The 144,179-nt window shown below is 38.7% G+C and overlaps 8 protein-coding genes, 1 long non-coding RNA gene and 1 pseudogene across 12 annotated transcripts; 5 read left to right on the top strand and 5 right to left on the bottom strand.

Moving 5' to 3' along the window:
* Nucleotides 1-11,717: 11,717 nt before the first annotated feature.
* On the top strand, nt 11,718-88,286 carry LOC134826208 (uncharacterized). Its single transcript, XM_063838495.1, has 5 exons — nt 11,718-11,721; nt 84,208-84,286; nt 85,312-85,398; nt 86,031-86,147; nt 86,905-88,286. Exons 2-5 carry the CDS (start codon nt 84,232-84,234, stop codon nt 87,147-87,149), a joined length of 504 nt encoding a protein of 167 aa, XP_063694565.1. The 5' UTR covers nt 11,718-11,721; nt 84,208-84,231; the 3' UTR covers nt 87,150-88,286.
* LOC134826206 (semaphorin-4A-like) lies at nt 12,956-46,361 on the bottom strand. 2 transcript variants are annotated; one of them, XM_063838493.1, is made up of 22 exons: nt 46,241-46,361; nt 45,611-45,695; nt 45,373-45,430; nt 44,984-45,136; nt 41,901-41,997; nt 30,751-30,876; nt 28,690-28,775; nt 26,008-26,158; nt 24,628-24,771; nt 24,235-24,358; nt 23,503-23,614; nt 23,101-23,280; nt 19,831-20,075; nt 18,576-18,678; nt 17,188-17,284; nt 16,299-16,412; nt 15,921-16,034; nt 15,661-15,818; nt 15,347-15,451; nt 14,249-14,402; nt 13,885-14,113; nt 12,956-13,735 (listed from the first exon to the last, which is right to left on the bottom strand). In XM_063838493.1, the coding sequence occupies exons 1-22, from the start codon at nt 46,314-46,316 to the stop codon at nt 13,501-13,503; spliced, it is 2,946 nt and encodes a 981-aa protein (XP_063694563.1). In that variant the 5' UTR covers nt 46,317-46,361; the 3' UTR covers nt 12,956-13,500. The 2 variants fall into 2 exon arrangements, with proteins under 2 accessions (XP_063694563.1, XP_063694564.1); XM_063838494.1 differs by having other exon boundaries at nt 26,008-26,155; nt 46,241-46,355.
* Nucleotides 51,328-84,141, top strand: LOC134826205 (uncharacterized). Of its 2 annotated transcripts, none has more exons than XM_063838491.1 (23): nt 51,328-51,518; nt 53,700-53,752; nt 54,339-54,465; nt 54,651-54,739; nt 54,935-55,022; nt 55,860-55,998; nt 57,302-57,495; nt 63,710-63,910; nt 64,455-64,551; nt 65,169-65,263; nt 66,013-66,148; nt 66,915-67,007; nt 67,465-67,702; nt 68,402-68,601; nt 68,903-69,064; nt 69,253-69,378; nt 78,167-78,312; nt 79,230-79,425; nt 79,882-80,088; nt 80,860-81,028; nt 81,385-81,491; nt 82,009-82,191; nt 83,090-84,141. In XM_063838491.1, the coding sequence occupies exons 1-23, from the start codon at nt 51,466-51,468 to the stop codon at nt 83,207-83,209; spliced, it is 3,219 nt and encodes a 1,072-aa protein (XP_063694561.1). In that variant the 5' UTR covers nt 51,328-51,465; the 3' UTR covers nt 83,210-84,141. The 2 variants fall into 2 exon arrangements, with proteins under 2 accessions (XP_063694561.1, XP_063694562.1); XM_063838492.1 differs by lacking the exon at nt 51,328-51,518 and adding an exon at nt 52,215-52,393.
* Nucleotides 88,287-92,115: 3,829 nt separating the features above from the next.
* LOC134826543 (obelin-like) lies at nt 92,116-93,294 on the bottom strand. Its single transcript, XM_063838940.1, has one exon. It carries the CDS (start codon nt 92,906-92,908, stop codon nt 92,282-92,284), a length of 627 nt encoding a protein of 208 aa, XP_063695010.1. The 5' UTR covers nt 92,909-93,294; the 3' UTR covers nt 92,116-92,281.
* LOC134826544 (obelin-like) lies at nt 93,294-93,920 on the bottom strand. Its single transcript, XM_063838941.1, has one exon. It carries the CDS (start codon nt 93,918-93,920, stop codon nt 93,294-93,296), a length of 627 nt encoding a protein of 208 aa, XP_063695011.1.
* A 20,009-nt stretch (nt 93,921-113,929) lies between these two features.
* On the bottom strand, nt 113,930-114,556 carry LOC134826657 (obelin-like). Its single transcript, XM_063839123.1, has one exon. The coding sequence runs from the start codon at nt 114,554-114,556 to the stop codon at nt 113,930-113,932; it is 627 nt and encodes a 208-aa protein (XP_063695193.1).
* Nucleotides 114,557-114,940: 384 nt separating this feature from the next.
* LOC134826658 (obelin-like) lies at nt 114,941-115,569 on the bottom strand (annotated as a pseudogene).
* A 2,992-nt stretch (nt 115,570-118,561) lies between these two features.
* Nucleotides 118,562-119,310, top strand: LOC134826779 (uncharacterized). Its single transcript, XM_063839275.1, has 2 exons — nt 118,562-118,919; nt 119,045-119,310. Exons 1-2 carry the CDS (start codon nt 118,562-118,564, stop codon nt 119,308-119,310), a joined length of 624 nt encoding a protein of 207 aa, XP_063695345.1.
* A 3,236-nt stretch (nt 119,311-122,546) lies between these two features.
* LOC134811560 (uncharacterized) lies at nt 122,547-123,626 on the top strand. 2 transcript variants are annotated; one of them, XR_010159829.1, is made up of 4 exons: nt 122,547-122,782; nt 122,933-123,019; nt 123,165-123,234; nt 123,387-123,626. It is a non-coding gene; the product is annotated as an uncharacterized LOC134811560 (long non-coding RNA). The 2 variants fall into 2 exon arrangements; XR_010159830.1 differs by lacking the exon at nt 122,933-123,019.
* Nucleotides 123,627-135,779: 12,153 nt separating this feature from the next.
* LOC134811087 (high-affinity choline transporter 1-like) lies at nt 135,780-143,121 on the top strand. The gene is made up of 13 exons (XM_063817807.1): nt 135,780-135,870; nt 136,051-136,246; nt 136,515-136,682; nt 137,434-137,557; nt 137,825-137,937; nt 138,329-138,403; nt 138,625-138,778; nt 140,034-140,156; nt 141,213-141,330; nt 141,479-141,583; nt 141,705-141,876; nt 142,095-142,221; nt 142,444-143,121. Exons 1-13 carry the CDS (start codon nt 135,788-135,790, stop codon nt 142,650-142,652), a joined length of 1,767 nt encoding a protein of 588 aa, XP_063673877.1. The 5' UTR covers nt 135,780-135,787; the 3' UTR covers nt 142,653-143,121.
* The last annotated feature ends 1,058 nt before the right edge of the window (nt 143,122-144,179 follow it).

Consider the following 144,179-nt stretch of genomic DNA (forward strand, 5'->3'; position numbering starts at 1 on the left):
AGAAGGAGGACCTAGGAGGAGGAGGAGAACTGAGGAGGATGACTCAGGAGGAGGAGGACTCAGGAGGAGGACTCAGGAGGAATGAGAAGGAGGAGGACTGAGGAAGATGGCTTAGGAGAATGACTGAGAGGGAGGAGGAGGAAGAGGAGGAAGAGGACTGAGGAGGAGGAGGAGAAGGACCCAGGAGGAGAAGGAGGACCCAGGAGGAGGAGGACCCAGGAGGAGAAGGACCCAGGAGGAGGACCCAGGAAAAGGCCCCAGGAGGAGGAGGAGGACTGGGGAGGAGGACTGTTGAGGACTGATGAGGAGAACTGAGGACGAGGAGGAGGAGTAGGAGGAGGACTGAGGAGGGGAGGAGGAAGAGGACTGGGGAGGATCAGGAAGACCCAGGAGGAGGACCCAGGAGGAGGAGGAGGAGGAGGTCCCAGGAGGAGGAGGAGAAGGACCCAGGAGGACTGAGGAAGAGGACTGACGATGACTGAGGAGGAGGACTGAGGAGGATGACTGAGGAGGATGGCTGAGGAGGATGGCTGAGGAGGATGACTGCACTGAGGAGGATGACTGAGAGGGAGGAGGAGGACTCAGGAGGAGGACTCAGGAGGAAGAGGACTCAGGAGGAGGACTTAGGAGAAATGAGAAGGAGGACTGAGGAGAACTGAGGAGAAGGAGGAGGAGGAGGACTGAATAGGAGGATAAGGAGGGGGACTGGGAAAGGACCCAGGAGGAGGAGGAGGAGGACTCAGGAGGATGACTCAGGAGGAGGACTCAGGAGGAGGACTGAGGAGGACTGAGACGGAGGAGGACTGAAGAGTACTGAAGAGTACTGAAGAGGATGGTTGAGGAGGATGACTGAGGAGGATGACTGAGGAGGATGACTGAGGAGGATGACTGAGGAGGATGACTGAGAGGGAGGAGGAGGATCAGGAAGACCCAGGAGGAGGAGGAGGAGGACCCAGAAGGAGGACCTAGGAGGAGGAGGAGAACTGAGGAGGATGACTCAGGAGGAGGAGGACTCAGGAGGAATGAGAAGGAGGAGGACTGAGGAGGATGGCTGAGGAGGATGGATGCGGGGGAGGAGGAGGAAGAGGAGGAAGAGGACTGAGGAGGAGGAGAAGGACTGAGGAGAAGGAGGACCCAGGAGGAGGAGGACCCAGGAGGAGGAGGACTCAGGAGGAGGACCCAGGAAAAGGCCCCAGGAGGAGGAGGAGGACTGGGGAGGAGGACTGTTGAGGACTGATGAGGAGAACTGAGGACGAGGATGAGGAGTAGGAGGAGGACTGAGGAGGGGAGGAGGAAGAGGACTGAGGAGGATCAGGAAGACCCAGGAGGAGGACCCAGGAGGAGGAGGAGGAGGAGGACCCAGGAGGAGGAGGAGGAGGACCCAGGAGGACTGAGGAGGATGACTGACGATGACTGAGGAGGAGGACTGAGGAGGATGACTGAGGAGGATGGCTGAGGAGGATGGCTGAGGAGGATGGCTGAGGAGGATGACTGAGGAGGATGACTGAGAGGGAGGAGGAGGACTCAGGAGGAGGACTCAGGAGGAAGAGGACTCAGGAGGAGGACTTAGGAGAAATGAGAAGGAGGACTGAGGAGAACTGAGGAGGAGGAGGAGGACTGAATAGGAGGAGGAGAAGGAGGGGGACTGGGAAAGGACTGAGGAGTAGGAGGACTGATGAGAAGGATGAGGAGGAGGACTGAGGACCGAGGATGAAGAGGAGGAGGATGAAGAGGAGGAGGAGGACCCAGGAGGAGGAGGACTGAGGAGGAGGACTGAGGAGGATGACTGAGAGGGAAGAGGAGGAGGAGGAGGACTCAGGAGGAGGAGGAGGAGGACTGAGGAGGACTGAGGAGGAGGAGGACTGAATAGGAGGAGGAGGAGAGGGACTGGGGGAGGACTGAGGAGGAGGACGGAGGACTGAGGAGAAGGATGAGGAGGAGGACTGAGAAGGACTGAGGACTGAGGAGGAAGAGGAGGAGGATGAAGAGGAGTTGGAGGACCCAGGAAGAGGACCCAGGAGGAGGACTCAGGAGGAGGATGGAGGACTGAGGAGAAGGATGTGGAGGAGGACTGAGGAGGACTGAGGACTGAGGAGGAAGAGGAGGAGGATGAAGAGGAGGAGGAGGACTGGGGAGGAGGACTGTTGAGGACTGATGAGGAGGACTGAGGACGAGGAGGAGGAGTAAGAGGACTAAAGAGGGGAGGAGGAAGAGGACTGGGGAAGATCAGGAAGACCCAGGGGGAGGAGGAGGAAGAGTAGGAGGAGGAAGCATCTAAATGTTATTTCCATTTTTGTCCGTTTTTGTCCATTTTTGTCCGTTTTTGTCCGCTCTATTTTTTGTCCGTTTTGAAAATATAGGGTACCGAACGGACAAAAAAACATGATCCTCCTATAACAGCAAAAATTGAACATTTTATTTAGCAATTTAGGTGTCCATTAATGTCCGTCTATGTCCACCAATGTCCGCCTATGTCCGTCTATGTCCGCCTATGTCCGCATATGTCCGCCTATGTCCGCCTATGTCCGCCTATGTCCTGTCCTTTTTGGATTCTATGAGACAAGCGGACATAGACGGACGTGACACCCCCCCCCCCCCCCCCCCAATTTGATAATAATTTTGTTTTATGAACCGGGCTAAGTGACAAGAACAATAATATACCACGTGACAATGATAAACTGCCTGAGCTCTTACGCAAAGATTTCTTCATCTGAGGATCTTGGGTTAAGTTCTTTCACAATCTCGCCGATTCGGAAGAAAGGGATTAGGGAACTCTTTAAACTAGGTGAGCGGGTTTAGTGTTAGTCTCAAATTGAGCATTGTCATGAATCCACCTGCACTTACCCGAGAACGGTTTATAGCACTGAAGTTTGGATCATATCTGTGGTTTATTTAGTCAAAGTAACAAAGCATCCAGCATGGATTCGGATATTGCTCGTAAATGCAGTTGGTATATTCTGCTCGCTTGAATTTTAGGATTCTGAACAAGATGATGGGGATAAATTAGACACCAACTTTAAAGTGAAAATAAGGAATATTGAGTAATGCTAGACCATGTTAATAATCATATTTTTAAAAACATTCGTGCAATATTGTCAAAAGAGAAAAACGCTGAAGATTTGGTTTTTCAAACTGTACGTTTTAGTAAAATCTTTAGATCGTACAATAACAAAGATTTGTCTGGAAAAGACTTGAAACCCGTTTGAAAAAAAATTGAAATGATTTTTCATGCTAACTAGTTAAAACAAGCTACATAATAAGTTACGTGCAGATTATTTTCCGTTACATTTCGTTAAAATGGTCAACTGTTGATCAGTGTAAGGTAAACGATTATCAGATTTTTGTTCCATTAGAGTTTAGAAATCAGTCCTTGAGCATCGGCACGGGTTCGGTATTTTTGGCATTCTTGTCAAGTATATAACGTTGGATTCAGGATGTTCCGCGATTCATTTTGAGCAGAACCATGTCGACCTTTGTGGATCAGCGATGTGTAAATTTCTGAAAGAATCATTAATTAATTAATTGAAAGAATAGTATAAAAAGTTTATTTAAATCAGGCACACTCGCAATATAAATATGTTACTGACGTTTCCACTTTCATTACATGTATGTAATCTGGGAATAGTGTCGGACTAGTTGAAACACTCGAGTTAGTTAAATGACATCAAATATAAATAATAAATAATAAATATATAAATATAAATAATAAATATATTAATATAAGGTATATTAACTAAAACTGACTCGGTAGAGGGGGCATAAGAGATCAAGGTAATGATCGTGCCAATAATGTGCCATGGAAATGGAATCTCTCCAATAGCAGACCATCGGATCCATTGGCACCATAAGTACTGTCATCGGTATATAATAATAAACGGCTGCAGATACCACAGTTGGATTCATTAGCGCTACGATATTACTTTCCAATAATAGTATAGTACCCACTTAGGAGAAAATTTCAGGATACCAGTCAGGCTTGTAGAGTTTACCAAACACAGGAGTAACCACCTCCCCACACGTTGCAGTTCATACCATTCCGGCTACATCTCTGAAAGTGTTACATGAGTCATGTCAGCTACATATTTTAAAGATTTGTAGCGTAAAAGACAACTGCAGGAAAGATATGTGATGTATTAGAGACGTTGCATGATTGGACGCAATATATCGACTGGTTTGAACTACCTACTTGAACTATGTATTTGATAAGTTGGCAACTGCTATTTCAGCTATTAAGTCGTTATGTGATGTCATCAAAGTGGACGAAGATGGTTAAAAGTTAAACGAGTTTAAAGTTAAGAATTCACAGATTGAAGAAATTTCACTAAATGGTTACTTAGTAACTAACATTCTTGGCAGATGTGCTACAGCTTGTGGCTCTCTTCGCCAGGGAATCCTCTCCTTCCTCCATTCCACGCAGCTGGAAGTGTATCGATTCTGAAGAGTAGGCTGTTTAGATATTCAGGGAAATAAAGCCAACGGTGCTGTTATCAACAAGTTTTATAGCAACACTAAAGTCTAAATCTATTCGATATCTAATGCAAATCTACAAACCGATGTTGTCGAGATCCTCCAAGTCTGCCGCCTCTCTTTTCACAATTTTTCCTCCCTGAGTCTTCAAGACACACACTGCTGAAAAGTGAACACATCATGTTACGAAGGAAATCGTGAGGCATGCACTTTTTCTTGATTTGACTTTCAATTCTTGTAATGTATTCTCGCACGTTTATTATACTCTTTTCATTTTGTAATCTTTAGTCTTTACATTTTGTAGACCCAGTTCAAAGTGTGAGAACGATTTAAAATTAGGAGAAAGCACGTATCCAGATTTTACTATTTTAGTTCTCAATAATGAAATATCGCTTATCTCTTGAAAATTGCAATAAGATCAGTAACTTATTCAAAAATAATAAAACCCACCGATGACCAGGAAGAGGGCTGAGAACTTGATCATAATGCTGAATAAGAACACATTTTAATTGTACGTAATGTAAATTCTAAAATACATGCTTGATTTCAGGCGCGAGCCGGCTAGCCGATTTTTATCGGCTGGCTAATTAAAAATCGGTTAGCTAAAAACTGAAAGTTGTAAAACAGCCGGTTAAGAAGTCGTAAAACAGAATTTCAAAAATGAAATAGTAATACCCAAAAGTGGGTTAATGGTAAAGTGGACCGTGGACAGTGTCTCTGGCGAGAATTGCGCGATGACTCAGCTCTTTTCTCTGTGGAGCAACATTCAACAAGCATCGATAGCTAGCAAAATGTGAAATTTCGAATTGAAGATTCACTAACTGTGCCGCAGAGGCATGAGGGATAATATATACAATGTATACAATGTATACAAATGGAAGATTATATGATATATCGCATAGGTTCCGTACAGACTCAAATCTGCACCCGTGTCAATATGTTCATTATATGCAAGCCTCTTGATTTATAATCACCGAGTCTAGTAATTGTTTAAGAGAGTTCTCTGGCAGTTACGAAACTCGAGAGACTGTGGGATACTGAAGGGAAAGGAAGCAGTTCTAACGAGCTCTTCTCAAACACAAGGATATAACTTGTGAACTCGGCTAGTATATATGAAACATTTGTCATGGAGTTGTAGAGGGAGTTATGTGCCTCGCCGGGCTAAAGTAGTGGATGACCTTGCTGTACGGCAAGTTAAACAAGGATCTGAAACTACTAGGTTCCGTACAGACTCAACTCTGCACCCGTGTCAATATGTTCATTATATGCAAGCCTCTTGATTTATAATCACCGAGTCTAGTAATTGTTTAAGAGAGTTCTCTGGCAGTTACGAAACTCGAGAGACTGTGGGATACTGAAGGGAAAGGAAGCAGTTCTAACGAGCTCTTCTCAAACACAAGGATATAACTTGTGAACTCGGCTAGTATATATGAAACATTTGTCATGGAGTTGTAGAGGGAGTTATGTGCCTCGCCGGGCTAAAGTAGTGGATGACCTTGCTGTACGGCAAGTTAAACAAGGATCTGAAACTACTAGGTTCCGTACAGACTCAACTCTGCACCCGTGTCAATATGTTCATTATATGCAAGCCTCTTGATTTATAATCACCGAGTCTAGTAATTGTTTAAGAGAGTTCTCTGGCAGTTACGAAACTCGAGAGACTGTGGGATACTGAAGGGAAAGGAAGCAGTTCTAACGAGCTCTTCTCAAACACAAGGATATAACTTGTGAACTCGGCTAGTATATATGAAACATTTGTCATGGAGTTGTAGAGGGAGTTATGTGCCTCGCCGGGCTAAAGTAGTGGATGACCTTGCTGTACGGCAAGTTAAACAAGGATCTGAAACTACTAGGTTCCGTACAGACTCAACTCTGCACCCGTGTCAATATGTTCATTATATGCAAGCCTCTTGATTTATAATCACCGAGTCTAGTAATTGTTTAAGAGAGTTCTCTGGCAGTTACGAAACTCGAGAGACTGTGGGATACTGAAGGGAAAGGAAGCAGTTCTAACGAGCTCTTCTCAAACACAAGGATATAACTTGTGAACTCGGCTAGTATATATGAAACATTTGTCATGGAGTTGTAGAGGGAGTTATGTGCCTCGCCGGGCTAAAGTAGTGGATGACCTTGCTGTACGGCAAGTTAAACAAGGATCTGAAACTACTAGGTTCCGTACAGACTCAACTCTGCACCCGTGTCAATATGTTCATTATATGCAAGCCTCTTGATTTTGAGTCGTTAATTGCACACACGTGTTCTTCGGTATTGACATCTGAGTTGATACCTCAATTGTTATCAATACCATGTCTCACAAGATTATGTCGACTCGATAGCAGTTTATCAATTATCTACTATACCAACAAAATAGCATTATAAAGTAATGCACATGTCAAGGTAATAACAATACTTATATAAGTCATGCGACTGGATAGATTATAAACTGCATTATTCTATCGTATTTTTATTACTATTAGCGCGGGAGACCTAAACTTTACTGGGGTCCCCAGGTAACAGACAACTGTGATCCGAAGTTAAGAATGAGCTCCTGCTCCGATCACACATTATAAATATAAACCTTGGCAAAGAAATTAGACGTCCTTCCTTTCAATTACCAAACTCTCTCCCGCTTGTTATTTGGAGCCTGGACCCATTTTAGCGTTGGTTTATCGATGAGTAAGGCAGCTAACAGGGCTGAAGAAGTAATAGCTATTCTTTTGTAGAGTAGAATCATGCTCTTAAAGTGGAGCTAATGAAGCCAGCTGACTGATCATTTGACGTGAAGCTTAACGGTAACCAGGCCACGGGGCCAAGGCTCATCATTATAGTTAGTTTGATTGATTGGAGCGATTGGGACCATTCAAACAAGTAAATGATGGTGCGGGGAGCTAATGGCTCATTACTAATAGAATTAGAATGATAAGTAATAACAGTAAACGGTCTTGCAGAAGGCAAGATTTGAAGCATAATATCGATTAAGTGCTGTGCCATTCGATCTATGATGAGAAGTTCGTACGGTACGTACTTTAAAAAATTGCTGTACCGTACGTACTAATAAAATTATAAAGTTATAAAGTACGATAAATGGGTTTTCGATGGAAGTCCGACTATCCTGACAAAATGATAACAGGTGCACTTGAAATGGCGCTACGGGCACCTAAACTTATGTCGCCGCATTCTTATTTCCATCATTAGAATAGTATGACTGTACGTACTCCTATTTAATTGAGTATCCTATCTAATTGAGTATCCTCCTATCTTATTGAGTATCCTCCTATCTAATTGAGTATAATTATTGCAGTTATTCAAATTAATTTATTGTCTTAAAAATTGTTTAATTCGACTTTAGCATCACTTGCACCAAAATTTTGGTTTGAAAATTGCATACATACCTGCCAATTTTACAACAATAGAAAAATAAGTGATAAGGTAAAAAACGGACACCATTTTTTCAGAAAAGTTTGAAATCTGAAGATTTCAAACTTAAACAAAAGATCGCTCTGTATATGTGATTTTGATGGATCCAAATAGTGCAACATCTGAAGAATTCATTAGCAATGCCAGCCGTTGCAAAGCTATCCAAATAATATAATATCCTTGTATATAAGGAGGGGGTGCATGTTCAAAGCCCTGCACCTCGAAACATAACAATAACATAGGTCGCCAAAACAAAACGATTCAGCGCTGAAGGCTGATACTTTTTATATCTTTTATATCTTAAAGTGATAACGTCAACAGTGCAGTATCAAATTAATATTAGCCAGGATAAGTATTATGATAAGTATTATAATATCGATAAGCATTATGATAATTTATATTATAATAAGTATAATAATAAATATTGATATTATAATAATGATAATACACAATAACAATTCTTAAAGGGTCATTCAAAACTTACGATTAACCGCATAACATAACCATTAATCACGGTTACTGGATCATGAATCATGATATAACTGGAGGTTCAATCTTGATCGATTTTATAGTACATAGTAGCGGAGAGAAAATGACGTCATCCGACGTGTCAAAACCAGAATTTACAGCGCTCATAACCAATTCCAATGAAATGTCTCGCCACTTAATAAGTTAATAGATATTAAACAGCAAATATAAATTAAAAACAGACCATCTGCGGCATTTCAACTACTCGGTGAGAAAGATGGTTAATAAACTTGACAACTGAAGAACTGATGCCCAGTGGGGAGATGAAGCATAAATACTTAATTAATTAATTACGTGTTTATTTCTCAGTAAAGAACTGTTACGAGATCAAATGTAGCATCTTACTCGACTGAAATGTCATTAAAAATAAAGTGTCCAGGTTACAGTAACGTATGAATAAAAGATGGACGATTAGCTCACAGAGGTTTGGTATTTTGAATTACTAAACAAATGCCCAAGGCACGAGCATAATTATTACACTTCAGAATACCAAACTTCCATAAGCAGTGCTCGCGGTTATTTATATTGCTATAAGTATAATTCTTCTCGACCTGGCAACACAAAAGAAAACTGAATGTTTGATGTTGCTAGAAATTTACGGTCACGAATGATACCCATAAATATTAACACGCGGGTCAGTAACCTGTAAAGTGTAAAGCTAAAAGGTTAGGAATTGTCTCACATTGGTAATGGTTAGATAAAGGTTTCATGACGTTCCATTGCAAGCTTTTGATATAAAATAGTCTAACACATAGTAAATTAAAAAAATTAAGTTTAATACTTTAATGTTTAACATGTGATATGTAACATAATTTACAAGCTACCCTTAGGCTTAAGTTAAAGCATCCCTAATATAAATGCCTTTTATATTTCATTACCTGTGTCAACTGTCAAACAACAAACGAGCGCAAGCCCGGTAACTTTTAAAATTTTAGTGAGTGGCACTTCAAATGGTGGTAAAGCGATATAAATCATTTGCTTCACGCTATATCGCAGCCATTCGGCCATATCCAGGGCGTACCAAAGGGAATGAATTGTCTAACCAATAACTGAAACTCTAACTCGCATGACGTAACTAATTGCACCCACTACTCTAACTCAGTACTACTACTCATAAAGCAGCTACATGACAGAGCAGGGATAAATATTATTTATTAACTAAAAGTTTACTGGGCCGGGCCGCGCTCAGCCTGTCATTCCGCCTAATCTCTATTATGTTAATGAACATAATAGCCTGGGGTCCCCAGGGAACTAAAAGTCTACATAACAAGGACTAAAACAAGCTATAATTTTGTTACAAAAAAAATTTTTGTATATAACTGTTTAGTGTTTACATGTTTAGTATTTGTCTCACCACTTGCACATTGCAAGTTGCAACCTTGGCTAGTTTTCAGCTACAGTAGCCCTTACTGGGCGGCGCTCAGTTAAGTAGCTGTCCGCTGTCATTCTGCCGCACGTGTCAGCCGTCAGGCCAAGCAACGTTTGGCAATTTAGTATTAGTGATTAGACACTAGTTCTAGTACTAGTAGCTATAGCTGTGCTACTGCTAGTAGCTCTCACAGTATTAAAGCAAATCAGAGGGCTTTGCGCCTTGACGAGGACGTGTGATATAATTATGAATTATGTTAATGGACGATAGTGATACCCGTATAATATGTATGTTAACATCGTTTATAAATAATATTTATTTGAAAAACATTTATTTAACGCGATCGGTCGATGATATGAGTTGCGAAGCAACTCCAAACTCGACGCGCGCGTTAGCAGTTAGTTGTTAGTACATCTAGTAGGTTTTAATTTGATACATGTTACGTATCACAAATATCAGAGATATTCCGCCTTCGGCGACGCGCGCTTCGCGCGCGAAAAGTGGCATGCAACGTATGTCAAGTTTCAATACAACATGATGTATATTATAAATATTATACTTATAGTTAGCTAGTTAGTAGTTATACTTATAGTTATATAACTAATACTATATCCAATATAATATTCATAGCATAAACCTAAAATAATTATGTCATGCAGCTTAAGTTATTTCAACAGCACATATAATGCAATTATTAACTTTACGACTGATCTTTTTATGCTCTTTTGTGTTCTGGCGTTTATGATTATCATATTCATCGAACATTTTGTAGGGCCGCGGCGCTCAGCCTGTCATTCCGCCAAATCTCTATGTTTATGAATATTATAGCCTGGGGTCCCCAGGTAACGAAAATTATATTACGGTTAGAACCGGACCGATGCGCTCGATCCACTCGAAATCGCAGGTTATTAATATTATAAATATACCTGTTCGTACGGACATCCAACATCACTATCAGGCTTAATTTGTGTCCATAAAAGATATGGCGGAATGACAAGCTGAGCGCCGCCCAAGGCAATATGATTATGAATAAGATCGTAGGGTTGAGGGTACGTTCCCCGAAATTTGAAATTGGAAATGAAAGTCTTGACAGATAAACGTGGATCTGAAAAATGGCAGAATTTTTATGATGTTAAATGATGTAAATGTGAAATTTAATATTCCTTTAAGTTTAACTTAAAGCGCTCGTCTTTTTATGTGGGTTATAGCTATTACTATTAGAACTAGGGTTTTACGAAATATCTTAATCCTACCCAGTACCCATAACCTAAATCTAATAAATATGAAATTTTAAATTTCACAAAGTCTTATTTTGTCAAATGAAAATCTCCCATTTTGTAATAAGGGTGTACACGCATTTATAATAGTGAGAGCTGCGTTATCACTGATTGGACGTTCTTTTAATTTGTCAATTTGTGTCTGCTAATCTTGTTCATTGATGTACAATTGACTGAGACTCTGTTAAATGAAGTAAATGTTAAAATTTACGGAAAATTCATTACAATTACAATAATATTTTCATGTTCCAACAAACGTCTGTGATTACAATTATAAAAGTAATAGAAAAATATTAGGCGTTATTAATAGAAAAGTGACTGATTAGTAATAATTGTCAGTTATTGACTAAAAGCAAGAATTAGACCCGTCACATAAATCAATTTCCAGACTCTGCATTACTTAAGAGTCCTCGTGAAATATATGGATCAAAAAATGATCGCTCTGAAATCCAGTCCTAGTTTTAAACATTCTACTTCTAGTCGGAATATGCTAGAAAATTTATTAGCATGGAATCTTCTGCATTCTGGAGATCCTAAATATATGCTATCATAGAGACGACAAAGGACACCACAATAGGATGTCTTGGTTATAATTGAGGAAGAAATCGTTTAGCAGTAATTAAATTAGTGAATCTAATTAGAGGTCTTTCTCGAAATAATTTGCATTCCCATCTTAAATATTAATCTTGTTCGTAACTTGTTAACACAACCTAAATAATCGACAGAAGAATGCTACATCGTATCAAATGATTTGCATTCAATACGGCAGTCTACCATACGGACGTTAAGCAACTGATACGCGGCACTAACAAGATCAAACACGGCCTCTAAGTAAGTACTAACATAATGAATCAACGATCTCTGTTGAACAATAAATCATACGCATAACGCACCATACCAACAGATATGCATCATATTCTAATTTCTGAGAATACGTTTATATAACTATAAGCAATTCAATTTTCAAGCGAAAAAATCTGAATCGTTAAGTGAAACGTTTTCGTGACAACTTTTTTTAAATAACTTAAATCTAAACTAAAATAAACAAAAATTCTTTAAAAATAAAATATCGAAAATAAAAATCAAATTTTAAACTTTAAAACCCAACTGCTAAGACATCACACAGTCCCAGCGGTTTACTATCATCTAACTCAAACATCATGCTATCCCTAAATACCATCTCAACACTTGGGATCCGCACACGCATCCAACTGGTTGTAGCTTTGTAGAAATGAGAATTGTCTCAAATTTATAGCGGCCGATGAAGGCGTTGAATGGCGCTGCGGCGCGGTTGGTAAATGAATTCAACTATTAAGCGCAATGATCATCATTCGTGATGAACTTGGTAACAAGGCGTAACCGTGAGAGCAGACATTTAACTAAATATCTGCGACTATTTGGCTACTTTAATGCTGCTGCGTTGGTAGGGTGGATTTATTGACTAAACAGCAGTTAAATCAACGCATTTTAAGACAAATCAGGATTCGTATCTGATACTGATCTCCATGAAGGGCAATTGAATAGCTCAAATATCTGAATTACCAGCTCAATTATCTAAACGCCGCTGTGAATCAGACTATCGTGTGCTCAAATCAGTAGGTTATCTTAATACCATAATCTCCTAATAGTAATAAATAAGACTATAGTGCTGTCTAATGAAATTGGCCCCTACGGAACAGCTCCACCAATTAAAATACATACAAAATGAGAAGAGGGTGTGTCAGAAGCTCACTAACGATACCATTATAGAGGACATGTTTGCGGAGTATAGTAGACTCTAGATTAGGTAACAAATGGGCACATGTTCTGTAGTATCAACACTACCCTCCAGTTAACGACAAAATCAGAGAAGGATCCCGACCATTTGAGGTTCCAGCCCAATTTGCCCCCCCCCCCCCTCCCCAAAACAAGTACATATTATACTATTGTAATTGCATGGCCCAATGGCCGCACCACCCACAGTATGATTATAGATTCGTCCGGCTGATACGTAAGAATAGCGACAGATGCAAATATATTTGTATATTATTAATATAACGATCATAATATGTCATGGAGAGGCTTGAGATGGCGGAATCCGAACTTATAAGTCAGATAACAAATACAGACAAGCCCGAGTTAACCTGTGAGAGTCTCAGTATTACCCACTTAGTTCTTCAATTGATCACTAGATTTGCTGTTCAATGGTTCGCGTGACGCATTTAAATTGCATCATACCTTTTGTCGGTATACATGTATGGATTGAGTATGATTCTTAGGGAGCTGTTATAGTGGCAGATATATATCCCGGTAATTGCCATCAGTAGTCGAGATGATATTAAGATCTGTACACGGATTGGACAGATACTGGAAGTACGTGACTAATCTCAGTAGTTTTTCTCCCTCTACAACCTACTCCAGGAGGGTAATTAGAGGGTTTAGAAAGTTGGGAACTGCTCACTGTCACGTTTGTAACAAGCTACTCCCCCGGCTACTACCATTGTCTTGTTCACTAGCTAGGGATGCGTTCTGTACAGCGTTACTCAATAGTCCTATTCTCTCGTATTCGTGAATGCTCTCCGCGTCGGAGGGTGGAGGTTGGGTGTGGTCGGATGATTGCGGAGGAGGTGAGGATGTGTTAGTAGGAGGATCTGGCCCCGGACTTGATCTGTTGTCTGTTTCTACCTCTACTTCCATACTGAAACATAAACCTAGTTATTGAGGGGGCTACTGAGCAAGAACATTATATAAACTACAAATGAGAATTTTTAGTGTCATATTGACAAGGATTGATCCACAGCCAACAAGTGAACACCAGGATAAAGAAAGACAAGGATGTAGGGTAACCTTGAAGTAGGTGGAGGTCTGATATCAGTGCGAGGGGGTGGTGTAGGACCCCTAGGTCCCCCATGAGCTGGCTCTATACTGGCTATAGAGTACCCTGGCTCGGCTGACTGTGTGTGCCCAGGGTGACTATCCATACTGTTACCAGCCGAGTAACCTGGAGAATCTCGCTGTACGGGTGTGAAGAATTGGTCTGATTGAGTCATTCTCCGAGATGGTGGCTGGTGAAGTTCTGAAATGAGGATATTTATAAGTTTATCAACAGCTTCAGCTAGTTTACTATTCTATTTAACAGGAATAATTTCGGACATACTGCAGTTAATCATGATATTTACAAGCAAAGATAATCTATAAACTGTTAACTGACCTATTTCTGCCTGGTAAGCAGGCGGAGGTTCATCCTCCACTGTGTCCCTCTGTGGCATGAGATAGGGCATTGCCGGCCCAATCTGCCCCATCAACTGCTGGGTCAGCATCTGCTGGCCCATTAGATGCTGGGCTTGGTTCCAATCAAACTGCATCTGCAATAAATGGGAACTTATAACGCTCTAAAAATATGGAGAAGAACTAATAAGAATCAACTAATTTGAAAAGCAGCGGGCTTCGTCCAAATTGACAATACCAGGTGGTTTCCAGTAGGCTAGATAGCAAATAAAAAGCACATTAAAAATCTGTGTTGAAGTTTTTCAGAAAAGAAGACCCATCAATTGGTCACAGTAAAAAAGTTTGGGGATCATCGCCATGTTCAACACTCGGAATCCAAACGCGATCGAACGAATGGTAACTGATTTTCGTTACCATGACGATACTTAAATTAATGATATTGGAAATATAGGCGATGATCCTTCCTAGTTTAAAAGCCCGCTTTACAAGACTCAGCAAGAAAATAAAGATAAAGCTTATTAACCCTGCCCCCGTTAATCTAGTGTTTGGTGATAATAAAGCATTATTACAGCGTAGCCCCAATAGAGTGTAGCTGAAGATAGTCAATCACACATGCTTGCGAGCTAGGTACCTTGAGGCCAGGTCCAGGAGTTGCAACTAAAACAGGCCTCTTATGCACATATCCTCGGAAGGCGGGGTTCTGCAAAAAGATACAGTCAGACCTCTATGCGAATTAAATACAGGTCTGACTGTTCTCTCGCGGGGATTAAAATTTTAATTCAAATATCAGAAATTTTCAGATCTCCTTCCCAACTAGCACTACGAATTATGACGGAGTTATCTGCACTGTTACCATAGTAACAGTGTAGTTACCATAGTAACAGTGTAGTTACCATAGTAACAGTGTAGTTACCATAGTAACAGTGTAGTTACCATAGTAACAGTGTAGTTACCATAGTAACAGTATAGTTACCATAGTAACAGTGCAGTTACCATAGTAACAGTGCAGTTACCATAGTAACAGTGCAGTTACCATAGCAACAGTGCAGTTACCATAGTAACAGTGCTGCTAATATCTCACCTGTTCCTCCACATAGTGAGGTGTCATGACAGTGTTGGGTGTGTTAGGCATATCGCCATAGATCTGTTCTTGGTAGGTCAGAGGGTACATGGCCGGGACGTCCTCCTACGAGGGGTAATTTAGTAGTTAGTATCAATTATGGTTTAATTTCTAAAGTTAATGTAAGTTATACCCTCTTTAAAAGTTGAATTTTGAAACTGGCAATACAATGAAATTGAGCGTAATACTAATATACACTATACAGAGTGTTTCAAGACGTGTGTCCAAATTTAAAATTATAACTTTTTATTTTATGAAGGAGCAACCTAATATACCTTTGTTCTTTTCCTCTTCTTGAGTACGAAGTGTACGATAGCTGCCACTACTATGATAAGTATCAATGCGCAGCACACTATAATTATAATCTTCTTAACGTCGAATGGCTTTGCTGCATCAATTGTGGCGCCACTGTCTGGGTCTTGGGGGTTGTAATCTGAGAGGTCAACTTAAGTAACCAATTAATTAAATTAGGTGTTCAATAATGACGCTACTTTAGAGGAACAAGTATTTTTACTGTTAACAGAGTAACTATTACCTGTAATAGCGACTTCGATATCACGACTACTCTTTGGGAGACCCACATTGTTGCTGACTTCGCAGTAATATCTTCCAGCATCTGCAGGAACTATCCGGATCAGTTTCAACTCTCCTGATAATAATTAATTGATTAATTAATTAATTAATTAATTAAACAATATGGAAGTTTAAAAACATATAATAATAAAATGCAATTAGAGAAACAAAAATATCTTTGATTTTGTTTCAGGAACTCCACCATCCACCGCCATTTTGAATTTCAGTAGTTCAAGTTTTGCGGTTGATGACAAACATTTCCCCTCCCACGAATATTAGCAATTCGTGTGAAAGAATGTTCTAACTTACTAGGATAGGAACTGTTACCATGGTTACTAACCTGAGTTCTGGTCGATTCTTGCACTCTCAGGAAGAGGACTACCGTTCTTTAACTTCCAGGTTACTGTAGGTTTGGGGTGACCATCACTCAAACATGTCAGAGTCACATCTTCACCTGGTCAAGATATCAGTTACCATGATATCAGTTACCATGATATCAGTTACCATGATATCAGTTACCATGATATCAGTTACCATGATATCAGTTACCATGATATCAGTTACATATACCATGATATCAGTTACCATGATATCAGTTACCATGATATCAGTTACCATGATATCAGTTACCATGATATCAGTTACCATGATATCAGTTACCATGATATCAGTTACCATGATATCAGTTACCATGATATCAGTTACCATGATATCAGTTACCATGATATCAGTTACTATGATATCAGTTACCATGATATCAGTTACCATGATATCAGTTACCATGATATCAGTTACCATGATATCAGTTACCATGATATCAGTTACCATGATATCAGTTACCATGATATCAGTTACCATGATATCAGTTACCATGATATCAGTTACCATGATATCAGTTACCATGATATCAGTTACCATGATATCAGTTACCATGATATCAGTTACCATGATATCAGTTACCATGATATCAGTTACCATGATATCAGTTACCATGATATCAGGTACCATGATATCAGTTACCATGATATCAGTTACCATGATATCAGTTACCATGATATCAGTTACCATGATATCAGTTACCATGACGACTGGAACACAGTGCGCGGCGTATATCAGATGAGTGGTCCGTAAATTATAGTTTTCAGTGGAATACGTTATCCGAATACAATCTTCTTTCATATTTGTAGTTTTTCTCGCCTCTATGAGCAATTCTGGGGTTTTGGTCTTACCTCGGGGCACAGTTACATTTCTAGGACCGACTCTGGTTACGGTGGGGCTCACCAAAACTGTCAGATCTGCTTCAACGTCAACATTTCCTGCTTCACCCTGTTAATTATACTGTTTTATCTCATTGACACCTATTCAAACATATTATTGAAACATATTGAAACATATTATTACTGCCGTAATAATTATACTTGCAGTATAATTATTGCATTATAATATTATTATAATTATTACTGATAATAGCGTAATAACCTCTTTAAACTATTTCAAATTATACAAGGTAGCCCAGAAGTAACTACCCACACGCAACCCTTTAATAACTCACGTAATTCTCATCAGAATTGCTTACAAATTTCAGAGAATAGCTTAATAGAGATATGGGTCAAACTTAGATTTTCTGAAAATTTCGCCACCATAAAGTGAGAACGTTTTGGGTTAGGAACTCCAAAGTTTCCAGACACATTTGGTTTGATAATTAAAGTGCTTTTAAGTTGTATTGGTTGTGTACAACTAAGCTGAGTTATGACCCTTTTAAGATCTTTCGGAAACGTGATCTCGGCACTTAATCAATGATTTCGTCACCCAATCACTCAATCAGTGATCTCATCGGGAGCTATTCACTAGCGGGCAAAATAAGCCTCATCAGGACGGTGCCTTAAAAACATCAGCAGGTGCGGGATCACCAAATTGTCTATTAACTCTAGTGCTCAGAATACACACTGAGATCAATATGAATTGAGCTTATTCTTCATAAAGTTTCAGACTTTACTATTATAATAATATTATAATAGTGAAGGCTGAAACTTTATGAAGAATAAGCTCAATTCATATTATGATAATAATCTGCTTCTGGTAAAGATATAATACACAAATTCTAATATCCTCTCTCTTTTTGTTCAAAATGGTACAATTGGCTGAGTTTTCGTGATGTCTCCAGCAGATCAGGTCAGGACCACTGGATTACCTCACAGACTCACCACTAACTACACCCACGCACTAACACTAACTAAGTGTATTCTCTAGACTTTTAATCGAAGATTATTCTTGATTTGTACGGACTATCAAGTTAATAAGCGATGGAAGACTAAGACAATTAATATTGGAATTTAGGAACTCATTTAATATTTTAATTAAAGTGTTGTCTGGCTGCAGTACGCCAGTACTATCATGGTGATACGATCAACATGATTTCGTGTGAAGGTTTTATAACGATGCGCAGAGTGCAGGAGGAGCGCGGGATCATGAATTTATTGATTTCATGCAAAGGATAAGCACCTCTCCTCTGATAAGGCTACCTCTCCCGGAAATAAAACAAGAGGTGAATATTTATTACAATTGATTACTATTGGTTACTATGGTTACTATGGTTGCTATTGGTTACTATGGTTACCTTGAGACTGCAGATGTACGTTCCTGCATCCATGTAACTGTCGACCCGGAGCCTCAGTATAGTTCCATCCTCCACAATCTTTGCTGAGCTCGCAATCTGGCTGCTGCGGGTTATATATGCTTTCACAAATAGTATATTGTTTAATTACAACACTACAAATCTATCAAATTTATTGAGGACGTTACAGAAGGAATTAATTAAATGTAGTTTGAGGAGTCCTCACTCTCCTCACGTCCAATAATGGCGTTTCTCTTGTCGCTAATATATTATACAATAAAGCAATAATATAAACAGAAAGAGGCTATATCATATGCATGAAGCATTACGTAGGGTAAAAAGTGTTCTTAAAAGACCATAATATTGCATAACTACCAAATTCATGGTAATGTAATAAAAGTTCTGGAGACATACCTATTGCAGGCAATAGTTCTACCCCCACACGGCCAGACCCCAGGCTTAATTGCAGTTCGATATTATATAGAGATATCTTGTTATCTGGTGTCTACAAGCTAGGGATTACTTCACAGTTTACCTGCTAACTCGTTTTTGCAACTTGCAGATATCCCGTACTACGCAATAATAACAAAATACTATTTAGAGCACTCATTAGCTGCACAAGATCCAATATAAACGAACTATGGTAACTATGGTAACTAGTAGTGTAACTATGGTAACTAGTAGTGTAACTATGGTAACTAGTAGTGTTACTATGGTAACTAGTAGTGTAAGTATGGTAACTAGTAGTGTAACTATGGTAACTAGTAGTGTAACTATGGTAACTAGTAGTGTAACTATGGTAACTAGTAGTGTAACTATGGTAACTAGTAGTGTAACTATGGTAACTAGTAGTGTAACTATGGTAACTAGTAGTGTTACTATGGTAACTAGTAGCGTAACTATGGTAACTAGTAGTGTAACTATGGTAACTAGTAGTGTAACTATGGTAACTAGTAGTGTAACTATGGTAACTAGTAGTGTAACTATGGTAACTAGTAGTGTAACTATGGTAACTAGTAGTGTAACTATGGTAACTAGTAGTGTAACTATGGTAACTAGTAGTGTACTATGGTAACTAGTAGTGTACTATGGTAACTAGTAGTGTAAGTATGGTAACTAGTAGTGTAACTATGGTAACTAGTAGTGTAACTATGGTAACTAGTAGTGTAAGTATGGTAACTAGTAGTGTAACTATGGTAACTAGTAGTGTAACTATACAACTATGGTAACTAGTAGTGTAACTTTAACGGTAACTAACCTGAGTCTGCTCCAGGATGGAGTAGCAGCCCCCTCACTCTCACACATCAGATCCACCTCAACTACTGCGTTACTCTCCGTCAGAGTGACGGTCCTGTCCTGGGGCAGTGTTCTGAACCGGGCTAGTGGGGGACAGTTGTCGTAGGGGGACCTCCAGGTGCGCTCACTCCCACACTGGTCCACTGTGGTACACACCCGCTCCCGGTCAGAGCCGGAGCTGCACCAGCCACAGTACGGGAATGCAGACTGAGGATGTGGAGGAGTTATGTTTACAGTACGGGAATGCAGACTGAGGATGTGGAGGAGTTATGTTTACAGTACGGGAATGCAGACTGAGGATGTGGAGGAGTTATGTTTACAGTACGGGAATGCAGACTGAGGATGTGGAGGAGTTATGTTTACAGTACGGGAATGCAGACTGAGGATGTGGAGGAGTTATGTTTACAGTACGGGAATGCAGACTGAGGATGTGGAGGAGTTATGTTTACAGTACGGGAATGCAGACTGAGGATGTGGAGGAGTAAGCAGTTACATCACTGCTTATAATGTGATAACATTATTTTCACAACTTTGAGTTGTGAAAATAGTTTTATCCAACGAGTTTGACGAGTTGGATAAAACGAGTTATATCCCGAGGTTTGACCGAGGGATATAACTCATGTTATCATATTATAAGCAGTGATGTAAATGCATTCTCTGATGATCTACGAAATGATGTTAGCGAATGCAGCATTTACATCGGAAATTAACGACCGATAATATTACTACATAGAACATTCCAGAGTCAAACTTTCTAGAGGACACATCCTTATCTCTTAAAATTGTTACAGGTCGCTGAGATGTTGCTAATTATTTTAAATTGGTCAAATAAGCTCAGTGAAGCTCACACTCACACAAAACTTGCCAGAAATGGTTGACTACTTGTTATTGACATTCTGTAAAATTTTGAAGCAAAAATATTTATCAGAACATAAGTTATACCACTTTCTGTTTTTAAAATAATTAGCAACATCTCAGCGACTAAGGATGGACCAGGGAGATAACAATAGTTATCTCCCTCCCAGTTATTGCACCCCTATTTAATGCATTCTATTAGCGTAAACAAGAGTGAGATAACAACTTTTACATTATGGACAGTTACACACTGATCATGAGAGAATTATGTTTACAGTACGGGAATGCAGACTGAGGATGTGGAGGAGTTATGTTTTACAGTACGGGAATGCAGACTGAGGATGTGGAGGAGTTATGTTTACAGTACGGGAATGCAGACTGAGGATGTGGAGGAGTTATGTTTACAGTACGGGAATGCAGACTGAGGATGTGGAGGAGTTATGTTTACAGTACGGGAATGCAGACTGAGGATGTGGAGGAGTTATGTTTACAGTACGGGAATGCAGACTGAGGATGTGGAGGAGTTATGTTTACAGTACGGGAATGCAGACTGAGGATGTGGAGGAGTTATGTTTACAGTACGGGAATGCAGACTGAGGATGTGGAGGAGTTATGTTTACAGTACGGGAATGCAGACTGAGGATGTGGAGGAGTTATGTTTACAGTACGGGAATGCAGACTGAGGATGTGGAGGAGTTATGTTTACAGTACGGGAATGCAGACTGAGGATGTGGAGGAGTTATGTTTACAGTACGGGAATGCAGACTGAGGATGTGGAGGAGTTATGTTTACAGTACGGGAATGCAGACTGAGGATGTGGAGGAGTTATGTTTTACAGTACGGGAATGCAGACTGAGGATGTGGAGGAGTTATGTTGGAGGAGTTATGTTGTATATTATATATTATATATCATACACTGTATCGTGTTTTACAGTAACAAATACAGTCTCTTCCGTAGAAACATTTGAAAATGCGAATAGACAATAAGTGTGATGTTGTGTGATATTGTGTGATGCTGTGTTATGTTGTGTGATGTTGTGTGATGTTGTGTGATGTTGTGTGATGTTGTGTGATGTTGTGTGATGTTGTGCACCCCATTGGAAGATATACCGCCAGAACGGGACAAACACATAGTGTTTCAAAACTCGTATTATAATTTGAAACTTTAATTCTTTAATTTTTGAGGAACTCGATAAGTTTTAATAGGCTTAATTTATTGGCGTATCTTATTGACAGTAATGGAATCAATCAGACGGCAACATGACGCTGCTGTCACTAACAAAGCTCTTTTGTAACTGGCATGACTCTTTATTGCAAAAAATGCCCCAATTTGGTTGAAAACGAAGCGATGCAACCCAAGATTATCAGACAAAAATTAGTGTTTTGTGAGAGCTTAAATATGTTGTCAAGCGACAAGAACATTTGTCTAGGAAGTGTGGCTTGATTTGTGAAATGGGGGGGGGGGGGGGGGGGGGGGGGAAGGGGGTTTCTAAGGTAACTAGAGGGGGTTACTAGAGGGGTTACTAAGGTTACTAGAGGGGGTTACTAGAGGGGTTACTAAGGTAACTAGAGGGGGTTACTAGAGGGGTTACTAAGGTTACTAGAGGGGGTTACTAGAGGGGTTACCAAGGTAACTAGAGGGGGAAACTAGAGGGGTTACTAAGGTTACTAGAGGGGGTTACTAGAGGGGTTACTAAGGTTACTAGGGTTATTAAGACTCCATACCTGACAAGACTGACAGGTAGGGGGGAGGCAGGGACAAAAGGAAATCGCAGCATGTACGGAATCGCGATTTTTCCCATTATTTGCGACAAATTTTATGTATAGTTTAATATACCGCGAAATTTAATTCGCGGTATCGCGATTTTTGGCCAAAATAACCGTGAAATCCTTTTGTCCCTGGGGGGAGGGGGTTACTAAGGTAACTAGAGGGGTTACTAGAGGGGTTAATTAGGTTACTAGGGTTATTAAGACTCCATACCTGACAAGACTGACAGGTAGGGGGGAGGGGGTTACTAAGGTAACTAGAGGGGTTACTAGAGGGGTTACTAAGGTTACTAGGGTTATTAAGACTCCATACCTGACAAGACTGACAGGTAGGGGGGAGGGGGTTACTAAGGTAACTAGAGGGGTTACTAGAGGGGTTAATTAGGTTACTAGGGTTATTAAGACTCCATACCTGACAAGACTGACAGGTAGGGGGGAGGGGGTTACTAAGGTAACTAGAGGGGTTACTAGAGGGGTTACTAAGGTTACTAGGGTTATTAAGACTCCATACCTGACAAGACTGACAGGTAGGGGGGAGGGGGTTACTAAGGTAACTAGAGGGGTTACTAGAGGGGTTACTAAGGTTACTAGGGTTATTAAGACTCCATACCTGACAAGACTGACAGGTAGTGTAATGTCCACACTCCATTCTGAGGGGAGCGAAGCCGACCCAATCATTAGACATGAGGTACACTTGAGTGGGGTCGTCTTCAGGAGCACTGAGCTCCACCACCGGGCCACTGTGCTGCATCCTGAGGATCCTGTGTCTCACTGTACCACCATAGTTCTCCTACAGGGTGCGGGAGTTAACACGTTGGTTATGGTGAGAAGATTAAAAAGGAGCTAGGGAGGCCCTCAAGTGCGAGTTATTATAATCCAGCAACTTATGCTATGTTTACTTCAAGACATATTTCAATCCATCATGTCCAAGTGTACATTTTCCGTCCAAATATTGTGATATACTTTAATTCTCTTATGAACAAGAATTTTATATGCGTGGGTAAAGTTAAACCTTGAAGCCGATTCTTATAAGATTTCCACCGTTGGTTGCGGTGTTAGCAATTATACTCGATTCCTCACCAATCTCTATGCTTTGTACCACCAGCTTTCTCATCTGTACCGCACTAATTGGGGATTAAAACATATTAAAAGTTTTCGGGTTATGAAGTATGATAAAACTTTAATTCAAAAGTGATACTTAATAAGGTCAAGTCATCACTAAAATCGGATTGGCTCATTTATTCCCATTTAGCAAGCAGATCAAAATGAGACAAACCGAGACATACAGGGAATCACAGTTGATGGTACTATGGTAACCATGGTAACGGCTCGGCGGGACAAAGTTACTTTACCACTATATTTTATCAGATACGACCGCAGTAAAACATGAAGCTTGGGCAAATTATCGACTTGTCAACGTGAAAATGATTTTTATTGGACAATAATTTGACAAAATTGTCACTTTAAGCTGTTTCCATTTTCTAGTGATTACAACCGCATGATGTATATGGTTAGCTGCAAGGAATGAACGAAACAACACCAGAAATGAGAACAGAACATGAAATGTTTCGTTTTGATCCCTGCAAAACCATCCCGCCGGGACCCAGATTCTTAAAATCTACCGCTCTCACAATTGCAACACCCGGATATTCCGATAGTGGTAGATTTTGGGCAAAATGGAGCACACGGGCCAAGAAGCTATGTTTCAGGCGTAAGATAACCTTATATGGACATTATAGCCCACCTGTAAAATACTGGGTCGGACGAAGTGATGACGCCAGACATAAGCTGATTATTGCTCGCATCCTGCGCTGTTCTACCCTCCAAACAAGTAAAGGGTTTAGCTTCTGCCTCATCCCGGAATCCACCTGGATGATGGAGAATTTGTTATATTTGTGGTGTTTTGAAACTAAGGTTTCACAAAGATAGTTAAGTAGTTAATACCACGAAGCGAATTTCTAACATTCTATGAGAAGGTCAAAATATTAAAATGCGTGCAATTTCTGAGTTTTTAAATGTGATTATAACTGTCTACGATAACAATTTCAATTGGCGAGTAAAGAGTATAATTAATTTCACTTTTAAAGAACTATTAAGCTAATTTATCAAACTAAAGTCGAAACACTCTAGTTCTTACCAAAAGCGAAGTACTTTGCCTTTCCCTCAAATACACGTGTAATATCATCCATACTAAATCTGCAGAGAACTGAGCCGGTCTCGATCACACTCGTGGGTCCGGAGAATAGACCGTATAGGTAACCATTCAGATAATAAGCCCCGCCTGGAGAAGGTACATTTACAGATTGAATTTACAAATTAACAATAATTAAGAAAAGAATAAAAATCAAACAAGAATTTCATTTTTTCCATTTTATAGAGATTGCGACGAGGAAACATTCATAACAAAAATGGTTAGAATTATCTATCACTGCGTATGGAATGATTTTGATTTGGAACTTTAACAAAATAGCAAATATACAAATGTACAGTAAATCGAACAAACATATAAAATGGGCCGAAATATATTAATGTTAAAAAGCGTGGGTCAGTGAAACAAGTACAAAGGACAACTTTCAAAACACGAGTTTTATGGCCGCCCAAAGTCTCAATAACATCACCTCCACCTAGTAATAAAATTATGAAATATGAAGTGTGAAACAATAAAAAATAGAGTATGTAAATAATAAAATTGTCTCTCAAATACAGATAACGTTCGAAAACTCTTAAGATACACATTACTCATTCAAATACTGATCAGTATCCGAGAGACATGAATTGCTTCATGGTGGCTTCTTATCACGGCTACAGACCTTCCCGTACCGGATATAGTGGTCGAGATGAGTCTGTTCAGCCCTCTTCTTCTTCAAGTCAGTGACCAGATGCTCGTTCTTCGCTAGATCTATCTGGACAGATCCATACATCTTTGTGGGTCTAAACTAGCCTCAGTCTCCCTGTTTTCATCAGAATCTGATGAACTGCTGTTGAGCTTGGGACAGTGATCTTGACTGGTCGGATAGCCGTACTACCTGGCCTCTTCCTACAGACTCTAGTCGCTTCGAAGTGAGGTTTCTCCCCAATCTCCTCCAAAACTGCGGTAACTAGCGCTGGAAGCTGTTCTCCCTCCTCTTCTTTCAACCCAAATACAATCCAGTTCTTGCTCCTGTCCTCCTCCGCAGCCACGTTCTTCATCACCTTCTTCAGGATGTTACTGTTGCAGACAGTACCACTTGCACTGTTCTGTTGTACAGCTGCACTGTAGCTCTGAATCCCTGACTCCACTGTTGTTTGCACTGTCTCCTCAACCGACGTCTTAAACAACTGTAGTTCTTTGTCCTTCTGCACAAGCAGCTGGCTCTGCAGCCTGATCACCTTATCCTTGTCTTCTAACGCTTCCGTCTTCAAGAAATAGATGATCTCCGTCATTTTAGCCATCTGGCATCTGGAATTTATAATGATATTATAAAATTGTCGTATAAATGAAATGGGTTAAACGATCATATGGGTAAACAGGAGTTACCTATTTCGTTGAAGTCGTATGGTGACTGTCCAGCTCGAGTATAAGAACAGTAGATACGTGCTTTAAGATACGTCACAAAGTTGTTGCTGAAAAACGGACCCCCTCCACCGTGATCTCTCTTACATATCCTTACCACTCTCGAATAGATCTGCTGAAATGTAGAATGAATTTACTGGGAATGAAGGTGGCTAACCACATCCAGATGCAAGGTGGTCCCCTCGAGTCCATTTCATCGGTGTTTGATTAATTTGACTCGCACATGGTTCACAGTATTGCGCGGCTCAACCACGCCGTAAATCCATAAAATCTTCACCGCGCGTAACACAAATAGACGACCTTGGACAACTTGCGACGAAAGGTGCCATTATAAATTTGTCACTAAAAATCCCAATTTATCTTATATCATGCTGTGGCCCATGTCTCAAGCAACAGGGGCCAGGGCCGGCCACCCCCGCAAAAAATTTCATGAGTAGAGAGTCACAGAATGTATAGCTGATAATATCACCCATGCTACATCATATTTATTCGTATATATTTTCATTTTCTAGAATATACCATATTATTAGATTGACTTGATAAGGCATAAGCTAGGAGGAAAAATCAAAATTTTCCATCGTATAAGCATTTGACAAACGCTTTTAGTGACGAAGTACTTTAGCTAGAAACTCAAGAACGTCCCCACTTAATCTCAGTGTTTTATGTTTCTGCTACCTTTGTAGTTTGTAACAATATTTACATGCATGTTACGCCACCAAAATACTTTGTTACTTATTTAACGCCTCCTTTAACACATAAGCAGCAGCAGTTTCAATGTTTCTTCGAATGATTCCGGTCAAGTAATATGTAACTGTCTGCGAAAATATGTCACACAACACGAAGGTGGTAAAATAAAGGTGGTAAAATGCAATTTCCTGTTCACAACTTAGAGCTCCCTTTTCGATAATTTATTGTTAATTTTCCACCAACTCCATCCAGGATAATGATATAATAGTATAATGAACATGTTCTCAACTTTTCCTCCTCCTCTCATATACTCAAAGTCACCGCGCCTACTCGGCAAACAGACGACACTGCAAATATTGCCTGTCCTGCAGTTTGACAGAAGATGAGATGTAATGAAGCAACAAGTTACTATGTAGCAATATGTTACATGATAAATGTCACCGTGAGTGGTTGGAATATACTTAATATATATACTGTACTGTGTACTATAATATTATACTTAAATAGTCCCACTCAAACTATCAAAGCTAACCTTAGACAACTTTCATTATCAAGACAGCATATATTACTTTTAATGGATCCGCTTTGATGGGAAATACTTAAATTCTAATGTTCTCTCGACCAATGAGATTTCAGTTCACAAAGTCACATGTGACAGCTGGGGCCACGTGGGAGCCTCTACTTGAGCGAGAGTAATCTTCTTATCTATTGATGAACATGCGGCGTTGTTATTGAAATAATGGGATCTCGAGCCATCATCGTATTGCAAAGCTATGATATGATGCAGTCATAATAATATGGTCTATACTCCTGAGATAAAGTTATTGTGTATACCACTCTTTTTATTACTGATTTTGTCACGAAAACACATGATGAGTCTAAACCAAAGAAATAAGGAAATATCCAGATTGTAACGTATAATTGACGGTCCAGGCTGGACCCAGGCTGTAGTGTTGTTCAATTTGAAACAACTAACAAGGCCGCAATTAGACTCCGACATTTAATTGTCGGACAATAACACCGGAGTAATGGTGAAGTTGTACAATATCAATCAGGTAAATTGGTGGCATGTCTGCCGTTAAACAACCCTCAATTGTCTAGTTTATGTTGATTGTCAAGTAGCAGCCAGTCAAGTTCCAGTTTCGGTTAACTTCTTAGATGGTACGACACAAGTCAGCTAGTTAGTAACAGAGGTCAGATGTTGAACTTTAGACTCTCTGAAGTTGCTTCAGTGTTTAAAGTCCCGCACAATTACTTCACCTCTCATAAGGCTTCTACGACGCACAGATGGCAGGCACTGCTGACTGTTTCAATTTACTATAGACGGCCTTTGTTGAGGGCGCTCGGGCCGGTTTAATTGTAAATAACAGAGCCAAATTACTGACAATTTCAAACTTCATAAAAGTAAGTACGGGCTTTTGGTTTCTTTTTCATTCTCCTTTTTATGCCATAAAGTATAATTCTACATGATCCGTAGTGTTTGAGGTTTGATGACAAGAATAATGTTATCATGCTACATAATATTATCGTAGCCACAGCTTAATAACTCAGATAAGAATCCATTAATTTGAATTGATAGCCGAATATAGTGTCTGAATTCAAAATCGGCGTCTTACTAACACCCTTAATCAAAAACCAATTTTATATGACTGGTACTTTTTATGACAAATATTAAATTCTATATGGTTCTAGAACTAAAAAGGATCGCCGGGAACTTATAGTTCATTATATGATATTATACTAATATAATATACCACATAATCATTAAATCGCCCAGTTTCAATCCCCCAAGTAAGAAATTAAATGTCGAGCGCAAATCAATTTATCAACGCGGTACCATTGGTTGGTATAAGTGGTAACTAACAATGAAAATGGGCATTTTGTATTAATTAACGTTTTTTTTTAATTAAAAACTTAAAATAATTACACGTTATTATTAGTATTTGAATATAAACTAACCTCAATGCTCATCACCTCGACCGCTATTTCCTTCAGTACGAAGTAAACGTGATCTCCGTACTCAAATGAGTAGATAAACTCCGGCTCTGAGGATTATGAATGTTAATAAGTGATAGTAGTGGGGGAGGGTGATTGCGAGAGGGGGGAAGGGGGGGGGGGTCAGGGTGATGGGGTGGTATGTGAATGGCCCTCACTCACCCAAACAACCAAAGCATAATATTTTTGACTGCTGCATTATATCACCACGAAATATTCACAACATCTAACACAGTAACCATGGTAACGGTAATCATGGAAACAGTCTGATTTGGCTGGTTAGCTTCTACCACTTGTTAATCTCTTATGTGATTCACCAGAAACTTCGTCCGCCGAACACAATTTATGTTCCAGTGTAATGAATTAAAGAACGTCACACCAAGTATAATGATTAATGTCGGCAGGAAAGGGACCTACTAATTAGCACACTAATTAGCAACCTCAATTAAACAGGTCCTTGACTGAATTTCCCACCATTGTAACAAGGACAGTCTCTCTCAGTCAACCATTCTTCCTCCTCATCTGAACGATCTTATCACACTTATTCTTGAGATTACTGTTCCGTAATGAGTGATGGGGGTCATGTGAGGATTATAGCACCCACTAATGAGTTGGGGGGGGGGGGCACCAACAGTGTTTGTCAAACACTTCTGATATTTTCTCCTTTATTTAAATTTTGTTGGGTTATTTTAGTATAAATCAGGAAAATATTGAATAAATAGTGAATTTAGCTCTTTTGGATAGCACGGATCGTCAGATTCGCAGTGACTTAAAGACAATAATTACTGGAATAAATGGCGAAAATAGCGATGATACCCTCCTCAGTAATAACAACTTCTAAGAAGGAGCGGCAAAATTTTCCCACTAATTCGGACCAGCTCAAGTGAAAAAGGGGTCCCTCAACCCGGCCTCCTAATCATGACATTGAGAATACCGTAATATCACCGCTCAATAAAAAGTAGCGGTGTGTTAAACACATATCACATAAAATACGGGAATATTATATGGCAACAATGTAACAAATTAGTGTAAGAACGACTGAATATGGTGAGTGAGACGGGAAGTCGTGTTCTTATCGGGTAAGTGAGAGGGGGAGAGAGCAAGGAAGGGGAGCTGCAGGACACTAGGGTAATTTAGGAAGATTCGTCATAGTTCACTGTGACATAAAGTCCAGGACACGCCTAATTGCTGCTTTACAGGTGCCCTGGTGTTCGACTGTATTTTCTGACTTTCTAATGTGAGTTTGGAAAATGAAATTCAAATATAAATATCCTGTCATTGTTATTATTAAATCACAGATCTGGGCCTTGTAATCATGCAGTTGATAACCGCAAATGAACATTTATTGTGCTGTTTTTGATTGAATTTGATTTTTGATTTAAGAAAAATGATCAAAAATGAGGTGAACAATTTTTGCGCCAAATAAACCACGGATAAGTGGATAATGGATATTTAATGGTATTATACGGATGTGAATATTTAGATAATTTATGTGTTAAACATGATGTTGAGAGTACATTATAAGTACACGGTACACGGTCACACAAGCCCTACAGCTCTATTTCCCAGCTCCAAATGTATCCAAAAAATGTCCACAAATTCCTTTATCAACGCCGCTCAAGCAAATGTAAACATGGTATCATGGAGTTGAGGCATGTATCGGTCAATAAATAACACTTAGTTAAAATAACTGCACCAAGCACACTGGTACCATATTTAAAAGCAGTTAATCCTAATGAAACAATCCTAATAAAACATTCCAACAACACGACCCCTCCGCGGTCCGCCTTCCCCCTGTTAAAACAGTATAGTCATGAATCTACACAGTGTGGCATATTCCTATCAAGAGTGCAGTGCCCTTGTGAGGGATTATTACTATTTGTATTATATGTTTTTCAAATTATTTGTTAAGATTAGAATTGGTCATTAGAACCACCCGACCCGGGCACTGTCCCAGTTTACAAATAAATGAACACACGATCCCCTGTTTGATCAGTAGAGATGAACACTTTCTCCCTCACTTACTGTTCAGCCAGTGGTTGTCTGACTTTGTCTTGGACAGGACGTCGTAACTTCCATATCCCAAGTTAACAAGAGAGATAGCGTACTGAGAACTACTCGCTCGTTCTGTACCCGCAAATCCAAATAGTGCTGAAAATATTGGGGTTTAACACGCAATTTCGTTAATAACTTAATTAACGACCAATTTAAAGTTTAAGGCTCCAGGGTTAAGCAGCGGGTTATTAATATTAAGCAGAATTTTAGTTCAAACGAATTTAAAAATTGGTAGTTTATATGTTTAGCGAAACATGTAGCTACGTTACTGCTGGTGTGAGATATACCCAAATAGGGAGCAAATAAATGGTGTTTGGCGTAGTTAACAGTAAACAGTGGGTTAAACTGCAAATATGGTATCACTACAGTAACCATGGTACTAGTAAATACAGTAACCATGGTACTAGTAACTACAGTAACCATGGTACTAGTAACCACAGTAACCATGGTACTAGTAACCACAGTAACCATGGTACTAGTAACCACAGTAACCATGGTACTAGTAACTACAGTAACCATGGTACTAGTAACCACAGTAACCATGGTACTAGTAACCACAGTAACCATGGTACTAGTAACTACAGTAACGGACCGGCTTTTTCATTGTTAACTTTCCTCTCATTCATCAGACCTGGACAAATTGAGATACCACACACACTAATGGAATATCTATTAGTATTAGAATAGTGCGACTAAGGTCACCCAGGATTCTGAGCTATAGTGCTCGGTTCTGATCTAGTGTTAAATATAAGCCGGGACTCTGTGTATCTGCCCACCATTGTAACTCATTGTCCAGGCTGATAGATGGCGGGAGATGATGACACTGCCGGAGTATTGTTATGTTCAGCCGCGTGTAACTGCACTCTAACCAACTTTATAGCTATTGCATCACCGAATAGAACATTTTCAGTGATATTTACCTGATGTACGTGCAGTGTGCACACAATGCATTATCGGGAGTTTGAACGCGCAGATGTCACTATCATCGTGAATCGTGAGATGCAGGGATTTACACCAGTGCATTTTAAAACACCAGAGTTAAAAAGATCCCCTAAATTCCATTAATTACATTCTCTCAACTAAGCACTATAACATTATCTCAGCAGGATCACACTGGACCACTAAACACTGGAAACTCTCAGTTCCAGACATCTGGCAGCACAGTAACTGTAAATTATCACGTGACTCCCCGCCAGATGTGAGAAAGTTGCCAGACACTGAGACTCCGCAGTCCGTGCTTGAGCGAGCAAGAGAGTGAGAGAGAGAGAGAGAGAGAGAGAGAGAGAGAGAGAGAGAGAGAGAGAGAGAGAGAGAGAGAGAGAGAGAGAGAGAGAGAGAGAGAGAGAGAGAGAGAGAGAGAGAGAGAGAGAGAGAGAGAGAGAGAGAGAGAGAGAGAGAGAGAGAGAGAGAGAGAGAGAGAGAGAGAGAGAGAGAGAGAGAGAGAGAGAGAGAGAGAGAGAGAGAGAGAGAGAGAGAGAGAGAGAGAGAGAGAGAGAGAGAGAGAGAGAGAGAGAGAGAGAGAGCTCCATAATTACTAGGTCAGACCCCATCCAGCTACATTATAGACCTCTCTCTCGTGCTGGCATCTCTGATTCTATTTCTCTCGATCAGGGCCCGCGTCCGATTTATACAAATACTATTAACTGTATAGAAAACCCGGTATGTATCAAATTATGCTGGTATCGTATTACGGTAGCTAATAACAAATGGTGCAGGTAGGAACAATAGCTGGTCTAGAGGGGCCAGGCTGTTGTTGTGGAGAGTAAACACTGTAAAGAGTGTGTTACATCTCCATGACCACCACCGACTGGAACAACGTGGTTCAGAGCATCGTGTATTTAACACACATTTAAATAGGGCAAGTGGGGTGTTCTGAGACGCACAGCTGCAGTGTGGTGAGAAAGTGCGACAATTAGTGGTTCTGAGACGCACGGCTGCAGTGTGGTGAGAAAGTGCGACAATTAGTGGTTCTGAGACGCACGGCTGCAGTGTGGTGAGAAAGTGAGACAATGAGTGGTTTGCAGATTGGTATAACCCAATGTGATGAAGTGCTTCTTAGTGGAAGAGTGGACTATTTATTTGAATTAAACAGGTCAGGATTGAGGCAATGTCAGGTCATATTAACACGACCCACTTAACTGCGACATTGTAACATCGAAACTTTCGTTAACTTGTTACATTCTGACCCCCTCTGTAATTGTACAATGTTCAAAGCCCCGTCTGGCATCTGAGGCTGCCAATACCACAGCCTGAGGCTGCTAATACCACAGGGCAGACCTTTCAAGCTACACAACCACCACGCTGTAATGAAATAACACCTGAAATTGCCGTTAACTAACCCATAGTTTGTAAGTTTGACTGTAATTACACAATGTTTACTGTTTAAACTCGCCCCACAACCACATACCCAGAATCTTATCTGAGAGGTAAGATGGGCCGGTGTGACAACAACTCTCACCACAGCTTGACAGGAGAACACTTGACAGTTCGACACATGAACATGTGGCGGCACTCTCTCAACACGGCACTCTCTCGGCACTCTCTCGGCACTCTCACCCGCTCTGTCTCTCAACACCTCCAGAGCTGGTGACCTGAGTCACAACAAGAGAGAGAGAGAGAGAGAGAGAAGTCATAACAACACGCTCTACTTTCGTTTCTGAGAGATCAGAGAAAGAAAGTTTATAGGATATGTCCGGAGTGAATACTTAGAACGGAGCTGAGTAAGATTGTCGGGATTCATCCCCTTACCTTAGGGGATTGGGAGGACTCTAGGAGCTCTTGACAGGAATGTAGTTGTAATTAAATTGAGGGAATGGCAGTGACAGCCGCGTGGTTTGAATTATTTTGCAAATTTATACTGATATTGTTGTGCACACTTGATAAAAGGTTGCCTTTAGCTCTTTAGCAACAGAGCAACAGAGCGAAATGGACTTGGTATGTCTTCTGAAAATACGACCAATCACTTTCAAGGAATGGTGTAATAAACCAAAACATGTTTTCTAATTTCAGGGCACACTTCACACTATCTCTCCAATCCAATCCACCATGTTATGTACTCAGTTCAATCATGCAGTGCTATGTACTCAGTGAGTAATACTACTACTCACCTCTTCTTCACTAATAATTCTCTCTCAATACAGGGCTAGAGAGCAACACAGGGCTGAATATGAGGGGGCGGGTGGTGTGAAGTGTGTATAAGTATCTGGAGCTGGTTTGAGGGAGTGAGATTTTAGATCTGTAACTTTTAAACAGGAACTGACGATTTTCAGTGAAATACCACCAATGTTTAGAGCATGCCGTGTTCCAGATTCAGACCCTGAGACCCTGGTTTGACGGAATTATCTGAAGAATATGTAAAGTCTAGTTCCGGCCCCCTAAATTAGGTAGACACCCTAACATTATGCGATGACGGTGAAGTTAGATCATATGATACAATATTCGTGTGTGAAGCTGGGGACAATGGATTGTGAATTGCATTTGTCACATAATCTGATTAGAGCAGGGTTGGGGAGACGGTGAGCCTTGTGAGTAGTTACTGTTTTCAGTGGTTCTGAGTGTGAGGGTTAACTAACAAACCCGGCTCCGGTGAGCTTACACCACTGTTACACAAGTCATGTGACCACTGTGACACATGTGACCACTGTGACCTAATCACGTGATCCTGAGTGATCTATGTTGTGACACTCCAAAAAGTGGTTTAAACAGAAAACTTACAATGCTTATTTTTCAATATATTTCCAGCTGAAGAGCACCTGATGATGGGTACTCCGATACTGGGGCCCTATTGGTGGTAACGGTATTTTAGGTCGTTGTGAGCCAGTTTAAACCTTGCAATGCTGTAATTTTAAGGGTACTTAATTCAATTAAGGGGGTTGAAGTAATTATGTGGGGCTCATGACTTATCTTACCGGGTAATGAATGAATTTAATTTGAGAAATGGTAGGTGATTCGAGCAATTTATTACAAATGATCATGCCCTACAATACGTGTTTCTGGTTATTCGCACATGATAGGTAGCGATTGAAAAGGATCTGTGAACTGTTATAAGATTTAAGTGGGAGTAATTTAATTACTGACAGACTGCAGCTTATTTGAGGTAATTTTGATTTTATGATTTCCGGTAAATCGTAAAATCACTCATTTACGTAACTAGATTCTCTCTGGCGTTAAGCCCGCCACAAACACACTCTAATTCTATCCGACAGTTAAATTTGTGCAGTTTAAAATGTTTTAAATACACTGCACAACTATTCGGATCTCACAATTTGAAGTGTACATCTTTCAAATTTCGTCTCAGGAATGCGGGTGGCCTCTAAATCTAAGTTTTTCTAATTATAACTCTGCAGGTCCTGTAGTGCTAAAATGGATACAGACGATATGTCTGGTGTTCTGTTTGCGAAACACCCAGCCTTATAACACCAAGAGGTTATCATGTCATCAACAACCTCTTTCGTAGAGAGCGTTATTTAACAACCTCTATGAATTATCATCAGTAACTAAAAGGATAGATTAATCCATATTAAGGCATTTCGCCAATCACCGGAAATCATAGTAGCTGTTTACGTAAGATAAACATATAATTGATATCAATCACCGGAAAGTAGTCCCTATAACTGAAACACAACACTAGATTCAAATGAATCGATGAAGGAGCGGGGGTGGTGAGATAACGAGGAATAGCCAGGCAGTTCCACCTACTGGGCAGACATTAAAGAGGGCTGGTGCAGCTCGTTATCAGCTGAGTATCCCTTATCAACCAGACCAGCGCGTAAACATGCATAAATACCCCTTCGAAAACTAAGACTTCACCGTCGTGCCACAGAGGGGAGGGGGGATGCGACAATTTGGAGATGCGACAATTTGGATTCGAATATATTTGTATTTCTTGTCATCCTCAGACGCTTCAAACGCTTTCTTAATTACACAAATTTTCCCACCATACTTACAGTTTGTAACGACTTTTTGGTGGACTAATTGATGTTTTCTCGTGATCACATCCCCCCTTTCACTTGATGATATTATGTCACCTACTTAAGAAAGGGACGATGAGAGAGAGCCGATGGGAATAAGAGACCAGTAGTAATTAGGAACAGAGGGGTCTAGTCTCAATGATGATAAGGGCAAATCTATGAAGCGTAACAACCTCCTCATGATCTGGTGCTCCGTGCTAGCCACACAGTAACTGGTAACTGGTAACTGGTAACTCAGTAATACACAGTAACTGGTAACTGGTAACTCAGTAACACGCAGTAACTAGTTCTCCCACATGAACAAAGCAGCCCTGAATCTGATTTGAGGTACCATGGTAATTTACCAGCGACAAAGAGCAAGTATAAACGTCTGGCACTTAAAGGGTGGCCCTCGCACTGGGCCAGACATTGAGGCCCTAATTCTTATTTAGAGTACCAGCCAGAATACACGGCTTATTTAGTGTCACATCTAAAACACATGAAATTATCCATCCTCACTGCAGGGAGCCTGATATTTAGACTTCAGTATTATGTTGCGTAATAAGGTCACCCTTTCCGATGAAAATAGCACGTGACCGATTCCGGCCAATCAAAGAGCATAAGGAGGGAGACACGCATTTAGGGCACACATGATTGCTATGGTAAAATCTTAAATTTAGGTGTTGTTATTATAATGATTCTGGTGTAATTCCGCAGGGAATATATGGCACATATCAAATCTTACCTACCTAGATATTTTATAGCGAGGAGAGAACTGCAGCTAAAAGATTCAGACAATTGATATGTCTGTATGACGGTAGAGGGACAGGGACAGGGGCCCTTATCTCAGAGTACTGATAATCAGATTATCTTATCTTGATTAAACACGCGGAACCGTCGACAGGAGTCAGAGTTACGGAGTGATAAGTATGGAGAATGCGGCTAGACAACAGAAGAACAACAAGTTACACAGTAACACTTACAGTAGTGTAGACTAGACTACTGTATTCTTGGTAAATGGTGAAACATTGTTTCTTACCAACAAGGCTGGAGGTTTGGTTGGAGGGAGCAACCCTGCTGTGTACCTGAATCACAACATGTCTACCTTTTCAGCTTCTTCTTTTAAAGTGGGCTCTGAATCCTGATCATATTAGGGTTAGCTTACCCCCGAAAGACCCGTCATCTCCAAAAAGATACATTTTGGCAAGCTTCTGACATGATCAAGTTTCGCTCTGTCACTTTTGCAACAATGTTTAAAACTGGGAAGTGGTTAAAATTTTAAAAGTGATGCATGAGATCACATTTTGTTTGCTGTTTTCTCCTCGGGATGTTGAGTAGGTAATTTAAAACATGGAAATAAAATATGTGATCAAATCCATCATAAGTCAGATTAATACGTCAAAGATAAAAATTCCAAAAGCCATCTAAAGCTGCATGGCTTCAACCGGGTTTCCCAGCGACTTCTCTCTCTCTCTCCCAGCGACTTATTAACAGCTTATCATCTCAGATCGATCATGTAACACAACTCATCACAGTAAATGTCACATCACCACAGCATTTAGAGGCGGACTGGTTTTGGTGATGATCTCAGACACTCTGCCATACATCATACAGACACTTTATTATTATGTGTACATATTATAACAGACACTTTATTATTATTATGTGTACACATTATAACAGACACTTTATTATTATTATGTGTACATATTACAGACACTTTATTATTATGTGTACATATTACAGACACTTTATTATTACTAGCAGGAACCCGTATAACCCTAAAATGGTGTCAAGACTCAAGAGACTAAAATAATTATTACCTATTTTATTCGCGTTTTTGACACCACTTGGGGGTCCAAATTTTGGGCTCTAAAACTCCTATTCCTTGGCCAATTTTTTATTTTTTCATGCTGATTTGAAAAGCATAAAAGCATTTGACCCAGTCAAAAAAGTTTCAGTTGTATATCTTTTACGGTTTTTGCGGAAAGTCGCATTAAAGTTGATTCCGTGGTGTCAGTAAAATGGCACAGATATATATATATATATCGTCTCGCTTTATATATAGTAAACAGACACTTTATTATTATGTGTACATATTATAACAGACACTTTATTATTATTATGTGTACATATTATAACAGACACTTTATTATTATTATGTGTACATATTACAGGCACTTTATCATTATTATGTGTACATATTTAAAATTGTCCTTTAATTAAGATACTTTATTTATACCATCACTAAAAACCAACGGTAGTAGGACTTTAACTAAATTAACATGACAACTATTCGGATAACTTTATTATTATTTGTATTGAAGAACTTGCAAATACCGTTTATACGGCTCCCGCTTCCAAAACCAGCAGGTATCTAAAATGCATCTGGAATCTGGATATATCATAACGCATTTAGATGTCTACATAACTGCAGGTATATCTATCTGTCAAGCTACAAACTCAACAACAATAACACAGTCTGGACAATAATATCGAGTCTGAGCACTAAACCCGAGTATTTCAGTATAATATCCGTTTTGATCCGTAAAGGCATAATCCACAATTTAACACCAGCGTTCTCTTAATACGCTTACCTTACTACTTAGATGTTTCAGAATCCATGTAGAAAACAGTGTGTGTGTGTGTGATGCCTTTATATGGAGGGTCACGTGGTATGTGATGCCCTTATATGGAGGGTCACGTGGTATGTGATGCCCTTATATGGAGCGTATGCAGTACTGGTTGGCAACCAATATGATAATGTGCCAGACTGCCAGTAAGAGCCTCATTATTGAGTTTTAACTTTTCATCGTATCTAGAACTCTAAGTATCTGCAAATTGAGTGTTTTTCTTGTATCATAAATGATCGTGTCTGGTCGATAAACCAACTAACCAATTATAGTGGTCACTTCCTGTCTGATCCACTAACTATCATAATATCACGTGACATCACTGTGGAAATACTTGAGAATAATAATACCTGAGAAGCTATGTCAGGACCACTGTTCAGTGATCCACTTCCATTTAATTCAGATCTTCATTATACATTATATTATGTTATATATTATATTATGTTATATATGCGTTTTAATATTTCAGAAGGGAATCTGATATTACTTTAAAAGATAAATAAATTGAGTCAGTGCACCGGTACAACACCAGCTCTGAGACATTCGCGTGGAGTTGATGAACCGTCTCAAGTCAGCCTGTGTTCAAAACAGCACGCTTTTCAGAACCCAAACTACCACCTGACCCACGTGACACAAACCCACCAATCAGAGCACAGCACAGTATTGTGATCAACCAATCAGAGGACAGTATTGTTCACCATGTGCCAGAAGGGGGAACCAGCGACGACAGAGCTAGTCGTTAGTACAGGAACTGATGTGAGACTAGATTATATAATGTTACAATGTTACTGATTGTCTCAGTCATTATGAAGTTGTATCAGTCCGGGTAACAGCTGCTTCTTCTTCCATGACCATGTACTACTACTTGGGGATGAATCCTCCAAACCCCGGAGAAACTATGAACCGTATTACAAAATAAAAAGAGTAAAAAGTAACTGTGTTTCAGCAGGCTTTCAGAGCCCTTGTCCTAGCTGGTAACAAGGTCATTAGGAGTCCGACATGAAAACATGGTGTATTACAAGTATTTGATACGGGTTGTGTGTTTATAACTTAATTTACAGCACTCAAAATGAAGATGAAAGTGAATTATCCAGCTGTAAAATGTAAATTTAGATCACGTCTTGAGCCACTAGATGAGAAACACCGTGTTTTACGTTTAAACATTCCGACAGGAGGGAATAGTTTTAAATTTGGGAGTTTTGAGTGAAAACGATTATTCACTGATCCCCCTCCTGATCACCCATGAGACCAACTTTCCATGAGTTGTATTTCTCACAGTTCCACCTGAGGATATCTCTAATGCACAGCTTAGCTTATTAGTTCTGTGTGGGAGAGTCATTTGATGAACTGTAACAATGAGTGACACCTTTAACAAAGCTTGTAGTAACAACTTCCCTGCGGAGAGTGACACCTTGTGAGAGAGAGTGTATTCAGAGAGAGTGTCTCCAGAGCTACTCTTAAATCCACACCTTTACAACACCTCCCTCGCAGCTTAATACCTTGACACAGCTTATATCATACTATTATAGAGTATTGCACCATTGTACCTACAACACTTCCACCTTCCAATCTTTACAGTATGTTCACTATATAAATACACTATATAATACCCATATTCTAATGCATTAAAGCGCGGCGCCCATGCATCATAATACACTGAATGGAGTTGGGTTAGAAACATATAAGAGATACGATGGTTTAACTTGTAGAAGCTTTCAATAAACATGTGTTAATCGTCGTCAGCTCACAATACACTATTCTGCGGCGCCCATGCATCACAATACACTATTCTGCAACTTCATATCATTATAATATTCACCATTATATCTCTACCACTATTAAGTTGGGTCGCCGAGCGAATCTTCCCCCTAATTTGATCTGGAATGCAGCGGAGCGAACTTTAATGCCGCTTAGATTGAATCAGAGGGGAACGATTTTACAAATTGTTAAACATGAGATTAGTTGTATCCAGCGTCGAATTCGCGTTAAATAAGCTAAAGAGGGTAAATACGCGAGAAGTAACTAGGTGAGGCTGAGCATCTAGGGGAACTGACAACCAATTTAAGACAGTTTAACTCATATTTCAAGAAGATTTTCAACACTTAATAGTATCTCTGCGCACTAATATAAATGGTTACATTTACATTTTAATGAAAACGGTTTAGTTACATAATATCAAGTTGACCGCGAATGATAATGCTACATATACGATAATATATGATAATACGGGAGTGTTATTTTACGAGAAGTTACTTTATGTCTGTGATTTTAAGGAATGTGGTGGTTAACCCAAAATCTCTGTGAAGCTATTGTGAAAGCAGTTTGGTGGTTGTATAGCTCTGTGAAGCTATTGTGGAAGCAGTTTGGTGGTTGTATATCTCTGTGAAGCTATTGTGAAAGCAGTTTGGTGGTTGTATATCTCTGTGAAGCTATTGTGAAAGCAGTTTGGTGGTTGTATAGCTCTGTGAAGCTATTGTGGAAGCAGTTTGGTGGTTGTATATCTCTGTGAAGCTATTGTGGAAGCAGTTTGGTGGTTGTATAGCTCTGTGAAGCTATTCTGGAAGCAGTTTGGTGGTTGTATAGCTCTGTGAAGCTATTGTGGAAGCAGTTTGGTGGTTGTATAGCTCGGTGAAGCTATTGTGGAAGCAGTTTGGTGGTTGTATAGCTCGGTGAAGCTATTGTGGAAGCAGTTTGATGGTTGTATAGCTCTGTGAAGCTATTCTGGAAGCAGTTTGGTGGTTGTATAGCTCTGTGAAGCTATTGTGGAAGCAGTTTGGTGTTAATTTCAGCAAATGACAAAGTACCCAACTTTAGCGTGGTCTGCCGAACACGGTCAGTTAGTTGCCCTCTTGATAACAATCTTACTGCTTAGCAACGTTAATATCATAAAATTACTTTGCAAAATGGGGTCCCTAACTAAATCCATAATTATATTGCACAGTAATCTAAGACTGTTAATAGATGGAGGGCTGAGATTGCAATTCCAATAATTGAATAATAAAGGTCTCCACTCAGCACCCATTTAATGAATATTCGAGAGAGATCAGTGCGAGAAGTCGTCTAAGAAGTCGGCGTAAAACCGTAACAATTTATCAATTAGTGTCCGTGACCAAGTCCAATTCTAATTGCAGTTCCTAATGGTGTTACTGAACGGTATTTACCCGTCATCACATACTTTACGTTATTTCCGATACAAAGTAGACGAAATGTAGCAGATCAGTGAAAGTGAGGTCATGTCCAGAGGCAACGTAGACGAAATGTAGCAGAGATGATCTGCGAGGTAATCTCCAGATGAGCCTGGGTCTAGGCTACTAGAGTAGGTTACTACAGGGTAGGTTAGTGACGTGCTCTTCAGCAGCCACTTAGCTAGGCTACAATACCTACAGAGGACCTGTGTGTTCATCACGTCATCTTGGGTATGTGTAACTTGCACGGAAACTGCATCCCGGGTACTCAAATGTATGAGTAAGACAGCAGAGTAGGATAAGACAGATAACAAGACAGATAACTAGAATAAGAGAGAGTACTTAGTACTTACCATCTTTTAGTTTCAGGTAGGTTGTTGAAGAGCGAGGATTTGCTGGGCAGATTCCCAAACCGTCATTACTATGTGCACTGTACGATAGGTCAGATATCTGAAAAAAAAGGTTCATTTTCTCAACTGCTTAAAATAAACATGAAATAAATCTAAGACATGCCGAAGCCCATGGGGGCCCTGGAACCTGGATATCATGATTCATTTCGCACAGATCAATTATAGGCGTTTGGCCGTTATAATTCAGTGCGACTCTGATATGTAATATTTTCAGAGTCGCACTGAATTATGTTAGAGTTTTAGCAAAATATAGGTTCTTGATACCTTAAACAAAGTTAAAAAGAGCTTCAATTGGACATACTCTTCGAAAGTAACGAGACTAAAGTCGCTATCATAATAAGATTTCCGCCGTAGTTAATCATCATACATTGTGTCTAATTGAAGTTGTAAATTGTGTCTAATTGAAGTTGTAAAAGTATGTGAATATCGTGCGCATGGTTTAGCTCAGATAATGGCGTGAAGTTTGTAAATGTGGCAGTGAAAACATAGAATTTGGTATTAATGTAGCTGAATGGTTTACAATTTAACACGATACAAATTTCGTAAAACAAACCATTAGCATGAAATATGTACATTCTGCTTAATTCATTTTGACATATATCTTGAATAAGGGGATGTACCTGACACTGTCACAATGTGATCACCAGTACAGCTAATATGCTTGTCAGTTTGTTTTAAAAAACAAGGTGTAAAATATAAAATGTAAGGCGCCTGTTTACAGATTTTACAGATATGGTTGTGACATCATGTCATGTGATGACGTCACGTTATGACACACGTTACACTGTTGCCATGTAAAATTCTAAAAGGCCACCCACTCCGACCCACATATTTACATATTAGGTAAGAGACGATAATAACCCTACCACTATAATATTACCTCCGACTTACCTCCAAAAGTAAATACACTACTATTATAATTATATTACACTTAACTATAACTTATATTATACTTAACTACTCCCTCTGTGTATTATACTATTACTTTTTCCAGGGTTAGTGTTGAGTGGGACTAATTAAAGATCCCTCCCTCCCTGGTGAGTAGCGTGGAATACTTGGGAAAATGATAAACATCTCTGTATAAAGTGTAAACGAATCTATTATTATCATGCTGAAAGTGAAGGTAATTGATATTTGCACCAGTGCGCATGTCTTGCCTAAAGTGCGCAGGACTTGCCTCTGAGTTTGCATGTCTGAGTGTACCTGAACCGTGAGGTTCTGAGATAGTAATGTTAAATCTGATTAGCATAAATTATGGTCCTAGAAATATGGCTTCCCTGAAGTTATTATTTGTAGCTTTGTAGGCTGAGAAATTATATGAGGTTTATGTAATGATATGACGTCATCCTTGCTATTTTGTACATTACATGAGATCTAATCAAGAATTCTCATAGTACTTGAGTACTATCAATCAGAGGCTGCTGTGTAATTGTTATAAAAGTAACGAATTTGTATCAATTTTGTGAGCTCTCTAAATCGTGATTCTGATACTATTGAAAAGCGACTACCAGGATATTGCCCCGGTAAAGTCACACCTGCAAAATATTCCAAAAATGTAGCTCATTCTGTAATTTTCGGTCCAGTTTAAAAGCTTTTTAAAAAATAACCGATAAAATTGAACGTGTCCGCAAAACCCACAGTCTCTCTCTGTAGCTCGTAATTACACCACATCTTACATCATGTCATAACCTTGCATACCCCGGCATACCACCAATATGATCATAAGAAGCCTTTAAACAGTTGTACAATAAACACTGCGTTACCCTTGAGTGTGGTACCCTTGAGTGTGGTACCCTTGAGTGTGATACCCTTGAGTGTGGTACTCTTGAGTGTGGTAACCTTGAGTGTGGTAACCTTGAGTGTGGTAACCTTGAGTGTGGTAACCTTGAGTGTGGTAACCTTGAGTGTGGTAACCTTGAGTGTGGTAACCTTGAGTGTGGTAACCTTGAGTGTGGTAACCTTGAGTGTGGTACCCTTGAGTGTGGTAACCTTGAGTGTGGTAACCTTGAGTGTGGTAACCTTCAGTGTGGTAAACTTGAGTGTGGTACCATTTTGGTGAGAGGCACCTGACTCACACCACCAGTACAATTTCTAGGGAAGACGATCAGAGCTCTAACTCTAATTAGTCAGTGTAATAAGCGATAAGCTTTGGCACAACATTTTTTGTCTCCGAATTTGATAAATTTGGTACCGAAAGATGCCTCAAAGTGTGAATTACACAAATCCTCATAATTCCAGACAATTTTTGGGTTCAAATTTATCAAAATTGGAGAAAAACATTAGTGCACCACCTCCTGGCGTTTATAATATCTGTAACGTGCACCATTTATATGACCACGTTAAATGAGGGACACAGTGTTAGTTCCTGTATAGTGTACACTTACAGCAGGTGTAGTGGACAGTGTGTGGGAGGGGACAGGGGAGTAATTCAATCGACCTTAAAACACGCAGAGTACACCAAAAAGACGCAAATTTCTATCAAGATCATCCAGACAGGGCCGGGTTAGGTCAGCTTCCCGATCACGTGAGAGTAACCATGGTCACGTGACAGTAACCAGCCAATTGCAGGGAGGACTTCAACAAGATGTTATATGCAGGAAGTGTACGGGTATGTTCAATACATTAGGGTTATTAGGGGCTTAATGTTTTGAGGGTACGTTACTTAATACTTCTGAGAGTTGAAATCGGAGAGCTAAGACTTAAATACTTACTTTAAGTACTTTTAAAACTTAAGTATAATGAGATATTTACAGCCCGGTTGTTAAACTGTTTTAATTAGTTAGGGCAAGAATAGAAATTTATGGGACCACCTGTGAATAAGTCCACAACAAAGGTTTCTCTACAGGAATGTGCTGTCCATAGTCCCAGGAACTACCGCTACCAAAAAATGGTAAGACTGAAACTGACGGCGAAAACTTCCTAGACCAATTTGTTTCGAATTTATTCACAGACTATGCTATTCTTGCCTCAACTTATTGTTTAATTTCAATTACTTAATTTTAATTAATTAGTAATTAATTACTTACAGTTCTGACCCCACAAACAGGGCTGAAGGCGCTTGTTCCACAGATGAACAGGTCAGCTTTATTTAGCTGCAAGATAACTTTATAATAGTTCTGACAGTCGTCAACTTGTTGTCCAAGTCTCTTGATACAATCTTCCAGCCCCACTGGCTCAAACTGAGAGGAAACAATTTTTAGAGAAACAAATGTTTATAATGAAATAAACGAAAAATACAATCAAAATTCAATATCGTGTTTCACTTTACATGAGTACAAAGGTAATACAGGTTTTCATGAAATAGAAAAAATTATTAATGTTGACATAAGGCCCCTGCCCCCTATAGAAAGTTATAAAATTCAAAATACTGGCAATGAAGATAATAATTTAATAAGAACAATAACCAAAGTCTCACCCTGTCTTCATGCTTCGTAGATATTTCTTCCGAGAATTCAATCTCATAAATGCTGTTTCTGAAATGATATACAAGTAATTAAACGTAAGGCAGTACACATTCCAATTTTAAGGTTGAATTGACCATTCATGGCAGACACAATACGAGGGATTAATCACAATTTTATTAATTTATAATTCAGTAATTATCAATGTAGATTATTAAATAAGTAATCAATTAATCAAAATCTCCCACGTACCTTGCACCAATTAGAACCTTTGATTCAAAGGATATCATAGACGAAAAATTCGTTTCTGTTGTATACACAACGCACTTTGGACAATCTGCCGAAGTAATATGATCACAATTTTACATAACATTTTAATTCAACATATTTCCATAAAATCAAAACTCAATGCTGATTCACTTGGTCGTGCTAGGAGGGTTTTGTGCACTTTGTAACACAAACCCAGAGATGTGTTGTCATGTATAACAATGAATCCCATGTAATGAGCTGCTAACAGATAAGACCCGAATAAGAGGGTGCCCGTCTCTCCCTCTCTCTCTCTCTCTTTGAACAGCTTCAAATCAAATTACATTGCAAAGCAGACAATAGCTAATAGGATGATAAGGTGATGTCCACGTGACTTATAAGTGATGATTGTCCAATGAAATTCGAGCATTCGTGACATGTGTAACTGGATATGGTTTAACAAGTGACTACAGGCCAATTGCAGGCTGACCTGTTCTTCAAGGAATACAGAATCAAAAATAAAAAGATAACACACTTTGAAGGCGTGCGAGAAATGAAATTCTCACGTTTGTTTGTACCGCTTAATTAGAGCAAGTATCAATAAAGATATCAGTTGTACTGAGTACTAAGCCCTACCTTCATCATCGTATCTGATCCACTGTGAGCTGTGAGAGTAACAAACAAGTGTCAGCGTAACAATAATCAAGATCATCTTCACGTAATCATTTCATCTCCACCTCATGCTATGAGTAGGCCTATTGAATATTATCAGTAGTAGATTATGAGATTTGATAACAATTATTAATATTAAATCTAAAATAGCTAATAACTTAAAAACTTAAAATTAACCGTCTGCTTCAAGTGGGCAATACCATACTCTAAATACAAATTATCAATGATTTATTAAAATTTTCAATGATTCCTCCTCAGGCGCTATACAGAGATAAAACCATGTGATCCAACATGGACTCACAAAACAAAACCTGGACAGTAAATTAAATTGGGGTTTACTGTGTATATAGATATATCTATCTTCCCTAATATACCAAGCCTCTTCTGAGAAATTATATAAAGAGGTCCACTGTCTGTAGCCTCTCAAGTGTCTCTTACCCCCTCAGAACCTTAAGCTTAGTAACACGTACTGTGTCATATTTTGATGGAATAAAGCATGATATGTACTCAAATCACCACAAAATTTGATAAGAACTATGATAAATCACATTCCTAGTATATATTATATATATTATACTGCACAAGATAATAAACTAAACGTTTGGGGGTAAAGAAGAGGCCTAGTTGCCGGAACCATAAAGGTACCACTTTAAGGAGGCGCCGTATATAATATAGTTTTAAACTATTTTCACAACTACAATTAAATACATTTATTGAGAATTGTGTAATGTAACGCAATGGAAGTATTTTAAGCGGGCATATCCTGTTCAAACCCAGGATACTTGACATAAAGAATTTGGTTCAGTAGGTTATTCAAGCAATACTAAGTAAGGAAATATCAATATTATGAAATTTCAGTTCAGGAATATCATCAAAAGCAAGAAACTGCAGAATTTTAAGTCCCTATACTAAACTAGCTAAAAAAGGGGGAAAAAATGGAAAAAAAGGGGGGGGGGGGGGGGGGGCAGGGGCATAATGAAGGGCCCTGCTCACAGGGGTGCCATAGTGCAAAGAAACTGCTACTGACTGCTGCTGACTGCTGCTAACTGCTGCTAACTGCTGCTAAATGCTACTAACTGCTGCTAACTGCTGCTGTCGCGCGCGCGCCATTTGAACTAGCTTACTCCTCAATTTAATTAGGATTCTCTCATCACTGGCAGCCTGTGATTTTTGAATAGATGATAAGCTTAAAACAAAGTTTATTAGTGCTTTAAAAGGACAGTTTCCAAAAGCACTTTACTTTGCTGTAACGTCTAACAAGTTTTTACACATAACCATGTGGCGGTGGATGTTTCAGTATACGACTTGAATGAAAGTAAGGGATTCTGACACACTTTTGATATCTTAGCAATGTAATTAGTTCAGTTGTGCCAATCCTTGAGTGAGCTATGGATCCTGTTAGGTCAATGCAGAATGCAGTCACACCAGTATAACAGATGGAGAATACAATATAATATATCCAGATCAACGTGTATTATAAACTACTTTATACACAGAATGGTCAAAATCTGATTGCTTCCACCACGTTCAACATTTCATCCAGCCAAGTAAAATGAAACCGTCAAAAATGTAATACATATTCCACTTCTAAAATATTAACTAAACCACTTAAAAATTGGCCTTGTAGCTATAAATTTAAGTTTAGACTCCCAACATCTACAAAGTTATTTTGCCCCTCTGTCTCCCTTGTAATCTAATGTGAACTAAACTTACAAATTTTAGCTAATTTTATTTATAGCGGCTCACAGGAGGAGCAAAGTGCAAAGGAACTGCCACAAAATGCTACAAACTGCTACTAACTGCTACTAACTGGCACTAACTGCTACAAACTGCTACTAACTGCTGCAAACGGCGCGCGAATGCACGGGGGCGATTGCAGCAGTTAGTAGCAGTTTGTGGCAGTTAGTGCCAGTTAATTTGTAGCAGTTAATAGCAGTTTGTGGCAGTTAGTGCCAGTTTGTAGCAGTTAGTAGCAGTTTGTAGCAGTTTGTGGCAGTTTCTTTGCACTTTGCTCCTCCTGTGGGCTGTGCACTAAATGTATAATCTCTACTTGGTGAACTATCAAATAATTTTTGACTTTATGCCTTGTTCATACAATTTTAAAATTATTTTTGTTCGCGTTCAGCGTTATTAATAATGCAAACAAAAATAATTTTGTTTAATTAAGTTTTATGGGACAACCAATATATTGGTTGTCCCATAAAACTTGATCGGCTAGGCTTAGGGTTAACAAATGATTATATTAATACTTGCAATCCTGAATTCCTTCAAAAATTGTTTAATACAACTATTTATTACCAAGACGCGCGCTGAGGACTCGACGACAGTCTTTTATGATATTTGGAACAAATATTTTACGAGTATAACCCGTTAAATTATGCATTACGTTATAATTATTTAAATTTACTTTGCATTTTATTTAAATTAAATATTTGGAAATATGATGTTGAAGGAATTCACCGTTTTGACGCGCCGCGTACGGCGTAAACTATTATTTAATTTTGATTTTGCAAAGCAACAATTTCAATAAATTGTCATTGCACATTGTCAATCAAAATATAATGAATTTCAATTTTTGTTTTACTGTATTGAATTTTTGTTTTGCTACTGCCTGTTAGTGAAACAAAAAGGCCATATAATATATAAGAAATTGTATATTTTGAAGCGTCATAGGGGCTCTAAATATATTTTTATTTGACAGTGTTCAGTTGCAAATTGTAACACGGTCTAAAAATTTTTGGATGATATAATTAATTATTGCGTTTGGTGCCGCGCGATTAAATCTTTAAACGTCTGCAATGAATCGAGCGCTATAAAGGGAACTGTATCAATTCGATCCTGTAATTCACTTATTGAATAATTGGTGAAGTATAAATGATTTTTCGTTCTAATCAGTTGCTTCCATATGACTAATTTGCAATGAAGTTGATTATTGATTATTGATTACCACGATTCAGAAACTGGAATCGCTTCCTTTTTGGGATGTGAACACCCTGTAGGCTGTAATTTTTAACATTCGTTTATAATTTTGAAATGTAAATATCTAGGTCAGCAAAAGTGTGTGCTCCAATCATGGTATAGTATAGTAATTAACCATTGCTTATTATACAGCACATTATACAGCACATAACAGGGGCATGCAGCAGCAGGAAATGTGGTGCTTACAAAATATAATAATTATATTGAAGCATCACCAATTTTATTTAATTCTAAAATGCATACTGAGTCGAACCCATCTCCAATTTTAACGCACAACCAGGGGCCAGGGCTCTAAGCGCATGGGACTCTTTTACCAATTGAGTGTGAAGTGGCATTAGATCGACTTTTGCATAATTCATACATCAGCTGGCTGTTACCCTATGCCTTGGTTTTAATGTCTTTTTATACATATAACAAAATCTTAAGTTAATATTATACAAGTTGATTGGTAATAAAACATTAATTTTTAAAAGAAGTCTTTTATCCACTGCAAAATGCAAACAAGCTGTTCAGGTGAGTGGAATTAAACAGACATTAAACATTAAGTTGTCAGAGGGAGCACTAACACTCCCGTCTAGACTATACAAGGAGTGAATATCACGAGGGAGAACATGACTGAATAAATTCACATCGTTAATAGAGGGTGACATTTTGCATGACTGTCTGGTATGCCATACCTACAGAGTATGTATAATTTGCTGATAAGATATTCTGTTTTGATGTAGCCCAACTGCTGTAATTGTATATCAAGCCTGAGGCGACTTAAGCTTCATGTGTATGGTTACACAGGATTACACAGCAGATTTTCATAAAATTTGTTAGTCTGAAGTCAGTTGATTATGACGAGACTGCAATGGATAGATACCTTAAATTCAAGAGAGTAGGGTGTTGTTACTAAGAGGGTGAGAAATAGCAGTTGTTAAACCGTTGCTTTAACTTAACAACTTGCTCCACAACCTATGTTCAAAATTCAAGGGTAAAACTGTACCAGTTTCCTAGCAAATAAGGTGGTTATCCAAGATCAGCATCACATTATCATCATCAAGAACAATCTGATAGCATAAAAATTAGGGAAGGTATAAGACAAATTGTTAAAAAAAAGTTATGAGCTCTCACACAGCCCCCTGTAAATGATAACCGAGTAATGCACATTGATCAGTCTGATCACATGGTTGCTCTTTTGGGATACCCTGTAGGCTGTATCATTACCATCAGAAGAAATCTTCACTTTAATGATGAATCTCTCAAAAGTTTATCGAAATTGCCTGATTCACGTACTGTAGTTCGAAATGCACTCTAATTCGACAACTTAAGTTCACCAGAAATCATCCCTGTCGAACTTTCGGTACGTGTCGAACCAGGTAGTGTACTTAAGTTCGACAAATAGTATCTGTTTGTGATCGAAGGGCTATTGCCGGGTCCTTATCATAAGATCACATGGTTAAATGGCAGGTGCACGAGATCAGAAATTTCAAAACGTTTAGGTAATCTTAAAGACTATTTTCTGATATCAAGCAACCAGCGGTTGGAAATTTCAGAACCATTCAGTATAATCAATAATATTTATTGTCATTCTCCTACTTTACAAGCGTACGTTTTGTACAATCTGGATCTATAAAACGGAGTTTGAGTTACCTGGGGTCGCTTAGTCTACCATTGTGCTAACTAACAATTGAGTCTAAGGTCAGTTAGGCAGCAAATTTTAAAATAGTTATCATATAATCAATTTTCTCAATCAGCTCCCAATAAAATTACATAAATGACAATGTGCACATTACACACATTATTTTTTTGACTTTTTGAGTTAGAACATCATGTCCTTTAATATTACCGTTACTTCTGGCTCACGGAACGTTATCAAATTTCATATGCGACTCAAAATTGTTCGATAAAAAACTAAATTGAAAGATATTCTGAATTAAAAATTGTATCTTTATGAATATCTTTCTTATTCAGTCGAAGTTCTCTTGTCGAACTTTAGTACGCGTCAAACTAGAGTCCAGGTAGTGCACTCTAGTTCGACAAAGTCGAACTTTAGAGTTTGTCGAACTACAGTGCGTGTCGAACTAAAGTGCGTGTCGAACTAACGTACGTGTACCAAATGGCCTCTATGCTCTAATTCAATATATTATGATTGTAACTTTAGCTTAATCTGTATCGTGACATATTCTTCAGCTTACAATAATTACATCATTACTATTACAGGCAGTATGGTCTCAAATGTTCTCGTTCACAGAAATCCTAAAGACCCTGTCTCCAAAGTGTGAGTACACTTTCGCTTTCACTTTCACTTTCTGCAATATTTTATGTGCATTATACTCTTATATAGTGTGTTATCTTACTTAAATAGTGCTATTATTGATGATGAAAACTCTAGTTATTGAATCGTAACATCAGCATTGCTATCATTTGCATAGTACACTCCACCCATAAATCTTAACACATAACTATTAACGTACAAGACAGAAATAAGCTGGTAACCTTAGATGAAAAATGAATTGAATTTATGGAATTCCAGATATTTTGTTATAAAAGGTAATGGATCTCCAGATCTGGTTGTACACTTTTAAGTACGTTTTTATGTATAAGATAAAAAACTAACATAGCACCAGAAGTATACAACAGTTGCTTAATATGCTTATTCAGCTTGAAATAAGTTTTATAAAAAATCACTCTCCAAGAATATATTTATGAAACGTTATATGAAATACGGTGTAATATCAATTGCAATTAGTGTAATGGTCAGAAGCTCTGTCCTACTCATGTGCTAATCATGTGTTAGTGACTTTATTAATGATATTATTCAATGTTTTCTTACCGCATTTCATTATAAGGTCAGAGAAATGTGGATGGAAAAAGTTGTAATTTACATCATGAAATGCAGATTCAGCGTGAACAAACATGCATGAAAGTTTGGCATTTTGTCTATTTTAATAATTTTTGCTTGAATTTACATGATGACACGACCATCATGCTTGAAATTTTTGCCGTGATTTAATTCTTATCATTTGACGTAACAGAGGCGAGGCTCGAGACGGTTTTGCAACAAAAGCTCTCATATTTTCTTTGTTTCCGTTTCCTTTTGTTTCTAATAAGTATGACTATTTTCGATAGACTTCGACATTCACCCAACAAATTGTGAGTAAATATTTTGATATTTCAGCCAATTAATCGTTTTCACTTTTGGTTCACTTTCAGGTTGTAATTTCGAATAAAATCGTACCGTGATAAAAACCGTATAAGAAAAAAGATTCAAGTATAATTGAGGTTTTAGTTTATAACCATTACGAAAAATATTCGTAAGAGATCATAGCATAAGTTTAACTTTAAGTTCTTACCATTAGTCATAACAAAAAAAAATTTTTTTTATTTCTGTCTCCTTATCCCATTTTAGGAAGTTTTAGGTGTCTCTGTAGAAGTGAAACTAGAAGACTCTTAAATGTGCCAAGAAAAAGGGTAATAAGCTTATTAAGTAAATGTCAACGTTAACATCATGTCCCTCTAGACTGTTAAAGTTATTAGGTTATTGTCTCTACCTAATAACTTGTCTCAACAGAAAATGAACTCAGTCATTAATGTGATGACTGAGACATCAGGACGCTCGTTTTAACTGTAATACTCACAACCAATGTGGGAATGTATTAATGGATAATGCCCACCACTAATATTAGATCACATGTCAATCTATTGTAAGATCAAAGTAAGATCCACCACCCCACCACTAGTGTTTTGTTTTTATAATGGATTGCTTGACACAGTTACCAAGTTAGGAACAATAGCCCCTTTACTAATATCAGAACATTTGTCTCCTCCACCAATAGTACTATTACACCTCTCTAGTTTACTATCACTTGCTCTTCTTATGGCTAACACAGTTTTGGGATGCAAGGAAAACTTTAGTGAAAAATAAAAATACGAAGCGAATCAAGCATGTGGGCGAGCACGTGACCTTGTTTGTTGTCTGCTTATTATTTGCTCTTGTTTTCGTGAGCTGGTACACGTGTTATCTTACACGATGAGAAAGCTGTAGGTCGGAAGAGTCACGTGACCTGCTTCTGACATTCCCATTGGTAATAGTGCTGTGAAGCAGTATTACTTATTAGTGTGAGATGTTTCAAGGATCACACTAATTCTAAAGTCGTGTATTTATTAAGAAAATGATAAAATCGTCCTCGTGAGTTAATGTTTAGTTGTATCCACCACCGTAATGCAGCAATAACACTCCTGCCTGTTCAGTCTTAAATCATCTAATTTTGTTGGAGGAAAGATAGAATAACTTAGCTAGTGTGGATTGTTGCGAATTAATTAATATAAAGTATTAAAGTTAATAAGTTAACCTGTTCACGCTGGTTGACTTCTGATTAATAAGTTATTAATACTAGGATTAATTAATAGGATTATTAAAGGTTAAACAGCTAACAATTTAACACTGCTTAATTCTCAGGGAGAAGAGCGACAAGGCTGCTTCCAATTCTTCTCTAGGATCAGATCCACTGGGTACGTTAACCAAATATCTTAGACAAATTACCTAGCCACAAGACTTATAATCAGATGAACTTTAATTAATACTTTGTATAATCTTTATTCTAACCAATCTAACTGTACTTTGTATAATCTTTATTCTAACCAATCTAACTGTACTTTGTATAATCTTTATTCTAACCAATCTAACTGTACTTTGTATAATCTTTATTCTAACCAATCTAACTGTACTTTGTATAATCTTTATTCTAACCAATCTAACTGTATTTTGTATAATCTCTATTCTAACCAATCTAACTGTCAATCTCACTGATGAAAAGTTATTTGGGAAATGGGAAATGCTTTTAGTAAGACTGTTAGAGTGTTAGAGATTTACTTTAGCAAGACTCAAAACAGGGTCCTAAAACATGCTACCAGTACCAGAATACGCAGGTCACTGAGTTCTCACATAACTAAATGACTGGCTAGTAATTCCAACTGTTAGGTAGTTGGAATTACCAGTCAGGTAGGTAACCTAGGTAACCTTACACCACGTGTTTCACACCACGTGTTTCACACCACGTGTTTCACACCACGTGTTTAACACCTCGTGTTGTTTCAGAGCGTGTAAAGCAGATGGATGCCAGCATGCAGGGCTCAGTCTACAGTGACAGTGGTATTTCCTGCACTTCCTCATCACGACACCCCAAACCGCCGCGCGGGGAGGACGAGCTGAAGCACATCAACAGGTTTGATTGAAAGCCCCTCGCAAGGGGAGTGTTTAATGGATTATACCAATGGAATTATTTATTGTTTACATCATAATCAGTTTACAAAATAGGAACCCCGATGGGCACTCCTGAAAATATAACTTTCAGAAAACATAAATCAAAATTAAATCAAAAATGAAGTCAAATGTGATAAATCGTAACAGGATGTACGACGCGTACGAAACAGGCAGTGTGAGGTCCCACAACACTTCTAGGTCGAACTCCACTTACAGATCTGCAGGCGATATTTCTGGTAATTATAAGGACTGTTTTAATGTTTTAATTGGTATTTTGGTTCCCTTCAGTCTGCTAGATAAATAAAAATAAATCTAAATCTGGGTATGGGATGCTCCATTGATGTCATAATAATTTAATTGTTGCAAATATGTGTCAATCAAATTGTTGGATCCTTTTGTATGATTTAAATCTTGACAATCCAGTACTTCAGCGTCTGTTTCAACCTTCAAGCCGTTCCTGTTCACAGCAAGCAAGGACATCAGCAATATTGGGAGTGAAGACTCAACTCCATTCGAGAAGTGAGTACCACCATATAAGGCCATCACGTGTTATCTACATCTGCCAGTTTGAAATAGATTGGTTCTCATTTGAAAAGCACATTATTGCATTTAAAATGTCTAGTGATTTATTATAATTCGACATTAGAGTGACAGTACACTACTTGATGTGCTAATTTACAGGAAGCGTGGAGATTATTGAGTACTAGTGTAACCCGTGCCTACGGCCGGGACTTCACTATCGCAGTTGAAATGCAAAAGTATAAACCCGCCTATTATATTCGGAAACACACATTACATTTTCGTAGTTAAAACTGTGCGAAAGTATGAACTCGCTCTGTCCAAACACACCGCAATTTAATTCTGACTACCCCTCATATATCTTATAGTAATACTTGATAGCCAATCTTGCGGTACACTGCCAAAGTACATAATTATATGCAAATCTGTTATGGTGGGAGAGAGAGCGAGAGTGGTAGATAGGGAGAGTACGTGAGACACTTTAGTATCACATTTGGGTCACAAAATGATCGATTAAACCGCTTACAACCGGCCGATTTAAAAAACCTTACTCATTTGACTTGGTCAGAGTTTTATCGGCACTATAACGAAAAAAGCAGCCCCGCAACTCTTACCGTTTTCTTGATTAAGCCGTTCGGAAATTACACGCTCCAGAAATTTCAACTATTTAAACCATTTAACCAGATAAAAATATCTGTATCTGATAACCGCTAACCATACCATGGTTACCAAGGTTACCATGGTTACCATAGGATTGATGACAACCAACCTTTTTAGCTTTTAATACCTGTCGCAAAGTAACGCAGAGTAACGCAAAGTAACTTTGTCCCTGTTCAGGTTTGTAGAAGTGTTGATTACTACGATGGCACCCCAGAATAAAGGAAAGCAGCCTGTATCCCCCGGCTACCAAGACGACACTCATCTCTGGGCCATCTTCTCCTCCTCGAGACTCAATCTAAAAATACCTCCCGATCAGGTTAGAGATCTTTTGTTCACGCTACTTGGGTGGCCTAGACAAATCATTCAATCAGAATGATTTAAGTTCCCTTTTATTAAAACTCTTTTTAATTAGATTCAGTTAAATGAGCCATACTATCCAACAAATTGAACTTTTTATGATTTCAACAGAAGCCAAGAACTACATTTAGATATAAATGGGTATTGTTAAGACGCCCCCCTCCCCCCAACACTCTCTATTAGTCATACCCTTCCCCCTCCCCCCAACACTCTCTGTTAGTAACACCCCTCCCCTCCCCCAACACTCTCTGTTAGTAACACCCCTCCCCCTTCCCCCCAACACTCTCTGTCAGTAACACCCCTCCCCCTCCCCCCAACACTCTCTGTTAGTAACACCCCTCCCCCTCTCCCAACACTCTCTGTTAGTAACACCCCTCCCCCTTCCCCCCAACACTCTCTGTTAGTAACACCCCTCCCCCTCCCCCAACACTCTCTGTTAGTAACATCCCCTCCCCTCCCGCCGGCCCGCCGGCCCCCCTCCCCCAAACACTCTCTGTTAGTAACACCCCTCCCCCGCCCCCGGCCCCCTCCCCCAAACACACTCTGTTAGTAACACCCCTCCCCCTCCCCCCAACACTTTCTGTTAGTAACACCCCCTCCCCCGCCCCCCAACACTCTCTGTTAGTAGCACCCCTCCTCCTCCCCCCAACACTCTCTGTTAGTAGCACCCCTCACCCTCCCCCCAACACTCTCTGTTAGTAACACCCCTCCCCCGCCCCCAACACTCTCTGTTAGTAACACCCCTCCCCCTCCCCCCAACACTCTCTGTTAGTAACACCCCTCTCCCCCGCCCCAACACTCTCTGTTAGTAACACCCCTCCCCCTCCCCCAACACTCTCTGTTAGTAACACCCCTCCCCTCCCCCCAACACTTTCTGTTAGTAACACCCCTCCCCCTCCCCCCAACACTCTCTGTTAGTAACACCCCTCCCCCTCCCCCCAACACTCTCTGTTAGTAACACCCCTCCCCCTCCCCCCCCCCCCAACACTCTCTGTTAGTAACACCCCTCCCCCTCCCCCCAACACTCTCTGTTAGTAACACCCCTCCCCCTCCCCCCAACACTCTCTGTTAGTAACACCCCTCCCCCTCCCCCCAACACTTTCTGTTAGTAACACCCCTCCCCCTCCTCCCAACACTCTCTGTTAGTAACACCCCTCCCCCTCCTCCCAACACTCTCTGTTAGTAACACCCCTCCCCCTCCCCCCAACACTCTCTGTTAGTAACACCCCTCTCCCTCCCCCAACACTCTCCTACACTGTCAGGTACGTACAATGAGGGACTGGTTCTACGCGTCCGAACACGAGTCCAAGGACCTGACTGTGGAGTTTATAAACAGCGTCCGGGATCTGATAACACATCTCAGCAGAGAGAGACCTCTCTACGGTCCTTCCTGGATAGCCATCATGGACCACAACTCTAGGGAACTGTTCTTTAACCGTGTTACTGGTGAAGCTAGGTTAGTACAACTCTAGGGAACTGTTCTTTAACCGTGTGACTGGTGAAGCTAGGTTAGTACAACTCTAGGGAACTGTTCTTTAACCGTGTGACTGGTGAAGCTAGGTTAGTACAACTCTAGGGAACTGTTCTTTAACCGTGTGACTGGTGAAGCTAGGTTAGTACAACTCTAGGGAACTGTTCTTTAACCGTGTGACTGGTGAAGCTAGGTTAGTACAACTCTAGGGAACTGTTCTTTAACCGTGTTACTGGTGAAGCTAGGTTAGTACAACTCTAGGGAACTGTTCTTTAACCGTATGACTGGTGAAGCTAGGTTAGTACAACTCTAGGGAACTTTTCTTTAACCGTGTTACTGGTGAAGCTAGGTTAGTACAACTCTAGGGAACTGTTCTTTAACCGTGTTACTGGTGAAGCTAGGTTAGTACAACTCTAGGGAACTGTTCTTTAACCGTGTTACTGGTGAAGCTAGGTTAGTACAACTCTAGGGAACTGTTCTTTAACCGTGTTACTGGTGAAGCTAGGTTAGTACAACTCTAGGGAACTGTTCTTTATCCGTATGACTGGTGAAGCTAGGTTAGTACAACTCTAGGGAACTGTTCTTTAACCGTATGACTGGTGAAGCTAGGTTAGTACAACTCTAGGGAACTGTTCTTTAACAGTGTTACTGGTGAAGCTAGGTTAGTACAACTCTAGGGAACTGTTCTTTAACCGTATGACTGGTGAAGCTAGGTTAGTACAACTCTAGGGAACTGTTCTTTAACCGTGTGACTGGTGAAGCTAGGTTAGTACAACTCTAGGGAACTGTTCTTTAACAGTGTTACTGGTGAAGCTAGGTTAGTACAACTCTAGGGAACTGTTCTTTAACCGTATGACTGGTGAAGCTAGGTTAGTACAACTCTAGGGAACTGTTCTTTAACCGTGTTACTGGTGAAGCTAGGTTAGTACAACTCTAGGGAACTGTTATTTAACCGTGTGACTGGTGAAGCTAGGTTAGTACAACTCTAGGGAACTGTTATTTAACCGTGTGACTGGTGAAGTTAGGTTAGTACAACTCTAGGGAACTGTTCTTTAACCGTGTGACTGGTGAAGCTAGGTTAGTACAACTAGTGGTGTATTTCTCTAATATTGATCATGATATATGATGTATGATGTCTACACCATGATTGGTATTTCATCATCAATCATCATATGTCATTAGAACGTGTGCTACATAACGTACTCTCTATCTACAGCTTGTTGGTCTGGTCTCCTAGCTGTGCTCTCTTTTTGCTGTAGCACTCCGGCCGCACTGCAGAATGTTAATTAAATTGGTTGGTATGCAGGGTCCCACATCGCTGTATCTGATCCGCTTATTAAACGCGTCTGATAATATTGTGTTTTTGTTAGTCTTTTGGAGCCATGTGAACCCTTATCAGCTTATCTGGTTCACTTTAGAGAGATTGGAATGCGTTGGTTTACCTACTGCTCTGGCAGGGTTTAATAAGCCTATTGCTTGCTAATTCTCCATTTCATGAACACTGTGCGTTACGTCCACCTCTCGTCTGACACTGTCGCTTCTTCGTGTATATCGTTCAGTGAAGCTTTGTGTAGTAGTACTTACTTCAATATATCCAGTGAAGCTTTTGTAGTAGTACTTACTTCAATATATTCAGTGAAGCTTGTCTTTCATTTTATACACTTTAAATAGACCTCGTCCAGGAACGAGGGTTTCTAGCGAATTGCGACTGAGTGCAAAGCTATCATTGAGGTTATGCTTTATTTTGCATTAACTTAAACTGAGTCACCATGGTGACCGTTGCCAGGATGTTGCCCTCTTCTTGGGTGATCTACCTTTGCTTTTATTTAAAGGAGCGCGTTCCACTAAGCCCTTGCGATTAAATGTGATTAAAATGTGCCCATTTCGCAATTCTTCTGCAGGAACAATTCATTATACTGACGCAAAATTGCGGTAAAACTGTCCTATATTTCAATTTAGTGTTTAAATACTCTCCCAAATTATATTTTGGGTATTTCTGACTTTGTTCCTGTGTGAGAGGCCCTACAAAACCCTTCTTAAAAATCACAATATCTTTAGTTTCTGCTTTACATCAGGTCATGTGGTCTTTGCTTGAAATTCTCGCTAATTACACAAGTCTTACTTTCTATGTAGCACAATGAATCTGTAGCTATGATGCACCAGCACCCGCTCTTTTGATGAATGAATAATGATATTTTCACATTGGCACTGGCAAATGTTAATGAACTCCCAAAAATGGCTCTCCCACATCTTAACATAACGAAAAATGTGTGTTATAAAAGTAATATGAGAAATGCGAACAACACAATGTGGGTACTAATGAATTAAGACATAGAACAACTTCACCGACCTTCTTCTGAGGAAACTGAAGCAGATATCTGAAGTAAGGTAAATATCATTCTAATGTTAATCATGCGGAACAGTCATGAGTCTTGTACAGACTCTTCTGAGGTAACTGAAGCAGATATCTGAAGTAAGGTAAATATCATTCTAATGTTTATCATGCGGAACAGTCGTGAGTCTTGTAGTAGACTCTTCTGAGGTAACTGAAGCAGATATCTGAAGTAAGGTAAATATCATTCTAATGTTCATCATGCAGAACAGTCTTGTAGTAGACTCTTCTGAGGTAACTGAAGCAGATATCTGAAGTAAGGTAAATATCATTCTAATGTTTATCATGCGGAACAGTCGTGAGTCTTGTAGTAGACTCTTCTGAGGTAACTGAAGCAGATATCTGAAGTAAGGTAAATATCATTCTAATGTTCACCATGCGGAACAGTCGTGAGTCTTGCAGTAGACTCTTCTGAGGTAACTGAAGCAGATATCTGGGACTACCAGGGACAAAAGGATTTCGCGATTATTAACAGACTATACATTAAACTATACATAAAATTTGTCGCAAATAATGGGAAAAATCGCGATTGCGTATATGCCGCGATTTCCTTTTGTCCCTGGGGACTACCCAGTACCCTCTTCCTCATAACCTTATCTCACAACATGGCCTTTTTGCTCCACGCGTTTAGTATCGCTCCGATTTATGACTTACATTATACATACCTATAGTCAAAATGTATACTTCAACTTCTGAGAGGTTGATTAGAGAAACACCACCCTGAAGTTCAACTGTTCAACACTTGATCCTTCTATGTCCAAGTCAGGAATGGTGTGAGGTTGTTTCCAGCCCGCCCATTTCAGGGTTGCAACATTCGTAGCACCTTCGTAGTCCCCTCCTGGTAAATTTTTTCCAACCCAAACTTTTACTCCTTCTATTCTGTAGTTGTTAACCCTATTGTAGATTACTATCTTTGATATTAGGTACACCTTTTCCAGTGTTACCATCCACCATGCTGAGCTTCCTTGCGTGATTGTATGGGTGAAATCGTTCACACTAATAAAATAAACGTTGGTTAAGACCGAAACTTATAACCTAATATAATTTTATAACCTTGGTAAACTCATCGTATTTTTGTGAGGGGTAAGATTAGGGTTCACGTGACAGCTCTCAGCATTGATCAATCAAAACTCGAGATAGCTCTCGCATACATTGAAGCAAATTTGGTTCGTGTCCCCTCCAGTATCTATATCTAGTTGTTATTCAATGTCTGGTAAACTTACTTATTAACTACACCGTTGATCGCTAAATCCGGGCGATTGTCCCCTCCTCCTCCGTAGTAAATATCTACTTGACTGGCAGTTCCCTCTCGAGCAACGTTCTTGTAAAAGTCTTCGGCTGCTGGGAAAGTGTTTTTGAAAGCAAAACTGGAGACAAAAATATTAAATAGGGTGTCTCTTAACGAAATGTTTATGTCAGCGATTATTATAAACATCAAGACACACCGTTAGCCTGTTGTTTGTATTAGTTTCGCAGGTTGGTTTTAATATTATCTATACCTTGGGAAATGTATAGAAAATACAGGAAGATGGCTGCAATCTTAATATGATTCAGTGTTATCGCAGGAACAACCAAGTTTGGCATTTTCCCGTAACCTTCGATATTTTGACCTTGTCTTTCTTTCACTAGGTGGAGTTAGGTTAGTGACAACTTCCTGTTACCTCAGTTATTTCATTTCAGTCATAATCGGGATGCTAAACACTGAACAGCAATCACTCAATCAGATCCCGATTGCTAATATTTTATGGACTGACTAATATGCTATATTACATATCGTTATCAATACAGAAATTACACGAACTAAGGCAAAACTCTATTCACGATTAAAGATATAAAATAGAAAGCCTGTATTGTTGTTTCATAAAATAGGACCCGATGCCAGGAAGATTTACAACAACAAACTAATATATAAAACTGTGTCTCTGTGAACTGTAAACGAGCTCTCACTCAGGTCGTAGATATAATTATATTGAATTTAATAACTCAAGCCGGTAGACAGTGAACTTTTACAGGTTGTTGCGAACCGGAGCGAGCTTGGCAACACCCAATAGTGGAGCTCTAAGTTAATGTTGTTGTTTAAGAGATCCGCCACCAGAATTGTAAACTGTCCAACTGTCCAGCTCTAAGTTAATATTATTGTTGAAGAGATCTCTAGCTGCTACATAACTACAAACTTAAGGAAGTTGAACCCCTAGGAGTTGCTCAGAGCATGAGCACTGTCAGAGTATTTGTAAGCTTTATAACGAGGACTAGGAAACTCTCCAACAGACCCTGCTCTAAGTTAATGTTATTGATAAAAATCTCAACAACTGCAGCATAATCTCTGTCTCATGTCGTAACCATCGGAAGGAACAACCAACAAGCAAATAAACAATTTTGAAATAGGAATCGTTCAATCGTTTGTAAGTAGGAATTTTACTAACGAACTTAATATATTTTGAAATTTACAAGGCTGTATCATGTACTGTGTCATCTTAGCGACCCGACCCCCCCCCCCCCTCCCCACTATTATTATTTTACGACGTATCTGGACCGGAGATGTCGTGCCTGAAAACAAGGTTTGCCATCAAGGTACAGGACACTTTAAAACCAGAGGACGCTATGGCGGAGGGGGGGGGGGGTACTCGGACTGGACAGTGCAGCTGAATCATACGAAACAACTCTATAAACTGAAAGCAGCAAACTGTTGACCTCGCTAGTGTTAGACTAGGTTCTCAGCTCCCGAGCAAGTAAACACAAAAGGCAAAGATCACTATTCTGGTAGTCTTGTTGGGGATGTTGATTTCCTGAGTTCATAGGGGTAATGTTATGTGTTCAAGTACTAATACCATTTGCCTTCTGCTATCAGTGGCTTGTCGGCGTATCCTTCTTATTTGCGTTAGGTAGTAAGATCACAAGTACTTTTTATCTCAACACTTATTTTACTTCGGACATTCCAACAGCCACATTGTTACACAAGTGTGTAACCAGCCAATTACAGGAAGCCGAAGGATTCAATTATACATTAGGCCAGTGACGGTTAAGGTAGTGTGTACCATACTTTCTTCGCCCGAGACTTTGCTGCAATGGGCAGCTCCTCATTTAACCCTCACACCCGATTTCTCGAGTATTTGGCTGAGTGGACCGGGGGGCTGCATAGACCACTCAGGATCCTTAGCTGAGCGTCGACGACGCTCACCCCACGGCTAGTGACAGAGTCGGGAATCGAACCTGGTACCTCAAGCAATACCAGGCGGATTAACCAACTGAGCCACTAAGCCGTTGAGTTTTACTTACATCACATGAGTCTCGCTTCAAGTTATTGGCTGGTCTTTCTGTAAAGGGTGTTCTGACTAGTGGCCTAATGGTGTCTCGTTTGTCCCTTCGTCCAAGTCTAAAGTAGACTTTCACAGTGCTAGAATGTGTAGTAGAGCTGGAAAATAGAGATCATGTTATTAGTCGGTCTCATTGTTAACAGGTGATCTGACCAGTGACCAAATCGCTCCTAGTTTGTCTCATGGTCTAAACCCAGGAATCAGGATGTATGAACCTGTTTAGGTCTGTATATAATACAAGCCAATGATTCCTGTCCGAACCAGAAATAAAGCTGAATTACTGGAATTTGTTTGTAAGGTAGTGAACAGTGAGCAGTCTGGTTGGATTAACCTCGCTAAACAGTTTATTAGTTCGCATTTTGTAGTAAGAGTCACTTCTGATAGTAAGATACTATCGGAAGTCAAGACTTCAAGTATTGGTTTTTAACTAATTTTAAATTCATTTGTTTACGTTATTCTAGTAGGATATCTCTTGATGTTCTTATATTTGCAGGTATGGAGTCCCGAAAGATTTTCCCACTCTGAGCGAGATGGACGTATTTGGACGGACAATTCACGAGATGTTCTACAGTGTAACAACAAAGGGTATCAACCACATTACCATCCCACAGTTTGATGATATTTGTAACAGCAAGAAGTACAATTTCGACCTGAAACAAGAGGAGAAATCTAAACTGATGCGCTCCATTGTCAAGTAAGTTAATTGATAGCGGTGCATTATTCCCATGATTGTTAGCTAGTCCTGGATTATAAATGCTTGTCGTGCATCTCCTGAAGTCACTGCTTGCCTTTAGGTCGTGACGTTAGTGGTGTGAACATTTTACTAACATACTAAATAATAAAACAGTACGAAGTACAGATTTGGAGGTGTAAAAACGTAACGCGCGAAAACGTTTTGTATTAACAAACTATCCTAAAAGACATTTTGATTGACAACTCGCGCGGCGCGTCGACCATTCGAAATGCGCGTTATATGTGAAGCACATGGATTTTATTAAATTTGGTTCCTTGTTTCTACGGCATCGAAATTAGCTAATGGATTGTGGGTTATATGACCACCGGTAACCTTAGCGACTCAAATTTAGGGCCCCCACGATGTGCATGTGTCTTATCTAGCTACAGTTGCGGTATATTATTTGTTTATCGTTTTAATTCACTCTCTCCGCTCCCTGTTATATTGTGTCTATATAACGTGTGCGTGTCATAATTCTTGAACTTGAATCTTTTGCTCCATCTAGGACCTTAAACGAGGAGGAAGTCATCTTCTACGAAGATTTTGTACCAGTCGGAAGAGCTCTCTTGTTAAAGTGGTACCGACAGCAATATCCAAAAGGGGTAAGACACTGATTAGCATTTGTAAAACGCAAGTCGGAGATTTTTATCAGAAGAGCAAATTACAAACATTTCTGATTCACTCTGTGTACCGTGCTGTGACTGTAATTTGTTACTGTGTATTATTGCTTGATCGATCTGTAGTGAATCGGCTGCCCTTAATTAACAAATTGCTTCATACCGTGTCTGTGTACTTTTGAAACATAACATTGAAACAAAACGTTGAGCTATACGTCTGCAGCTCTTTGAAGTACGTTAAGTCTGTTTATTGTTGCTTCATGGGTTGATCTAGTTGTTTGTTAATTTTAAATTTGCAACTCTACTCTCTCTGAAGCCTTATAAATGTAATTTTACACCCAACCGTAACCTTAACTTTATCCCTATAAAACATAAAACTACCCCAGCCCAGTTTAAAAACGAGTAATTATGTCTGTTACTCAATTCCTCTCTAGTCTGGTCTTCATTGCTTATATCTTATATCTGATAGATTACGATTCACATACCTACTAGCTCTGTCTAATTAGGATTCTGACTTTCTTTTTATTTAATTGCTGGACGAGCACAGCTTTCTGCTATCCTTTGCTCTGAATTATCCTGATTTCATTAATTTCTTTCTTTAGGGCGACTGGTTGAAGTTGAGTAGCAAGAGGTACGGTTTCTTCTACCTCAATAAAATGACTGGCGAGACGACGTTCCGACCTGCTCAATACGAGAGGTAAACATATTCTTAAATTATTCAATTAAATAATCAATTAGTTAATTTATTTATTTGACCTTGCCATGGTTACTGGCACGACAAGGACAACAACCCAACTTGGACTTGCAGAAGCTGCTATAATGACCACAAAAAGTCCTAATAAGATTCTAAATGTTATAGCTTTATTAAACCCGTGTCCTGGTACTGGGGTGATAAAAGCACTGCACGGTATCGGTAGTCCAGCCCCAGGAGCACGTGGGCAGGTTGTTGCCATGGTTACAGGAGCACGTGATGGGTTGCTTTAGTCACGTGACGGGTTGTTATAGCCGAATGGTCGTTAGAATGGTCGTTAGACCGCCCAATATCTTAAATGTGCTCCTTGATAAAGGTATCTAGCGTTTTCACCACGTCGTAGCGGCACCCGTCCTGAAAATCGTGTCAACAAATGTCAACACTTCACTTTCCCTTTGTCCTCTGAAAATTCCGACGAAGTCACGTTCAACATTCTGATTTATGAGGGAGCAAGTTTTACATGAATAGCTAAGCATGCCAGCATGAGCCTGTTGTTAACTTGCAAAGACCAACTAATGTTATCTAATATGTATTAGAGGTTCTAGAATCTAGAGGTGCCATCAACTATCCAACTTAGATGATTTAGAGTTTAATTGTTTCGAATCGAAAGCTTATTAATTAATTAATTTTCAGTCCTATGGACTGTTTGCTTGTTTTCAGAAGACATTATTATACTATATTGATGTTCTGTTCAGGGAGCAGTTGTCTTTGTATCTACAAGACACACTAAAAGAGGTGGAAACACTGAAAGAGACAATAAAGTTCCAAGAGGAAGAGACCAGCTCTGCTACTAAACAGCTGAACAATGTTACCAAGGAGTGTGAGGAACAGGTATTTTAAATATCCTAAATCTAACTGTTGAAACAACACTGGAGGTTTATATAAAGTATAAACACCACCGGGAGGTTATTCCGACCAGGTGGACGTACGGTTAATTGTAAGGAAATCCAACCAACAACTATAGACCTGGATACTGATGAGGAGGTTTCTTTTCTTGCAGTGATGAAGATGTGTTTGAAGTGTAGAAGTTAGAGTAGGCCCAAATTCAGTAAAATATGCGCTGTATTTTAACAATTCATTCGGTTGCCGAGTTGAACTTCATTTGCCCGAGTATTCGACTTCAATAAGGTAATTTTCGTATATATTTACACCCCTACACCGTTTTGCGTATTAAGCTGTCAACTACTATCAAATGTCACTGAGATTGAGATTTTGGCTGCAAGTAAGCTTGGTCAGCGACTGATCAGTAAATTAAATCTTTAGTCAAATTTAGTGACAAATCTGTGATTTAGTGACAAATTATTTGGCTCAGAATCGAGACGGCAGTATTTTTAATTTTTGTGTATATATGACAGTACTGTAAATGCACAGTAGTTTTAACAACTTACCCAGATTTGTACCTAAATATCGTTAAATGAGATAGCGGCGAGATTTATTCGAATTCGATGTAATATATAGTAGTCAACCGTTTAGTTACTTCACTTTCAGTTTAAGCGTTAATAAATCATTCGTATTAATTATATGCCAATGTCATCTTTTTAATACACATTATGTGGTTACAAAATGCACCCTAATTTTGATGATTACATATTTTCAGGGCGAGGAAGTCTCCAGTTTAAAGTCGAAAATTATAGAACTGGAAGATGAATTGAAGAGCGAAAAAAATGGATATGAGCAATTATTAGAAAAGGTTAAAAGTCACTTTATTTTTTGGAGCACGTACGTTATGATTCTCAGCGCATTTTATTGTGATTAATTATCCAGAAGTCAGCTGCACGTGACTCAAATACCGATATTCCTCAGTATGACAGCACTGCCACGTGACTCAAATACCGATATTCCTTAGTATGACAGCACTGCCACGTGAATCAAATACCGATATTCCTCAGTATGACAGCACTGCCACGTGAATCAAATACCGATATTCCTCAGTATGACAGCACTGCCACGTGAATCAAATACCGACATTCCTCAGTATGACAGCACTGCCACGTGACTCAAATACCGATATTCCTCAGTATGACAGCATTGCCACGTGACTCAAATACCGATATTCCTCAGTATGACAGCACTGCCACGTGACTCAAATACCGATATTCCTCAGTATGACAGCATTGCCACGTGACTCAAATACCGATATTCCTCAGTATGACAGCACTGCCAAAGCCTTGGAAGAAAGTAGAAGTGAAGTAGACACCTGGATGAGCGCTAACTCTGTGCTACAAGCCTTAAAGACTAAAGTAGAGGAGGCGTTAGAAGAGAAAGTGAAAGAGATTCTAGCCTATGAGCATATGGTAGAGGAACTGAACGGTGATGTAGAGGTCTTGAAGGACGATATTGCTAAAGCTAACGCTTTTGCCAACGCCAAGGATTCTGAGCTAGCTGGTTAGTTTTCTAACTATTTAATATTGATAATATAAACATTAATAACTTCTTATAACAGTTTAATATTGACAATATAAACATTAAAAACTTCTTATAACATTGATAATATAAACATTAATAACTTATTTGTCGCTGTTGATATGTTTATAATCCTATGTCGTGATTACTATAGCGCCCTCCCAAGCACTTGTACTGAACTTGTCTTATCAACCAGTTAGAGCTAATCTCGTCCATGACCTTAATCAAAACGTATTGTAAACATATCATATTGAACAGCCTGCTGAAAGATCATTGAGTGAGTCACGTAGCTCTACATGATTAAGATAAATATTATGCTATTTGCGTTTTAAACAGGTCTACTTGTTGACCACTTGTCCGGTGAGATGAGCTAATCCACATGATTCTGTCAGACGTATTGCGGAGCTATTGACATTTACTTTGTCTATTGCTGCGTCTTTTGTAATAGAAATTTGTAGTTGTTACCCAAACCGATCAAGGAGCACCAGACATGTTTGCTTTTAAGAAATTAAAAACTAACAAGATTGCCAACTTAAAAAGTAAGTAATGGTCGCACTACTGTAACCATGTAACCAGTTCGTGGTTTTCTGTCGTCCAAGAAATTGTTACAATTTCGGCAGTACAATTGTTACAATTTTATAATTGTTATGAGGCACAACACTGAACTCTCCCCTTCTCAAGGGCTCCTGTTTGACTACGAGGAGGAGAAGAAGGCTCACGGGGAAACAGGAGAAAAGTTTAAGGATGCGGAAGAGGCGCTGAGTTCCCAGATCAGAGAACTGGAAATGAAGCTTTCTGTTGGATCTGAGAGCAACAAGTCCTTATCATCTACTACCGAGCAGCTCCAGCTCAGCATCGAACAAATTCTTGTCATCAAAAAGGTTTGTTTTTCGGTCTTCTTCGCGGACCTCGTTTTAATGGTTTTCTTGGGGACTCAAATTGTGTTCTGTTAGTGTTAGTCGACAAATCACAATTTTATAGTTTGATGCTGTGAGTTGTGCAAACTCTTACATCCAGCTTGAATGTTAAAATCATACTTGTATTCAAGTAATCATATTTGTATTTGCCTTTCATTAATATTTGACCTGTTAATCACCCTGCATAGAAGAGGATGAATACTGAGAATTTAATTAAAATATGACTGTGTTATAGTATCCAACTGAATGATGATAACTTGTTCAGAACCTGGAGGGTAAAGTCAAGGAAATAGAGAAAGATATAGCTGAGGAAAAAGAAAAGAATAAAGAACTGACCGAGGCTAACCAGACGCATGAAAAACGCAATGCTATGATGGACTCTGATCTTAAGACCTTTAAAGAACAACATCTAACTGCTAAAAACAAGGTTACTCGATCATTTAAATAATAATAATAATGGCATTCGCCATTATATTTTATATTCATAAACTTCTGTATTTCTGATAAATCCATCAAATACCTGCTGCTCTTAACAGGGTTACCGGTTAATTACAGTTCAATTTAGGTTATTCCTGTAGAACTAGAAGTTACAAACTAAATTTTGTACCTGTTCAGGAGATGAACGAAGCTCTGACAGTGATAGAGAGTTTGAAGTGTCAGCTGGAGTTACAGAGAGAAGAGGTGAAGACTCTGAAGATCAAACACTCCAGTAAAACTCAAGTCTTCGCTCAACAGTCCGAGGTTAGTCCAATAATCATTATAGTCATTATACTTATATTCATTATTAGTCGTTATTAGTCATTATAGTCCTTATTAGTCATTATTAGTCATTATTAGTCATTATTAGTCATTATAGTCATTATAGTCATTATTAGTCATTATTAGTCATTATAGTCATTATTAGTCATTATTAGTCATTATAGTCATTATAGCAGGAACCCGTATAACCCTAAAATGGTGTCAAGACTCAAGAGACTAAAATAATTATTTCCTATTTAATTCACGTTTTTGACACCACTTGGGGTACCAAATGCAAATTTTGGGCTCTAAAACTCCTATTTCTTGGCCAATTTTTTATTTTTTCATGCTGATTTGGAGGCCATTAAAGCATTTGACCCAGTCAAAAAGGTTTCAGTTGTATATCTTTTACGGTTTTTGCGGAAATTTGCGTTAAAATTGATGCCGTGGTGTCAGTAAAATGGCACGGATAAATATATATCGTCTCGCTTTATATATAGTAAGATTATAGTCATTATAGTCATTATAGTCATTATAGTCATTATAGTCATTATAGTCATTATAGTCATTATAGTCATTATAGTCATTATAGTCATTATAGTCATTATAGTCATTATTAGTCATTATTAGTCATTATAGTCATTATAGTCATTATAGTCATTATTAGTCATTATTAGTCATTATTAGTCATTATTAGTCATTATAGTCATTATTAGTCAATGTTTTTTAAGTAGCTTTGTGTTTTATAAGCTATTCCGTTTTACTGCAACCATTGTGTTTGAAGTAGTTGTGATTATTAGGACAGACTTTTTTTTACTGAAAAGCTACTCTTGGAGGCAAAGAGGACCAGGAGTCAGGACTCTTCGAACCGCAATACATATATGTACTCCTTCATCAACTATATTGTTCTTCATGCAAAGCGGTTGATCCATCATAATCTTCATTGTTCTTGCCAATACCATCGGTTAACAGGGATGTAGGAATGATTTTCTGCGGGCCAAATATCACGTTTTCTATAAGTATATGGAAACAGCCTTCCGAATCGGTGGTACGGACTTCAGAAAACCGAAAAAATATTTTCGGCTCATAATGATCAGGGTTGCATGTAAAGATGTAACATGAACAAAAGTAGTCTCTAGAAAAACTTTGACAGAAAAACGTCGACAGAAAAACTTTCCCCAGAAATTTTTAGAAACCTAAATAAAAAAGTTGGCCCCTTGCCCAGATTTTATGGGGGGATGCCCCCCCCCCCCCCCCCGCTTGCTACACCCCTGTATGAATATCTGTATGAATATCTTGATTTGGTATAAATACTCGGTATAATAGAGAGAACTGCTGAACATTTTGTTGTAACTTTGTATGAAAAGCATTAATATAAGCCCTTTTATAGGCCCTTTTATAGGCCTATTTTATAGGCCTATTTTATATAGGCCTTCGAGTTGTGTAACCTTCAGGCTTCAATAGTCGCACAAGAAATCTGAGTTTGTCCGAGAATCACGATAGTTGCTTTTTACTCCTCAGACAGATTGAAGCCTACTTCTTAAGATGGTCTTGCACGTGCAGAGCATCTTTGCGGTTAAAAATTAGTATACAGATTAAAATTGGATATATTCGCCGACAGTCGATTTTTTAAGTGGATTTGATTACTGCATTAAGATAAAAACTACCTTAAATTATAGTTCACTCCGTTTCTGTTACACTAATCTGTTAATTTGACGTTTCTTCTGTCATTGCAAATCATTGGATGTGGACATGTTAATTTGGAGTGCTCGCCACTACTTCCTTTTGAAGACAAAATCCATAACTTTAAAGGTTTAAATAGGAATAGCTAATCGTAATTCGTCATTTATTAAGCTTTCATCTCTAGAATCTACGTCAGATATTAACAAGTTAATAGAATATATGTCAGATACTAACAGAATCTGTGTCATATATTAATAGAATCTATGTCAGATACCAACAGAATCTATGTCATATGTTAATGAGTTTTACTCTGATGTTCAACCTTTTGTACCCTTAAACTCATTAGGTAAGGCGAATATGGGTGATGATAATGCAGGCCACAGGGGAACAGTTATCTGATCATAATACCAAACATGGTTCATCTTAGTTAAGTTAGTTAGTTAGTTCATCTTAGTTTATTAACTTTATCAGACGATGTGTCCGTTTCACAGAGCCTATAAAGTTCGCTGTTTTCCACAATGAATTTTGAGAATTTGTCGGAGGTGCACATTCTATGGGTAATATACAGCTGTTTCACTATGGGATCAGCCTAACTGTTACTGTTGTAGAGCATTACAGATGCTACTACTTTATCTTACAACTTGATTTTAGTGTGTAGGAGTATTATGAGGCCTTGCAGCCAGCATTTCTTAAATTTATTAAATGCACGTGCAGCATGTCCAAGATTCAAAGATTGTAACGTTGTTGAATGAGAGCAATGATCTCCGTGATTCATTGGTTATTGGTTCTCCATGTATCAAGTTTTTCTACCAGTTAATTCTTTAGTATCAGCCAGACGAACATGAACAAACTTAGTTTTCAATTCATTCACAAACAAGTTCCACTCAGAAAAGATTTGCTTGATGGCAGGCAGCATGCTCTCGAGCTCTTTCATATCATCGCTCTTGTAGTCTACAATGTAGAGACTATATGATATGCGGACGATGTAGAGTCTGCACTCTGCATTGTCCTCAAATTGTTGGTTTAAAATTAACAGTTTGTATTGTCATTATTAGAAATTACGAAAAGATATGGCACCTCTCCTTTAACCGTAAATAACTTTCAAACGTCCGATTTTGTCGATTACTGCATATTTTAAGTTCAGTAAATTGACTCCATTTTACATTTAATCCCCTCTATAAATAATTAAATAACCTTATCTTTTGTAAATTTGCAATAAGTTCAGTTTGCTGCTGCCGCGTAGTTTACCTTTGCGTGTGTACTTGTACATTACTATACAAGTACACTATGGCGGATGACCCAACTTTGACCCGATCCCAGGAGTTGATTAAGGAGTTCAACTATGATTAACAGGAAGATGTGGAAGGCTGTGTTGCACGCTGGTCCATTCAGTTAGAAAAAGACCTGCATATTGACTACCGTGAAATTAACTACGAAAGTCGTGAAAAGATCAAGACTAAGGATAAACCAGAGTTGAAAAATACGTGAGATAATTTTTTAAATACGCCGTATTTTGCGTATTTTTGCTTAGAAATAGAATACGTCAAAAATACGTTAAAATACGTTTTTCTTGAAATTTCATTCAAAGACTAAAGTTATGTCATTCGTTTGCATTTTTTTCAGACACATTTCTATTTAACTTCAACGCTTTAATGCTTTGGTATAGACTATAGCACGTGCCCAGTACTCTGAAGTCATATGCGAGGTGAAAAACGACAGAGCTACGCGAGTTTTGATAACATCGTAAATTTATATAAAGCAATAGTACTTATTACTTTATTGGAGCTATCAATGGTACAATAACACTTTTTACGTATTTTATTCAACGAAAATAAAATACGCCGTATTTAACGTATTTTTGATATTTTATAAAATTCGTAAAATACGTATTTTTCAACTCTGGGATAAACTGACTCTGTCTGGCTGGATTGTGGATGCAGAGTAGTCAGATGTATCTCTTGAAGGAGATCATCGAGTGCTTCAAGACGGAAGCACTAGCAGACAAAGAAAAGGTGATCAGACTGCAGGGCCAGCTGCTGATGCAGAAGGACGAACAACTACAGTTGCTTAAGACGTCTGTTGAGGAGACAGTACAAACAACGGTGGAGTCTGGGATTCAGAACTATAGTGCAGCTGTTCAACAGAACAGTGCAAGTGGTACGGTCTGTAACAGTAAAATCCTGAAGAAGGTGATGAAGAGTGTGGCTGCAGAGGAGGACAGGAGCAAGAACCTGATCGTGTTTGGGCTGAAAGAAGAGGAGGAAGAACAGCTTCCAGCGCTAGTTACCGCAGTTTTGGAGGAGATCGGGGAGAAACCTCACTTCGAAGCGACTAGAGTCGGTTGGAAGAGGCCAGGTAGTACGGCTATCCGACCAGTCAAGATCACCGTCCCAAGCTCAACAGCGGTTCATCAGATTCTGATGAAAACAGAGAGACTGAGGGAGACGCACAAAGATGTATGGATATGTCCAGACAGATCCAGCGAAGAACGAGCAACAAGGAAGCATCTGGTCACTGACCTGAAGAAAAAGAGGGCTGAACAGACTCATCTCGACCACTACATCCGGTACGGGAAGGTATGTAGCCGTGATAAGAAGTCATCATGAGTTATTCATGTCTCTTGGACACTGATCAGTATATGAAGGAGTGATGATTATTTTAAGAATTTTCAGACGTTATCTGTATTTAAAAGACAACTATATATATTGAATATTTTATTATTTGATTGTTTCACACTTTTCATATTTCATAATTTTATTACTAGGTGGAGGTGATGTTATTGAGACTTTGGGCGGCCATAAAACTCCTGTTTTGAAAGTTGTCCTCTGTACTTGTTTCACTGACCCACGCTTTATAGCATTTATACATTTCGGCCCATTTTATATGTTTGTTCGATTTGCTGTACATTTGTATATTTGCTATTTTGTAAAAGTTTCAAATCAAATCAATTCAAATCAACGGTCTGCTAGCTAATCTTTTTTTTTTGGAAAACGAAATTAGATATATACAGAATAGTATTACAGGTTATATATTATGAAAATCATCATTGCAAAAATAAAACCCAGTCCATGGGACTGAAAAAATTAGTTGACTTTCGATTCGAAAGAGTTAAATTCTAAATCATCCATGTTAGATAATTCGTAAGTTTTGTTTGAGGTATTTCTTGATCCTCTAATACACAATAAAATTAATTTCCTAATTAAAAATGATAATTTACACCGATAATAATTTATAATATCGTTGTAATTCTGCTTCTTCTTATAAGCAAGTTTGTTGCAAAGCAGTTTCTCAAATGTCCTGGCTTGAGGTCCCATGCCACCCGTTACTGAATATATTAATGGAGCGAATGACCCGTGCTCTACATTAAGTATTCTCTCGTTGTAGCATCGTGTTTTCTGTCTCTCGGCGTTCTCCATTGTCTTCTTTGTCGAATGTTGAAGGTAGGAATTAGAATTAGGATTAATTACCTTAACATCGAAAAAAGCCACTTGGCCCGGCCTATAGAAACCTCGAGCTCTAATATCGGGTCTTGCCTGGTCACCCGTTAGTGTTGAGGACCTCTTGAACTGCTCTCCTTCTAGTTCTTGAAGCTGAGGTTCAACTTCCACGTCCGAGCAAACAGTGTTCAGCAGGCCAGCTAAAAAATCCCTAATTTCATTGTGTCTGATAAATATAATGATGTAGCCACCAAGATGGCAATTTAGCGAATGGTTCACATCAAACGTTTTTCCGCATGGACATTGTGATGGCAAACGATCCAGATCTAAGTTGTACCGCAATCTGATAGAATCCCTGAATTACGTTAGCTAATCTTTACGTTTATCCGCCAGCGCGGCTCCTTCATAAAACTAATTCCTGCGATCTGTAGGACGCCCATGCTCTATTTACTCCCAGTGGCTGCATATAAGAGCCGACTTCAACTGACACTGTCAGAAGTTTCAGTACTGATCAAATTATTTTTTTATAGACGTATAACGTCTACGGTCTATATATAATGTCCCTCACCGGTCACAAGGTTTTTGTAGATGGGAGTACAGTGGCGTAACGTTGCCTGCATGTTTGGCGCCCCCGCCGAAAAAGCGCCCCCCTGTTGGCGCCCCCTCCCCTTTTGGTGCGCCTCCCTAAAATTGAACAAAGTAGGTGATTTTAGAGGATACGCCGGTAAAATCTCTAAAAAAGTGTGTATCTAGAGCAAAACGCGCAGTTTTGCTAGTACTTTAGTTAAGTTTTCGAAATTGTCCCACATTCAAAAGACGATTTGGCGCCCCCCCCCCCTAAGACGCCCCCCCCCCCCCCCCGCACAGCGGGGTCAGCGGGGCCCTTCGTTACGCCACTGTGGGAGTAACCATCAACCATGGCAAAGTTCACCCGACTGTCAAATCGCTCAAGATACCACTACATACAGGCTAATAATATAACTAAAATACTAAATAATTTAAGTTCTCTTGCGCAAATCTTAAAATGCAGAGTTAATCTACTTTGAGGAGTTTAACTCGTTTTCTCGAACAGTGTACAAAAAGTTTGAATTGGCTACACTAAACATGCTGAAAAATATTTTCTCTGTTCGAGTTACATTTTTAACAAATTAATTTTTGTAACTTGTATTGGTGTGTAAAAAGTATTTAATGCTTTCAGTAGAACTGCATAACTTTTAATCTGACTCTCGATATACCACCATGATGACGGTCGGTAAAACCAGTTGAAATATAATGTCAAACATTAAAGATGTCCGAACCAATACCATATATGTCTTTTAACCCTTGAAAAATGTCCCTTATATAACGACTTCCCTGACCAGAACCACAATTCAAGATTATTATTATTTGCCGCGGTACTGCTGCTCCTATTTTTTATCTCCATATGCATAACCAGTTGACTACTTCCAAAGGAGGCTGAAAACAAAACAGTATTTCGCAATTAATGAGTCAATCAAATATTTGATTGCATCAAACCGCAGCAATTAATCACTTTTAAAATATACGCCGTAGTTGGTGGGTTAGCCGATTAAATCCTTCAAATTACTAGATCTTCTGAGGAAGGGATTACAGCATGCTGCTGCACTACACCATGTATTACATCAGTTATTAGTGCTCCTAGTCCCGTTAATGCATTCGCACTGCATTATGGCAAATCTTTATATTAATAATATTTTCGATCTGTTTTATCTCCGTAATTTAACGTATGATAAGAGAAACTACAATGAAGTTTTGATATTCAGTTATTTGTTTTAGGGAAAGATTAGACTTGGGCGTTGTTTTTAAAAACTATCCCTTGTTTAGAACTTTTATTAAATAATAATCGCAGCAGCATCACCATGGGAACGGCTGTGTGTCTCTCAACGAGTGATATGTTCGGAGCAATGCTTTTTGTCTTTGGAACCTTCATCAGTTTCTTCTCACTGACATTCTTCATTTCGAGACCTAAAATTGGGACAAACGAGTTCCTGTTTGTGTCTCAGGACACAATGAACGTTGTGATATGTCTCTATCTGGTAGGCTCGATCCCCAGTATCAGGGACACTTACCTCTACCACCTGGCGTATCAGTTCCATGATCCTATCTTGTATCTCTCCCTCTTTATTGCGTGTCTGATGTCAATATCTCGGATGATCCTCCTCATCTTCCCGTCCGCTCAGCCCCTCCTACGGATCAGATACCTCCTCGTTGGTATCTTCCTCTTTATTCTCATCCTCGCTCTGCCCTTCATGGTGCAGCCAGAATACTTCCTATCAGGACGAGTGACCAACCCTTTGTGGGCCACTTATCACAGTCTGATGGCTCTGCTGGTGGTGATTGTGGCTCTGGTTTGCAGCGGCATGATAGCTGGGACTCTGAAGTTTGGTACTAACCATGAAGTGGAACCTGCAGAGAAGATGACAACTGTAACGGTGCTGATACTCGCGTTTACCAAAGTCCTGTTCGTAGCTCCCTACTCTTTACTGTTCCTCGTCTCCTCTATAGTTGACTATCACCGGTCTAACCTCAGATTAGCCGGACAGGACAACTACAACGTGCCCGGCACTGACAATGCGCTCGTTAAATTCCTCGACATTTGGGTGAACTATGCCATGCCTATCAACTCGGTGATAAATGTGATAGTGTGTTTTGTGCGGATTAGAGAGCTGAGAATGTATGCGGTTAGGGTGATAAAGTTTCTGTATAAGCTGACCCACTGTGACTGTGAAATACAGAAGAAGGAGGTGGAGTCACTTGAGGCCACCCGGGCAACTGCTATCATAACACCACCTCCGTCTCCAAGTGCTCCTCAAGCTGTTACTCACGATACCACTACAGTCTGAAAAACAACCAGACTCTTACTAAAATGTGGAAAATAGTTTCATTACATTTTAGATTTGTTAGAATATGTTTTCAGAAAATTTAGGTTTCGATAAACAAAATTTCAAATAGGCTTTTATGTGAGTATGTAGACCACGTGGTCTGCGAGAATTTGTAATTGTATCTTATTAAACCAGCTGCATGTATCATGTTTTCATCGAAACATTTGTTCTCACTGTTCCAAATCATTTCCATCTTATACTAATACCCAGGACATAAATTATATTCATCAACATATAAAAATCATTTCCCTTTTAAGAATCTTATCTCTCTCTCTCTCTCTCTCTCTCTCTCTCTCTCTCTCTCTCTCTCTCTCTCTCTCTCTCTCTCTCTCTCTCTCTCTCTCTCTCTCTCTCTCTCTCTCTCTCTCTCTCTCTCTCTCTCTCTCTCTCTCTCTCTCTCTCTCTCTCTCTCTCTCTCTCTCTCTCTCTCTCTCTCTCTCTCTCTCTCTCTCTCTCTCTCTCTCTCTCTCTCTCTCGTCTGCAGCTCTTATTTCATTCTCTTACCTCAATCTTTATCTCATACGTTTCTATCTAAACTGCTCTTCAATTCTAAGTGTTTTCTTTTTCTAGACCTTATCTTTCCCGTATCACTATTATAACTCTTCCTCTAATTGCCACTAACATCTCTTTTTATCCGATCTCACTCCTCCTGCAGCTTGTTGCCTAAATCCTCTCTTTCTCAAAGATATCCCTTCTTAAAACTCACTATAATTGTCCTAACCTAAACCTTAAGCCCAATCTCTCTCGTGTGCTCTAACTCTTACCTCTCAGGACGTATACAAGCTAAAAGAGGAGTTATCAGTGCTCGAAGAGAGAGATAACAAACACGCTGATGTGCTCAAGGAAGCTGTTCTCAGGGCCGGTAAACTACTCCGCAAGGCACATGCTAGGGACAATCAACCCGTACATCTTAAAAGGTTCGTACTTTGTCTATTCTTCATTAGAATGATTTTGAACAATTTGAATGCTGTAATTCTTAATTCAATACTGTTTATTTTTAATATTCAATCTGTTTGAGGAGTTCTCAAACCATCTGTCAATAGTCGATCAGTGCCCTGATGTAAGCTCTAGAAAGTGGCCTATTGTTTCGATCTTGCACATCAAAACATAGAACCTTTGTGGATGTTTTGGGTCAAAAAGGAAATATTCAATCATGAGAAACGAGGATAGCCTATGTGAATGTCCATTTAGCCTATTCATAATCCAGAACTGTTTAAACCTCAGAACTCTCAAAATGGCATGCATCAGGTGGCTTTGTTTACTTCAAATCTCAGCGAATGTTTTCAAATATGACAGGGTTTCTGGAATATGATCAATGCCATAGCAATCATTAAATGGTTATATTGCGTTTAAATGCTCCAATGTTGCATTATTTAAGAATTACTTTGTTGTTACGTCTAACCTGCATCTTGCCATGCCGATTACTATTAATGTCCATCTCAGCTCTCAGTCCAATTCTACTGAAGTGCGGTTAGTTTAAGTTAGTCTGTCAATCGTTTGTTTAATCCAAAACTTTTAAAGTGCATCATTTTTGTAGACCGGCCTCTGAAGTCTGAAGCCTTATATTACCGTAAAAGGTGTCTAGGTTAATGGTAATTGTACCTGGTACCTCTTATTCTTAACTCCTGCCACACTACTACTATACTGTTCAGGGTTACCAGCTTACCAGGATTACCAGGATTACCAGGGTTACCACAGTTACCACAGTTACCACAGTTACCACAGTTACCACAGTTACCACAGTTACCACAGTTACCACACTCATCACACTTACCACACTTACCACAGTTACCACACTCACCACACTCACCACACTTACCATACTACTGCTCAGGGTTACCAGCTGTCCTGACCTAGACGTTCCCTTCCCTTCTGGTCCTAAGATAGAGCCCACCCAGAAGAGGAAGGTGAAGCAATGTTGGGGTAATAACCCTCCCTCCTGCCCCTCCTCTCCCACCAAACCAACCCCTCCTCCAACTAACGTGTGTCAGGTGTACACGGACTACGGGGACATAACTCTCTGTACCAGGGTGAGTTGGTGGCAATCTGCCAAGTTAGATATTTGATTACCTGTCTAAGTATCTGCCGATAACTATTGCCGATAACTATTGGTAGGCGATTAGGCAGGTCGAGTTCCATGCTGCCGACTATCGCTTTCAAGCCACTTAGCTAACTCAGGTCACTTAAAAGTTGACAACCGATAGCGCCTGTCTCCAAACCAAACCGTAAATTACGGCGTTGATTACCGTTGCATTACTATTACAGCTTTAACGCATTGGCACTTGAACCAGGCCAGTAGTTTTAACATTAGGTGACAAGCCTGACAAACCCGAAATGTATTAAATTTTGTTAAATCATACGGTTGAAGGTTGAACTCCGGTAGGTAAATTCTGCTGAAATACAACCATGCTTGTTGTAGAACTGGACAATAACATAACAAGCCCTAAACCCGGACCCACAAAATGGTAACCTAAACCACATTGCAGGAGCGAGAGAAGGTCCTGATAATGAAGGACCACGAGAAGGTGGCAGTAAAGTCTCTACGGGCCCCTCGTGATGAGAGCTACCTCCACCACACGCGCCCCTTCAGCCCCACTTGCACGTGCGAGCCTTGTCGACGTCTTACCGGAGGGACGGACACCAGCCGGCCTCAATCTGCCCGCAGTCTTACCCTCAGCTCTGATAAAAACACGGTATGTTTACCAAGGTACATACCACAGTACATAACACGGTATGTTTACCAAGGTACATACCACAGTACATAACACGGTATGTTTACCAAGGTACATACCAAGATACCGCAGTACATAACACGGTATGTTTACCAAGGTACATACCACAGTACATAACACGGTATGTTTACCAAGGTACATACCACACTACATAACACAGTATGTTTACCAAGGCGTGGAAATTAGCGAGGATTTTCTGGAATTTGCCTCTTTTCCGCCTAAAGGAAGATTGGAAATTAAAATGCAGGATAGGGTATCGGGATAGCAGACTTTAAAGTCGGTATGTGCCGATATCAAATTGAGGTGTTGAGGGCCGATAGTCAGAAAGTTCGATCCTTGTCAATATTACACGTGTTGGAATTTCTCTAATTACGATATTACAAACTTACAAATAGTTTTGAAGCCAAATATGATAATATTCAGAGTCCATATAAACGTGGAAAGGATTTCCAAATATCTCTATCTCCCTGCCTAACAACTTAACAAGGTCATAGTGAACATTACATAATGTATAAGATGACGTCTTTACAGGATTTTAGCTTCACGCTGAGCTGATTAACTCTAGTTGGGATGAGTTTAAACTAGTTAGACTAACAGTGTTATATATATTAACAGGACACTAAGATGACGTATTCACAGGACGGTAACACGACTCTTGTCCGACAGCGACTCTTGTCCGACAGAACTATTTCATTGTGTTTGAAGTGATATCTCAAATGTATTTACTTACAGGACACAGAAGACAGCTCCTTGCAGATCAAGGTAGGAGACAGGGTCCGATGTAGATCAGCTCGTCCGGGATACAATGAGTCCCGAGTGGTGGAGGGTATTGTTGAGTTTATTGGAAAGAGACGGGGTTATGGAAAGGGCCTCTTCGTCGGGGTCAACCTGGGAGTACCTCGTGAGTGTGACCTTATGTACTGTTATAAACTTTGTATTTATAGAAATCTTTTAAAGAGAGTGGATAAACTTTACTTTTAGAAAGTCTATGTAATGAATTGTGATTAACATTTCATATACAATGAAACCTCTATACCGGGCATCTTGGGGGAAACGAAAACTAAAAGTGTGCGGTTTGACTTTACCAAACTATACTGATTGGAGCACATATAACATTAACAATTGGTAACCAATAGTAACCACTAGTAACCACTAGTAACCACTAGTAACCACTAGTGACCCCTAGTAACCACTAGTAACCACTAGTAACCACTAGTAACCACTAGTAACCACTAGTAACCCTAGTTTTATTTTCAGTGGGTGACAACAATGGATGTATAGACGGTGAGAGGTTGTTCAGATGTGCACCTAAACACGGAGTTATTGTTCCTGTACACAATGTCCTCGCTTATTTCTCTCTCAAGGTAAAACCACAAATGTGACATGTCTGCAGTTCTACAGACGTCTTTTGCAGTTTTTTTGATGATTTAACAGTGTTTAGGGTAAGAATCAGACTTTCAACTTAGCCAAATGCCTGCTTAAATACTGGTTTAAAACATTTCAAATTTGATAACCCTTTAAAGTCTTCCTGACGGCGGAGTCTGGACCGTCATATATGGGTTGTCTGAAGCCGCAAACAGTCGTAAGACCTTTCAAAACCTTCTCGTGACTCACACCACTCATAATTTCTCAGGATTGGGCGACTCTTGTCCGAATCCAAAATTAGGTTTTTCGGACAAAAGTTGCTGTCGGATCTTACTATATACAGTATACGAATTTTTTGAAACTTTCTAGAAACTATAAGACAAATAATCTGTGCACGTTTGAACAAATGTCTGTGTGCCAAATTTGAGATATCACTTTAAACACAAGAAAATATGTCCAAATGGGTGGTTTGCAGTGGTACCAAGGCATATATCTCACACATCCACAACTCCTCAGAGTCAGTCGTTTGTGCCGCTGATCCTATCCGGGGTACAGGGAAGTAAGAAGAGAGGAACAGTGCGGTCCAAAAGACGCCCAAAATCAGCAAACAACACTCTAACCGCACACAACAACAACAAGAACCTGACTTTTAGCACTATTAGTGTGGATGAGCGCTTTGTCAGATCTCCTTATCTCCAGGTACCAGTAACAGATTAAAGTAACAGGTACCAGCCACCAGGTTACCATAGTAACAGGTTACCTAGTAACAGATCTTACTTTAGCTAGTTTATAGTTATTTTAGATATGCATATTGTTAAGTTTTTATATATTATCTTTATTTATTTTTAACTTTTTTTAATTTGTGGTGAGATATTATTGGAATACGGATTTTGGAGGCAAAGTTCGGGGTAGTATTTCTCTCTGTGGACGTTGATTAAATTTTAGTAAAATTTAAAGTAAAACTGTTTTTCTGCGATAAGGTAGAGTGAGTGAGAGAGAAAATGTCTGGGCGGAATTGCTAACAGTTTACGTTGAATTGTCAACAATTTAGGTTAAAATTGTCCTCTGTGGATATCAGTATTATAGGCTACAATTATCGACAATTTTGGCTTTGATTACCAAAAGTTTTAGTTAAATTTGTCAATAATTTGAGCAAATTCAAAAATAAGGAGTCACTGTGGCTAAGGGGTTGAGAAATGAGAAGGAGTCACTATGGCCAAGGGGTTGAGAAGTTTATACCTAAACCCACTTAGAAAACTAATTAACTTTGAATTTGGCCGAATATTCAGTAATATGAAGGTGGTATATGTAACTCATGAACAGCTTAAGTTTAACTTTTGTACGCATGCCAGATCTATGTGACTGATTTGGTCCATGTAGAGCCATGTAACAAAAACATCTAATAAGTAATATGTACTCAGTACTTCATAGGAATTAGGCGTCAACTCACCTACAAGTTTGTCGTCGTCACTTTAATTTCCAATCACGTGCCCTAGCGGCCTGACAGGTACGTTAATTAGTTTCATAGGTGGTTGGGCTCTTTAAAAACCTTTGCTGGTATTATAACAGTCAGTTATTAAAGTTAATATATTTTCAGAGCCTGATCGCAGTTGACCCCTACTCGCCAGACTTCAAAGCAGGCTACATCTCCAAACCACGGATATCCCGTCCCATCCCCCGCCAGAAGGCCAAGACTGTCAAGGTCTACTACAACTAGTCCTACTGAACCATGGACTTTTCAACAGGATTATCTATTTGCTTTAAAATGGAGCTTGAGAAAAATTTAATTAGAAAGCGCTGACGTGCGAGGAAGCCTGTTTGTTTGACTCAAGGCTTTAACCTAAACTTTTAACCGATGAGCTTGGAAACCCTTCAACTGAACGGCAACGCAATTAATAATAGCTTATCCGAACCTTTGAACGTCGGACGGTTAAAAGCGGATTCCATCTGTTTTATTTTCACATGTTTACTGAAAAAAACTAGATATTGCTCACACGGCGGAGATATGAGAATATGGAGACTGTTGAAAGCTGTGTGCTGTTAAAACTGTGTTCACGACAGTTCGTCAAGGTATTTTCTACCTGTAGTGTCTCCAGTTCTGGCGTGTTATCCCTCGATCCACCATTCTTTTTTCTTTACAGTTAGATTTTCTGTGGAGCGGGCTAGTATGACGTCTTCTGCGTTTTCCCTGTTGTGAATATATTCATTTCCCGGAAACATACTTAGCATAACTTTAACCTGACACTTTTGACTGAGTTGTAGAGATTCTGTTAGAAACGCACGTGGCTTGTCAGCACTCAGCGGAGCGAGCTTCCGCATCGCGCAGCTATATAATAAATAGCAGCGCGATATAGTATTAGTAGCATTACCCAACCATGTCAGATAGACTTTGTTCGACAGTTGTACGTGTGCAGTCCTGATGTTTTGTTTTTCCGACTTTGATTTGATTTGAAACTTTTCCAAGTACATGGAGATACGCAGTAGTGATACACGTTTTAAACAGAATTATTAACTTTTTGTATCAGTATATTAGACTATTAGAGGTAGACAATATGTATTTTTGTATGCTATATCGCATGTTCTCGTCGCTGTTTTGTGTTTGTGTTTATTGTAAATAAAAATCAGATATTTATTTTGAATACGTTTGAATACGCTTGTATCTATTGTATCTATTGTTGAATTCTGAGAGCCACGAAATTTACCATGTCTTCCGCTAGTAGTTCAGATAAATCCTCTAAAATGGTTCTCAGTTTATCGTGGTCTACGCCCCACTCAGTGTGCCCTCACCGATCAGGTTCGTGTTCACAAGTTCGATCATAACTAATAGATTTAATTAATATAAGATCACCCACAGTGAAATTAATCAGACCTCGTCTTCAGCTTGTGCCATCAAATAGCAAACAATCTAAAACTGGATTTGGGCTATTGCTCAGTGAACTTGTACTGCTTCCATAACTCAGTTAAATTGGTAATATTAATACTTAACACAAGATGGGAAATTTGTCCATTGGCCATATTTAGATAGTTTTGGACAACTTCAGTGCTAAATGTGTGACTAAATTCATTCTGGACGATTGCGTGGAATTTTGGAATACGCCCAAAAGCAATAAAATAATAAATCAATAAAAGGATAAATACCATTTGTACCTGGTCGCCTAATTTGTCAATTTCGGTTGAGTAGTTTTCCATTTTCTTGAGAATTTTATAACAGTACGGGACTAGCTAAAGATGGTGATTAAAATGACCAGTCCTGGGGCGAGGAAATTTATGGTGTTGTCTGCAAGATGGCAATGCAGCGAAATTGAAAGTTGGTATTTCTTGCACAACATTTGTAAAGATGTTCTTATTAAATTTGTTAATCTGTACCCAGCCATACCATATCGTCAAATAAATGTTTACAGCGTTAAATTGTCGAGCAGGACTACAAATATTGATTATAAGATTTAGCTCCTGCTGAAGTGCTGAAGTGCTGAAGTGCTTTCAATTTCTAAAAATTGAACATTGTTCTAAAATTTTTAATACATTTAACAAGCCTCTTTAATTAGTGGCTTCTAATTTTGGCAGATCTGGAGCGCTTCCCGGCTATAAATATTCGAAAATGTTTGATCAGCTGAAGATTTTGACAAATTCAATAAACAGTTTACTGGTTTCGTTGTATTGTCATTACGCTAATCGATCCTTGACCAAAAACTAAAACTTCAAGTTCATTTATTTTTATTCGCATGACATTTTAATATCCGACTATCCTGTCGTGTCTCAACATTTAATATAATGAGCAGTCCCCCTTAGCTTCTATTTTTATAGGCTCTAACATTTCAGATTCAAATCAATCAAAGTCAAAAGATGGATCAAAGAAAACTGGGTTATCCGGATTTAATGCAAATAATCGGGAAAACAGCAATGAAAGTACGTTTTTAAACGGCCCACCCTCTAATTAGTATAAAAGCATGTCATCTGCAGCATTAATAGACACAGAATAAATTTCGTCAGCATTTCTATTGATATAAAGCATAACCTTTAAATCGAACTCTTAATTTCGATCTTTCTTTCTGTAATTTACACATAAAAATCACATCATTAACTCGCTAATAAATCTGAAAGGTTGATCTTTCTGTGAATATGAGACTACAGCATCAGTTCTCACGGAATACTCGTGATCTATTCTATCGATGAAGAGTTGGGCTTACCGACAATCCTGATCACTATTTATCATTTAAGCATTTCGCTATAGCTTAACAGCCTTCCTCTGAGGTTCAGGCCCCAAACTTTACCTTCTGTTCTTTCGTCTCTTCATTGCTCGGCTAAGTTGACATTGACAATTTATACATTTAATGTCATAAGAAAGCAAATTATTCTACTCCTCTCCAGCATTCTAGCTTTATAACCGTATGAACTTGATTTTATGGAAACTAATTATTCGTATAATCGAATCTCTATGTTGAAAAATGAAATTCAGGAAAGTAAATTAAAACAACCACCTTACCTATAATATGCAATGCCAATATGCATAAGCATTTAATAACGGCTAAATTCTTCAGGAGTGACAGTTCGATCTAGTGGTTACACGTTTGACCCCAGGGATTATGGAGAAAGAAGGTCAAATCACTTCACCATGTTCAGAGCTGCCGTGTTCGACGAATCTTCATCCCAAATTGGTAAGTAACAGTGTAATTATGTAATTATAGTGTAATTACATGTGCATGTTTTTACCTAATAAAGGTTTTTATTTTTAGTCCCACGCTCATTTCTATTCTAAAAATGCTGTCAGAGGGAAACTAGTAAATATGTTAGATTACGCTGAACCGTTGTTGACAATATCAACGCTCGCGGCTGGTCTTAATAACAGCTATACCAATACTTGTAGTCAGTTTTGTTGGATTCTGAGAAAAGTTCTAAAGGCCCCGCTGCAACTCAGACAGAATGACCTTATTTAGAAATTTGACATTCTGTGAATCGGCTCCGAGCTGTTAACATTTGATGATATAAAGAGTTTTCCAGGCTAGACAAATGTTTTATGGCAGACTGAACATTTTAAACTCGTTTTTTGCTTCCCCACTGAAAATAAAGACCTTGTTGTCACGTTTCGGGTTGAAAATTATGAAATTGCTCTGGTGAAATAACTTGTGACGAAAGACAAAAAGTCAAAATGCGTCAACACTTTTATGATTTAAGAGCTTCCCACAGAGATATAATAATTTGAGTCAAGCCACCAGACCTGGCTACCTTAAACTGTGCTTTACTTTCAGACCTTTACCTTTGACCTGAACATGAGACTAAAATAAGAACATAGCCTTGTTTTGCGGGTGATCTAACACTGTTAAACTGTTTCGCACTTCCAGTTATTATGTGACATAATATACAAACTATACATATTTCATATCCACACATTATGTGACGTCACAATATTTGCAGGTTCCAACAGCGGGAACAAGTGGCAACCAGTCTCCGACCTGGAGTGGTGTCGGTTATTCGACAGGAATTGGCACAACAAGAGAATCACTATGTCGCACAGTGAGTCCTACATGATCGAGAGTAACGAGGGTAAACCTAAGATACAGAGAAAGGGACAAGGAAAGAAAGGAAGGGGCAGGCCCATGACTCGCCCTATCAAACAGGCCCCCACCAGGGATGCCGCTAGCAACGCCGACGACCGATGAATAATCAGGACAATTCAGAACTACCTCGTACTCGTGAGGTACCAATGAAACCAAACCAGGCTCTATGAGCTGATAAACTGAAATTCAACAGACGAACTTATCACTTCATCCAGGAATTGAGCTCGGAAACTGCTCTGAACTTTAAAGTCTAGAACTTTTTTAGTTAGACGTTTGCAATTGAGGACATTTTTTATCAGAGCGAGAAACTGCCAGGGTTCAAACATTTGGCGCATGAGGTTGCTTAGAGTTAGGTAACACACACGTGGGCTGCACGTTTTTGGGAGATTTGAGTAGAAATATAACCGGCTGTCGGTTGACAGTCGGCTATTAGCTGGTTAATAGCTGGTTAACAGCCAGCAGGTTGGCATTGTCCCTAATATTCCTATTTTTACGTTAATAGGGATAATATTATCCTGAATGTCAGAAATCCATAAAAGACAAAGTAACTGAGAGGGATATTAAGTGTTAAACAGTTCCGTCTCTTCTAAGAGTTCAGATGTGCACTATTCTCAATCAAAATATCTGTAGGTCTCTCTTGTGTTTCAGGTAAATTCTTTGCATATCTAAGTCTTTGGAAATTCAGAAATTATGAGTGCAGTTTTCAGAAATGAAAGAATTTGTATTGTGGTAAAATTTGAAGTTGCTTATGGTTAGTTCCAATCAAATAAAGCGAAAGAAGGATGTAGTTCTCTGTTATCTTAACCGCCAACTTCAAATTGTTCCACAATAGTTGCCGATCATACTCAAAATATGCTCCCTAGCAGTAGAAATTTGAATTACATGGCGATTTTCGTATATCTGTATGATAAAACGATTCAAGAATTTATATATTTTAGTATCCATTTTGTCATCGTTTATGTAAACGTTTTGAATACATGGTTAAAACTCAAAAGGCAAAAGGCCTGATTGTTAACTTATGCGAAGAAAATTGTCAGAAAAATCATTAATGCTAAATGCTAATTCTATAATTCTGTTAACATTATTGCTGATTATAATGCAGTTATGCATAGTATATTGCTAATTTGTGACAATTAACCTGTCATCGTTATTGTCGAAAACCCAGATTTGCATGGTATTTGAATCTTAATGTAAATTGTAGATAACGTTATAATTTAGAAGTTAATCACACCATCCCAATATTTTGTTTTCATTAGCAATTCAAATTAAAAAGTTGTGATCATGCTTCAAAGCTTCATTTTAGTATCCCTTTTTCACGCTTTCAAATAGCCGGCAGAATTGACAACTCCAGATTCTCCCTTATGCTTTCTCTTTCTCTTTCTCTTTCTCTTTCTCTTTCTCTTTCTCTTTCTCTTTCTCTTTCTCTTTCTCTTTCTCTTTCTCTTTCTCTTTCTCTTTCTCTTTCTCTTTCTCTTTCTCTTTCTCTTTCTCTTTCTCTTTCTCTTTCTCTTTCCTTGTCTTCTTTTCCTCTAGAATCAATAAAAGCTGGATAACTACCAACTTTCCTTTTGGGTATAAAGGGCAACGTTCTCAGACATGATATGATAGACTTCACAAATCTTCGAAAACTTGGAATAGTCAAACTGTAAATGAAAAAGTTTGACATAATATTCAGATGGGTAAGATACTCGGAGATTCTCTCAAACTGAATAAAAATCGGGTTCTCATCCTCAAAATGTGCCACATTTATCATGATCTTGTAGACAGTGTACGGTAGAGAAGAAACACAGTAAATAGATCCTGTTAAAACCACCGTTACCATTCCCTGCCACCGGACACTGCCTCCGATCCTCCGAGCCACCGTTCTGGATCTCGTCAAATATCGCAGTGTCAGCAGTGTTGTTGCTATTACCATTAGGGGAACACAACACAAAATATAGCTGACTACTCGGACAACATAATCCCATCCAGTTGGTACAGATCGAGAGTAATCTGTATCAAACTCGTAGCTAGTGTAGTCGAATATCAACGAATTTCTGTGGAGGATCAGGGATACGGTCGATATAAAAGTGAATGACAGCCAAACAATGCCACAAGTCACATGGGGCATGGGCTTAATTTTAGACCAACAGCGGGTTTGTATTGGATACTGCAGCATCGCGAGCTTGCTTGTTGTCATCAGACATACCAGTATGTTATTGATGGGAATAACAAATACCTCCACAAACTTATGGGCGTATGCTAGCCTATCCCCCAATATCCACCCATCTGTGATTATAGAAATAATGGTAGGTCCAACGTAGGTCACAGAAATTATCAAATCACAGGCAGCCATATGTTGGATAATTGCAACAATGACAACGTTGAGTTTAAATGCATGCTGTCTTGTTGAGGCCACTAATATGACAGTGTCCCCGAATATAGATGAAACTAGAACTATAATATAATAAGGTATCCAACCCAAAACGATTTCTCCACGCCATCTTTTATTCCATAAATTGTGACATCATTTGAGCCAATAACCATTTTCAGCAGGGCTTTTGAAAAAACATTTCAAAATTCTACAAAACGGTAAAATTTCTCACTAGAATTGCTCGATAGACTTAGTAGCCCAACTAGCGACATCAAATCAGGCATTTAAATAATTGCACAGGAAATCGTAGAGCGGATATCAATCAGGATATCGTAAACCCAGTAAGAATTCTACAAAATTAAATGGTTCAAAGCTTTTGCCAGCAACTGTATACAAGAAATGCCAGCTATAGTTCAATGACCACACGAGTAGTTAATATAGTTACCATAGTTACCATAGTTACCATGGTAACTGCATAGTTACGGAGGAGTGAATTCCTTATTAACAGGTTAAAACCATAATTACAACTGAGAGCAGTACAGACCGTGTTGTTAACAGGATGATACACCAGGTTTCAGTCAATGATGCTGCTGTTAAAGGATAGGTTAGAGTCCAGATGGCAGAGCAATTATAAAATATAAGAAAGACTTGATGACACAGGTAGGTAGGTGATGGTTATACTATATTCTCTGTCGTTGCTTGTGAACCACGGTGTCGAGTGACTTCTTTACTGTCTGAACCATCTATTTATCAATTTCATTCACAATATTTAGTTTTCATCACAATAAATAAAACTACGACGTACAATTAAAAGCTAAATGATAAGATATTGGAATGTTACATTGTCAAAATTAGAAAAGATAGAAGAAAGTAAGGAAGATAGCAGTAAGTCCGAAGGTAGCAGCGCTGGATCTGTCTGCCTCAAGGACACATTTATCACCGTCACACTTGACATACTTTCCGCATTTTGCTTTGACGTTGGAAACAATATCTTTTGTTTCTTCATCCTCGGCAAATGATTTGGTCAACCCTTCCTCCCATAAGTCACAGGTTGCGTCACTCATGTCAGCTTCAACATCTGTATCAGCAGGCAAGCAGACCATGGATTTTAAATCTATGGTACCGACTACTTTGATGACCGCACCTTCACCATCTTTAGTTGGCTCGCCTTTGTCATCGACCACAACCACGTCAGATGTAGCAGTCACAGAGTAATGGAAGCATGCTTCTCCTTCAGCGCAGGTTTTGACATCGCTCTTTGAAAAGGATTGATCTGAAGCAGTGATCATTGACATTAAGTTAGTTACCACCTCTTTTCCTTCAACAGTATTGGAGATTGAGAAGGCAGATATCTTTGAACCTCCATTGTAGCACTGTCCAGTAGCAGTTGCTGCCACAAAAAGGGCACAGAATATTGTCAGCTTCAACATGGTTATAATAAGCCTAGCTTGGATGAATGAGATGGTTAGAGTGAACAAAGTTGATAGTTAATGGTGTAAGTTAATTAATTAATTGAACCAGGTCATAATGTTTCCTCGGTGGGGGCCGATTATGCATTTCCTCTTACATCATGTAAATTTTAAAGTGGCATTAGGCATTAGCAATCAATTCATTTTGCACCCAATTGCGACACAAAATTCTATTGGATATCAAATAAAACTGTGGCTAATTTGAAAATGCCAAGTAAGCATAGTGTCAACTTGCAAAACTTGAATCGTACAGATCTTTCGTGTAGAACATGTACAAAAACCAACAAGTCGACCAATGAAGTAAACCTTTGCGTACAAGATATTTAAACCCCTGCAAACAAAAAGTGATCTAGACATGCAGTGAGAGTGAAACAAATCATCATGAAAGTGAAAGTGAAACCAACTCTACTTCACAACACTGTTTGTATAACTTTAGCTGGAAGGAAGTGCACGAGTCTCAGATTGAATAAACGCTGCACGTGACCGAGATATGTACCAACCCGCAGCCAAAAGAACTTGATGTTTGTTCAGACCTGCAAAATTTATTTCCTGGCTTATATATTATTAGTTCATAGATCTACCATCGCCCGGCACAATGGCTTAAACAACAACTCCCTGCACTTATTATGATACACGTGATAATTCATCACGTGACAACAGAGAAAGTGCAAGTTCACGCAGCTTGCTATCAAAACAATGCCCTGTTAAAACATTTCAATTGTTATTGATTTAGATACATCAACTTCATCCTGGTTGAGATAGATTTACATTATAAAAACTAGCGAAAGGCAAACTTTCTGGGAGACGGAAGTTGTAAAGTTATTATTGCTGAATTATTGTCTTATAGTTACTGAAAGTAGTACATGAAGCTGCGTTTAACTTATGTCACATGCACATCTGCACCAGACATTGTACAATTTTACAATACTCGACAATGAATCAAAAACTATTCGTTTTGGTGTAGCCTGGATAACCTTTGTAGTGGATACCTTCGGATTAAGAAACTGCAGCGTATACAAATTGGACTTATCGGCCGGCAGTCAGGGAACCAAACAAAAATGTAAAGTTTTACTTCTCGAAACCAAACTGACATTTTGTAGCAGACTGGCGTAGCGGGGCCGTCATGCTGCTGGAGTGCGATGGGATTCGGATTTATAAGTTAACTTGTTTTTTAATTTAAAATTTATTACGATTTCAACTAAATAAAATTTGACCGATGAGATCAATGAGACATCAGAAATATGGTATCAAAAGTAAAATAATATCATAAAATCAATAAATTGGACAGCACAAATTGAAAGATGAAAAATGGGGTACTACAAGTACGACCGGTCGTCAGATGACCATGTCGTTTGATCGGAATTGTTACATATTCTGAATGAGAAATAAAGATGCAGCTAAGTCGGGATTGTTCAGTATTTGTATCCGTAAACACCATCCCACTGGGGATCGTAGGGCTCCATCCAGAACTTTCTGAAGAGATGCACCAGCTCTGATCGTTCCAGTCGTCCACTCTTGTCAGTGTCAGCCTTCTCGAAGAAGGTATAAGCAGCCTCTTGGGGCACATCAAAGGCTTTCATCATGGTCTTGAGCTCTGCAATGTCGACGGTACCATCACCGTCATCATCCAGGACATCGTAGTAGGCGTTGGAGAGTAGGGCAATCATGGAGGGTTCGCCACGTCGTTCCCTTTCTCTCTCGGCCTCAGAGAAGACCCTGTTGGCCTCTACCCAGTCCTCTCGAGTCAGGCCCTTTACTGGATCTACTCCTTTGTTGAGGAAGAAAATGTGGACAGCCTCTCTCATCTTCTCGACCTGTTCGTCAGTAGCGTTGACCAACTGCCTCATCCTGTCGGGCCAGTAGAGGATCTCTTCCATCATCATCTTGCCGTCACTGTCGAGGTCGAAGGTGTCGAATCTCTTGTAGAGTCGTTGGAGCATCTTGGGGTGAACGTCCTCAACGTTGAACTGCCAGTCGTTTCCGACACTCCTCAGGTATTTGTAGCTCTCGTTGTTTAGCTCGTTCATGGGTCCAGGCATATCTTAAGACGCAATTGAATCTTCAGCTAAAGTAGAGAGGGATTAAGTGAATGGAAAAAAGTGCAGGAAGTGCTTTTCATAATAATATCTTGAATCAAATGCAGTGCATATCAGTAAATTAATTTGTCATCAAATATAAAATATCAGAAAATATTGAGCAATAGAAAAGCGGCAAAAAATTGTGAACCGATGAGATCAATGAGACATCAGAAATATGGTATCAGAAGTAAAATAATATCATAAAATCAATAAATTGGACAGCACAAATTGAAAGATGAAAAATGGGGTACTACAAGTACGACCGGTCGTCAGATGACCATGTCGTTTGATCGGAATTGTTACATATTCTGAATGAGAAATAAAGATGCAGCTAAGTCGGGATTGTTCAGTATTTGTATCCGTAAACACCATCCCACTGGGGATCGTAGGGCTCCATCCAGAACTTTCTGAAGAGATGCACCAGCTCTGATCGTTCCAGTCGTCCACTCTTGTCAGTGTCAGCCTTCTCGAAGAAGGTATAAGCAGCCTCTTGGGGCACATCAAAGGCTTTCATCATGGTCTTGAGCTCTGCAATGTCGACGGTACCATCACCGTCATCATCCAGGACATCGTAGTAGGCGTTGGAGAGTAGGGCAATCATGGAGGGTTCGCCACGTCGTTCCCTTTCTCTCTCGGCCTCAGAGAAGACCCTGTTGGCCTCTACCCAGTCCTCTCGAGTCAGGCCCTTTACTGGATCTACTCCTTTGTTGAGGAAGAAAATGTGGACAGCCTCTCTCATCTTCTCGACCTGTTCGTCAGTAGCGTTGACCAACTGCCTCATCCTGTCGGGCCAGTAGAGGATCTCTTCCATCATCATCTTGCCGTCACTGTCGAGGTCGAAGGTGTCGAATCTCTTGTAGAGTCGTTGGAGCATCTTGGGGTGAACGTCCTCAACGTTGAACTGCCAGTCGTTTCCGACACTCCTCAGGTATTTGTAGCTCTCGTTGTTTAGCTCGTTCATGGGTCCAGGCATATCTTAAGACGGAATTGAATCTTCAGCTAAAGCAAAGATGGATTAAACGGCGTTATCTAAAATTACTAAAAGCGAGTTTTTGCAAGATCTCAAATTTCTTATTTATTCAAAGAATCAAACACTAACAATCTATATTTACTGAAACTGACTTGACATTCACAAAATGGAAAACTGGAAGTGATACTTTGAAGAGAAAGTATATTTGCTTTTATACCCTGGTCACTGCTTTTTGTTAATGATAATCTCGTTAGGATAACATATCCATTAATTTCAAATTAATCATAATATCCTGGTACTCTTATTAATAACCGATTGATTATATATTATTCTTTTTATCGTAATTTGTTACGATCAATTAGTGACATTTGACTCAGGGTAATTAATTAGTATGATTAAACGTGAAACCCTGTATAGTGTAATGTAATCGATAATTAATGTGAATGTGATTATTTGAAAGGTCCAATATCTTTCAGTAAAGAAGAAATCATAGATCCTATAACTTACATCAGTGATCTAAATACGTAAAACCTACATTATTATGGTGGACTATCCTTATCACAAACTAGAATTAGAAAGGACGGTATAAACTCAATAGAATCATTAATACCGATGTGATCATTTGAAAGGTCCAATATCTTGATCAGAAATTTTGCCAAATTATAACGGGAATCATAAGTTAAGAAGAAATACTGTAACTTACTTTTGTGATCAAATTACATAAAATTAAAATTCTTGTTATATGGGAGAGTGCAGTTAAGCTACAGCCGGACACTTTAGTTTTCGGCTCCAGTCACTTCCAAGCTTACAAGCTTACAAATATTAATAAAATGTGCATCTTCTGAATAACTTGCACTCTTCAGATGATGGTCGTCACATGCAGTTATACTGTATACTCTACATTATTCCACTCAGACATGGGCACTGTATTGTGTAAATTATTTAGTTATATTTTATATTAGCGACAGGAGAAACGCCATTGTCGGACATGAGGATAGTGAGGACTCCTCAAAATACATTTTAATAAAATATGTTCCTTCTGTAACGTCCTGAATAAATATAGTTACGAAAACAGAATTTACTACATAATTGAATCCGCTCTTAATTTCATCAGTGTTTTATTTATTTATTTTCTTCTTTAAAAAGTATATGATACGAGTTCTTTCACGATAGGTTGCGAGCACTCAGCTAACTTCTCGTTTTTTCATATTAGCGACAAGAGAAATGCCATTGTTGGACGTGAGGAGACTCAATTAAATATATTCATTCCTTAAATATATTCCTGGATAAATACAGTTACGAAAATAATGCATCTTTATAATATTATCTCCATTGCATAGTAGCGGGGTAGTAAATACTGTGTTTCGTTTCGTTTCTTCTTCCATTGTTTCTTTATTCTTTTATTGTTTCTTAATTATTTTATTGTTTAAAGAGTTCCTAATTCTTTCTCTATGAGGTGTGCTGTTTAATTTATCTACAGTATAGCATCATTAGTATACAGCCCTAATGTAGTATTTACTAACTTATGTACTGAATTATCTAACACTTATTAAGTTGCTCGAAAGCGTTGGAGCGATGAACTGTTTGCAGAGAAATGCTTTTAAAATTGTTATGTTGTTTCTGTTGGTCAACATTATCTTTGCAGTTTTCTTGTATCCACTTTGGGATGACCAGAACAAAATGCAGACCAGAACTTGCAAAGAAACTTAAAAGAAGTAAATGATACCAGTGGAACATTAGTGCCATCTAATAGTGCCGCCATTTTGAAAGACGAGAAGAGCTCTCAAGTTGACCAAACTACCGGTGCGTTGAGAGAAGATTCAGATTTTTCTGATAATCAACTTCTTGTAGACGTTGCACCTGCACTATTCCGTATACAGTTTTCAAAGGAAGGCAAATGCCTTGGGGTGTCAAAAGCGAAAGACCCAGTTGTCAAATTCTGTAATCCACGAGAAAATGATGCTTTTGTGTTTATAAATGGAAAATTGATGTCGGAGGATCTCAGCTATTGTATTGGACTTGCAGTTGATCACACAAAAACGAGTGACAAATTATTGACTTTCACAGATTGTAATGTGGCGGTAAATATAGAATTAATCAATGATAAATTAGTGCAGATATCTGATATTGAATCTCAGGAAAGACTTTGTTTTTCAGCTTTAGAAACAAGTGAAGATTCTGGGTGGAAGCCAACAGATCGTCCTACTTGTGGTGTTAGGGTGGGTCTTATACGATGTCAGGGAACGGTATCATCTATCAAGCTGCTTGAAGAAACGTCTTTTATCAAAGATAGGGCAGCTCTTTTGCTTCCATTACCAGACACCTTGACTAACTCTTGTAATTTCACTGCTTGCGGAGTAAACAAGCGTGTACCTCCAGTTAGACTGTTGCAAGCTGATCAGATTGAGAGGTGTCAAAACCTCACTCGGTGTGTCACTGTGGTCACTAAAACTGCTAGGAGACCTCTGTTTGTCATAAGACTAGCCCACAGTTTGCGTAACCAGTTTAACTTGGACTTTCCAATGATAGTTATTGATGACGGACCCCACAGTTACTCTACAGAAATAATGAACGAAATTTCCAAGTTCTCAAATATGAAGTACATAATTACGGATTCGCCAGATCTTGGTATTGCTGAAGGGAGGACAATGGGTCTACAAATGGTTAAGACAAAGTATTTCTTGTTGTTGGATGATGATATGGTTGTTACTAATCGAACTGATATTACAAAGCTAGTGGAAATATTGGATACAACAGACACCTCTCTTGTTGGCGGGGGATTTGCAGGATTTGCAGGTTTTTTATGGTTTGACGTGTTAAAAGGTGTACCAACGCTTTTTCACTCCCGTGGATCGTGCAAAACTGTTAATCAAACTATACCAGGATTTCCTGATTGTTTACGATGTGAAATTATTACCAACACCTTCATGGCAAAAACTCAGGATGCAATTGCAGCAGGTGGATGGAGCAAAGAATTGAAGATTGTTGAACACAAAGATTTTTTCCTACGAATGAAGGCTGCAGAGAAGAAAGTTGTATACTGCCCAGCTTTCCGTGTGGTCAATGAACACACTTCAAAGGGTGTCGAGTTTGTGGGTGGATCTAAAAAAGTGTACAACAAGTTCAAATATTATGCATTAAGAACGGTTCGAGTTAATATAATGATGAGAAGGTTATGTAACCGGTGGAATATTGTACACGTGAAGTCAACAGTCAGAAAACCTGCCTGGATAAATAAAATTAAATGATATATTTTAAGGAAAACCGCGATTCAAAGTTTATTGTACTTATTTGTACTTACTCGTACTTGAAAAGGTCTCATCCTACTCTATGATGAGAAGTTCGTACGGTACGTACTTTTAAAAATGGCTGTACCGTACGTACTAATAAAATTGGTTATAAAGTGCGATAAATGGGGTTTCGATGGAAGTCTGACTTTCGTGACAGAATATAAATAACTTGAACACTTGAAATGGCGCTACGGGCACCTAAACTTATGTCGCCGCATTCTTATTTCCATCATAAAAATAGTATTTACTCTACACCAACTGGAACATTACCGCTTGAATCACGACACTGACGCCATGAAACTGCGAAACCCACATATTTATTGGAGGTTATATTTCTCAAACCAGAACAGTACCTGCTGAAGCAGTTAGCTGATATTGTTTTTGTTATCTTGAGCTCTTCTTTAATATGCGAAACAAATTTTAGAAACTATGAGTACATAATGGATAAAAAAAGACTCATACTCAAGCCTGAAATAGCCGAAAAACTAGTTTTTATTTATTGCAATAAAAGAATTAAAACCTGATTGTTCCTTTTTAACTTCTATTGAGTATAATTGCAGTTATTCAAATTGATTCATTGTCTTAAAAATTGTTTAATTCGACTTTAGCATTCACTGGCACCAAAATCGTGGTTTGAAATTTGCATATAATGCCTGCCAATTTTACAACAAAAATAAGGTCAAAATGGACACCCTTTTTTCAGAAAATGTTCGTAATGTAAACTGGTTGTACGGTACCTACGTACTAATAACTTTAAAAAAAAACCTTGTACCGTACATACTTTATGCCGGGCACGGTACATACTTCTCATCTTAGATCCTACTCCTTAAGAAACTCCTTATTCCAATGTATAAGACCAATGTACCCTGGCTAGTGTAGCTGATGCTTGTTGCTCTGCAGTTTCCATTATGATATTAACGAGTTAACGACACCTACCTTATCGGACCTTATTAGGACGGACATTAAATGAACGGACATTATTATGAACGGACATTAATATGAACGCTAGAAGGCATTCAAAACCATCAAAAATCCGTATTTTTTTATTTCTTTGACGTTTTTTATACCAGCTAATGATCTTTAAATACATTTTTTATGCAATAGCATATAATATAAGCGTCTTAATATACTCAATACTCAATATATTACATTGCAGCAGCCGACCGCAATACAGAACCTAGTTTTAAGTTCAACGTACAATTTTTATTTTTAAATTTTTTTGTTACGAAAACGTACTATTTATTGTTACTAAAACAATAGCATATGATATAAGAATCTTAATACTCAACACTCAATATATTACATTACAGCAGCCGACCGTAGTATAGAACCTTTTTAAGTTCAAAAATGTACAGGGTGGGCCAAAAGTCAGTACCCATACGTTGGCCTTTATAGCTCAGTCACTGAGTGCCCAATTTAAATACTTCTTTCTGGTATGACTTAGTACCACCACTGGTTCGAGGAATTTGTCAACTCGAAAAATATTCGCGTTCATTTTTTTCAAATGGAGGTTCATTTTTACATTTATTTGATAGTTTGGATAGTCGGATCAAGCTAAATGTTATTGAATTGTGTTTGGCCATTCGAATTACGTTTGTCCTGAAAGAATTAGAACTGTAGCTTCTCAGATGACCGAGATATGAAGCATAACGAGTTTATTCATTACGTGTGATCAGGTGATTGGTTTACCTAATCACGTGATAAGGTGCCCCCGTTAACTACCCCGTTAAACATTATGGGAATTGTTAAGGGTGCCCAATTAAGGTGTCGTGTCACGGTGTCACATAATCACCCAGTCAATTTTGTTAACGAGATACAGAAAATGCTTGATAACTTCGTTATTTCTAATCCGTTTTGCCTCATGTTTTCAGATCATATGCAACATTTGATAATCTACCGCCTCTGAAAAAAATTAGGCGTTCAGCATGTTCAGAGAAAACAATATAGGTGTTTTAATATTGAATGGGCGTGGTCTAAAATATTAGAATTTTCAAATTTTGACGACGGAATCCTCGAACCAGTAAGTACAGTATGCCATCTGCAAAGCAACAGCTCTCAAATATAAAACACGGCGGAGCTATTAAGGCCAACGTTTGGGTACTGGCTTTTGGCCCACCCTGTATTATCAAATTTACTTACTTAGTTTTATCATTTGTTGCTACTATATACTAGCAGTAGCGGGTTCAAAGGACAATAGACGGCGCGGAACTTATTGACATTTTGATCTTAGAAAAATATTTTAATACTCTTCTATTATAAATCAAGAGGCTTGCATATAATGAACATATTGACATGGGTGCAGAGTTGAGTCTGTACGGAACCTAGTAGTTACAAAATATTACCATAAAGTAAAGATTTATGGATGACCTCAAACAGGGTACAGAGTGTATTTTAGGTTGGAGGGGAGCACTAGGGAGTATATTAGCATCGATAGTCAAAGAAAATATATACAAAATAACATAAAAATAAAATATACCCAATAGAGCACATAACATATGACGAGACAGAAGACAGGACAACAAATTTTCCCCGTTACCTCTATTACTTTTACTGATGATAACATACCTAGAAAACATACCAGTTGCAACACGGTGTTGTTGAGCCGATATTCCCATGGAACTTTTAAGTACATTATTAACAGAATTGTGTCTCGCCGTTGTGTTTTGTTAGGTATTGTGCTATAATATGAAGTAACATACATTATGCTATCACTTCGTTTGAATACATATAAATAACATCCAAATGATCAGATCCAATAGGATACTGATGCAGACAATGAAAAATTGAAATATTGAATTGGATTACCACATCAGTATCCCATTGGATTAAACCACTTTGAGTGTATGATTCTGAGATAGAACTTTGCCAACACTGACATCCCAGCCTTGTATTGGGGCTGGGATGAATATCATAAAAGCCCCTAAATTGTCACACTTAGGAAATAATTTCTCGTTTCTGTTTCCATAGCGGTCTAGGAAAGCCCAAAAAACATCAAGGTAAAACAGTTTATGCCTAGAGCAGCGATCAAAGATCAAATTATTCATAGCACAAACATTACCAGGGATTTTCTCTTGTCCGTTGGGGTGGACTGGTGGAATAGCTTGTACAAAAACACGTGCATTTGGATAAAGTTTTTTTGCTGTCTTCATAAGGTCACTCACAGGGGTCTTGAGATGATTGACACCTTGGGTACAGTACCGGATGTCGTTGGCACCGAAGCTTAAGAACAGTTTCTTTACCTGCACAAGAGGGTTCTTTGTATGATAGGCCTCAATAGATTTCTGTATAGCTGAGATCTTAAGCCAACCCTTAGCTATGTTGGTGACAGTTTCTTTACCTCTACTGAGGCGATCAGCGTCCAATCGAGCAGCAAAGGAGTCACCAGCAAATAGCAATGAGAATGATAGACTTCTGGTGTTTTTGAGAGTCTGTGATGGGGGCTTTGGGGGCTATCACGTACTATGGATCGATTAAAAATATTTCAACCACACACCGGTCATATAAATTATTATATATCAGTGATATGTTAAAATTGGCAAAATTTCAACACCTGAACATGGTAAAAATTTGTAAATTTCGTCACAACAAAATGTTATAACTTAATTTGCTCTTTGTTGGCAAAATAACTAGTTTATCGACATAGGTATGGTGATAAAGTAACATTATATCCTAATCTAGGTATGATTCTTCAAAATATGGGCAAGAAATGTAAATTTCGTCACATCAGCCATTGCATTAGTTAGATAGATTTCTAATTTGCTGAACAATAACCAACCAATAATTCCTGGAAGAAAATTGAATTTTAACCGAGGTATATTTCTTCAAAATAGGGGCGAGGAATGTAATTTCGTCACATACGTCATTTTAAAATTTAGATAGATTTTCAGTGACCTTCTAGACATCGAAATTATACTGTTGGGGCAGGAAAAGTGAATTTCGTCACATTTCAGTAACTTAGTAAAATTAAACTCAGCATTGTTAAACTTGAGTTCTACGGTAATTTGTTGAACCAATAATTCCTGGGAGAACATTAAATTCTAACCGGGGTATGGTTCCTCAAAATAGGGTCAAGAAATGTAAATATCGTCTCATTTAGATACAATTTCTTTCGCGTGAACAGTCCTAATTATAGTCTGAAATGATTAATGCAGAGATACAGGAAATATAAAAACCCAAATAAATTAATTTAATTTAACTTTATCACAGATCATAATAACATACTGAAGTGTAGCACACTGCACAGTTTCATTACCGTACTATAAGTTAAATCCTGATGCAAGCTAGTAAGTCCAAAGTACCCTATCGGACCTTATTTGGACGGACATTAAATGAACGGACATAATTATGAACGGACATTAATATGAACGCTAGAAGGCATTCATAACCATCAAAATTCCGAATCTTTTTCATTTTTTTATTTTGACGTTTTTTTAATTTCAGCAAGTGATTTTAAATCCATTTTTTATACAGAAAGTAAGAAAAGCAGTCGTTAAACAGTAAAAATGTTAAAATATGTGTACATGATCAGTGTCTAATATCACATATCATCTTCATCAAATGGGTTTTCGTGCAAGAAATAGTCCTGGATGCAAAGCATCAGTGATTTCAAGCTTTATGGAAACCTTTTTTAATCAAACTACCCCAGTCCTGCATTTCAGTGTTAACTTTTACAAGCCATTTGGCGTGAAGTGGTTTTCATCTAAGACAACTTTAGGTTAACCTTAACATCACGTGGGGCTTTCCTAGCACTGTTTCATTACCTCCCCTGAGTGATATGAACTACAACAACGTCGGACAATGTCCTTGGCAACACGATTTACCGTAATATCTAGAGGCTGGAACTAGTTTGTCATGTTGGCGGGGACTACCTTATCGGACCTTATTTGGACGGACATTAAATGAACGGACATAATTATGAACGGACATTATTATGAACGCTAGAAGGCATTCAAAACCATCAAAAATCCGAATTTTTTTCATTCTTTTGACGTTTTTTTATGCCAGCAAATGATCTTTAAATCCATTTTTATACAATAGCATATAATATAAGCATTTCAATACTCAACACTCAATATATTACATTGCAGTAGCCGACCGCAATACAGAACAGTTTTAAGTTCAACGTACAATTTTTATTTTTACATTTTATTGTTACGAAAACATACTAATATTTATTGTTACTAAAACCAACTATTTATTGTTACTAAAACCTTTTACAACGGTAACTTAATCTCAATACTCAACACTCAATATATTACATTAAAGCAGCCGACCGCAGTATAGAACCTTTTTAAGTACACAAATTTATTATCAAATTTACTTACTTAGTTTTATCATTTGTTGCTACTATATACTAGCGGGTTCAAAGGACAATAGACGGCGTGGAACTTATTGACATTTTGATCTTAGAAAAATATTTTATTACTCTTCAATAAAGTTGTACTATTAAGCATGAACAAGTTTTTCTTTTCTGCAAATACCAGTGTACTAAATTGTGTGAGTCCTATATAATAATGTTTCTTCCCGGTACTCCTAGCGAAAATTACCCGCGTGAACCGAACGTCCGAGCGTACCCACTTTTGAAAGGTAATTAAAATAGAGTATTCACATACCTTATCTATACTAGCAGGAACCCGTATAACCCTAAAATGGTGTCAAGACTCAAGAGACTAAAATAATTATTACCTATTTAATTCGCGTTTTTGACACCACTTGGGGGTCCAAATTTTGGGCTCTAAAATTCCTATTCATTGGCCAATTTTTCATTTTTTCATGCTGATTTGGAGGCCGTTAAAGCATTTGACCCAGTCAAAAAAGTTTCAGTTGTATATCTTTTACGGTTTTTGCGGAAAGTCGCGTTAAAGTTGATGCCGTGGTGTCAGTAAAATGGTACGGATCGTCTCGCTTTATATATAGTAAGATAACAACATCGGACAATGTCCTTGGCAACACGATTTACCGTAATATCTAGAGGCTGGAACAAGTTTGTCATGTTGGCGGGGACTAGCTCATGAACTATGTTGTTGAGTGCCATAATTTCGTTGAATTTTTCCGCCAAGTGACCCTTGAAAACATCATATACTAATAGAGTTTTCTGTGCCTCTGGCAGACCAAGGAGAACCTTTCCTTCGTTAACTTACGGCACAATAAAGTTCTCATAGTTGTCATATTCTGGACAAAAAGTTCGAAGTGGAAAAATGTTTGAAAAAAATTCAACGGACTTTAACTTGGACGGACCTTAAATGAACGGACTTTATTTGAACGGACATTAAGATGAACGTTAGGGCCTCCAGCGTTCAATTAATGTCCGTCCAAATAAGGTCCGATAAGGTAGCTCATGAACTATGTTGTTGAGTGCCATAATTTCGGTGACTTTTCCACCAAGTGACCCTTGAAAACATCATATACTAGTAGAGTTATTTTTTTAGAGAATATTTTAATGGTGTACAGTGTAAAGATAGTTCAAAAATGTTTCTATTGCCAAATTGCTTCCACTTCCAGGCGTTTTGCACGAGCAAAATGTTCAAAAATGTTTGCTTCGGCAAACTTTAACTGTACGGTACTACTACTAATATAGTATTGAAATTTATAAAACATTTGAAATTCTGACTGTGGCGCACAGAAAATCATTCCTACACCCCTGAATTATTGGATATTTCATGTGAACATTGCGAGGTATCTAGGGGTAGGACAGGAGGAATTATTTTAGTTTTACGGGAAATTGAATAAAAATTGAATCAAGTAATCAAGCTTTCTTGGAAACGTGTAGCTCCAGTATAGACATGGGTTTAAGTATAAGTATAACTTACAAGTCATTATCAGGGTACCAACTACCACATCACGATTGAGAAATTTAATTATATCTCCCACGAATTTTACTTGGGGACCTCGAGGCTTCTCTGTTCATAAACAGATTGAATATATATTGGAATGACAATTGATGGGGGTGGGTTTCGGTCGTTGATTACGTAATCAAAATTTTCTTTTTTACCCTCTAGAATAATAACAATTTGACAATATTTTAATATCCGGCTATAATAGTAAGTAGTTTAGAAGGTGCTTGGCCGGATATCATAACAATGATTTCGGCTCATCATGATAGCATGATCAGGGTAGCATAAAACGTAGAGAAAAGTGTTTTCTAGGAAAAAAAGTCAAAGGGGGGGGGGGGGGGGGGGGGGGGGGGGTCAGGCCATGAGGTTGGGTCCTGATTACGGTTGATTACGGAAGGGGGGTTAAAATTGTTAAAATATTGATTACGTAATATGTGAACGACCCCTTAAACATAAATTATTTCATATTCAATTCCATTGGAAATAGTTTTCAACCAAAACCCGGTAATAAAATAAAGTGCATGGAACGTAACAAAAGTTTCCTTTTTCCAAATAAAAGAAAATGATATCAATTTGAATTACCGTTTCTGTACTAAACGCGAAATGTTGCCGAGAATGAAATCGGCCGTGAATGAATCAGAATAAGAAAAGCGAACGACCAATATAAACTGAAGTGTTTTTTCACATTATCTGGCATCCTGAGGATAGAAATAGCCGCAGAGATATATTATGTTTATCTTAGAAACATAGTATGTCCGCAGGCTGGGTTATCGTCAAGGGAAGCATTACCTTACCGTAGGGCGTAGATGTTAACTTCACGGCTAGGAAAGATTCGTAGATTCCTCTACTGGGTTAACTTCCGGTTACCTAATTAAGATTTTTATGAAGTCTTGACCCCCATACCATCATGTCGTGACCCCCATACCATTGTCGGTCCACTTAGTGTCGGGGTGCAAACGTGAGGTAAAGTAAGATCATTTCCAGAAATTCCAGAAATCCTCCATAAATTGCAGAATGTTTAAAGGCTGTTCCGCACCAATTATACAGTCTTAAAATATTTCGTGTTTCATTGAATCATTCAGTCGGCTAAGCTAATTTATCACTCGATCCCACTACACCGCCAGCTCATTTCCGGACTTGTATCTTATTTTCAATTTTAAATTTTCTTCGTCCATAAAGTTTTCCTGAACGTCACTTATTCTTGACTTTTTCCGCCAAGTGACCCTTGAAAACATGATATACTAGTAGAGTTTTCTGTGCCTCCGGCAGACCAAGGAGAACCTTTCCGTCGTTAACTTATGGCACAATAAAGTTCTCATAGTTTTCATATTCTGGACAAAACGTTCGAAGTGGAAAAATGTTTGAAAAAAATTCAACGGACTTTAACTTGGACGGACCTTAAATGAACGGACTTTATTTGAACAGACATTAAGATGAACGTTAGGGCCTCCAGCGCTCAATTTATGTCCGTCCAAATAAGGTCCGATAAGGTATCTAGATTCTTGATGCAAGCAAACTGCAGTGGAATTCTTATTTAGATCGGCATTCTTTTACTTGAACATTTACAAATTAAAATTTATCACAGATCATAGTAATAGACTGAAGTGTAGCACAGTTTAAATACATTTAAACTACAAGACTACAGATATATATCTTGATACAAGTAAGCAGATACGGAGGAATGTTGAGACCAAATATGATAAGCACAGCTGTCCGTATATAGTTATTGTTCTCCTTGGTCGTTTCATGTTTAATTTCTGTTTAATTCCTGTTTATAGCTGCTCCACTTCCAGTTCACTAACATTCAGTTCTCTTTAAGTTTAAGTTCTTTGTTTAAGACTCTGGGACGATATTTTAACGAATGTTTATCTTTTCATGACTCTCGCCCAGAATGTATCCATTTGAGGCATCCGCTCCCTTCTTTCATTATTATTGTGAACAACAACACATTCCTGGAAGAACTTTGAATTCTAACCGAGGTACATGGTTCTTCAAAATAGCTAGGCAGGAAATGTAATTTCGTCACATAGTCATTGTACAATTTAGATACAATTTCTTTCACGTGAACAGTCCTAATTATAGTCTGAAATGATTAATACAGAGATACAGGAAATATAAAAACTCATGCCCATTTTATAATGTACGTAATATTTTAATCACAGACTATTTCATTTTATAATCATTGTTTCCAAATTTGACCTATTTACGATGTCGTATCATTTTGTGACGATCTTTACATCAACTGCCCTATACTTGAATCAAAGTTGTATCCAATATCCATGTATCGTCCTTATATAGTGTTTAGTGTTTAATGTTTATTCGCCTTCCAAACCAAAATCAGATATAAATGATTTCGGAAATTCACCCAGAATTTCAAATTGCATATAATTTGACAGAATTTACATGATTTCTCAATATCCAGGTGCATGCATTTGCTAACTTTTCAAAACAACATACTTTAGGGCTATGATTGGCAGAAGAACCATCAAATAATGAGTTGAAAGGGTTTTGAGGACATCTCACAATAGAAAAGAGGTCTCGTATTCTGAGTGTGAAAAAGTTTTCGAAATATTGCCTTAAAGCCGTTCGATCGCTGCCCTTTAGGCCTACGTTGTATCATAATTGTTAGATTGACCAAATTTATATATTTTAGACCAAAAAAATGCTAATTGGTCAGCTATGATAAACAATGTCACAAAAATGTAACATTTTTTACATAATTATAGTACCTAAAAGCAATAAATTGTATTTCTGAGCAATGCATATGGGAGTATGGATCACGTGGCTAATGTTCAGAACTTATGAACACGCTAGATCGATTGATGCTAAAATTAAGCCACTATCGTCGAAGAACTTATTTTAGAAATCAACTTAATAACACCAGAATGTGTGTGTGTCTGTGTGTCTGTGTGTGTGTGTCTGTGTGTGTAATTTCCGAACGGTTATACAAAAAAAACGGTAATAGTTACGGGACTGGTTTTTTTCGGTATAGTGCTGGCAAAACTCTGACGAAGCCCATAAGCAAATTTTATAAAAATCGGCCGGTGGTAAGTGGTTTAATTGATGATTTTGTTCCAGAAATGTGACATAAATGGATGGGAGAGAGAACGAGGAGGATAACATGTACCGTAATTAGTTTAGCCCCACGTAATACTATCTTACTATAAGCTTAGAGCTCACTCTTGCGGCCGCTTTGTTTCAACTGTAGGGAGATTTCATACTTTTATAAAACAGCGTTATGCGTGATATCAAATATATAATGCGGTTGTATACTTTTACATTGCAACTGTGACAGTAAAGTCCCGGCCGAAGGCACGGGTTACACTAGTTTACCAATATCCTCAAACTTCAATGAACGTGTCCATAAACAAGTTGTTGATCGAAAAATATTTCAAGTACAAATTTTAGGTTGTTTGGAGGCAGCAACCCTTGCATTGGTGTATTGATACGTAATAGCGGCTCTGATCTTAATAGTATGAATCATCGGTTCTTTTGCGATAGTCAAAACGCGACAACTAGCGCTGGATGGCGACAACTAGCGCTATCCAGCGCTAGTTGTCGCCATTCAGCGCTAGTTGTCGCTATCCAGCGCTGGATAACGCTGGCCAGCGCAAAATATATATGTTCGATAATTGTCGCTATCCAGCGCTAGTTGTCGCCATCCAGCGCTAGTTGTCGCCATCCAGCGCTAGTTGTCGCTATCCAGCGCTAGTTGTCGCTGGCTATGCGACACTGTCGCACGCGATAGTTTGCGATGGCCAGCGCAACTGGCCATCGCAGAAAACAGTTCGATAACTAGCGCTGGATAGCGACAACTAGCGCTGGATAGCGACAACTAGCGCTGGCCAGCGGTAAGCGATAGCCAGCGCTGGCCATCGATAGCCAGCGCAAAATGTTTGCGATATTACTTGTCAGCTAGCGCTGGCCAGCGCTAACCAGCGCTGGCCAGCGCTATCCAGCGCTATCCAGCGCTATCCAGCGCTATCCAGCGCTATCCAGCGCTATCCAGCGCCAGCCAGCGCTAGCCAGCGCAATGTATCAAAATCATATACTTGCGATATTACTCTTCAGCCAGCGCTGGCCAGCGCAATATATTTGCGATATTTTTGTCAGCTTAACAGGTGATACTCGTAAAATTGGAAATATTTTTTCAAATCCAAGTCCAACTCGGTGCGCATATATTTGTAAAGGTACGGTTATAAACCTACATTTACAATCGTCAGCTAGCGTTGGCTTACGAGCTGGGCGGAGCTCAACTTACCAGGCGGCGCTCAGCCTGTCATTCCGCCGAATCTCTATTCTAATACTAATAGTAATATTGCAAGTATATAGTAATATCGCAAGTATTTGATTTTGATACATTGGCATTGCGCTGGCCAGCGCTGGTTAGCGCTGGATAGCGCTGGCCAGCGCTGGTTAGCGCTGGTTAGCGCTGGTTAGCGCTGGTTAGCGCTGGTTAGCGCTGGTTAGCGCTGGCCAGCGCTAGTTGTCGTTATCCAGCGCTAGTTGTCACGACAATTATCGAAAATTTATCAAAAATTTGTATTTTGCGCTGGATAGCGACAACCAGCGCTGGATAGCGACAACTAGCGCTAGTTGTCGCTGGCCAGCGCTATAAGTTGTCGCTATCCAGCGCTAGTTGTCGCTATCAGTATCCAGCGCTAGTTATCGAACTGTTTTCTGCGATGGCCAGTTGCGCTGGCCATCGCAAACTATCGCGTGCGACAGTGTCGCATAGCCAGCGACAACTAGCGCTGAATAGCGACAACTAGCGCTGGATGGCGACAACTAGCGCTGGATGGCGACAACTAGCGCTGGATAGCGACAATTATCGAACATATATATTTTGCGCTGGCCAGCGTTATCCAGCGCTGGATAGCGACAACTAGCGCTGAATGGCGACAACTAGCGCTGGATAGCGCTAGTTGTCGCCATCCAGCGCTAGTTGTCGCGTTTTGACTATCGCAAAAGAACCGAATCATCTTCTGATCCTCAATATAAGCACATTTTACATTTTACAGATTACTAGATTTCTAATATTATTAGATTTTCTGTTGTTTCTGCTGTTTTGTGCTGTTTTGGTTACTATAAACAAGTTGTTAATCGAAAAATATTTCAAGTACGAAATTTAGGTTGTTTGGAGGCAGCAACCCTTGCATTGGTGTATTGGTACTTTGAGGATATTGATAAATATTAGTGACCCTATTAAATTGCACGATGTGGTAATATTTGTCACACTACGAAACTATATAAACCCTCAATAATTAGGATAATCGCCATTTTAGTAATATCAAGCGCTGTTATAATAGTCACTGCGAATAAGCTGTTCTTCGAGAAATGCTGTAAATATACGAGTTTTAGGGTTTTAATGATGTTACATTATACATAATAGTTTTTATTTTTGTCTGAAATTTTAAATTTTGATTTTTTAAAAGCAATATTGTAACACATTTGAATCGTATCGATTTATATTATAATAGTTTATTTCTATACATGCAATGTGTTATCCGGATCAGATGTAACATAAGTTGAGCGATGTACATGATTGATTGATTGAGGAGCACTACCCAGAGGTATCGGGGCCATGTAATTATGGGCACATTTTACTGTGCAGTACCGTGTTTGGTCTCCCGTCAGATTTTACAGACGGGGGCAATAATTTATTCGAGTTTATTTTATACGTTATAGGTAATTGCTGTACCTACTCTGTGAAGTTTGAAAAGTATTTAATTTTAAAAAACGATTCACTACGTATAATTCATATTATGTACATTCAACTTTGAGTCTGCGTATAGTTTTTAAATATAAACACGAAACATGTATTTTAGAAACCAAACCTCTAAACAATATTCATTGTAATTATGCACTTATCGTGTTATGCGAACGGATTGTGGGCATCTGAATTTTTGATAATATCCTTATAATTGTAGGAAGTACATTCATTCTGATGACGGTCCAGACGGAGTCTCAAGAACGAGAAAGGTTGCTCATAAAATCCTCAAACCTACCATCTCAACAACTTGTGGTGGACGGTAAAACGGTCTTCAAACAGATTGAAGGAAAACTGCTCATATTTCTAGCTGGATTTATCGGTGTCAGTGTTTTTTCACTGGTTAAAAATAGTACCACTCTGGCTGTTGGCCAGTTTTCGTCCACAATTTTTTTCTTTCCGTTCTTGTTTCTACTCCCAGCCTTGTTTTTTAAAGAAAAAAACATAGGCTTTGAAGGAAAAGCCAAATATATAATTCCTCGAGCATTGTTAGGTGGACTTGCAGATATTTTGAAGTTATGGGCAGCTAAAGTGATGGATTATGGTGATAGTGTATCCCTGTTTGCATTGGTTCCTATCTTTGCTGCTATTTTTTCTAGGGTTCTTTGGAAAGAAAAATTGAGTATATTTACGATATTGGCATTGTTTATTGGATTGTCCGGAGTTGTTTTAATAGCTAAACCTACCTTTCTATTTGGAGCTCCGAGTGAAGAAAATAGGAAAGAATATAGTTCCATTTTTGCGTTGGTCCCTCTTTCTGGGGGAATTTTTTTTGGGCTTGCCTACAGCTTGATGAGAAAAGTTGGAACTGAAGTTAGCCCAATTTTTGTGTCAGCTATTATTTCTCCCACAGCTGTTGTGTACGGAATTATCTTCCAGTTTATAAGTGGTGACAAATTTGTACTTCCTGAATGTTTTATGGATAGGTTGATTATGTTCTTGGGAGGATTTGGTATGTTTGCCAACCTTCTTCTTCTTAATCGTGGACTGACTCTCGAAAAATCTGGACCGGGAATTCTCATCCGAAACTTTGATATTGTTATTGCCTATGGAATTCAGATTGTGTTTTTTGACAGCGTCCCCAATTTTTTGAATATTATTGGAGCACTTTTGGTTATTTCAAGTGCTGTTTTGGTTACTATAAACAAGTTGGTGATCGAAAAATATTTAAAGTACGAATTTTAGGTTGTTTGGAGGCAGCAACCCTCGCATTGGTGTATTGATACGTAATAGCGGCTCTGTTTTAATAGTATGAATCATCTTCTGATCCTCAATATAAGCACATTTTACATTTTACAGATTACTAGATTTCTAACATTATTAGATTTTTTGTTGTTTCTGCTGTTATGTTGTTATTTACTGAATATATTAATTTTATCTTTTATCTTCCGACCCTCAATCCTATTCTGTACAAGTAAAAATATGTAAAATCAAATACTTCATAATAATATGTGGATTTTGTATCTGGAGAAATTGTGTTCTTTTTCATTGACACTCGTCGAATTAAAATTATTTTTGTAGTTTTCTCCGAATAGACTCGAGGGATTAGTTAGCAATAGACACTCCCTGATTCAACTTTATTCTGAGAATTCGAATGAATTTTACGTTTTCAAAGCCATCTACAAACAATACCTTTATATAAGTCGTATACTTCGATCATTAACTAATTACGGGAAATTGGTAGATCACCGACCGGCTATAAGCCGGTTATAAGCCGGCTATAAACCGGCTTATAGCCGGCTACAATTTTTATAGCCGGCTATAAGCCGGCTTATAGCCGGTTAGTAGCCGCTTACATTTGTTGTTGAGCGACGGCTATTAGCCGGTTATAAGCCGGCTATTAGCCGTTTAGGTATCGGCTATAAGAAATTCAGTGAAAACGGCTATTAGCCGGTTATAAGCCGGCTATTAGCCGTTTAGGTATCGAAAGTGGTTATAAGCCGGCTATAAGCCGGTTATAAGATATTAACTCAACTTCATCGTACTGAACGATAGTCAGGAGCCGGCTATAAGAAATTCAGCGAAAACGGCTATTAGCCGGTTATAAGCCGGCTATTATAAGCCAGCTGATAAATCCCACGCTTAAAAACCTTCTACCGGTGGCCAGGGATATCTGCAACCGGAACCAAACTGTGCTTCGCACACTCCACGCTTCAGGAGAAGCACTCCCTCCCAAGAGGATATACTGATTTATTTTGTAGTTACAGTAATACTTATAGTTTTTAATGGTTATGAGATGTTCCGATTGATACTTTAATAATATAATATTGCTTACCTATTAAATTTATTAGATACATTACGAACAGATCAATCGTATTTTTCAATTGCTCGTTAATAAATAAATTTTTTTAATAATAAAATTGTGTCCCTGAAAATTATATTGCTCATACATATAGTTTAATACTGTCACCAATATAAGTAATATTAATAATGATATCTATCATCATAGTAATAAATAATAATTCATATTGCCCGAATGACCGTGCCCCAGGTGGTTTTGCCCGAGATGTGCCCGAGATGTGCCCCAGGTGTGCCTGAGATGTGCCCCAGGTGTGCCCCAGGTGGTTCTGCCCAAGGTGTGCCCGAGATGTGCCCGAGATGTGCCCGAGATGTGCCCAGGTTCTTTTCCCAAGGTTTCCCAATTACCATGCCCGAATTTTGCCCGAGATGTGCCCGAGGTGTGCCCGAGGTGTGCCCCAGGTGGTTCTGCCCAAGGTGTGCCCGAGGTGTGCTTTGTGCCCGAGGTGTGCCCGAGGTGTGCCCGAGGTGTGCCCGAGTTTGTGCCCCAGGTGTGCCCCAGGTGTGCCCCAGATGTGCATCGGCAGATTACCGAGTTACCCAAATTTATATTTATAAGTTTAAAATTATGGAACCTATGGATGTGAAGGCTAGTCCTGTATGTTTGGTAAAAATTCTCAACTCTGTTATTCTATAACTTAAGGAAACCCACCCTCAATACTTGCATTATGTTTAATTATAGTCTTTGTTAATTGTTTCTGTATACAAATACAATTTAATCTACCTTTATTTCTAAACTGTTTTCAAAAGAATTATTAAACAAATTAGTCACAACAGATCCATCCAGGATTCGGACTCGTACATAAGTCAATACGTTGGGAATGTCTGTTTACAAAGATTAAAGTTTTACGTAAACAACTCCCGACCTTCCAGTGACAATTACAGGTTAATAAAACAATTGTACTATTTCACTTCTCATCAACTTTAAGCACGTGATCAAGTTACTCATTATCACGACGTGTGAAATTCATTTATTACCAAACCATTCTCATATTGAGACAATTTTTTCCTAACCAACTGGCCCAAACCCCAGATGATTAAATTTGACGTGACACTATACGACATTTACTCGCTAATTCTGTTCTTGATATAGATGTGGATACTGGCGGGGAGGTGATAATTGTTTGTTTACGTTTTAGGTGGCGCCTCTATTCAGCAGGTAGAAGAGGTGATAATAATTCTTATTCCCTGGCCAATTTTTTCTTTTTTCATACTGATTTGAATGGAAGGCCATTAAATTTAAAGCATTTGAACCAGTCAAAAAAGTTTAAATTGTATATCTTTTACGGGTTTTGCGGAAAATCGTGTTAAAGTTGTTGCCGTGGTGTCAGTAAAATGGTACTGATATATACACTGCTGCTAACGGCTGCTAACTGCTGCTAACGGCTGCTAACTGCTGCTAACTGCTGCTAACTGCTGCTGTTAGCAGCAATTAGCAGCAGTCAGCAGCAGTTAGTAGCAGTTTCTTTGCACTTTAGTCTCCCTGTGTACTTCGTAGCACTTGCCATCGAGAAGACAGCGGCGCGCACTACTTCGCAGAAATTTAGACGAGTAACAGCCGTCAAAAGCGGTACGAAAATGTGACACTAAACCGATGTCGAGATCAATCATTAATGAAACATCAGAAATATGGCATCAAAAGTAAAATATAACAAAATCAATAAATATTGGGCAACCTGCAACATACGAATTACGAATTGAAAGATAAAAAACGGGGTACTACAACTACAAGTACGATCGGTCGTCAGATGACCATGTCGTTTCATCGGAATTGTTAGATATTCTGAATGAAAAATAAAGATGCAGCTAAGTTGGGATTGTTCAGTATTTGTATCCGTAAACACCATCCCACTGGGGATCGTAGGGCTCCATCCAGAACTTTCTGAAGAGATGCACCAGCTCTGATCGTTCCAGTCGTCCACTCTTGTCAGTGTCAGCCTTCTCGAAGAAGGTATAAGCAGCCTCTTGGGACACATCAAAGGCTTTCATCATGGTCTTGAGCTCTGCAATGTCGACGGTACCATCACCGTCATCATCCAGGACATCGTAGTAGGCGTTGGAGAGTAGGGCAATCATGGAGGGTTCGCCACGTCGTTCCCTTTCTCTCTCGGCCTCAGAGAAGACCCTGTTGGCCTCTACCCAGTCCTCTCGAGTCAGGCCCTTTACTGGATCTACTCCTTTGTTGAGGAAGAAAATGTGGACAGCCTCTCTCATCTTCTCGACCTGTTCGTCAGTAGCGTTGACCAACTGCCTCATCCTGTCGGGCCAGTAGAGGATCTCTTCCATCATCATCTTGCCGTCACTGTCGAGGTCGAAGGTGTCGAATCTCTTGTAGAGTCGTTGGAGCATCTTGGGGTGAACGTCCTCAACGTTGAACTGCCAGTCGTTTCCGACACTCCTCAGGTATTTGTAGCTCTCGTTGTTTAGCTCGTTCATGGGTCCAGGCATATCTTGACGGAATCGAATCTTCAGCTAAAGTAGAGAGGGATTAAGTGGATGGAAAAAAGTGCAGGAAGTGCTTTTCATAATATTATCTTGAATCAAATGCAGTGCCTATACTCAGTAAATTAATTTGTCATCAAATATAAAATATCAGCAATTATTGAGCAATAGAAAAGCGGCACAAAATTGTGAACCGATGAGATCAATGAGACATCCGAAATATGGCATCAAAAGTAAAATATCATAAAATCAATAAATTGGACAACACAAATTGAAAGATGAAAAATGGGGTACTACAAGTACGACCGGTCGTCAGATGACCATGTCGTTTGATCGGAATTGTTACATATTCTGAAAGCAGAGAAATAAAGATGAAGTTGGGGTAATTGTTCAGTATTTGTATCCGTAAACACCATCCCACTGGGGATCGTAGGGCTCCATCCAGAACTTTCTGAAGAGATGCACCAGCTCTGATCGTTCCAGTCGTCCACTCTTGTCAGTGTCAGCCTTTTCGAAGAAAGTATAAGCAGCCTCTTGGGGCACATCAAAGGCTTTCATCATGGTCTTGAGCTCTGCAATGTCGACGGTACCATCACCGTCATCATCCAGGACATCGTAGTAGGCGTTGGAGAGTAGGGCAATCATGGAGGGTTCGCCACGTCGTTCCCTTTCTCTCTCGGCCTCAGAGAAGACCCTGTTGGCCTCTACCCAGTCCTCTCGAGTCAGGCCCTTTACTGGATCTACTCCTTTGTTGAGGAAGAAAATGTGGACAGCCTCTCTCATCTTCTCGACCTGTTCGTCAGTAGCGTTGACCAACTGCCTCATCCTGTCGGGCCAGTAGAGGATCTCTTCCATCATCATCTTGCCGTCACTGTCGAGGTCGAAGGTGTCGAATCTCTTGTAGAGTCGTTGGAGCATCAATTGGGGTGAACGTCCTCAACGTTGAACTGCCAGTCGTTTCCGACACTCCTCAGGTATTTGTAGCTCTCGTTGTTCAGCTCGTTCATGGGTCCAGGCATATCTTGACAGAATCGAATCTTCAGCTAAAGTAGAGAGGGATTAAGTGAATGGAAAAAAGTGCAGGAAGTGCTTTATATACTAATGTCTTGAATCAAATGATGCAGAACAGGTAAAATCTATATTCGATGAAAATTAAACTGAATTGACAACTTCAAAATGGAAGTGATACTTTGAAGAGAAAGTGCACTTGCTTTTATACCCTGGTCACTGCTTTTTGTTAATGATAATCTCGTTAGGATAACATATTAATTGATTGCAAATTAATTATAATATCATGGTACTCTTATTACTTTACTAATAACCGATTGATTTTTATCATTATTTTTATCGTAATCTGTTACGATCAATTAGAGACATTTGAATCAGGGTAATTAATTAGTATGATTAAGAGTGAAACCCTGTATAGTGTAATGTAATTGATAATTAATGTGAATGTGATAATTTGAAAGGTCCAATATCTTTTAGTAAAGAAGAGGTTATAGATCCTATAACTTACATTAGTGATCTAAATACGTAAAACAGACATTCTCGTGGTAGACTATCTTTATCACAAATGACGGTATAAACTCAGCAGAACCTTATTTCAGTCGATGAGTCGCGGATCAACCTTTCAGGGACAGTTTCAAGCTGCTGCCGGATAGTTGTGCACAATTTAGATCAAGCTGTCATGGGAAGATGACGAATCAAAATCAATTAAAAAACTGCTTGATCACATACAACAGGTACCCCAATCAATTTCCAGGACCGAAATTTTACTGTTTTGGCTGATTTTTTTCATACGCAACAAATTATAAGTCAGTTAATTAGAAATGGCATTTGACACGATTTAGGTGTAGAAGTTTGATTTTGTTCAGAGGAAGCTCACTGCAGAAAGCTTAGCAAAATGAATATTCATATTTTCCAATTTCTGTCTTATGTTAAAATATGAAACTAATTACGCTGATGCCGTGTTAGACAACTGAAAAGAGGGGCTACATGAAACCACTGACCTTCTTTGTAAAAATAGTGGCTATTCAGATCTGAAGATTAATGCTGGCAAAACACAGATCATGGCTGTTAGCAAAAGTGCATCGCAGAGGCCGTATTCGAAAGACAACACCGTGGACATCAACGTGGAAGGTCTCCCAATACAACAGGTCAGCAACTTCACTTATTTTGGTGCTATCATCAGTTCGGATGAAACAATTGATAAAGGCCTCTGGGGCATTCTATCAGCTCAACAGCATCTGGTACAGTTGCAATATTAAGACACCAACTAAAATCAGGATCTATAAAGCGGCTATGCTTACTGTACTGCTTTGTGGAAGTGATGTATCAGTATGGAATACCACACAGACGCGGATGAAAAGATTTGACATGTTTGCTTGAGAAGAATCCTGAAAATAAAATGGTACTACCGTGTATCTAACGCTGGCGTACTCAAGCGAGCCAACATCACCCCTGTTGTACGAGCAGCTAGACTCCTAGGAGCTAGATGGTTTGGTCACGTGTTGAGGATGCCATAAGAGAGAATACCCAACTATTTTCTGCACTATTTTCTGCACTGGATCCCGCAAGAACTCACCGCATCCTGTGTCCCAGAGGATGCGGCTATTTTCATAAGTGTCGTTAACTCGTTAATATCATAATGGAAGCTGCAGAGCAACAAGCATCAGCTACACTAGCCAGGGTACATTAGTCTTATACATTGGAATAAGGAGTTTCTTAAGGAGTAGGATCTAAGATGAGAAGTATGTACCGTACCCGGCATAAAGTATGTACGGTACGAGGTTTTTTAAAAATTTATTAGTACGTACCGTACAACCAGTTTACATTACGAACATTTTCTGAAAAAAGGGTGTCCGTTTTTGACCTTATTTTTCTATTGTTGTAAAATTGGCAGGTATATATGCAATTTTCGAACCAAAATTTTGGTGCCAGTGAATGCTAAAGTCGAATTAAACAATTTTTAAGACAATAAATCAATTTGAATAACTGCAATTATACTCAATAGGAGTTACAAAGGAACAATCAGGTTTTAATTCTTTTATTGCAATAAATGAAAACTAGTTTTTCGGCTATTTCAGGCTTGAGTATGAGTCTTCTTTTATCCATTATGTACTCATAGTCTCTAAAATTTGTTTCGCATATTAAAGAAGAGCTCAAGATAACAAAAAATATCAACTAACTGCTTCAGCAGGTACTGTTCTGGTTTAAGAAAGACCTCCAATAAATATGTGGGTTTCGCAGTGGCGTCAGTGTCGTCTTCTAAATATAAGGTCTCACACCCTCCTTGTCGTGATTCAAGCGGTAATGTTCCAGTTGGTGTAGAGTAACTACTATTTTCATGATGGAAATAAGAATGCGGCGACATAAGTTTAGGTGCCCGTAGCGCCATTTCAAGTGTTCCTGTTATTATTTTGTCACGAAATTCGGACTTCCATCAATAACCCATTTATCGTACTTTATAACCAATTTTATTAGTACGTACGGTACAGCCATTTTATAAAGTACGTACCGCACGAACTTCTCATCATAGAGTTGGATGAGACCTTTTCAAGTACGAGTAAGTACAAATAAGTACAATAAACTTCGAATCGGTTTTCCTTAAAATGTATCATTTAATTTTATTTATCCAGGCAGGTTTTCTGCCTGTTGACTTCACGTGTACAATATTCCACCCGTTACATAACCTTCTCATCATTATATTAACTCGAGCCGTTCTTAATTCATAATATTTGAACTTGTTGTACACTTTTTTAGATCCACCCACAAACTCAACACCCTTTGAAGTGTGTTCATTGACCACACGGAAAGCTGGGCAGTATACAACTTTCTTCCCTGCAGCCTTCATTCGTAGGAAAAAATCTTTGTGTTCAACAATCTTCAATTCTTTGCTCCATCCACCTGCTGCAATTGTATCCTGAGTTTTTGCCATGAAGGTGTTGGTAATTTTAGATAACGCCGTTTAATCCATCTTTGCTTTAGCTGAAGATTCAATTCCGTCAAAATATGCCTGGACCCATGAACGAGCTAAACAACGAGAGCTACAAATACCTGTGGAGTGTCGGAAACGACTGGCAGTTCAACGTTGAGGACGTTCACCCCAAGATGCTCCAACGACTCTACAAGAGATTCGACACCTTCGACCTTGACAGTGACGGCAAGATGATGATGGAAGAGATCCTCTACTGGCCCGACAGGATGAGGCAGTTGGTCAACGCTACTGACGAACAGGTCGAGAAGATGAGAGAGGCTGTCCACATTTTCTTCCTCAACAAAGGAGTAGATCCAGTAAAGGGCCTGATTCGAAAGAACTGGGCAGAGGCCAACAGGGTCTTCTCTGAGGCCGAGAGAGAAAGGGAAAGACGTGGCGAACCCTCCATGATTGCCCTACTCTCCAACGCCTACTACGTTACTGGGCCGCGCTCAGCCTGTCATTCCGCCTAATCTCTATTCTATATGTTTATGAACATGATACCCTGGGGTCCCCAGGTAACTACTACGATGTCCTGGATGATGACGGTGATGGTACTGTCGACATTGCAGAGCTCAAGACCATGATGAAAGCCTTTGATGTGCCCCAAGAGGCTGCTTATACCTTCTTCGAGAAGGCTGACACTGACAAGAGTGGACGACTGGAACGATCAGAGCTGGATGGAGCCCTACGATCCCCAGTGGGATGGTGTTTACGGATACAAATACTGAACAATCCCTACTTAGCTGCATCTTTATTTCTTATTCAGAATCAGAATATGTAACAATTCCGATCAAACGACATGGTCATATTCTGACGACCGGTCGTACTTTTAATACCCCATTTTTCATTTTTCAATTTGTGTTGTCTAATTTATTGATTTTATTATCAATTATATTTTACTTTTGATGCCATATTTCTTTGTCATACGTTGTATGACCCGCCGCGCACGAAGTGCGCGGCTCCCCCTGTATCGTCGAAGACGATACTATAGTGAAGACACTATACACTATAGTGAAGCGACAGTGGGGGTCACCACGTGATACAAATATTTCTGATGTTTCATTGATGATTGATCTCGACATTGGTTTAGTGTCACATTTTCGTATTGCTTTTGACGGATGTTACTCGTCTAAATTTTCGCGAAGTTGCGCACGCCGCTTTCTTTTCGATGGCAAGTGCTACAAATAGGAATATACTTTGATTGACGATGTCAATCCGTCGAGATCGTTGCTCTGCGAAGCAAAGCAACGATCGACGATGCGAAGCAAGAATGCTAGTTCGCGCGGCGCGTCGAAGCGGCGAAGTCCTCCGAAAATATACTGCACGATAAAATAAACTTGCTGGGATTTTGAAAATTTTTGTACCATTGTTTAATTTTCTAGAGACTGTGAGAATTTTCACAGTACCAAATTTGTTATACCTTTTTGGAATGATCAGTGAAACTGAGTTTCGCGCTAGGAGCCATATTTGATTGTTCGCGGCTTTTGGAGCAAAAGTAAATGTAAAAGTCCGCTCCTACTAAATCTTGTCATACGTTAATTGACGATGTCAATTCATGGCAGCTCGGCGCGGCACAGTAGCGCATCTCGCCGATCTAGCTGTGAGAAGCCTTATTGAGTGCGCGGCGCGGCACAGTAACGCATCGCGCTACAAGTCATACGTACGTTGTATGACCCGCCACGCACGAGTGCGCGGCTCCCCCTGTATCGTAGAAACTTTGCTCTAACCATGGAGCCCTCTCGCTTGCAGTAGCGCGCGACCGCCGAAACAAGCGCGTCACGCAGTACGCTTAGACACATGGCTACGTGAAGTAGAAACTCTACAGGGGTAGAGTTCACTATAGTGAAGCGACAGTGGGGGTCACCACGTGATACAAACTAAATCGCTCGCCCAAATTTTAAGAAAATTCTTGTGAAAAGGCTCGATCTTTGGGTATGAAATTATTAATAAATAAAAGCCGTAAAAGTCGCGTAATTTGACGAAATTCGGTGATTTTTGTTGTATTATTCTGTCATACTCATATCTTCGGTTCGGTTCCTTGAATAAGATCATTCTGAAAATCGGCGAAGACTTCCAATAGGGCTTTCACAACTGTCCGACAAATTTTGTGGATGTTGGGATATCGCGCGGAGTTGATATATTGATGAAAATAAAGCAAAATGGGGCAAAATACACAATACACTGGTTTTAGCTGTTACATAATGTTTAATGGTTGGATATGCTTTAAATTTTTCGAACAATTTATTTGTAAGTTTATGAGTTAAACGGAATTAAACGGAATTAAACGGAATTAAACGTAAAGTTGTCGGAGATGGCACTAACACCATCGTCTCGACTATACATGAATGAATAACATATATAGAGTAAGTAAATTCGAATTTCAAGAATCATGAAAATTTAAAACAAAATCACTTAAAATTTAACTCCCGTACAAACAACCGAAATAGAAATAATTGCTGAAATAATAATTTAACATAAAAGGAAGTAGTAAAAGGCAACTTCAATGATCACTAAACTGCGATATCAGTATTCGAGTCCACAAAAGACACATTCATACTCAAACAGTCCTCCCACTCACACTCACAACGTACTGGAAACGGTAATCACTAGTGTTCCATGCTCGTACAACAGATCGTGAAATCTGCATAATGATGGTTGATCTGTATTATGTCTGTTGAGTTGGTAGTCCTGATGGGGTGACAGGCAGTATTGGCGTCTTTTTCGGGTTCCTGATGCGGTGACAGTTGCAAAGGAATTTGCCCAGTTCTTGCACATGGGCAGAATTCATGATAGCTCCGTATTCCTTGAGCAGCAAAAGACTCTTAAGGTTTTCCGACAGTGAGAGTCTCGCTGAGTGGTACATTGGACATTCAGTGAGGCAGTGTTCTTCATTTTCAATGATTGTTCCTTCGAAAAAGGGGAGATATTCTAAGCCTTGAACGTTCTCCTTGTTGCAGCAGAATCTGCAGGCTCTCGTCCACGTTCCAGTTTCTTTTGTGTATCTCCCTCTCTCAATAAGGAGGTCATGGCTACTGGAGCGGATTTTATGAGTAAGCTAACCAATTTTTGTTAAAATTGGATCAAGGGAAGGTTATTCAATACACGTTTGTTTTAACAATTTTGTGCTAGGCTGGCCGAAATTAGCGCTAAAAAACCATCCTACAGTCGGCACGCTGTCGATGGTGCACTGTTAGGGACGTGTGTAGTATCTCAGAACTAGAAGTTAAGTTGAACCCCAGTATGCTGTTTTAGTTGGAATTAGAATTGTTAATATGTGGATTAAAATTGTAGATAAAACCATGTAAAATTGCAAATATTTACCTTGGCATTAGGTTTCATAAAGATGAATCAAGTGATAACTTATATAATTAAGTAAAGATCCGATTGGATAGGTTTGCAGAGCAATGCAGCCATTGGTCAGAAAGGACATTTAGTGTTATTAGAATTATTTACAAAGAAATTATTGGATTAAGGGGGCCGGGGGGGGTCTTCATCAAAATTCTCTCGAAATTGACTTTGTAGTTGTTTCTGATGGAGGGGAGTGATATCTATCACCTGAAAAAATCGTCAAAATACGAGGTCCAAGATTTTCAAAATCGAATAAAAAATTTTCTAAGGCCTATCTCAAAATTCTGGCCCGACAATCTCTTCTAAATGGTCCTTAGAACATATCCTGAAAGTTTCAGGGTGATTGCTCAAAAAATGTAGGAGAAGATAGATTTTTAGACTCGATTTTCAGGGCGCGCGATTGAAAATCGTTCGCGCAATACAATTACACATAAGCGCTGACCTTTGACCGGCAATATTTTCGGCTAGGAACAATATTTTTCCATGGGACCAAAAACAGCTGATAGATATCAATCCCCTCCATTAGAAACAACTACAAAGTCAATTTCGAGAGAATTTTGATGAAGACCCCCCCCGGCCCCCTTAATAGAGTTATTGAATTCATCAATTAGTGGAACGATATTTTAACCAGTTTTAAAAACCGGTATTTGTATTAATAATATGTTTGTTTGCAATAACCTGTTTGCAATAACCTGTTTGTTTGCAACTCTCCTGGATAACGCGTGGACCGCCTCTTCCACTGGAGCTCCTCTTCCACAGAACACCTAGACTACAAAAGATGAACACACAAGATTCTCACTGCCTTTAGCCTTTTCCCGAACGCCTCTCCTATGATTGGTTTTCCCTACACGGCCCGGGGTGTTAGTATGCTGCGCTCTCTCCCACGTCACTAGTTTCATAAATAGGTTTGTAGTCTTTTATTTCAAATCATTGACCTTAGTATTTTGTTCCTAAGACCGTATCAAAATCATGCATAATTAAGTTAATATTAATTCCATGAGTTCAAGCTCTGTGCATAATATGCGGGTAAAATACTTATCCGTTGTTTTCACCAGATTTTCCTAACGTCATGCCAGATCATTGCAATTGGTTCCCGTCGCTTCTGTTGAATTCCTGATAGGCTAGGAAAGTTGTTCCTCGAGGTATAGCTTTTATAATTATTAAACTATTAATTAGATGTTGTTCATTGCAATGCTATTTCCAATTATTGATTCGAATTGTTCGTAATACTAAAGTCATTCCCGATAGGTTAGTAATTAAATTCTAATATGTTTATACATTTCCTAGGTAATATTGTGGTGAGCCTATCCTACCTGTTTGCTTGTCCTAACCTTAGCAGCACCTACATTATTACCTCGTAAGTCATTTGAGCATTTATTGATAAGTTCTTACATATTTCGTATTCTACAGTTCACTCTAATTTAACTTTATCTTGTTTAATTTTATCCTAATTAGTATATTATTGTCATTAATTAATCCGTCATTTGCTAATAATTTGTCCCTTTCTAGGACATTCCCCTCCCACGGATTCTGCCCTCGTTGGCAGCATTGAAGGAACGTAGCCATGATATAGCAGCTACCCGTCCACTGTACTAGAGAGAGAGAGAGCCAGCCATCCCTTTATAATACACACCAGTTCCCATTGATCACCCAGCTACCCAACTGATTTAGGGTAACGGACTTTACCATGAGATTGAACACTTATTTTATGTACTATTGGATTGGTCTTGCATTATTTTACAATCCTTATTCACTTGTTTTAATTGGTTATCTTCCAGATATAAATTCATCTAAAAGTTCGAAGTTAAAACTCTAGATATAAATTAACCTAAAAGTTCGAAGTCCATAATTATAACATAAATTCCTGTCATAAATCTACCATTGTACACTGAGAGTTTGGGTTTGAACTCTGCCCTGAGTGAGTCTCAAACCGGGAGGTATTCCATAATATCGGAACCTGCATATCCATACTCTAGTTAAAAGGAGCCCATTATACGTAGTTAAATTAATACCATCACAATTTAATGAAATATAATGAATAAATAATCTCTAGAAGTCATGGAAAATTGGAGCAGTAAATAGGCCGTTAAGTAAGTTGTCGTGCTAAAATCCGAGTACGCCTCTTAACATGCACTACCTACTACGAAGTACACAGGGAGATTAAAGTGTAAAGAAACTGCTGCTAACTGCTGCTGACTGCTGCTAATTGCTGCTAACTGTTAACGGGTGATACTCGTAAAATATTTGTTCCATGTCCAGGACCGCGTACCGACGAGTCCAACTCTGAACTCGGCGCGCGTCCTGGTAGGTTGTAAACCTACAATGCTAACTTCTGCTAATGGCGCGCGCGCATGCGACAGTAGCAGTTAGCAGCAGTTAGCAGCAATTAGCAGCAGTCAGCAGCAGTCAGCAACAGTCAGCAGCAGTCACCAGCAATGAGCAGCAGTTGGTAGCAGTTTCTTTGCACTTTAGTCTCCTTATGTTTCACCAACTGCATGTATTGTAATTTTAACCAACTGTATTTGCAGCACACAGGGGTGCCATAGTGCAAATAAACTGGTGCTAACTGCTACTAACTGCTACTTTGTATCACGTTGTGACACCCACGGTCGTTTCACCGTTTCCACGGTCGTTTCACTAGGTTCACTTTATCGTCCTGACGATACAGGGGGAGCCGCGCACTTCGTGCGCGGCGGGTCATACAACGTATGACAACTGCTACTAACTGCTGCTAACTGCTGCTAACTGCTACTAACTGCTATTAACTGCTACTAACTGCTACTAACTGCTACTAACTGCTACTAACTGCTACTAACTGCTACTAACTGCTACTAACTGCTACTAACTGCTACTTACTGCTACTAACTGCTACTAACTGCTACTAACTGCTACTAACTGATACTAACTGCTACTAACTGCTACTAACTGCTACTAACTGCTCAAAGGAGGGGCTAAGTGCAAAGAACCTGCTGCTCACTGCTGCTCACTGCTGCTCACTGCTGCTCACTGCTGCTCACTGCTGCTCACTGCTGCTCACTAAACTGCTGCTCAATGCTGCTCACTACTGCTCATGACTGCTACTAACTGCTGCTAACTGTTGCTAACTGTTGCTCACTGCTGCTCACTGCTGCTCACTGCTGCTCAGTTTGTAGCAGTTTGTAGCAGTTGAGCGCGTGTCTTTACTGCGCAATGCACGCCGCGCGCAACTGCTACAAACTGCTACAAACTGGCACTAACTGCTACAAACTGGCACTAACTGCTACTAACTGCTACTAACTGCTACTAACTGCTGCAAACGGCGCGCGAATGCGTGGGCGCGATTGCAGCAGGTGATCAACCTCATTTTACCTCATTCGGGCAGCCAAAAAAGGCAAAATTGGGATGAGGTAAAATGAGGTAAAATGAGGAAAATTAATCTAGTTTTCTGAGCCTTTTTTTGAGACAAAAAAGGTTTATTCTAAGTCATCATACTATAATTCGAGGCTGTGCATGGTCTCCCATGATATTTAATTGTTTAATATTAGGGGTGATGTGGTCCCTGGGAAGGGGCATTCCCAGTTTAACCTACTTACTCTCCAAACTTGGGGTAAATAAAACTTCGCATTATAATTATTATATATGAAACGAAAATTGAACATTTCAATTTCCATGATCCATTAGGAAATTGTTAATAGCACTTGCTAAGTTTTGTAAAGGAATTAATAATAACTTTAGTGTCAGTTTAGCAGTTGCCAATTTATGGGGATATTTCCGTATTGCATGACATGGACCATTTAAATAATATCTTAATTTGATATTGCGATTATCGAGTCACTCTGAAACAAATTGTGTCTAACTAGACCAAATGTAAACAAAAGTTGTGCATGGAACTGGATTGGATATCTACATGAATTTAATCGAAATTGCATAGTGAAAGGTCATTTCATAATAAATTACTCATATATAAACTCATACGTCATACAATTCTAAGTTCTTATGTACATGTTCAATGTTCATGATTCGCTGTAGATGACTTGAACTGAATCTTCTGGTTTTGAGCTCTTTTCTGCTATAAGGCGATGTATAAATCTTTATTTTTTATTATCATTATTATTATGTAGATTGCGATATGTACCGATATATGCATAATATTATTCATGTTTTTACTGTGTAATAATACAGTTGGTTCAAACATCTCTATCAAGATTACTTCACTGAAACTATAACTTTCAATAAAGTATGAAACGCATTGTTTTCAATTGTTGTAAGAAATGTGTCATATTCAAGTGTATGATAATTTACAGTTCTTTTCATTGAAGGCATGATGATGAAATAATGGGGAGGTCAGCTAACTTGACGGAGCAGCTCTGCACCCTTTTAAGGACCAACAAAGATGTCCTTTTTGACGATTCTTTTATTACCTGCAGTAAATGTAACTTCAAAATAGAACGTGCCAAACCATCCTTCAGAAAATTTATAAATAGACATTTCAGCAGCGAAAGCCATCGAGCCAAATCTTTATGGCGGTTAAAAAGACTTGCAAATGCGAAATATGTTATATCCAAACAGCCATCAATACTTGCATTCCAAGCTCGCTCTGTCCACGTAGACTTGGAGCTTAATTCAGAAGCAACGGTAGAAACGGATGCATCTGCAGATACAGAACATGAAGAGGTAGGGTTAAATCATGCAGAGTTAAGTGAGGAGAAGGAGCCTAATTCAGAAGCAACGAAGAAACTTGCAGAGGCCCAAATCTCAAAGAAGAGAATGGGTCCCAAAAGTGTCGTGACAGATGAAGAGAAGCATGAAGCTACTGACACTTTTCACGGTAATATCATAAGTGCCAATAACCTCATCTCAAAGCCCACTTGGAAGAACATCAGCACCATCCTCATAGAGTTTGGAGAGGATGAGGAGAACTGTGGGAGGAACACTATCAATGATCTGTTTAAGCGGACATGTACAAACAGAAAAAAGGCAAGTAATGCGGTGTACATGATCATGCTTAATGCCAATAAGGACTATCCAGAAAACAAACAGAGGTTCTTACTTAACAAGAAGAAAGAGCCTCTTGTGAGACCTACACCACCGTCGGTGTCAGTTCCAGGACCCAGTCATCAGAATATATTAGGGTTTGGAACATTTGTAAAGAAACCAACTAAGTCAGGACTTAGCCATGCTGTATTGTACCACATTGGTATGCAGGCTATCTATAACTGCCACAATCCGTTTGATGAAGTTGTAGAGTCTGAAGTATTTAAAATGTCGATCACACCAGAGTTAGCTAGGTTTGCAAAGGTTGACAATCCCTCAGAGCTTAACATCAATCTAGTGAAGTCTGAGGTACGCAGCCTCATCAGTATGAGTGCTGTAGGTGACAGCTACTTCCAGACTCACTAAATTGATGCGCTCCCACTAAATCGCTCGCCCAAATTTTAAGAAAACTCTTGTGAAAAGGCCCTGAGGGTATGATAGCAATCTGATTCGGTGTATTTTGGACGCTGAATCATCCCCCATGACTTAAGGTAAAACTACTTCCCTGGAGAGTTATGGGCAAAAAACTGTTTTGTTCACGTGACAGGCTAGTTCAACACGAATTCGATTGTTTAGGGCTCGGGTTAGGGTTGTGGTTAGGGTTATGAATAGCTTCGGGGTTATGGTTAGGGTTAGGGTTGTGGTTAGGGTTGTGGTTAGTGTTGTGTATAGTTTTGGGGTTATATTTAGGGTTAGGGTTGGGAATAGGGTTTATGTAAAACCGTTTTGTTTGGCTGTGAAAACGTAAAAACTCTAGAAACGTGATAATATTTGGGCGAGCGAATTAGTAGATCGATGGATGGAACCTTTATTAAGACCACGGGGTAAATCCGACTTTCCAAATTGAATTTAAATCAGGAAATGTTTTAACATATAAACCAGAGACCCCTTCAATTTACCTTCGGCCTTAATGATATGATTTACAACAACAACAAAAACAACAACATGGCGAACCTAGTTAGCTAAGAATTGTATATAAATTTGATCAGCTGATGCTCTGTGAGCACCGGAATTTTGTTTATATAAATTATTTTAATCATTAAATTTTATATTGTTTTTAAAAGAGAAGAAAGGTCATTCACTTTTATTGACACTTGATAGGTAACTTGTAGCTAATTTATTTAAATTGTTTATAGAAATTGTATTGTTTATCAGAAAATTATTTCTTATTATTGACGTGTTATTTTTATTATTAATGGATTGTTATCGAAATCTGGTATTTCCTTAGTTAATTTAATGTTAACGCAATATACTAGATAATTCGTCAAAAGGTTTCTATCATGTACCAATTTGATTTAAAACATGTGTAACTTTTGTAATCAAAGCGTAATCGAAATGTGATTTTTGGGCTAATTTATTTAAATTGTTTATATTTATAGAAATTGTATTGTTTATCAGAGAATCATTTCTTAATATTGACGTGTTATTTTTATCATTACTCCCTAAGTGGATTGTTATCGAAATTTGGTATTTTCCTTAGTTAATTTAAAGTTAACGTACTAGATAATTCAAAGGTTTCTATCATGTACCAATTTGGTTTAAAACTTAAAGGTAACTTTTGTAATCGAAATCAAATATTTGTTTTTCGCTAATTAACTCAAATTATTTTATAGGAAATCATTAATTTTTATTATTGGTATACTAAAACGTTCTAAAGCCAACCTAATATTTCGTGTTTTACTTGAAAAAACTAAAATAGTATTGCTTGACTAGTCCTGTTACTACTACTACTACTAGTACTACTACTACTGTGTCGGAACTAGGTCAGATCTATGCCAGATAACCCCCTCTATATCGCTGTCCTGCATCAGGGTTCGCAGTTCCTCTTTAGAGTTTGTCCCAATTTCCTTCAGTAACATAGACATTAGACAAGTAGCTTTGTCTTGGTCGGCCTTGCTGTGCTCTACCAGTACCATGAATGCGTTCCCATATTAAGACTAGATCACTGGCAAGTAGCTCAGGATGTCTGATTTGAGAAAACTAACCTGATTATCGGCAAAATTATTTAAGAACGAGAATCATGATCTATACAATTTTTGCCGAAATTTACCTCATTTTACCTCATTCTGGCAGCCAAAAAAGGCAAAATTGGGATGAGGTAAAATGAGGTAAAATGAGGTAAAATGAGGTTGACCCCCCCTACCAATCTCCATTTGAATAACTGAATTTCTAGTTCCTAATACAGTTATGAACGTTACTGAGTAGTATTCAGTAATAAATGTTATCAGTTGAACTGCGTTACCTTACCCACTTTATCTAAACTGTAATTTTAAATTTCTGACGCATGGTATTACGTTTTCCCTTTGGTTGTGCAATTCCTTAGGACAGATAACGGTACGGCTCAAAATGGAAGCTGGCCTTATCTCTCTAAGTTTTAAATATTGAAAATGGCCTGTTCTATAGAGAAATTGGGCCTGAATGTCAACAGGGTTGGATCATGGCCATGGGCAATGATCTTGAATATAATCGGAGTATTTCCTCATTTTGCAGAGCTGCACAATTAGGAATGCCGGAAGTTAATAAATGTTTTGATATGAAAGAAAGATAACCTTTTTTATCATACTTTGCACTGTCCATGCTTTGATTGATTAAAAAACCTCGAGGGCCACCTTTAGAGCTTCAAAACAGGTTTATGATATATACAAATAATAGGGGGATAACCATATTAAAGTATATCACCCCCCCCCCCCCCCCCCCCCCCAGTAATATTCATAATAATCATATTTGAAATAATCATAAAACAAAATTGTAAATTTGGCTCGTATTTATAGTTATGAAATAGTTAAAACATATCTAGTGGGTATAAATACTAGCAGCTAGGTTTTAGCTCAACTCCTCTATCATGTACCTCTTTTACGAACTGCAACTCAAATAGTCCAGAGCCCCATGCTGCCTGTCTATGGGTGATTACATCGTAACCAAATGTAAAAAGCCAACATAAAACATTACAACAATCGGTTTCTATCTAATCGTTTTCAGGCCATATGATACTTAAGTTAAAACCGATTGTTGTTCTATCATTTTAGTAGCTCCAGTACACCACCCAGTTTTTTTAATCAAGACACTTATTTTACTTGTGTAATTCCAACAGCCACTTTGTTACACAAGTGCAACCAGCCAATTACAGGAAGCCGAAGGAGAATTTTAGTAGCTCCATTTTAGCAGCTCCAGTTCACCACCCAGTTGGGAGTTGGAACTGCCGAACTGGGCAGCTACTTAATTTCATTGCATACAGGTGCTGAGGAGTTAAGTATGATAAACAGGACTACAGACAGTGGCCTGTATATTTTAACTCCTATAATGCAGTTAAGATCCGGTCATGCTCATCTTAAATACTCTGATTAGGAATAATAAAGAAGGGGATACTTGTGTCATAAATAAAGCTGGATTAGCTAACGTTATTAGCTTCAATATGTTTTCACTAGATTTTTATCTAGGTGAAACTAATGTTATAGACTCTTTGGTTGGAATTTTTCATGAACTACAACAAGACGTTGAGAGTATTTAACCCCCATTGGTAGACAACTAGAACAGTCCGGCCATTCCAGTCATTGTTATTATTTAGGGCACACTAGGGACAATTATTTTAACACTAGAGTCAATTGTTTTAACAATAACGGCTTAATTTTCGGCTTTTTTTTATCCTTTTTGTTTCTTATAAAATTTCCGTATTATTAAGAAACTGTTTACACCATTAAAATATTCAAACCCCCTAAAAGAAATCAAGTCATCCTAAAATGGTGATCAGTACAGATCAAGACAGCTAGAGTAAAAACTTGTTTCTCCGAGCAACTCTATCATCGGCTAATATCTTAAGCTTATTAAGATCATTCAAGGAGTTAAGTTTTAAACCACTATGGGTCAAATCATTCACAATAATCGGGAACAAATTCTTACGATGCGCACCGACGCGCCCTTTACATTTTGTTGTGACATCAAACTTCAACGCTAATGCTGCGGCGGAGTCATCAGCACTACGCAAGATATGACCTAGGAGCTTCCACCTTGCTTTAGGGACACGATCTGATAGCTTTACTGAGTTACATCTTAGGTATAAGTTTGCATTGGATATTGTTCCATGAGGCCAATTATAAATGTTCAGTAATGTTCTAAGGTGTTTTCTATGGCAAATGTCTAGTTTTTCTAGTGACTTTGCAGTAGGACACCAACTACTGCAATTATACATGATGATTGATACAATTTGGGCTTCGTATACTGCTATCTTACTGGTAACGGAGATATTCTGCTGAGACCAGATCTTGGTTAACTCATAGAAGGCATTGTTCCCAGCAATGCACCAAGCAGCTATATCACATTCACTACACAACAATGACCCAAGAATCTTACTCTTCCGCCAAACTTCATTTCCACGTAACATGGTACCATCACGACCAGGGATTGTTTCCCCAACAGGAGCGAGGAAAAAATGGGTAAATTCTGTTTTCTCTGTGTTAATGAACAGGTTGAACTCCTTGAAGACTTCCTTAGCTATTGGTAGGATAGCTTCATGTCCTCAAATTATTTGTTATTATACAGGGGGGGGGGGGCAAAAGTCAGTACCTATACGTTGGCCTTAATAGCTCAGTCACTGAGTGCCCAATTGAAATAATTCTTTCTGGTATGACTTACTACCACCACTAGTTCGAGTCAAATCGAAAAATATTCGTGTTAATTTTTTTCAAATGAAGGTTCATTTTCGCATTTATTTGATAGTTTTGGATAGTCGGATCGTGCCAAATTTTATAGAATGGTGTTTGACCATTTAAATTACGTTTGTCCTGAAAAAATGAGAGTTCTAGGTTCTCAGATGACAGAGATATATGAAGCATAACGAGTTTGTTCATTACAAGTGATCAGGTGATTGGGGGAGGCTAGATCCGCATTATGAGAATCGTGCAGAGAGCCCATTTACGGTGTCGTAATTGGGTAATCATTGAGTACCCAATGAAGCTAACGAGATAAACAAATTGTATTCAAGATGAGCATGACAGGATCTTAACTGCATTATAGGAGTTAAAATATACAGGCCACTGTCTGTAGTCGTTCAGCATGTTCAGAGAAAACAATAATATTGAATGGGTGTGGTCTAAAATATTCGAATTTTCAAATTTTGACGACGAAATCCTCGAACCAGTAAGTACAGTATGCCATCTGCAAAGCAACAGCTCTCAAATATAAAACACAGCGGAGCTATTAAGGCAAACGTATGCCCACTGAATTTTGGCCCACCCTGTATAGTGTATATAACTTACATAATTTCAACACTACTACATAATAATATAACATATAATATATATATACAGGGTGGGTATAGCTTTACCAAGTAAAGAACTGTACCTACTTGTTCGAGGATTCCGTCAAAATTTGAAAATTCGATTTTTGGGAGCCACACCCAATCAACATTGAATTGCTTATACTGGTTTATGTGAACATGTTAGAGACTCCGTTGTAACATAATATTGCAATTGGCCATTTAATCCGGAATATAATCTGAAAAGTAAGATTGGGTACTCAATGATTACCCAATTACGACACTGTAAATGGGCTCTCTGCACGATTCTCGTAATGCGGATCTAGCCTCCCCCCAATTAACTGATCACACGTAATGAACAAACTCGTTTAAATGCTTCATATCTCGGTCATCTGAGAAGCTAGAACTCTCACTTTTTCAGGACAAACGTAATTTAAATGGCCAAACACCATTCTATAAAATTTTGCTCGATCTGACTATCCAAACTATCTAATCTTACTATATATAAAGCGAGACGATATATGGATATATATATGGATCCGTGCCATTTTACTGACACCACGGTATCAACTTTAACGCGACGTTCCGCAAAAACCGTAAAAGATATACAATTGAAACTTTTTTGACTGGGTCAAATGTTTTAATGGCCTTCAAATCAGGATTAAAACCTAAAAAATTGGCCAAGGAATAAGAATTTTAGTGCCCAAAATTTGGTGTCAAAAACGCGAATTAAATAGGCAATAATTATTTAAGTCTCTCGAGTCTTGACACCATTTTAGGGTTATACGGGTTCCTGCTAGTAAATGCGAAAATGAACCTTCATTTGAAAAAAATTAACACGAATATATTTCGATTTGACAAATTCCTCGAACCAGTGGTGGTAGTAAGTCATACCAGAAAGAATTATTTCAATTGGGCACTCAGTGACTGAGCTATTAAGGCCAACGTATGGGTACTGACTTTTGCCCCCCCCCCCCTCTATCTTACTATATATAAAGCGAGACGATATATATATATATCCGTGCCATTTTACTGACACCACGGCATCATTTTTAACGCGACTTTCCGCAAAAACTGCAAAAGATATACAACTGAAACTTTTTTGACTGGATCAAATGCTTTAATGGCCTTCAATTCAGCATGTAAAAATAAAAAATTGGCCAAGGAATAGTGATTTTAGAGCCCAAAATTTGGACCCCCAAGTGGTGTCAAAAACGCGAATTAAATCCTAGGTAATAATTATTTTAGTCTCTTGAGTCTTGATACCATTTAGGGTTATATTATACGGGTTCCTGCTAGTATATATAATAATATGTTTATTTGATGGTTTTGGCAATTATAAATAATTTTTTACAACGCAATTATGAATGCAGATCTACGGTATTACTTACTTTGATAGCCCAGAAAATGAAGATCCTATTTTTAACGATTTAGATGCTTAGATACATGATTGATGATATTAATTTATCTACGCGAGAATCACCCACATACCTGATTCAACCTTGTCACAAGCCCATTCATGCCAAAGAGTGAATTTTAGCACAGTTTCGATGGAGCCATGCATTTAATGTCCGTTGATTGTTTTTGCATTTTATTCTGGCACCCTATGACCCTATAATTTAAGTTCAAGGACCTAAATTGTGGAATGCAATCTCATACCATCTTAATGTCATTCAAGATCTCGAGAATTTCAAAGATAAGCTCACTAAGTTCATCTTGTCTCTCCCTGATAAGCCGCCAATTAGATGATATACTCCTCCAAATACGAACTCTCTGCTGTGCTGGCGAGCGAGACTTTACTTCGCTGTGGGGTGGTCAGAAGATGTGATGGCCCCGTCAAGTCCTGACAAAAAAACTCGACATATATATCACATAGGTAAGTCACTGTATATTAAATAATAATGAGTAACAATTATAAACCCTGTTTGTTTGAACCCCACGGCCCACATGAACTGTCCAACATGATTTTTTTGCTGCAAAACTGCAAAAATTCCTCAAGGTTATTAACACTTAACCTTTACTAGCTTGAAATAATGTTAGAAGCATGATATAACGGCCAAAATAATATCCAAACATAATCAAGGTATTTTAATTTAATAGGATTTTATACGCCGAAAATGCAAAGATCTATCGAATTGAGTAAATCATTTCAGCAGACACGTACAACTTTTGATGTGGAACTGCAACTGCCAAAATGGTTATACAACAACACTATGATAATCACCTGTCTTGTGTTTTTGGAACCCAAATGACGCACCCAAATGACGCACCCAAGTCCCAAATGACGCACCCAAATGACGCACCTAAATGACGCACCCAAATGACGCACCAGAGTTCGTGACTTGAAGTTTCATACCGGAGAGTGGGGGGAATCTGAACTTCAAGAGTCGAGCCTTAGTGGCGCAAGGTAAATTATATTCTTCTCTCTGACGATTGATGAATATAATACTTTGTTATATTATCGATAATGTTCTGATTTAACGTCGCATAATTTCATAATAAAATCAATTTGTTTTTGATTAATATATTTGAGAATTCCCGACTTTCCGATAAATTAAATTTTACTGCTGATTATCATTCACCATACTGGGCCCCTAACAGTTTTCATTTTCCCACCAACGCGTGAGGGCACCTGACCTTGCAACACGGAGGTCTGAAATTGATGGAAACAATTCCTCGTTTGAGAAGCCTCTTTGTAGGTTCTTATTAAATTTCGGAACTTGGGGAGAATTAGGTTGGTCTGATGTGACCCATGAATCAGATTATGGGAGAGAACTGAAGGGATTGTTAAATTGTGGACTCTTGGTCTTCTTCACGGTAGCTGAACTGATAAGAGCTCTCAGTCTCTCTAGCTCTCCATCGCTGATACGGTAATCTAATTACTAAACTGGTTAGGCCGGCGGGTGGTGATAATTTGCTGTAATCTAGTTTATATACCGGAAGGACACGATGGCAGAATCATCAGTTCTAAACTTGTTGACCTTGTTTCCACAGCTCCTGGAGCCAGGACCCTCTTTCTTTATTAGACAGTCATCAATCTGAACAAACCCATGTATGGCATTTACTGATTTACCTGGTATATACTTTCGGAAAACAGGAATAATCATAGGCATGCTGTTTATCCTGAATCTTAATTATGTGTGAGCATCCGACCACCTACTGCAAATATTCCCTGAAGACGACCATGGCCCTTAATTTGAAGCAGAAATAAATGACGGATGTGTTATGAACCATATTATATAATATTTTTTAACACGTGACAGCTTTTTGAGATTGGTTCATGCTGGTTAATCACTATCAGTATCTACATAATATAGCCTAGACCATTAACTTATCAGGAAATAATGTAAAACCGAAAATCGTTTTTATTCTAGCTGGCGGTAAAATGAATTTTACTAATATTTTCTAGGAAAACTTTTGGAAAGTTGCAAGTTACTTCTTAAGAAAATTACAAGACTTCGCTTTTAAGAACAATCATTTACGATAATCTGCAATTATTTCGATCACGTGCCCCAAATTTTTCTTAAAACTACCATTATGAACGGTAATAAACAATTATTGTAAACATTAAATTATATTTTACTGAGGGACTTTTTATTTTACTTCAAATTGTAAATAGATATTATCTTCTAAGCTCTACAACAAAATGACTGAGATGAACATTCCCGGATTGGCTGGACTGATAACCTTCTACTTCCTCATCCTCTTCGCTGGACTATTCTCCAAAAAGTATGTAATATCCGGATTGGAACGTTGTTTATTAGTCGCATTATTGTGATGTTTCTGTTTTTGCGACACGTAATTTCTGAATTTTATTTTCATGTTTCTGGCTATTGACTTTGAACAATGAACAGTGTTAGTAAACATTAGACAAAGTTTTAAGTTGTCGTAATAAAATCTCGCTCTCAGGTTTATGCAGCTTTTGAATGGAAAGAAGAATAAAACAGGGACTGAAGTGGCGGAAGAGGGCATGTCAGATTCAGACGATCTAATGTTGGCTGGGCGAGATATTAACTACTTTGTTGGAATCTTTACCATGACAGCAACTTGGGTCGGAGGAGGTTACATCAACGGGGCTGCAGAAGCTACTATTAGACATGGAATTGTAAGTCTTTAAATGTACTTGATAATATCTTCCAGATGAGGTACAATGTAATATTGATATTGAAATTAGTATAGTAGGAGTACAATGTACATGATATTGTAATAATGTTGAAATTAGTATATAGTAGGATGCCGATATGTAGGCCGGCAGAATTTTACTGAATTGAAATAGACGCTACTGTCTACGCGATCTGATTGTCTAACCTTCCAGCCCTGTTAAATCCCAGAGGAAATATTTCTGTTTCACTAAAACCGCTCATATAATTCAGCTGTGGTGCCAGGCTCCCTTCTGCTACGCAATAGCTCTTATCTGTGGAGGCTTATTCTTCGCTACCAAGATGAGGAACATGAAGTACGTCACCATGTTGGATCCTCTGCAGAACAAGTACGGCAAGGAGCTCGGAGCCCTCTTCTACATTCCAGCATTCTCCGGCGAGGTGAGTGATGTTATGGTTACAGTGTTGTCGTGGTTACAGTGTTGTCGTGGTTACAGTGCCTTCTCGCAAGGTCAGTTTACGCTGCTCCTATCTCGGGTTTATCTTTTACTTCTGTTACATTACGACGCTCAAGTTGGAACAGGAAGTTCAACGTAAGAAAATATGCGCATGCTGCAAAATATAATTCGTACGAGGTGGTTACAATTAACAGCTTTGATTCACACACTTAATTTGATGAAATTATGAACTTTTAATCACTGTACCTTGACACTGTCGATCAATATTTCTTTGCTGCCCTGAGAACAGTAACTTACCTTCGTCTTTCTGACGCTCGTCACAGCTGATAAGCCAGGACTTATCAAATTTTTCCGGTCTTTGACAACGTAACTTAATAAACTTATTAAACTTAAATATAATCATGTTAATGAACGTTTAAATGTTTTAAAAGAATCAATTGGCACTGATCATACAATCTAATTTGATTCAAATTAGCTGCCTTTTTAACAGTAACTTACCTTTCTTACGCTCGTCATATCTGATAAGCCAGGAATTGTAAAATTTTTCAACGTTTTAATTTTTCGAAAGAATGAATGCCTGATTTAGTTCGCACTGATAGAATTACCATGAGAGGATGAGGTCATAGAATTAATACAGAATGAAATCTGGTTCCATTGTTGATGAGATAATGAGGTATTAACAACAATCCTTTTTACTTCTGAGATCAGCTGACTAATTTTTAACTTTTTTCCAGATTCTCTGGTCGGCGGCCATTCTCGCAGCTCTAGGAACATCTCTCCAAGTTATATGCGGGATCCCAGAGGCCACCTCCATCATGGCATCTGCTGGATTCGCCATGATATATACTCTTTTTGGAGGTTCGTGGAATATTACTCTTAAATATCTGTAATTAATATTCTGAATTGTTGAACCAATGCACCAGCAACTATTGTTAATGTTATTTACTTTGTTAATTTACAAATATCCTAACAACATCGCAGGAACAAAATATCCTCGTCGCAGTACAATATCAAATTATTATTTACCTCACGGTTCACTATTGCAGGCTTTCCATCTACATTTGTGGGTGATAAGGTTGGTTTAAAAAGAATTACTGATAGCTAACCCGAACAACTATTTCTCAGGACTGTATTCAGTTGCGTTCACGGATGTCTTTCAGCTGATCTGTATTTTCGTTGGTCTCATTCTAGCGCTACCCTTTATGACAACAAATGAAAATGTCACATCCCCCCTCCAGGTATAAGCCAGCTCCCTCCAAACTAACACCGCTACCTTGCACCTGAATTCTCAGGAGACAGCTGGCAGGGTTTCACGTGTTGGTGGTTGTTATTGTTTAGTACAATATTATTATAATTCATTACAGTATATTCACTTGCTATAATTTACATTATTTCAGCAGCTTCGATGCTCTGAACGTCGTTAAAAATCTTCAACAATTTTACCCCTAATAATACTCTTATGTATTGTAATTGTAATCTTGAAAATAAGATTTCTTCTTTGCTTTAGAAATTTGTTTCAGTTGTCGAAATATGACTTCCAAACACTGTTATTGAACAGGGATCAGATAATCTTATGAAATGATGTCAGACTCTTCCATTTTATGATGTTAATTTTTATCCTCTTCTCAGGGTGAAATTCCTGATTTTAACGGAGTGTCGAAAAGTGTCATTGGAACTATAAAACCTGAAGATGCTGCATACTGGGTTAGTTACTTTGAAATAATACCAACCTTGATACTAGTCCTGGAAATAACTGCCATCATATTTGTACCACTATAATTTTCGATCTATAAATGTTCAATAGTTTATGTTGAATTAGTCCTGCCTATTCACTTCCACTACTCCATAACCTAGGTTACAGCTATTCTGTTTCAGTTTCTTACTAAAGTACGAGTTTTTGCTTACCAAAGTACGTGTTTTTGCAGGTTGATCACGCAGTTATGATGATGTGTGGAGGTATCCCGTGGCAGGCCTACTTCCAGCGAGTCCTCTCCTCTAGAAGCGCCAAAATCGCTAAAGTTCTCTCCATCTTCGCTGGCTTCGGCTGCTTTTGTGCGGCCATCCCCGCCGTACTTATCGGTAGGTTACTTATTTAGGTTACTTAGGTCACTGAGGTTACTTAAAGGTTACTCAAATTTAGGTTACTTAGGTTATTTAGGTTACTTAGGTTACTTAGGTTACTTAAGTTACTTAGTGCTCCTCATTGCTGACCACCCAGGTTCCCCATTATCTAATTTTTGTTGTGCTGGATTTGCAGACGGTATGAAGGTGTTTGTTTAGCCCACAGTGTCCGGCGATAAGGTGCACAGCAGTTATCCAACTTGTGCTCATTTTAATTTCAGTGGGTTCAGAAGTTGCCGCAATGATGTCTTGTCATTAGTACAGACTAGAGACCCTCCATTGTAATCTTAATTCATAAGGAGTGCGTGGCTCATATATTTAACAAACCAGTTTGTCCAGCTTCCAGTCGACTTCATGCTTCTCCCGAAGTCTTTTGTAATTACTGTCGGTCTGATAATACTTCCGTTTCAGTTCCGTTTTCCATACAGAGACTTTTAGTCGCGTGCATAATTAGTAATTACTTTACATGATTACCATTTACTTCTAATGAAAGAGGTGCTAAAAATGGGAGGTGCTATATAATACAATAATACCTTGGCTGTTGAGTGCTACCCGCGATAATTGCGGGGTACCGAAGCCAAGGCATTATTTGTTATAATTTTTGTGATGCGTGCGCTGATACAATTATTATATGGTGTTTAATATATAGTGCGCAACAGTTATTTGTTTTGAAACTTCCCGCCAGCCAGTCTGAGGTGAATTGCAGTCTGTTCTCATAATACTCTGGCAACCCTTGCAGGAAATTATCGGTAACCAGTGTTCACGACTTCTCGGGGATATAATTCCCAGAAAGAATTATAAGATTATACCGGATAATGGGTAGATTCATATTCCAGTTCTCACTTCAGAACAATGGATCTTTATGGGAAATATTTGGTATAATTGGGAGATAACAATTCTTCTATATTCCTTTGGCTGCAGTCCAAAAGTGTTGGCACCAAAACAAATAGCTGATCCCTTAATACCGAGCGACAGTATTGTGCGTTTAAAATGAGAAGAGGATGTTATTTTCAGTGATCTTAGAGCCAACCTCATCCAACAAAGTTATAAAATTGATTATCATTTTAACACTAACAGGTCTCTAATGAAAACAATAACCATCATAATAACGTTATAATCTATGATTTAAACTTTTCGTTTTCAGGAGTAAGAACATTTCGTTTTCAGGAGTAATAACATTTCGTTTTCAGGAGTAATAACATTTCGTTTTCAGGAGTAGTAACGCTTAACACCGACTGGGCCGCTACCAAGTTCGGAGTTCTAGAACCGGGACAGTACAAGTTGGCAGTTCCTCTCTGTCTCAACTACCTCTGCCCCCCAGTCGTTACCTTCATTGGTAAATATTTGATTTTTCCTTTAAATTTAATTTGAACTTGGTTTGTTTGTGGTCCCCAAATTTGGTCAATTGAGGTGCAATCGTTAATGGTTTTAGAAATTAAGTTACAACAGGGGAAATCTCTAAATGTTCCAGAGTTTTTGATTTCTCCTCTAATGACTTAAAGTTAATGATATTAAAGGGCTAATGATATTGGGCTGATGATGTTGAGATTTGAGAAAAGGTCTTGAATTGTCCTTAGTCTCTGCGAAGCTGCAACTTTTAATACGGCTGTTGTGGTGCAGAATTCGAAGTATGGTTCAATATTGGTGAATGTGGCAGTTGGTAAAAGAAAATGCACCCCCATTATTTCTACGCCACCGACTCACCAGTTAAATTAATGAAAGCAGGACTAGATAATATTATATAGATCTGGAAATTAATTAAATTGTCCGAATTATACGAGCGATTTCACTAATGCACGCAGTTTTTAAAAAGTTTTTAAAAAGTTTCCCATTTTTGAAACTATTAAGTCTGGTAATCAAGACATGGGAAATCCTGAAAGGGGCCTGGCATGCTATTCTGGATAGAAGCCACACAGTTCTCGTAGCAACCCAAGGATTCCCTGTCAATTAGAGGATGTGCTGGCAACATTTGGTGTCACTTAGTCATGATATAATCATTATTAGTTTTGCAGCACAATTCTAAAGAACACCCCAAAACTGAGAATATTGTTAGAAAAGCAAGTGTGCAGTTATTCATGTGATGTTATAGGCTGGAACTTCCAGGCACAGAAAGTTGCATTGTTGACACTTGGAATTAGGTTGTGGCACAATAGTGATTATCTGAAAAGAAACAACGGTCAGATTTTAACTCCAGCATCAAAATACTGGTCAGTACGATGGATCAGTAGCAGGCGTAAAGTTGCATAATTGGTTTAATCTGAGTCACCTGATTTATTCAGACCTTATGCGATGAATTGGGACAAGGAATAGCCTATTAGTCTGTACGCTGTCAACTAAAGTTGATATACAATATAATCAGTATAAGAGTGAGTTGACAAATTGTCCCCCCCAGGTCTTGGAGCAGTGAGTGCTGCTGTGATGAGTTCAACTGACAGTTCCATTCTGGGAGTCAGCTGCATGTTCACCAGGAACGTGTTCCAGAGAGTCTTCCATCCTGCAGCTAGTGACAAGTACGTACTGTTAATGTTAAGTAGGTACTGCTAATGTCACGTGTATCTAGCTGAATTTATAATACAGTTGTTGATAAAATGCCGTATTATTTGACATCTCGTTAAGGCTAACACTGACTTATGGATTATTAATGTTTTTGTCTTCCAGGCAAATGATGTGGGCATTAAGAATAACGATTATCTTCAACACGACCATTGCCATGATCATCGCTATCACTGTCAAATCTGTGTACGGACTTTACCTTATCTGCAGGTAACACAACTGAAATAGTACAACAAATTATCCAAAATATATCATCATAATTAAACATCTTGATATCACGTACTTCACAAACTATAATAACCTGAAACTAACCTTGTGTCTCCCTCCACAGTGACCTAGTATTCGTCCTCCTCTTCCCACATCTAGTCCTGGTAGTCCACTTCCCCCACCTGGTTAACAGATACGGTATGGTGGTAGGTTTCTCCACTGCCCTCCTTCTCAGGGCTCTCTCCGGGGAACCTGTACTCGGATACGATGCTGTCCTCAAGTTCCCTAACTATTCCGTGAGTTTCGAGCTCTGTTATTGTTTGGTGATATTATTGTTGTTTTGACAATTACTTTGCTGAGACTACTTTTAACACTGGTTTACTACAAAATCATTCACAAATATCATCAATTATCTTGATAAGGTATACACTTAATGAATTAATTAATCGTAATCGCAATTAATTATTAACCATGGTAAAAGTGGTAACCACATGGTAACAATGTTCTACTATAGGAGGGAGTAGAGGGAGTAGACAATGGGGTCGGACACCAGAAGTTCCCCTTCAGAATGGTGTGCATGTTAGTCCACCTCTTCCTCGCCATCGGAGTTTCCTATCTCACAAACTACCTTTATCAAGAGGGTGAGTTGCAAGAAACTGGCGAGCAATATCTTAAATTAATCAATCTTATAATTAATTAATCAACCTTATTTAATATCTTAATTAATCATTTACCCACGCGATGGTTACCTACTTTAAACCCGTAGTACACAGGTTTAAAATTAATTTTCGAATACAAATGCTACAATATTTAATTAGTATTTTCAGAACCCTGTTTACTCAATCTAACAACACCATTTTCAGGTTACTTGACTGATGAACTGGACGTCTTGAAAGAATTCAAAGAAAAGAAAGAAAATACAAAGACGAATAAAGACCTGGTAATAGAGAACACATACCCCGTGTTGGAGCTCAAGAAGCAAGCAACCAACGGTCACCAAGCAACCAACGGTCACACTAACGGCTCATCTAACGGCCACGGAAATGGTCTTCATACGAATGGAAATTGTTAACAATACCCGAACTTTAGAGGCTAACTTCCCTTCCCCTTCGGTTTCAGATGATTACTTAAGTAATTTCTAGTTATAGTGAGTTAAACCAAACGAAAGCAAGTTTAAAAGCCGAATTGCTCAGATAGTTTGGAAGCTCAGAAGTATACCAGACTCTGCAGCTATTAATTTGTTTAAGAAAACGCAAATCCAGAGCACAGTAACTTAAACAGTAACTTAAACGATTACATCGGAATATTTGACTACTGGAATTCAGAGCTTTCCAGGATTTAACACCGGGAATAGTATTTGGAAAGCTGAATGCTAGAAACTACAAGGACGTGTTTCTTGACACCGTGGAGTAACCAGTGTAAAGACTATTTTGCCACAATTTAAAAGTTTACATAAACTTATTTATAGTAGTGTTGATTAACTGATCTATAATGTTATTCAGTCAGTTGTATATATTTGTTGTTTTTAACTTTTTACATTAGAAATTGCGTTTCATTGTTTTAAGAGCTTATTTAAAGTTACACTGTTAACATTCACAACTTACAATTAATGTGAGTGTTTCCAACGTTGCAAAGTGCTAAATTAACATACATTAGGAGCTATTTATTAATTTTTCTTTGCTTTGTATACAATTTTACATATATATATTTTTATAATAATATTGTAATTCTAATACATTTGGCAATCTACCAAAATCTAATGTAATATAATATCAACTAAATTATTAATGTAATATAGAATTTTATGCAACTGAAAACGTTGAATTTCTACCTAATCGCTTAACGCTAAGTGTTGAAACATGCCAATCCACTTTAATAGTTCAAGGAGTCGTTCTAAAATAGGTTCTTATCGTATAGGCTGAACATGAAACGGAATCGTGGAAGTTTTCATTATAAGTTTATAAAAGTTTAAGAAAAAATAAGTCAAAACATATCTGCTGAGCTGACCGCGTTAGGATCTGAAACATCTTGCTCTAGAGTAGAGTTACCCAATCATGTTATATTCCGTATTCGGTACCGAATATTATAATATTCGCTTGACCGTAATATTCGATCTGTTCGGTATTCGGTGACCCATTATATTTGGTCGACCGAATCATCGAATATTCGGTTGAACCGAATACTGAACTCTGAATACTGAATACTGAATGCCGAACTCCGGATCCGAATGTTAACCTAACTATTCGGTGACCCTACTCTAGTACTCTAGAGGGAATGTCCAGTGTCCAGTGTGCTGACTGACTCATTAGAATTGCTGCATTCTTTTCATTTGTCAAGGCTTGTGAGCGTGTTTAACATTCTGCATTATCTTTAAACTATATTGTAATGAACACAGTAGACCTATGACAATGTTCTGTCTTATTAACCTCATGTTAATTGCTTTTATTCTAAATTTTGGCTTTGATTTGCAGTCATCATTTTATTGCTCTATTGATGTGTGTCTCGCTTCATTTTCTGGGAACCATTCTCCGAGTGACGGAATGCAGCGAGAAAGTATCTGTGGGATAAATATATGGCATGTTGATGGATACCGCAGAAA

Source organism: Bolinopsis microptera, chromosome 2 (genome assembly GCF_026151205.1).
Source record: "Bolinopsis microptera isolate Bmic1 chromosome 2, MBARI_Bmic_1.0, whole genome shotgun sequence".
Taxonomy (NCBI): Eukaryota; Metazoa; Ctenophora; class Tentaculata; order Lobata; family Bolinopsidae; genus Bolinopsis; species Bolinopsis microptera.

Coding starts and splice junctions, on each gene's coding strand:
- LOC134826543 (XM_063838940.1), bottom strand. CDS start 92,908: ATGCCTGGACCCATGAACGAGCTAAACAACGAGAGCTACAAATACCTG.
- LOC134826544 (XM_063838941.1), bottom strand. CDS start 93,920: ATGCCTGGACCCATGAACGAGCTAAACAACGAGAGCTACAAATACCTG.
- LOC134826205 (XM_063838491.1), top strand. CDS start 51,466: ATGGTCTCAAATGTTCTCGTTCACAGAAATCCTAAAGACCCTGTCTCC. Junction 55,999..57,301: donor TAAAAATACCTCCCGATCAG/GTTAGAGATCTT, acceptor CTACACTGTCAG/GTACGTACAATGAGGGACTG. Junction 80,089..80,859: donor TCAGCTCTGATAAAAACACG/GTATGTTTACCA, acceptor ATTTACTTACAG/GACACAGAAGACAGCTCCTT.
- LOC134826208 (XM_063838495.1), top strand. CDS start 84,232: ATGGTTCTCAGTTTATCGTGGTCTACGCCCCACTCAGTGTGCCCTCAC. Junction 84,287..85,311: donor AGTGTGCCCTCACCGATCAG/GTTCGTGTTCAC, acceptor CTAACATTTCAG/ATTCAAATCAATCAAAGTCA. Junction 86,148..86,904: donor CGAATCTTCATCCCAAATTG/GTAAGTAACAGT, acceptor CAATATTTGCAG/GTTCCAACAGCGGGAACAAG.
- LOC134811087 (XM_063817807.1), top strand. CDS start 135,788: ATGACTGAGATGAACATTCCCGGATTGGCTGGACTGATAACCTTCTAC. Junction 135,871..136,050: donor GCTGGACTATTCTCCAAAAA/GTATGTAATATC, acceptor TCTCGCTCTCAG/GTTTATGCAGCTTTTGAATG. Junction 141,584..141,704: donor GGACTTTACCTTATCTGCAG/GTAACACAACTG, acceptor CTCCCTCCACAG/TGACCTAGTATTCGTCCTCC.
- LOC134826779 (XM_063839275.1), top strand. CDS start 118,562: ATGCCTGGACCCATGAACGAGCTAAACAACGAGAGCTACAAATACCTG. Junction 118,920..119,044: donor CGAGAGAGAAAGGGAAAGAC/GTGGCGAACCCT, acceptor TGGGGTCCCCAG/GTAACTACTACGATGTCCTG.
- LOC134826657 (XM_063839123.1), bottom strand. CDS start 114,556: ATGCCTGGACCCATGAACGAGCTAAACAACGAGAGCTACAAATACCTG.
- LOC134826206 (XM_063838493.1), bottom strand. CDS start 46,316: ATGATCTTGATTATTGTTACGCTGACACTTGTTTGTTACTCTCACAGC. Junction 20,076..23,100: donor CTACCTGTCAGTCTTGTCAG/GTATGGAGTCTT, acceptor CCACATCCTCAG/TCTGCATTCCCGTACTGTGG. Junction 15,452..15,660: donor AGAAGAGGAAAAGAACAAAG/GTATATTAGGTT, acceptor TACCCCTCGTAG/GAGGACGTCCCGGCCATGTA.